This window comes from Myripristis murdjan, chromosome 13 (assembly GCF_902150065.1).
Source record: "Myripristis murdjan chromosome 13, fMyrMur1.1, whole genome shotgun sequence".
In the NCBI taxonomy this organism is placed as follows: Eukaryota; Metazoa; Chordata; class Actinopteri; order Holocentriformes; family Holocentridae; genus Myripristis; species Myripristis murdjan.
The window spans coordinates 36,450,548-36,594,726 of record NC_043992.1 but is presented as its reverse complement, the minus strand read 5'-3'; the positions used below and the strand labels follow the sequence as shown (position 1 = coordinate 36,594,726).

General features: G+C 42.0%; 3 protein-coding genes and 1 non-coding gene across 10 annotated transcripts; 2 read left to right on the top strand and 2 right to left on the bottom strand.

Moving 5' to 3' along the window:
* Positions 1–7,011: 7,011 nt before the first annotated feature.
* nek3 (NIMA related kinase 3) lies at positions 7,012–17,053 on the bottom strand. 6 transcript variants are annotated; one of them, XM_030067966.1, is made up of 14 exons: positions 16,988–17,053; positions 16,695–16,826; positions 15,497–15,590; positions 15,281–15,378; positions 15,077–15,160; positions 14,538–14,605; positions 14,322–14,408; positions 12,916–12,970; positions 12,449–12,649; positions 11,341–11,455; positions 9,778–9,930; positions 9,534–9,680; positions 8,458–8,575; positions 7,012–7,362 (listed from the first exon to the last, which is right to left on the bottom strand). In XM_030067966.1, the coding sequence occupies exons 2-14, from the start codon at positions 16,809–16,811 to the stop codon at positions 7,299–7,301; spliced, it is 1,401 nt and encodes a 466-aa protein (XP_029923826.1). In that variant the 5' UTR covers positions 16,812–16,826; positions 16,988–17,053; the 3' UTR covers positions 7,012–7,298. The 6 variants fall into 6 exon arrangements, with proteins under 6 accessions (XP_029923826.1, XP_029923827.1, XP_029923829.1 ...); XM_030067967.1 differs by having other exon boundaries at positions 16,972–17,014; XM_030067969.1 differs by having other exon boundaries at positions 16,695–16,820; positions 16,972–17,013.
* Positions 17,054–17,870: 817 nt separating this feature from the next.
* trnak-uuu (transfer RNA lysine (anticodon UUU)) lies at positions 17,871–17,943 on the top strand. Its single transcript has one exon. It is a non-coding gene; the product is annotated as a tRNA-Lys (tRNA).
* A 13,351-nt stretch (positions 17,944–31,294) lies between these two features.
* Positions 31,295–86,963, bottom strand: LOC115369613 (LHFPL tetraspan subfamily member 6 protein). Of its 2 annotated transcripts, none has more exons than XM_030066241.1 (4): positions 86,636–86,963; positions 85,177–85,745; positions 37,687–37,785; positions 31,295–32,134 (listed from the first exon to the last, which is right to left on the bottom strand). In XM_030066241.1, exons 2-4 carry the CDS (start codon positions 85,559–85,561, stop codon positions 32,016–32,018), a joined length of 603 nt encoding a protein of 200 aa, XP_029922101.1. In that variant the 5' UTR covers positions 85,562–85,745; positions 86,636–86,963; the 3' UTR covers positions 31,295–32,015. The 2 variants fall into 2 exon arrangements, with proteins under 2 accessions (XP_029922101.1, XP_029922100.1); XM_030066240.1 differs by having other exon boundaries at positions 85,177–85,694.
* Positions 86,964–89,822: 2,859 nt separating this feature from the next.
* cog6 (component of oligomeric golgi complex 6) lies at positions 89,823–121,272 on the top strand. Its single transcript, XM_030067667.1, has 19 exons — positions 89,823–89,957; positions 91,499–91,642; positions 92,426–92,497; positions 92,724–92,782; positions 102,289–102,400; positions 102,847–102,929; positions 103,260–103,330; positions 104,493–104,586; positions 106,614–106,742; positions 108,069–108,160; positions 109,714–109,778; positions 110,835–110,926; positions 111,030–111,147; positions 112,657–112,788; positions 113,847–114,014; positions 114,623–114,730; positions 117,854–117,907; positions 118,588–118,667; positions 120,665–121,272. The coding sequence occupies exons 1-19, from the start codon at positions 89,823–89,825 to the stop codon at positions 120,810–120,812; spliced, it is 1,956 nt and encodes a 651-aa protein (XP_029923527.1). The 3' UTR covers positions 120,813–121,272.
* The last annotated feature ends 22,907 nt before the right edge of the window (positions 121,273–144,179 follow it).

Genomic DNA, 144,179 nt, shown 5'->3' with positions numbered 1-144,179 from the left:
CGTTTTGCACAGAAGACGGAAAGGAGGATGAATCATTTGATTATTCATGAAGCTAAGGAAAGGAAGGAAAAGGCAGAAAAGAAAGCATAACATTTCACTTAAAGATACTGGATCACATACTTAAATATAATACACTTTTAATTCAGTCGGTTATAATTGTCTTGGATTATTTTATTTCTGTTGAAAGAGACAGGCTGTCACTGCAAGACTAGAATAGAAATATGTGCAAGAACACTAAAGGCAGGCTGACTAAGATACGGAAATTAGATGGTGGAGGATAAGAGGTTTTTACGACATTGAAGAGGTGAGGGTGTTTGGGAGGTTTTGTTCTTGCGTAGATCAGTGCCATTACTTAGATCAGACATTTATGTCTGCATAAGTCAGCATGACCTTAACGTTTTGTTTGATGTGGCTACCAGCTCTCGAAACGCCTTCCAGCATAAAAAGAGAAAAACTGCACATCCCAAAGAATGAAGTTCAAACTGGAGTGGAGAACGTCAGAGCAAACGGCTGCAGGATTCTGTAACATCATTAGAGAAAGGAAGTCACAGTTTATCTTGTAAAAGTGATATTTTTTCCAGAGGTTGTGTCTGCTAACAGTGCCATAAAAATGTTTCTTTTTTCCTTTTCTTTTCTTTTCTTTTTCTTTTTTTTCAACCAGCGGTCTAAAGTTTAGATCACTGGTCTGTAGACTTTAAATTGTAACGTCTGAAAACTTGACCTCATGCTGACTGAAAAAAAGGGGGGAAAAAAACAACCAAAAAAACATTTTATGGCATTGTTAGCAGGCACAACCCATGGAAAATGATTTAAAGTTTTGAGAAAGGTTGAGCTAAACTTCAGTTTTGCACTGTCGTAAAAAAGAGAGAAAAACGGGAAAACGTATCAAGTAGGTTCAAACAGGAATGATGCACTCCAGAGGGAAAGGCTGATACGCTGCAGAAAAAGGTATTAGTGAGTTCCAAAGAGCAAATCAATTGATCACCTGATATTTTCAGCAGGGCCATCTTTTGCCAACGTCGTAAAACGCTCGTCTTTTTAATCTGCAAAGGGGTGAAGACGCTCTCTGTGACAAGTGCTGTCTGCTATTGATCTATTATTGGCTGTGAGGAAGGAAGGCAAAGGGACAGGTCAACAGAGACTGTGACCCTGAATACATGGAGTCTATAGGCCCATCAGGAGTCAACAGGGGTCTGAGCCACAAACAATAGCAGTGTAAATCTGAAAATGGCCTGACGAGCAGCGTGGAGCCAGCCCCGTCCCATTTCGCATAACCCAGCGTCCAAATTTAACTGTTCCCGACCTTTTTTACTTTGAGCGGCTGATGAATTGCACCATTCCGCGACACAGCCCAGCCTTGGCCGCGCCAGCCTCTATTGTCTTGATATGGACCAACAAAACACGGCTTGCAGACAATGGAGGGTCACTACAGAGGACTTGAAATAATCATAACAATGACAGCTCCCATATTTATAGTTACAAGGAGGCTCACACTGCAGCGCCTAAGTGCTTTGTTATGAACAGGAAGAGCTGCTCCCCCTGAAGAATAAACAGCACTTGATTTTACTCCATGAGTCATGGTAGCCGTTCCCCTCTCAGTATAAGAGACACAGATAGGCTAAAAAGATCTGTTATACCTCACATATACAGCCTAATACTAATAATCATACTAAACAAAACATCTACAAAAGTAAAATATGCAAAGAAAGGTTTGCTCTGTTCGCCGGGAGTGGGAGAACCGAGGCGGGACGTTGGTGCAAAATGCCTTTCTAAGCATCGTCAGCCAGACAAAGTTCACTGGGTCATCGTGCATCTGCAGAGCTCTTCCTGACTCCGAGCTGGTGGATGTGCAGGAACCAGGCCACAAAAACAGGCAGAGCAGTGCGACAGACAGACAGACAGGGGGAACCTGAGATGGTCACAGATAGTCCAAATCTATATTTCAGCATGGGGACGACAGAAACCGAGGATGGGGCCTGCCCACAAAAAGCCCAAGTTAAATGTGTCTTGCATATCTTCTGATAAGAGGGGAATTTGTTTTATATCTAAGAAGAAAGTCAGTGAAATGCTTGAGATCAGAGGTGAGAGTGCGCTGCCTAGAAAAGAAACAAAAGTGCCTAGCAACAGCTCTATCTATGATAAACCACAGTTTGTTCTGTAGGTGGTAGAATTTTGAGCCATGAACGGAAACTCGCACCGCTGCCTCTTGACACCTCTTACCGATTCGTACAGTTTCTGATCTGCGAGTTTCATCTCGCGTGCAAAGTACACGAGCACAGCAACGGCTGGCTTTTTTTTTTTATCATGTGTGAAAATGGCATGATTCTGTGGTACATTTGACAAGATATGCACCAATGCAGTGAGTCACAGGGGGAAATACTCAAGGGGAGAAAAAGTGAGTGTTGCTCAGAGGAACAATTCATTAAAAAGTTAATTTGTCTTTTGACTCACTTCTTAGCATTAATATTTAATATTAATATTACACAGTTAACCACCAGATCCTCCTCTCTGCACTCGCTGAGCTTGGCTTCTCAGCATCTCCACCGGTTTGAGTCTTACCTCTGAGCGAGATCCTTCAGCTAAATCCTGCACTGCAAAAACTCAAAATCTTACCAAGATTATTTGTCTTATTTCAAGTCAAAAATGTCTTATTACTAGTCAAAATATCTCATTACACTTAAAATAAGACATGATCACCTCAGAAGTAACTTGTTTTTAGACAATTGTCCCTTGTTTCAAGTGAAAATTAGCTTGAAACAAGTGAAAATTTGCTTGTTTCATTGGCAAAATTTGTTCCTTGTTTCTAGCTAATTTTCACTTATTTCAAGTGAATTTTCACTTTTTCCACTGGCAAATTTTGCCAATGAAACAATCAAAATTGTCACTTGTTTCAAGTGAATTTTCACTTGAAACAAGTGAAAAATGTCTAAAAACAATTTACTTCTGAGGTGATCATGTCTTATTTTAAGTGTAATGAGATATTTTGACTAGAAATTAGACATTTTGACTTGAAATAAGACAAATACTCTTGGTAAGATTTTGCGTTTTTGCAGTGAGCTGCTTTTCCACAGGGGTTCCTCAAGAGCCAGGGCTTGGCCCCCTTATCTTTTCAATATACAGCTCCTCTCTTAGTGCAGTCATCTGCTCACATGGTTTTTCATACCACTGTTATGCTGACGACACCCAATTCCCCCCCATAGCTCCCCGTCCTCCCAGCCAGTCCTTCTGTACAACGACAGATCGGTATCCAACTGGATTCTGCTCAGCTCATTCCCACAAAATCTGCCAGAAACTTGGGAATCATAACTGATGACCAACTGACCTTTAAGGAACATGGGGGCTTCCACGGCTCGCTTATGCCGATTTGCCCTGTACACCATCAGGAAAATCAGACCATACCTGAACCTACCTGAACATGCAGCACAGCTCCTGCTGCAGGTGCTTGTGATTTCACACCTCGACTACTGCACCTCCTTCCTGGCAGGCATGCTCATGCCTCTGCAGCTGATCCAGACCGCAGCAGTGCTTCTGGTATACAACCAGCCGAAAACTGCACACGCCACTCCACTGTTAACATCCCTCCATTGTCTCCCAGTTACTGCTGGCATCAAATTCAAAGCAGCAACCAAAACTGCTCCTACCTACCTGGACTGCCTCTTTCAGGCTCCCACCCACTTCGCTCCACCATGGAGCAGCGCCTGGTGCTGCCAGCACAACAAGGCCCTCAATCAGCAGCTAGACTCTGCTCCTCGGTGGTTCCTCGGTGGTGGAACAAGCTACAAAACTCCATTAGATCTGCAGAGAAGGCTAAAAACCCAGCTCTTTAGGGAACACCTTCAAACCTAATGGACTGTGGAATCCATCATATAATAATAATAATAAAAAAATCTGTCTCTATGCCTTCTTCCTTCCTCTATGCACTTACTGCATTCCCTCCTCGCACTGCCTTGTAGCACCTCTGTCCTCTGGACCAGAACCAGAGCTTTATGACGCTCGATGCTGTTGTTCTCTCCTGAATAGATCTCTGCTTGTGGTGTCTAAAAATCTCATGTGTAAATCGCTTTGGATAAAGGCGCCTGCCAAATGTGAGAATTGAATTAACATGTAAAATGTGTGACTTCACATTCCTGCCATCCTTCCAAGATGAAGCCCCTGTTAATCATGCCTGTGTAATTTGTAAATGTATGAAAAAGTTTCTCAACAAAACCTACATGGAGACATTTCAGTCACGTTTTTCCTCTACCAAGGGTTGCACACTTTCACAGGAAGTTGCATCTACTGATGCTGCATGTTGCTTAGGCACAATTTGTTTGTAAGTCAGAGGTCAACATGAATCAGCTAAGAGAGGCATACCTTAAAAAGTACACAGCCTCAAAGTTTGAATCATGAGTATAACCCAGTGGATTTTCTATAAATTCTAATCATAATCCTTTAATTATACTCCCTTCGTGAAGAAATATGTATTGCAGAGACTCATTTGACTGGTCCAGGGGAGGCTTTGTGCTTGATGTCTGCAGTAATCCCTTGTACCTTAAGACATGTTATCGAAATGCTACAAAAATGGGACTTTCACACGTTGAACGTTGTGATTAAGACTGTAAAATGATTCATATGTAAAATGCAGTGTTGTAGAATTACTGCATACATGCTGCTCTGTGGGTTTCAAAATGCATGGAAGTGGTTTATTGATGCATATTAGATGCATGCAAATCCACCTTAGGGATGTGGAGACAGTTTTACAGTTTTCTCTCTTTTCATATGCTCTTTATGCTCGAGTCAGCCGGTTAGCCTCGTCCCGCCCGCAACTTGTCCAAAATGCAGCTGCAAAGCTGTTTACTGGCACAAAGAAGAGAAACCATATCTCCCCTCTACTGGCCTCTCCTCATTGGCTACCGGTCAAATGTCGAGTTGATTTGAAGGTTCTTTTATTTGTTTTAAAAGCACTGCATGGATTGGCACCAAGCTACATTTTCAGCTCCTATTCGAGCTCCTGGCCCCTCAGATGCTCTGATAAATTCCTCCTCCACATCCCACACTTTCAGTATGAACCCAGGGGTGAGTGTGCCTTTTGTGCCTTTTCCACTGCTGCCCCCAGACAATGGAACAACTTACCCCTCACGATCACATCATCCCTTGATAAATGATATTTAGAAATGTCTCCACACTTTCATTTTTACTTCAGCCTGAGTCAGTCAGCCTTTGAGTTCAACATCTTAATAAATGCTATAATGAGAATGTATTTTATTCTGCGTGTAATGTTTATGTACTGCACATTTTATAATTTTATTCTATTGTTTAATTTCTACCTCATTGTTACCTATTGAATAATCCATAAATAGCCTTTAATATCAAGCATGTGCACTAAAGAGGTTCATATGTACAAGGTAATGCTTTTTACCCTATATCTTACACGACACAGAATTAGATGTCTGCTAAACTTTCACTTTTGAAACCCTTTTGAAGCCACATCATAGCCTCGGCCTCTACAGTCATCTACACTTAGATGTCTTTAACTAGTGTAATTGCTCAGTGGCTTTCTTCATGTCGAGAGCTGAGTGTAACCCTGCTTTGATTGTAATTACATGGAAGATATAAATAAGGATCACGCACTTCCTGAGCACAGAGACATCCACATTTCACCGCTAACAATAATAATCTCTTTTGTTAAGCCGGTTCGAAAGATGCAGCATGGTACTGAAACCAAACACAAACCATAAACAGGATATCTATAGCTCTTATCCCTCAGCAAATGAGTTGCAAGCTTTAATACCACACTTCTTACTGTACCATTCAATAACGCCAGACTCCTTGGGTAACAATAGACTGTGCCATGAGTAGGCTGTTTTATCCGTAATGGACACTGATGGGAGACCCACATATCTGCGCGACACAGCATGATCCAGTGTGCAAATGCTATTTGATGCCTCGTTATCTGGCCACATTGGAGGTGCAAGAGGCAAAATAATAGCAATCCAAAAGCAACCGGCTTGGGTATGAGCCCCGGGGGGATTCAGTGTGGCGGTAAGATAAGGGGCGAGCTGCAGCCCCAGGCTTCCTCAATGAAAACACCCGTTGGGGAGATATCTAGTCCTCCTGTCACCCGATGGGAGACTCAGCCACTGGAGGAACGCCACCAGCAGGATAACCCATCCCTGATGCAGGCGAACCGTTGGTGAATCAGCAGCATCATCGCTTTATTGACTCAGGCCTCTGTAATATCTACATCCTGCTGAGCCCAAAATGTTGTGGGCGAGGCTTGCTTATTTTATTTTTTTTTTATTGCAGCCCAACATGTGGGAAGCTTTTGTCCACTTTTGTATACTGTCTAGACATGACCTTTTAATTTCAGGAGTAAATCCACTTTCCAATTTGCCAGTGGAAACCACCAATGATCAAAGAGGTTCAATGACAAAGGGACGTTAACAAAAGGCTACATTATATCTGAGGTTTTTTCTATCTGCTTTGTTCTCCCTTCTCATCTCCAAAATGATCTCAACTCCACCTAGTGGCGCATCAGCCGGTAAAACAAATTTCTTCCAGCAGGAATCAACACTAACCCTATTGTCTCTGTGTATGTGCACCGGTGTTTAGGCCACAGCTAATAATAATAATAATAATAATAATAAAAAAAAAAAAAGCAGCCACAAGTTCCAGATGTATGGCTTGACAATGAATTACAGAGAATAAAAGCAGGAGAGCACCGACAACTGAACATGTTTAGTCTACATTTGATATTGCAGAGGAAATGAACATCAAAGGTCTGAGCGGGTTCAAACCGGTGTGACCCCGGGGAGATCCAGCTGCTCCGGGTCTATGATTTCCTGCCTCAGCAACAAGGCAAACAGGGGCTTCCAGACGGCCTCAATCTACTGGGGATGTTATCATGGTAACCTGAACGGTACACACAGCAGATGTTCAAACTGAATGAGAGGGAGAGCCCGTACACAACTCACTCATCTTCATGTAAACAGGTTACATAATGACAAGCTCGGCAATACTGGATTTGCAGCATTGTTGCATTTTAATGCAGGAGTCGGTTTTACACAGCATTTAAAAACAGGAAGCCATTTGTCAGAAATCACAATGTACAATACAGGGCAAAACCATCAGTGCTTGATTTCAAAACTGGATCTTTGTCCATGTGGAACAAACATGCAGTAAAAAAATTAACTGGTTCCTCATTTGTAGAAAGAACAACCCTAAATTAAAACAACGGAAATGATCCTGACACATTAACACTTAGGCTATATGGAACGGATGCACACATTAATTTTAATAGCCTTGTGACTGTGTGTGCTTCACAGGCAAAACATTTTCTCAAGTTCGTCAATCCAGTCACATGGCGATTCTTCCTCAAAGTCCCTGTGAAGAGAGGAGGTGTGTTACCGCTGTGTTTTCACACACACACACACACACACACACACACACACACACACACACACACACACACACGTGCCCTCACCAAATTCTATACATTCAACATGAATCCAACAAAAAAAATCAGTCGAAGCTCTCACTACAGATCAAAAATGATGGTGTACGTTAAAGGGGCAATAACCACAATTTTAATTGTCCTTTATCTCAACAGGACCATAATGTAAAGCACCGGTGGGTGGTTTATAAATACCAACGACTAAATGATTAGTTTACGTTTCTGGCTCTTACTCACTTATTTTCCAGATTATACTGTTTTAGAAGCCAAAAGAGAGAATTATGATGCAGCATTGTTATTATCCAATTTGGCACTGCAGTATATTACCTCTTAAACAGAGCTTTCTGTTGGACTTCTGCCTCTAACTGGTGAGTTTATTAACCTCTACACTGCAAAAACGCAAAATCTTACCAAGATTATTTGTCTTATTTCAAGTCAAAAATGTCTTATTTCTAGTCAAAATATCTCATTACACTTAAAATAAGACATGATCACCTCAGAAGTAAATTGTTTTTAGACAATTTTCACTTGTTTCAAGTGAAAATTCACTTGAAACAAGTGAAAATTTGCTTGTTTCATTGGCAAAATTTGCCAGTGGAAAAAGTGAAAATTCACTTGAAATAAGTGAAAATTAGCTAGAAACAAGAAACAAATTTTGCCAATGAAACAAGCAAATTTTCACTTGTTTCAAGCAAATTTTCACTTGAAACAAGAGACAATTGTCTAAAAACAAGTTACTTCTGAGGTGATCATGTCTTATTTTAAGTGTAATGAGATATTTTGACTAGAAATAAGACATTTTTGACTTGAAATAAGACAAATAATCTTGGTAAGATTTTGCGTTTTTGCAGTGCATAAGCCATAAGCTGTTCATGCTGCAATTCTTACTTGCCTCTGACGGCGGCTCATGTAAGTTATAGATTAATACTCCTTAAATATTTGGCTCAAACCGGCTAAACATCAGCGGGTGTCATGGCAGGTAACACTACTGTGTGCAATTCCAGTGAAAAGCCAAGTTTCCTTACGTGTCCTCATCGTCAGAACGAGACTCTAGCCGCTCCTCGTCTACTGCCACTTCCTCCTCCGGGCCGTCGGTGTCGTCGCCCTGCGTCTGGGAGAGGGGTCCCACCAGGGGACTGCCACCTGAACGGGAAGGCAAGACCACAGGGAGCTATTATATTCCCATCTGGGGCACAATGACTGTGTTTTACTAAGTTATACAAAGAAATATCCTCTACATGTGACGAGAAACAATTCACAATGATGAGGAAATGATTCACGCAGAGAAAGTGAGTCACGGCTACGGCTACATCGCATCTTATTAAGGCTATTAAGGCCAATCGGATTCATGTCCTATCTGAAGAACCACTTGTGAGAAAAAGCACTGAACCACTGGACGGTCTTCAAAGAATGATTATAAGTTGGGAATGTGTGGACTGTTTCAGAGCTCCGGTTTCTCTGATTTCAGTCCAATCATCAAAACACACACACAAAAAAAAATGGCAGGAAACAAATCGCCTTTTGTTGCTGTTCTTTATGGCAGTGGCTTTCAATCTTTTTTGCCTCGTGACCCCGTAAGACCCCTGAAAACAAAGCAATGCCTTCTCGCGACCCCCCGTCACAGGCTGCACATGCAGTCGTGAACACGGCGACCTTGTCAGAACTGTCAGAGGACGCCTTACGTTTTTAAGTATTTTACAAGAAAACAGAAAAAAAGGGTAAAATATGAAAAAATAATCATGACAATTTTGCGAATTCCTTTTTTTTTTTTTCTTTCCCCTGTGTCTTAATCATCGCCCAACCCCCGGACTGAGAACCACGGGTTTATGGCAGGAATTGAATCAATTTGAGTGTATATTTACTACATAAACAAATACTACTACATAAATATTTGGATTTCTCCCAGGGCGGATATTGTGGAGCTTCTTCTTTGTAGGAGCAGCCGTCTCTCCGAAGTCGACGCGGTTAACGCAGGTCAGAAATTCTGAATTCTGAGTTGATATGAACTGTAGGAATTACAGGAATGACAGACTGCTAGTTCCACTGTACTATATATCAAAACTATAATATTGCACATGTAATTTAAGGTGTTTTGTCAGACCTGTCCCGTGTACTGAATAGGTGCTGAAGGCCGTGCTGAGCTGGACCTTCTCCAGCAGACTCAGAAGCCTCTCGGGCGGACTCTCCTCCCATCGTCTCCTCTGCCCGCCCTCCTCCGACTCCTCTGGGCCCGTATCCTCTGAGACACCTGAGACAAAACCCAAAATAAAACACTTTGAAAACCTAACAAAACCTGTCCCTCAAAGTCAAAGCCGTGCGTGAGATTGCTGTTAGTGCTGATGCACTTTCATGAGTCTGTCCACCTGACGCCACGCTGTGAGACGAGAGCAGACGGGCGTCGCCCAGCGCCTGGAGCACAGAGTCCGAGGGGCCGGCAGCCCACTGCCTTCGAGGAGCCGGCTCTCTGCTTTCACTGGGGGCCTCGGCGAGCTTTGCTCCTGGGACACAAGGAACGGGTGCAGCGCAATTTCAACATCAAAGGTTAAAAAATGCCACACAGTGCATGTGACAACATCTGCAACATGGTGCACTGCAAAAACTCAAAATCTTACCAAGATTATTTGTCTTATTTCAAGTCAAAAATGGCTTATTACTCGTCAAAATATCTCATTACACTTAAAATAAGACATGATCACCTCAGAAGTAACTTGTTTTTAGACAATTGTCTCTTGTTTCAAGTGAAAATTTGCTTGAAACAAGTGAAAATTTGCTTGTTTCATTGGCAAAATTTGTTTCTTGTTTCTAGCTAATTTTCACTTATTTCAAGTGCATTTTCACTTTTTCCACTGGCAAATTTTGCCAATGAAACAAGCAAATTTTCTAAAAACAACAATGAAAATTGTCTAAAAACAAGTTACTCCTGAGGTGATCATGTCTTATTTTAAGTGTAATGAGATATTTTGACTAGAAATAAGACATTTTTGACTTGAAATAAGACATATAATCTTAGTAAGATTTTGCATTTTTGCAGTGTGGTGGTGGTGGTGTACAAGAGCAAAGTTATGAATATTGTGTCACTGTCCAAATACTTATGGACCTAACTGTACATGAGGGGGACAGAATAGTAGAAACAGCTCTCAATGAAATGCAATCCACAACTATGAGCTCAATGCCAAACACAGAAGTGAATGAACACCTCTATTAATGTGACAAAAAGGAAAAGCTGAGCATTATAGGCAGCAGGAAAGGAAACTTTATGGCAGAACATTTGCATTGGATTGTATTCGATACAAGATATATAACACTAAAACTCCAGTGCTGCAGTTTACCCAACAACCCACAACAGCAGCAGTACATCTTGTTGGCTATGATGAGAATGTATATGTGCCTGTCTCTTAAAGGAACAGTTCAGCCAAATGGGTGTGTGTGTGTGTGTGTGTGTGTGTGTGTGTGTGTGTGTGTGTGTGTGTGTGTGTGTATGTATACATTTTTTTTCCCTTCTACTGCAATCTATCCATCCAGATTTGGCAACTATCTGCTGACAACTGATATACCCTATAGGTGGATGAATACAGTTTAGTATAACAGTTCCCACTGAAAATCTCCCCTCCCAAGAGCTATGGATTATGTCAGATATCTGTCTCATTTTTTTTTTTAAAGAGCAGCTGCTGTTGAGTTTTTCATCTGTAAAATTTTTGACGGTTTGAGTTCAACAAACGAACATCCATTCAGAGCGGCAGGAGACAGGAGAAACTGGAAACCTCACCAGATCACACAGAAACCACATGGGCTCTTTGTATTTTCAGTGAACTGTTCCTTTTTAAATGAAGAACAACAGAAAAGAGCAGTAAAATTCTGGTGGCGTGGTTTCATGTGTATCTGTGACGAGTCTTAAGTTCAGATGCTACCTTCAAACGTCGATGTTGTTACCAGGCTCTTCTGTCCCAGATGATCCGCCACCTTCATCCCCTCCTCCCTCCTCCATCGTCGCTTTCGCCTCCCCTGTCCCTCCGTGTCTGACGCCTGTGAAGAGATCCAAAGCAGCGCCGTAAATCAAAACCATAACATGAGTTGCGCGGCCATCTGAACCAACACCAGCTTGTCAGGGGTCAGAGCCCACATGGGGTCGCCGCAGCTGGGGAGGTTGTGTAAGAGCTTGTGGGCGGGCGCAGAGTTTAAATTTTAAACCTGACATCAAAATTTTAAATCCATTAAATACACCAGCGCAACAATGTAAGACGAACAACGTCAGATTATCTGGCTTGCTGCACCAGATTCTTCTTTTAAATCACGTTTGAAAACTTATTTTTAGCATAAGGCCTTCTTATAATTTTTTTTCATTATTTTTATTATGTTTTAACCCTATAAAGCCTGAACTATGAAAGAATTGGCAGAAAATTCCATTTTTTGAAATTGAACAAAATAACAAAATATATATATATAAAAAAATAAAAAAATAAAAAAATATGTTATTACACGACTTTTCTGGTGTATGATATATGATATGTACTTGAAGTGCCAATGGTATGGTCCAGGGTGAACAAGGGAAGTGTTCAAAGGTATACAACAGTATTTTGGTCAAGTATTGATTAAACTGAAAACGAAAACCGGAATTGAAAATGTGTATCATATATGATACAAATGGCTTTATAGGGTTAACTACTTTATTTTATTATTCCCTGTGCCTTCTTGCTTTTTGTTCATAAATTATTGTATTTTATTGTTGTGTTTGTGGTAGAGCATTATTACACTGGTTTCGGTAACTGCTATACAAAAAAAAAAAAAAATGCAATTTTTTTGTACTTTGTTACATCACAACAGAATTGTGAATAACTTGTGACTGATTCAATGTATTTCAGATTAAGGCCTAAGTCGGGTTAATTTCATTTATTTATTTTTACAGCTCGATGCAGTTGAATTGGCAGAATCTATAATCAATGCACCGATGTGGGTGGGGTTATTATTATCACCAGGAAACTGATTGAGTCGATCAGCAGGCGGTAGCTACATTTTTACCTGGGAGGGCAGATGCTCATGCAGGAGTCTGGAAATGCGGTGCGAGGTGAGGATGGTGTGCACGGACGGCCTGTCCTTGGGGTTTGTCTTGAACATCTGCTTGAGCAGATAGTGCAGCTCGTAGGGCAGGTGCCTGGGCAGCGGAGGGTACGCACCTCTGCACACTTTGAGAATCAGAGACTTCCAGCTGGACGCCTGGAACTGGACACAGGAGCAAACAGACTTGATGAGGATCCCTGGGAACACAAACCCTTCCTTCTGCAACATCCGAGCCACAAAAATACACAGCCGATAATTCGACTCAGCTGAAGACACCGGCCCTCCATCATTTCACAACAATGGTTTGCAGTATCGCCCCGGCGTGCAGTAAGATGTCAGCACAAGTCTTTTATACAAAGATTCATTGACAATATTTGGAGAGAGGCCCGCAGCTGAACCCCGTGATAAGGGGAGTGGAGAGGAAGTACCGGGTGGCGCAGGGTGCAGAGCTCGTAGAGGACACAGCCCAGAGACCACACATCGCTGCAGAACACACAGACGGACAGAGGGGTTATTCATTCGCACCAGACATTCGTCATTTCACGGCTTAATCAAAAAATATACAAGACTGACTAACCCTGACGTGACATCACAAGTCAGCCTGCTGTGTTTGGGATGCACCGCACCAAAGGCAGTGTGTGCATTCATCTGTAGCATCGTGCTAAGAGGAACTATAATATGAAATATGATAAAAAAAAAAAAAAAAAAAAAAAGCACTTTAAGCCTCTGCCTCATACCACCAACATGCAACATGGAGCATCTCCGCCCACATAGAAATGTAAGATGTGTAGGGTATTTCCATGTATGGCATATATGTCCATACCGCTGTTCATATTTCTATTTTCTTCCGTTGTTTAAATTGTTCATATTTCTAATTTCTATATTCCTTGTTTATATTGTTTATATTGCTTGTTGCTATTTATTGTCTGTTTTTACTGTAAATTATGCTTCGTATTTTTGCTATCCACTTTGCTGCTGTAAAGCTGGAAATTTCCCCACTGTGGGACTAATAAAGGAATATCTTATCTTATCTTATCTTATCAGTAAATAGCTATATGTGAAACTCAGTTGAATGTGGAATTCTCCATATACAGACATACATTACATATCTAGCATATATTACAAATACATGCACCCTCACTTCCTTCCCACTGTTTTCATATATGCACAAAAATAAGTTACACATAAATAAATAAATGCATATATATATGTTTATACCTCTCTCTCAATCTGTGTTATTGTATATGTTCATTACTGAGGTTGTAGTTTGCAGAGGTCTTGTACTGGACTACATTATATTGAGAGGTGTTTCTTGTTTTTTGTCCTCCCTATTCAAATACATGAGGGGGGACAGAATATCAGAAACAGGTCTCAATAAAATGCAGTCCAGTCCAACAGCAGCACTAACTATGACCTCAATGTCAAACATAGAATTGAATAAAAACCTCTGTGGGGAGAGAGGGAGAAAGAGAGAGAGGAAGAGAAAGAGAGAGAGAGAGAGAGAGAGAGAGAGAGAGAGAGAGAAAGAGATGTATATTTCCACCTACCTCACACTGCAAATAATACTTTAATATTGCACATACTCTGTATTCATCCTTTTCTTTGTCCCAGTAAGTTGCACTATTGTTATTTTGCCTTTCCTAATAATGCTGAGATCACTCATTTTCCCACACGCATTCTAGTTAACATATTTTTTTTGCTGCGACCTGAAGCTATTTTCTGCTGCTGTGACCCAGCTCCCCCACGGGGACACAGGCACACATTCATCAAAGTTTTGTCTTACGTTATATGAAATGCAGAAATGAGCAAAACACACAAGGCAGCATCATCATACCTCTTATTGTTGTATGGCTTGTTGTCCCAGATTTCAGGGGAGACATAATATGGCGTCCCAACATATGTCTGAGCGTATGCCTTTGAGCTGCGAGAGAGGATACAATTAGAAAAAAAGATGAGCTAAAATTGAACTATAACTGGAGCATATCGAGCATAGTGCATTAACGTAAATACAAAAAAAAAACTGTAAAGTGCTGCTTTGCTCTTCCTGTACCTATTCAGAAGACAAGCCGAGCCAAAGTCCCCGAGCTTGATTGTTCCATTATCTGTCAGGAAAATGTTCTAGGCAAGGAAATGAGAGAGAAATGATGACTAAACACGGAGATAAAAAAGGGCAGCCAAGCGTGGGGCCATGATGATATTATATATAACTGGAGGATAATGTTGTGATCTTATCTCGATCAGCAATTTTATCTTTGCTTATTTCACTCCACAGTGCTCATACTGATGAGACTCCATCAGCACGCAGCCGACCAGCAAACTAAATCATCTATTTCTTGGTGTTCTGACTCAGAGGCCAAACAGAGAAAAGCAGATCTTTCTAACAAGTTTGTGATGAGTTTTTTTTTTTTTTTCTTTGAAATGACCGATGGCAAATTTAAACGAATGATAATTATGTGGAAAGTTTACTCCCAAGTGAAAAACACAGTGTGTGCGCTGTTTAGCATCTGTGGAAAGTTTTTAGGCACAACACAAAATCCATTAACATGCAGGGTAACTATATATATATATATATATACATCTAGAGACTACCTTGGCCTTCAGATCTCTGTGCAAAACCCTTTTATCATGGATGTGTTTTGTGCCGGCACACATCTGAGCAAACCATTTCAAGATCTGAAAAAAAGAGAGAGAGAGCGAGGGAAACAAATGCAGTAAACACAACAAAGCTGAAATCAGTAACTGAGCTGTCTATCTGAATTTTGTGAGCAGCTCCGGGAGGTCAAGGCCGCCTACGTCATCGACAGGGAACAGCGTCGTTTTCTGCCGCCGGATCCTCTGGAGCAGGTCTCCTCCGCTGCAGAACTCCATGACGATACACAGGAGGCAGTCAGCTGAACAAACACAATCACAAACACCTGAGCTTCAGTGTGAACCCTCATAACTTCTGTTTTATCACCAGAGTCTGAAACCACCATCAAGTACTTTTTAAAGGGACAACCGCGTGACTACCTTCAAATGCCTCCCTGAAGGCCACAATATTAGGATGTTTCATCCTGGACAGCAGGATGGCTTCTCTCCTTGAATTCTTCACTTTGGACTGATTCTATAAAAAAAAACCAAAAACAATCATCATGAATTAGGGGTGAGTATTGTCAAGGCCTGCAAGATACGCTGTGCATCAGGCAGCACAATTTATGGGTCATGATTCAATTTGTATCAGCATACACTAAACTACTCTGTTAAACTGACTGAAATGACTGAAAATTATCATTAGTAGTAGTAGTAGTAGTTGTCATCATTATTATTTTTATTACTATTACTGTTTTATTGTCATTATTACTATTATTATTGTTACTTTATTATTATTTTTTTTATTTATCTCTGTATTTATTTTATTATTCATGTTTTATTATTATTATTATTATTATTATTATTACTACTACTATTATTATTATTATTATTGTTATCATTATTATTTGTTTATTTATTTATTTATTTTTTCTCCTTCTTGTTGTGTTTTTGGCTGTTTGTTTGCTTTTATTTTTATTTTTCTCTCTTTGGAATTATCTTGTTCTTGTCATGCCTTTTCACCTTTTGTCTCCACCCCCATCCTGTCTTGTGTACAGGCACTTTGCACCAATATAAAATAAATAAATAAAAAATAAATAAATAAATGTAGATTGCTTAGATTAACTTAGATTTCCCATTCTGATTTACTAAAACAAAATCAGCACAATGCACAACGCTCTAGCATGCAGCTGACATAACACAATATGAAAATGAAGCGCATAAATGGAACATATCAGTACAGAGAATCCATACAGGACTCCGAAAAATAGTCATTATGATATTCATCTGCATCAGTGGTTTGTTTTTTTCTTTGTTTTGTGTTTTTTTTTTTTGCACAGCTATGTAATGCCAAGACAGACTGCAGGCTATGGCTCACCAGACAGGATCTCAGGATGGAAACACAGAGTTTCTCCATAGATTATAGGGCGGTTTAACAGCAGCGGTCCTTGATTTTTGATTTTTTTTTTTTTATTATTATTTCACTGTTTTAGCCAGAAACAACTTGCCTGTGGATGTGTGATGCATGGGGGATCCAGTTCAAAGGCCTGTTAGAGCTGCTGCACCAGAACTGAGTGTGTGTGTGTGTGTGTGTGTGTGTGGACCAACTGTGCTTCATTATCTCTGTTTGCACACCTACCTTTGGCAGCTGGACCTCTTTGAGCACATATTCCTCCTGACTGTTTCTACACCGCACCAGCAACGCTCTGCCAAAAGAGCCTTCACCAATCACCTTGTGGACTGAATATCTCTCCATAGTGCCTCTCTAAATCTGGGACACAGACAAAGCAGACAAATCACAACCGGTAACGATGAACTGAAAGCCTGTGCGGCTGCTTAACACTGTACTTTTATTATAGGACGCTCTTATTTAGTCTATAGTTATGGCACAGAGTCAGTAATAATGTGAGACACACAGCATCAGCAACAAACCCCGGCCCGTCTCCCACTCGTGTGTTGTCCCACTTCCTTATTATTGTGTGACGTCGGCAAAACGTGGCTGTGCTGCGCGGCGTGCCCGCTAGATGGCAGTAGATTATAATCCCTAAAGCCTAACTCTACCTGATCCAAAGTTTTTAATGTATTTCCATAAAGATTATAACCAAAATAATGTCATGATGATTCAGCCTGATATCTTTCTGCTTTGATATTGGACTGTTGTCATCTGGGGAGAGCTCTGTGCTTCTTACTCAAATGACTGACTGTAATTCGAAATGCCCATAATATTGCATAATGGCTGCAATTTATATTTGTTATGATGCTCTTTCTTGGCTAAAGGAGGAAAAGCTGACTGTTAATCCCAATGAGACAAACCTGTGTAAGTGCATGCGAGATAAAAATGATAAACAGTACATTAAATTATGAATCACTTATGGAACTAAAATGAGAAAATGTGCAATTAGCTGCTAGGTGCAACCATTATCTCCTTCATCACACTTTGCTGTAAATATGTCTTACTGCTGGAGGCAAAGGGCATGACCAGCCCAGACTCAGCGCAGGCCTCTGTAAACTCATGAAATAGCGCATCAATATCCGCGGTTGTGCTGACCTGAGCTCCGAGTGACTCCCCCTGCTCCTTGACCTGATCCGCTCCTGGGGAAATTGAAGCGACCGGGTCAGTGTTTCTCATCTGGCGGGTCGGGACCCGTGAAGCGAGCTGCCCGGTGCGCCGACAGCTTCACACATCGAGGCGGCTGTCCGGGGGGAAAAGCCGCTGTTTCCTGGGTCACGGCTTGGTGCAGGACACAAGTCAAATTCCGGTCATGATGGAAAGGTAATTGGGACAGATAGAGCACTGTAACTTTGCAGTGTCGAAGCCCGGATAGCTCAGTCGGTAGAGCATCAGACTTTTAATCTGAGGGTCCAGGGTTCAAGTCCCTGTTCGGGCGAGCGCAGTTTTACGCACCCAGGTGAAATCCTGACAGGAATAAAATCTTCTCAAAGTCGTGCGGGTAAAGTACATTACTTATTCAAATCCTCAAGAGCAGCACTAAATCATAAGCAATGTACTTAAAAATGGAAATGTATAGATGGTAGAGAGTGCATTATCTGAATCCACTCAGTGTCCACTGTACCTTTAAACTGAACTGATAATGTTCAGTTTGTGCTGACATTGTGGAGTTGGAGGTTGTACTGAGGTTGTAGTTTGCAGAGGTCTTGTGGATTACATTGTATTGAGAGGTGTTTCTAATTTTTTGGCCTCCCTATTTATATACATACGGGGGGACAGAATAGTAGAAACATCTGAGCATATGTTAAAAAAAAAAAAAAAAAGTTGGGCTATGTACTCCATATATACACAGGGATGTTGCACTGGTGAATTGTTGTGGAAATTAAAGTGCAGCTGGTAAGCAGCCACCGCCCTGTGAGGCAAACACAGCTCTGATTTTGCCCTCTCTTATACCCGGTAACTGTTTGAAAGTCAACAGCAGATAAGGTTTTTTCATCTGGCAGTTGCAGCAAATAGTGTGTGAACTGAAAGCAGACTGAGGTGAAGTTGGTTTTATATTGCACTGTTGCTGGATTTCCACTCTCAAACTGTGTAATGTGAAGAACATATATAATTATTGTGTACCATAGTTTCTTCATATTATTAGTTATTATTAATATTTGATTCATAATTTTGCCTTATTCTTGCATCTATTTAATAAGAACGCATCTGAAACTGCTATCACAAGCTGGGTGAATGATTAATTATAAATCTACTTTAAATCAAAGCTATCTCATGACTTCACACCAAACCTCTTGCGGTAGCCTATATATTCACAGATATCCTGCCATGGAAAATCTATCTATCTATTGTAGCCCGCAAAGAAATGGTAAAATTGAAGTAAAAAAATCGCATGTAGTACAAAAAACATTACAGCAGTAGGCTAATTGTCATTTTTATAAGCAGCAGTTTTACGCCGTATGAGGTTGTCCAGTGTCAAACAAACTTAACCTTAGTGCACAACCAAAACATCACTGTAAGATAATAGATAAATCTTCATTTTTCCTGGACATAAAATAAACAAAACATATGCATACATCTGCAGTAAATATGTAGTGATAATTAGTTTTTTTAAAAATTCATTTTAAATGAGGATAACAACTGTCCCCACTGCTGCCCCCTGTTGAGGGGGCGCAACCACACTGACTTCACTCCCTCTTACTTTACATTTGCTGTCCTTTAGTGTACTTACAGTAACAGGATCATGTTTGTGCAAATTCAAAAAGTGCACAAAATGTCCATCACCCATCTCCAAACAGCTCCTCCAACTTAATCAAAGTTAACTGCAGTCAAATGATTGCACTGAGGGCCCAGAGGTGCAATATTTCCCTAATTATCTCCAATGTTTCCCCATTACCTCATTGACAATACGCACAGTATCAAGCCGTCTTCCGCAAGAGGAAAATATAAGAGATAATGAGGTAAATATTGCACTTTTATGTGCACAGTGCAAATATTTAGCTACAAAACATATGGATAATGTTGCATGGGGTATTTGGAGAAATTTAGGCTTTTTTTCCCCCCACAGTCGTAAGCAGATGGTCCCGTTAACTTCCATACAGTCTTTGAGGTTGACATTTGCAACAAGGGTTACAACTTCTCTTCCAGCAGAGATCCCAAAGATTACCAGCTGAAATTTAGGGAAATGTGTATGAACCGATGCACAGGACATGTTACAGTTTTTTTCAATCGCTTTTACCTCCTCTGTCAACTCAGAAACGCTGGTATCAAAACAGTTAATACATAGGCCTAATGAGAGGCGCTCTTCCCAAAATAACACATTTTGTTTGCAAAAGGCTCTTACCATGACAAAACATTTCAAACATGCAGTAAAAGCACATTTTGTCACCGCCCAATACAACTCGCAGTCAAGCGAGTGAATCCAGCCGCTCACTCACTTCATACTCAACACCAAAATGCAACACACCCTTTTCAGTCTGAGCAGGGTCAACCTTGCTTTTTCCTGTGTGTATTGCAGTCATATTTTGTTGACAATTTACATAGTTACATTTTGTAAAGCAAGTAGAATTAGCCAATATTTCCCTCAAACAACTCAACTTCTGCCCAAATGAGTAGATTCCTTCAGTCAGCTCTACTGTACTGTAACACAGCTGACAGCAGAATACAAAATACAGCTATCAGTTTGAACAAGGTTCTCCTGTGAGCTACACATTCAAATGTGAACTTACAGTAAAGAATTGCATCCAAACTCAGAAAGACTTTGAAGTGAAATTTTACTGTATTGATGGCAAAAACTGAAATACTGTAATTCACATACAGTATTACACAGAAAAACTCAACGGAGTTGAAAAAAAAAATACAGAATACAATTTATAGGCCCCTTTTTTGTAGGTGCATCCTGATTGATTGGTGAATGGTGATTTGTGGAAAGGGCAGTGATGCAGGTGCACTAGTGAGGTCATTTCTATCAGCTGCGAGCAGATGTTTTGCTTTTGATTACCACAGTGAAGTCAATGGAGTCAGGGCCATGTAAATGATGCATCTGAGAAGTGTGCAAAAGAGCCTGAAAAATGTATGAATCCAATGAAAAGGTATGAACACATTTGCAAAAGAAAACTTCTGCTGTGGTTTGGAGGTGAAGATGACGACAAAGTGGATCCTAGTTTCATTAGACTGGAAAAAGCGATTGAAAAAAACTGTAATAGTTTCTATTTTTTTTAATGGTGCAGCTGTAAAACACTGACATGTTGAGTTTGAATATTTCCCTCAGTAGAAATCTGCTGTATGTTTTGTGAAGCACTGCAGCCAGCAGATACAGAAAATGTAAGTGACAAGCCTACAACATGGGAAAGGAACAAACCTCCACACCTTCAAGCTACTTAAGGGGAAACTTAAAGAACCCGAGTTCAAGGGGTTAACAGAGGCACTTCAGTGGAGTCTCCACTGCGTGTAAGAAGGTACGCTGATGTCTGAATTTTCATTATGTTACCATTAAACAGCCCACCTACCACAGTGTGATGGATACTAGGAGTGAATGCATGCTTTAGGCTTCGTTTGATCTGCAAGTTGCAAGTGAGTTGTGTCTCTCTCATCTTTTTTCTTTGCCTGCATTATTTTTAATCTTTCATGCAGCACATGAGTCAAATGTTCAAAGTGTGGAGTGCTTCATAAATAAAGTTGACACGATTTGAGTTACGCCTGCCTTAAAAGGTTCGTAAACCTTTTCTACAAATACAAAGTTGGGTGAACTGAGTTATGGGTGGGTTTCTCTGTTGGATTCCTGATAACAGGTATCTCAGGCACCACGCATCACATCACGCCACATCATATGGTATTTTTCTGTGCCACATATCAGCCGAGGCTCCGGCTCCGTTCATCGCTCCACGTCTGCTCCTGCAGCTCCGCGGAAGTGGAGCGAGACTGTTTATATTTGGCTAAAGTACAACTATGTTTGGATTTTGCTCTGAGTCATGCTGCTCAGAAGAGAGAGGGACTTTCACATGAGCCTAACTGGCTAATCATTAAATAACGTTGATGAAAGATAGCTGAGAAATGGCCGTGATGTGTGACTGCGGTGTTGATCACACGGCACATTTCATGAGAGCTGGGAGCATTTAAATGCAAAAATCATAAAACACGGTGTCAATCACATTCTGTTGCACTTCTCTCTTCTTTATAAATGACAAATGGCTGAAATGAAGCAGCAACATTAAATCAAAAGTTTTTGATTGCCGTGCTGTCAAAAATGTCTTCAGAAAATGTCACTCTTGTGTCATAAACTTTTTATTCTGCACTAACATTTTTATTTTCGAGGTTATTAATAAAATATATATCATGTAAGATTACACATCTTGATTTTTTTTTTCCTCTCCGCCCATCCAATTTTCAAAGCGCAGATTGAAATACATTGAAAGCAATTAAAAAGTACTTTAAGGGGAAGGTTGGAAATCTGCCCCCTGTATAAGAAGCTGAACACTTGAGTCGATTAGACACCCCAGGAAGATATGAAAGGCAGAGAAAGATATAACACTTTATATCACTGATTATATATTTAAAACAGATGTAACTATGTAAGGCTGTGAAATATCATGGCAATGTAATATTTTTCATTGGTCTTTGGCACATTACTCTTCAGATTACAGTGCACAAAAGAAGAGCCAATAAGTAACGATGTTCACATTATCTTTGAGTGTAGGGTCTGACAGAAATTTGATGTAATAAAAACATAAGATTGTTATAGAGTCGTAAGTTGAGTTTAAGATTTTTGCTACGCCTCTCTTATCATCCACTAGGTAGAGGCCAGATAGTGAGAGTCACTTATTGAACCCCTCCAGAGTTTATCAGAACTTTTAAGTCCATATAAGCGCGGTATAATGGAAGTGCTGCCACTCTCCTGAAGCTGAAAGCATACCCTGATCTCCAGATAATCATCTGGGATACACTCACCTTTCCCGTCTTACCTAATTCATTCTCTGTGGTGCTTTTTTCTTTCTTTTTTTTTATCTGTATACTTTCACAGATTGGGTAATGGAGCCTGCTGTCCTTTCTCTTCTGGTCAAGAGAGACAACAGTGAATGTTTTACTAATAGAGCAAGCTGTCCAGAGGAATAGGAATATACAGCAACACACAGGATTTAAAGGTTCAAATGTTACTTCAGTCTGTGCATTTCCGACTCACGGTTACCATTAACGAATAAATAGGACATTATGTAAAACAAAAGAGGCCAGACGGGCTACAAACCCGACTGTTAGAGGGGAAGGATGTGGCTGAGAGCGTGTACGTTGTTAGGGTTATTAAGTGGGTGCCTCCCTTCAGAGGTGTTTTGTTGAATCAGGTCGTTAGCAGAAAATTCTGGCATCCCAGAACAAACCCCTACATTCCTGCTCGCCGCACTAATCAGACCTACAGTGGGGTGGACAAAAAAGAAAAAAAAAAAAAAAGATGAATATCAATACCCATTAAACAGCTTGGGTCCCCCTTGGAAGGCTGTGGTATAGTGGATATTGCTCCTTACTTCAAAAAGGAAAACCTCCCAGTTTTTTTGAAGGATGAAGGAGGAAGAAATCGAATTCCCATAAAGCTTCAACGGTGTTTAGATGATTGCTGAGGCTGGGGAAGGTCCTTGACTCAATCCTGATGTTGATGAACTCACATTTGTATTTGTTTAGCAATATGTCAGGGGGGAATTGTTATGCTGAAATATGAGAATATCATGAGAGAACAGTGTTTGCACCACTGGGTGCACCAAGTCCTGTAAAATGGCCTCATATTCCTTGGCTGATGTATGACTGTGCAAGGCAATCACTGGACCCAGTAAGTAGCATATAGATGTAGGAAAATGGCAGAGGACCATACACTTGCTCCATACAGAGTAGCAGTAGTAATGGTATTATTATTAAAGATAATATAAAAGCAAGAATGAGGCTTGGGATAAAAACACCTTGGTTAAAACCCCTCTCCTAGTGGAGATCCCAAAGATTTCAAAGGGAAATGTGTATATAAAAGATATTTTCTATTTTATTTTAATGGTGCAGCTGTAAAAACAAATTTCCCCTCCACACCAAAAGCTACTTAAGGTGGGCAAACTCCTGCTTCATGTGTATTTGGTGATATGTAGAACGTCAATATTTCATTCTGGCAGCTGGGTTGCTCCTAAAACCTCAAAAATAAAAAAAAATCACCTGTCACTTTCATTTAGCATTGGCAGGGAGGCGACCCAATTTGCCCCGAATCACCCCTCTGGAACCGGAGCGACCACATGAAATAATTTCAGATTCATTATTGCTGAGTTGTTAAAAGGCTCTGAGACGTTGAGCGGCCGATGCCACGGCAGCAGGTGTGGCGAGCATCACGGCCGTTTCATGTCATCGGGTTTTAATGGGAGATGTACAGTAGCCGGCTATCATCAGTGTACCAGCGAAATTAGATATTGTGCCTCTGGATGATATCGCCGAGGGGGGGTGGGGCATGAGCAGTGAGAAAAGGATTGACAAATTGAGCCCCATGGCGGCTCCTGCATGGCACTTAAGCTGGAGCAGAGGATGATGAAGAAGGTTCTGCTTGGCGCTCACTGCTGTGCTGTTTTTGCACTTCGGTGTGTCCACTGGGGTTTCTCACTCTTGTATGACAGAGATGTGCATTGGCAAGGACCTCGCAATCTAACGCACATCACAACTCATGCATAACGATACCATTTCTATAACGATACACCGGCGTGCTCCACAGACAGAAAATAAACAAACCGATCAATACACAGCACAACCTACAAAGTGCAGTGATGCAAACACATCAAACCACACACTTAGTGGAGGAATTAATGAACATACTGAAACTAGTTTTTGTTTGTTAGGTTGCTTTAAACAGCCTAAGCAAACTTGTGCCTTTGAGAGAATATTTGTTGATTTCATACTGATATCCCAAATCTCTGACTATGAAAAAAGTGGTGTTTTTTTTTTTTTTTTTTATCCCTAATGAACAAAACAAAGAAAAACTGAAATCATGATCCAAAAATCACAATACAAACCGAACCGTGGGTTTATTATTATCCGTTACACCTCTGATTTTAATGGACATGTCATGCAGCTGGTGGTGGCCTGTTCTCCTCACTAACAGGTTTCTACTCTCTCCTCCATCTCCACTGTGTCTGTCGACAGTGATGATGACCTCTCCTTTTCCTCCCTTTGCAGTGACTGTCTGCTTGATGGAGGAGCGGCTGATGTCATCACAGCACTTCGTCTGAAAAAGGTCCATCTGTTTCCCGGTTTTCTAAAAGCACCGGTAGCAGTGCTTTTTAAGATGCGGAAGCTGTGTGAGCGGATAAGAGTGCGTGCCATTTGTTAAGGCATGACGTCGTGGGTTCGAATCCGACCTCGGGACATTTACCGCATTTCGTCCCCTGCCTTTCCTGTCTCTCTCTCTACTGTGGCTGTCAGATAGAAAAGAAAAGCCAAAAACTCCACCTGCATTCTACACTAACTTCTAGGTCTTAGGTCTACAACCCAACCTGAGGAGGAGGGATTCCATATTTATTGATTTGTTTGTCACATTTTTCCTTTTCTTTTTCCAGTTGAGGGAATCTTGAGTGACTAATTTGTTCTCAAACACCTTCAACGCGCAATTATGCACTGTTACTTAAGCGCTGTGCCACTTGGTAGCTGGTACGTCTTGAGTAGAGGTTCTTGTGACCGAAAACGTCGACTAACTTCCTGAAATAAACCAGTGCGGAGGTGACAGCGGGAACCGGCTTCTGTCTTTGGAACTGGATCTTCGGAGAGTCTGATTCCCTGCAAACACACAAGAGACAGAGCAAGTGGTGTGCATGTTGCCGTCTGCTTATCTGCCACATTAATGCTGCAATATTTAGGCTTAATATACATTCCATCTGCACTGATCTGTCTCTGTGTGTTTGTATCTGCGTGTATCTGCATGTGACAGGGTCAGGCTAGCACATACTTTTATTAAATATTAAGTTTGGGCGGCTTGTTAAAAGTTAGCGTGACACCCTGGGAATTTTACTTCCAGGCTTTCATTTTAGTGAACTTAAAAAAATAAAATAATGCGGCCTATACTTGTTTAAATATCGAATCATGCAGCACGAAAACATCACTAGTTATAGTCCAGTAATTTTAGGCCAAAATTGGGGTCAACCTAGGACAAATTGCAAGAGAAGCAAACTCAACTGATTCTGTATCCTCAGTTTGTCCTGAGTGAGGGGAAAAAAGTCCCAAGGAATCCCATTGGTGGAAAGTTTTGAAAATCACCTATTTATGACCACATATTACCAAAAAACACTGTTTTTAACACACAGGGGAAAGGGGTTCAACATTTGACTTTCAGATATCACTATAAAAATTCACAAGTTGATTACACACACAAAGACAAGAAAAAAATTACAAATTCTTTACAATTACAATTACAAGTTCTTTGAATTATTCTGTTTACACATGCATATCACACATTATCTGATTTGATATGTGCTAATTAATATAAGGAATAAATGCCGGAAGAGACATTTAAACAGTGAATTACAAGGTTACTATATATATAGTAACCTTGAATTAAAAGGTTACTATATAACAGTGAATTAAAAGGTTACTGTATATATAGTAACCTTTTAATTCACTGTTTAAATATCTGTTCTGGCATTTATTCCTTATATTCCTTATTAGCGCATATCAAATCAGATAATGTGTGATATGCATGTGTAAAGAGAATAATTCAAAGAATTTGTAATTTTTTTCTTGTCTTTGTGTGTGTAATCAACTTGTGAATTTTTATAGTGATATCTGAAAGTAAAATTTGGAACCCCTTTCCCCTGTGTGTTAAACAGTGTTTTTTGGTAATATGTAGTCCTAAATAGGTGATTTTCAAAACCTTCCACCAATGGGATTTCTTGGGACTTTTTCCCCCTCACTCAGGACAAACTGAGGATCCAAAATCAGCTGAGTTTGCTTCTCTTGCAATTTGTCCTAGGTTTTTTCATAAAATGACTGGACTATTAGGGAATATTTGAATGGTAACGTTAACTGTTGTCTAACATTAGCTACATAGCCAAATATGCTGTTTTACCTAAAAATACAGTTCCTCCGGATTTTCTCTTGTATTATCTGAAAGTTGCACTGACGTCATGAAGATTAAAACAGAACAATCTTTGGCATGGGCTGTTGTGAGACTTATGAGAGTTGTGACAAAACTTCAAAAATGTGTTGTTTAAAATCTATATCAGTTCCCTCAAAACTAACTTTTGCCAAAAAATAGAAGCTTAGAGAGATGGGCCTATAGTTATAGAGGATTACCGGATCAAGGTTGGATTTCCGCAAAAATGGATTGAACTATTGTTTGCTTGAAACTAGAAGGGAAAGTACTAGAGGCCAGAGGGCTGTTTATGGCTGATAAGATGCCGGGATTAACCGCATCAAACCCTCCTTGAGGAACGTGGTGAGGACAACATCTTGGAGACAGGTGAGGTCGTGCACTTCATATCACCGACAGTCTCCCTTCAGATGGTACAGAGAGGACAACTGGGTTTTAAACACTCTAAAACAGCAGGGAATTGGGCTCTCAACCTAAAAAAGACAGTGCTCACGTCTCTCTGGGGAGGTGTCTGCACTGTAACCGCGGGGATGGTTGATAGCAGAGTCGATCACACCCAACAGCATCCGGGAGCGCTGACAATTTTTAGATATGAGCTCAGAGAATAATGCTGCTGTTGCATCTTTTCTTTCTTTTTTTTTTTTTTGTGTATATGCCATTTCTCATTAGGACTTTCGCCGAGTTCACAGAGTAGAATTTGCACTCTCTTGGTTCCATTTATGTTTTACTTATCTACCGTCTCTCTTTAGGGCTCTTTTTATGCTCACTAAGCCAAGGTAAGAGTATTTTCTATTCATGTATTTGTTTTAGCTTGACATGGTGCAGTAGCTCCCAGTATACGGTAGAGCTGGTACTGTTATAAATGTAAATTGAATAGACGCTCTGCGGTGTGCACTCGCAATTTACAGCTTTTGTTTGTCACAGAGGTTGGTGATCCAATTCTGCAGCAGTTTTTAAGGCTTTATTTTTTTATAGTTTTTGGTGTTCACAGCAACTATCCCGCCAAAGCTGCTGTATAGTCAGGTGGTAATCAGATTTGAAAATAAAACCATAACACCCACACCCACACACACACTTACTCCCTTGGCTGCCACCTCGACATTGAACTTGCACTGTAGTAACTCTGTTGCCATTCCGGTACACACTTATTTTGCCCCCGGTAGCTGGATGCAGGTAAGACATCAAGATCAAGCGCAAGTGACAACCATTCATTCATATCATAAATATGAAAATATGAGCTTGGTGACACTAGCAAAAGCGGATAATGTTACAGTGAGGAAACAGCAGCGAGCATGCATATGATTGACAAGCTGGGCGACGCCCTCCGGCCTCACAGTTTGCTTGATTTGTCTGTTGCTGGAGGCTGAAAATTGACTTAAAGAAGCTAATAGCAGAGCAAAGGCAGTTTCAATACTTTGGAGAGGCTGACATATTTTGACATCCTCACAAATGGCCCTCCAGTATGAGGATTGCTTTTGCTCAATTCAAACAAACTGCCAATTTAAAAATCCTGCCTACTGCAGCTTTAAGTATCCATCCGTCTCTGCTGGTGTGCTTTGAGTTGCAATCCTCTTTGCTGATGCGGTTTCTCCGTGTTTGGCATATGTTTTCATGATTTTTGAGACTGCCTCCCTTGACGCATTAAATAATTTTGCAGTTTGTCAGGCTGATGCATCCGGAATTAGTACACTGACAATCTGGCCTCTTTAAAACTCTGTTAGTTGTCTCACACCATTTTGAAAACTCACAAACAAACGGCGATTGTCAGCTCCTGTTAAAGCTGAATTTACTACTAATGGGATTTTTTTTTAAGAATAGGGGTTCTTTAACATGATCTAATGAATAGTGGAGGACGAAGTGGGATTTGATCCTTGGCCGGTAGGGATGCGTGTCAAGATTTTGGTCTTAAAACAAACAAAAAATAAGGAGTAGCCATTTCAGTTCAGTCATTTATTGTATTGGTATTTTCGTCTTGGTCGAAATGTAGAACTGAAATAATGTGCAGCTATACTGTGTTCTTTTTTTTTTTTTTTTACTTGATGTCACTGTCATTACCAGCACCTTATCTATTGCAAAGTGTTTCTTCACTGCATCACATTAAAATTTTGGGCTTAATGACTCAGCTTTCTGGGACTACTGATGACCCGAGGCTGCCTTTGGAAGTGTACTTTAGTCACTATTTTGTTCATTTCCTGTTTCCTTCCTGTCGGATCATTATCTCGCTTCAGTTGTGCAAAGACAAGGAGCGTCGTGGATCACACCTCGCTTCACTGTCTGCACGGCTACTGTCATGGATCACTTTCTTGCCACACAGCTACAGTATCTGTTATGCATCAAAGCCGAGCGCCACTGTGCAGCCTAGATTTTGCAGTTTGCTTAGGATCTTTGTGCAGATTAGAGTTTTAGTTATACAAACATTTCTTGGAGGCAGAGCCGCTCTGCAGGCAGGAATAATACCACTGGTTGAGTTAAACCTCAATGGGATGTAGTGAAAGAACCACTTTTTTTTTTTTTTTTTTCAGACACGTTGGATGAATCAGCGCTCTCAGTGTAAACTGAACAGATGCTGTCCAGTCGTGCTAACTTATAAAGTATTTAACCCTCCTATTATGTTTGGGGTCAATTTGACCTCAGCCAATGTTTAACATCTCTAAATGAATGATTAACATTTTTTTTTGCTTCATATTTAATGAGTGTTCCTAATGTAATGGGCACTACCAGGTAAACATGAAATTCACATGATGATATGTTTTCAATGTCCTGTTCACACTTTGTAACGCATTGGTTATAAATAACAAAAATCTGTACTTAGAAATAATATAAAGCCATTAAAACACCAAAATTAACATTTCTTTCCAATTTCAGATCAATCAGTGAGATTTTATGGTGATTTGCATATTTTTCCATTGTCGTGTAATAGGAATACTGGATGTATAAGTGAGGGTGGGGTGGAGTTATGTTTTATTTAAAGGGCTATTTAGGTAATCAACAAAGAAACATAAAGTACTTGACACATAAACTTTAATAACAATTTTAGTTATAATAATTTTGTGGAAGTTTAAACTGCAGGTGTCAAATTGACCCCAAACAAAAAAAATGTGAACATAACAGGAGGGTTAATCCAACTGACCTTCCAAGTTCAAACTAGCCATACCAGCCTATATAGTTATCCAGGTTAGGCATATGCTAATTAGCTTGCTGACCTTTCATGATCATCAAAACCACGGTCATGAATGAAAGGACAAAAAAAAAAGTCATTGCCATTCATCATATATTTAGACCAGAGGCTGTTTTTGTCTGTGTTTATCTGTTGGCTTAGTTACCCTCTGAAAAGCAGTGGTATGCCAGCTTTGCCTCATGCAGTTTGCACATATTAGCGCTCCATTCATTTCAACTCAGAAGTTGTTAAAAAAAAAAAAAAAAGCGCCGACTTGTGAAAAAACGAACCGAACTGTCATCCGGCACAGAATCCAACGTTAGTTATTTGCATATCATTTCCGATCTCCGGTTTGTCGGATTTCATTTCAAGTGACGTCAGCGCACACAAAGGTAAAGTCGTAGAAAACAAATCGCCTTCTGTTGTTGATGGTAAGAGTCGAAAAGATACGAGTGTTTATTTATAACTGAAGCACTTTTGATTTTCTCCTTGGAGGAAAGTGCAGTTTCTTCCTCGTGTCGGCACCCGTTTTTCCTGAGGTGACACCGCGAACACAGCGGGTCGGAAAGGCACAAGTGGGAATTCCGAGTTCCGAGTTGAAATGAACGCGGCACAAGACAATCAGCAGTCCATGGGGGAAAGAAACCTCAGATTGCATTGTACACCCTGTCAGCCTGAGGTAAGGGTACTGGTGTGAGGGAAGGAACGCTCCAAGTTGACCCGAATGTGTCAGCCTTGGCAGATGAGGCATCTGGTTGGCACTCTGTAACAATCGCTGGTGATATCAATCAGCGCAGGAGATCAGAGAGAGAGCAGAATGCAGAGGAGCCATACTGACTTATTAAACAGGGCAACTACTGAGAAAGAGATTTCTCCAAGCACGGGTGGTGGGGGGCGCCATTATCTGGGGGATGCAATGCATTGTGAGAACGCAGGGCTGCGGTAATGAGAGCCACACGCACCCGGAACAGCTGCATTTTAAATGAGCTGACTTTGAACATTTGGTCTTGAGTGAAGCTCTAAAGCCGTGTTTGTTAATCAAAAGAGAAAGAAATTGAGAGGCAAAAAGAGCTAAAAATGGTAACTGGAAAACGGGATGCGGCCTGTGCCACTGATGATCCACTTACAAGTGTGGAAATTGCTTTGAAAATGTTGCTATTATTATTCATACTGTGAAAGCAGGTGGAGGAAGTATGAGACACCCCTTGACATTAAGCTGATGGATGCACAGCTACTCAGTGTTGCAGGCTGTGATTGTGTCGTAGGAATTGTCTGGAAGACTTTGCTTTGAAGTTGAATAACCTGATAAAAAGGCAGATAATCTGACTAGAGGTCATGGGATTTATCTCATCAATAAAGGGAAAAGTTAAATTCGCAGCCCTGCCCCCCCTTTATCCTCTTTATCGATTGAAAAAGGACTCCCACATGTACTCCACACCACCAAGATCAAGAGGTCATGGGAAAAGCTTTTTAGGAATGCAAACAGAAATCCGTTTGCCGTGCAGTGGCACCGTGCGACTGAAATAACACTTGGCGTGCCGAATTTCAACAAACATTTATTTACAAAAAAGGAAAATAATGACAGAATAATTTGAAGTGTGAATACAAAACATGTGCTAATATGATAAAATACATTATCGTACACAACTCATATCTTAAGAATATGTTAAATAAACTATGTCGAGATTTTTTTTTTTTTTTTTTTTTTGGAACTGAACAGGCTGTGTCGAGGAAGCAAGCAGCCAACGTTGGATTGCTTTACGTTATAGGGATTATTGCATTTCCGTCTGTATTTAAGGCAAAGATGAGCCATGGAAAGGATACAGAAACACTTCACAGAACTATGAAGCAGTATTACATTTCTCTTCATCACAGGGCACACTATCACATAAACATCAATGACCAAAGAAGAGGAGGACAAACAAGAATACTCTTTTTTTTTTGTTTCATTAAAAAAAAAAAAAAAAAAAGAGATCGTTACGTAACAATTATACAAAGAGGATTGGTCCATACATTTTTCATTTAAGAATAGCTTTTAGGAGGAGTACCAGTTTTCAAAGCCATGTATGTGTGCGGCGTTATGAAACAGTCCCTGCAGTTGTGAGCTGAGCAGTGTCCCGTGATGTGCAGAGCACCATTATGACTGTCTTTGGTGCCTGCTGTGCTGTGCTGTGCTGGTCTGAGTCCACAGAGGCAGAGTCCTCTCCCTCTGACACACCGCCTGGGGTCTCCGTCTGGCCCCGGCTCTCTGATGCTCGTGTCAGTACGGGTACTGCTTCTGCTTCTTCCCAGCAAAACAAGCTAGCCAGGTGCACAGCAGCATGGCCGCCGCCGCCCCGGCCCCTGTGCAGTAGTACGCCCAGCCGATCTGACAGGAACCTGGACGGGGAGACAGAGAGGAACCAGGATTAGTGTTGCAAAGGGGTGGAAAGTTTCCGGTAAATTTCCCTTAAAGTTTCCGAAGATTCCCATGGGAATTTTCACTCTGGAATATTGGAAATTTTCAGAAGATTTTTGCTGTCACTTTTTTTTTCAATTTTTCTGAAAATTCCCGGGAAAATTCGGCTCAGGAATTTTGGGATTTTTTTTTTTTTTTTTTTTCTTGTCATCAATTTGAATGAGGTTTTTAAAAAGTTTCCATGGAAATTTAAGCTTGGGAATTTTGGAAATTTTCGCTTTTGTTGTTGTTAACTGAAGGTGAATGGGGCAAAAATAAACAATAATCAATAAAATGAATGCCAACATTAATATCACCATTTTGGAAATGGAAACCCTAATCTCCTGAACTCAGGACTCACCTCTAACCCAAAGGCCACCATGCCAGCATACTGTAAAATCATCATCGCCATACCCAAGTGTGTGAAATAAAACTGAAATATAAACAGTCAACTTTGCATTTTGGTGGAAACAAATATGTTGCATGATTCAATGCAAATTCAACTATGCACCGTGATTCACATATGCAAATAATTTCGAGCACATTTGATCATCATCAATCAGTAGCCTATACTCCACTAGGCTACAGCACTTCCACTGAGACAGACGATCATCACATCAGCATCACCATTCAACTTCCTGCATTTCTATTTCTTCTATTTCTTTCTATTTCTTCGTTTACACTGACCAGTTCCTCATGACAGCGCCGCTAAAACTGCACTGTTTCCCAGGAGGAGGTAAATCTAAATTTAGTTGAGTTCTTTTGAATTCATCATCAAATAGGCTGATACTCTCACATGGAAAATTAGCTAATAAGTTGAAAAAGTCTTTGGCGAAGTGCCTTGTCACATCTTCTCCAGTCTCCTTTGCTGACATCCTTTGACAATTCAGTTTTATTCCAAACCAGAACTGCAGGTGTGAAACCTGCCCTGCACCACAGCCCGGACCAAACAGCCCGACGTTGGTACGATGAAAAGAGTTCGGATCAAACTGAACCATGGTTGGGTTTGTTTCTAGTATGAAAGCCTTTTTTTGGACAGTTCGGACTTTTGGACCAATTAAATTGACATGCACCCGTCGTGCAGCTGTGCACAACGGCTGAAATGAACCTCGTCTCTTTAAGAGGAACAAAGTCAGGGTTCTCAAGCAGACAGAAACTTCTGAGTCAAAGTAGTGACATTGGAGCAAATTCAAACTAGTCTCGACTATTGAGCTTGAAGTGGGTGCTGCTGCGAGTAATGATACTATTATTACAGTAGCAACAAAATGAATCTGTTCACTCCTTTTTCTCATGAATGCAAATGGTGACAGAGGGTTAACCGTTGAAGTGACAATGCACCGAACTGAACGACACACAAACCAGTCAGTGTGACCAACAGGGAGACGCAGCCCACACAGGTGATGGTGACAGGACACAGGTACTGTACGTTCTTTAGTGCGCTTGCATAATTTCAATGTGAGACCAAAACCAACCAGATCAAATGCGACAAAAAAACATGATCTTTGGTTGGGACTGTCGGGTGTGAAAAGGCCCGAATTCTCCCTGTGACTTGAACTTTGCGTTGCAGGATTACTCGCTCCACCCTCCCTGTAACTTTGAGAAAGTTATAAATCTCTTGGATTTATGAAACCTTTTCAATTAGTTAAGCTGAAAAATGCACAGCGGCCGGGTCGGCTGTTTTTCTTAGCTCCTGAACAGCTGACATTTTGGATAAACACTTTTCACGAACAACAGCGACGCATATGCAATCACAGCAGGTTGGATTTATGAGATATTTAGAGGGGTTAGTCGGGGGATAGTTGGAGAGCGGGGTCAGAAAATTGTTCCTCTGTCAGTGATGTGATGTTTTTGCGCCTGTTAGTTTATTGTGTGTCTGTTTGCAGGCGATTTCAAAAACTCATGAATGTGTTTCCATGATCTGACCTGATCGATAGTTTGGCCTTGGGCCGAAGAACAATTGATTAGATCTTAGTGGTCATCCGGCTCTGGGATTTCCGCCATTAGATGATTATTGTTTTTTTTTTTTAGCAATATCTATTAAACTAACAGTAAGAGATTTCATTCCAAATCCTAGAGGCATCTTTGCAAGGTCAAGAAATCAATTTATTTTTAAAAATGTAAGAGTTCAGAACGATGCTCTGTTATGTTTGGCGCTGTGCTGAAGCAACAACCGGGCCTTTTGTGGGACAGCAGTGCTTGTCAACAGCTGTCAAATTTGCATGAAAAATCCCACACAGCGAGAAAGAGAGCGGCTCTGATGAATCCACGAACGGCCTGCCCCAATCTTCCTTGTTAATGCAGAATTGTTAGCTTTATTGTTTAAAAGTGACATGTTTCCAGATTGTGTCTTGTGTGTCGCTGTGGCGGTTTTAAACAATAAAGCGAGAATAATGTGGTAAAATGGAAGATTGTGTTGGCTGTCCATTGTCATCCTCGCAAATGTGAGATTTTTCATGCAGATAGGAGGCATGGCTTGGTGTAACAGCAAGTCGGAGCATTATTCAGCGCGGGTGCGTTTTCTACTTGTGCATGTATTGTTGTGCCCAAGTTGGAATGGAGTTGGAACTGTGATGGCACAGTTTGTATCTTGACTCAGTCCTCCCTGTATTTCACATTGTGCCGTTATGCAGATCACTGTGCATTTTGAATTAAACGCTGCGGGAAATCTGTTTGATTGTGTCTCTACTGTATGTCACGAATGCGAGAGCGCCAATTTAAACAACAATCACATGACAAGCGGTGCAACTTTGCTCTAAGGAAAACGTAAAAAACTGCTTGACATTCTGGTTCAGGCCTCCACATTTCCCTTCCTTGTGTGAAATAAGTGTTAGCATTGTTCAAACTGGCGCACTAAACATAGTTTTACCTCATTTGCAAACAGACTGTGTGGTCAACACACATAACTCGGCAGTATGTGGCAAATGTTCACTGACGGTACAGAATTTAGGAAGACACGCTGGTGGCAGAAAATGTTACACAACAGCGAAAAGCCAAAACTTCCAGAAATTACACCAGAAAATGTCTCTCTAAGATGTATCTTCAACAATCCTTCAGAGGAAATCATGTTTATTTCTAAATAAGGGGATGACCTACATCGGATTCTGAGTTTGGAAATTGCTGCGACTGCCATTAGGGCATCTCATTGTAAACTCCGAATTTTGACAAATCATTAACAAATTGCTGCAGCTGGAGGGAACCTGACTTGACAAAATCCAGACTATTTTTTTTTTCTCCATTAGTGTCTCTTTCTGTTGCATCATTCCCTCTGCCCTCGTGTCACAGCCGGTAACAGCCAGCTGCCTTCGCTTTGCAAATGTAGCTCTGGTTTATGCTGCGTTCGCAGGGTGTGGGAATATTTTTTTTTTCTGGAATGACTTGACAGCTCCAAGGAACCGCTTGGACTTGCTCAGGCATGTTTTCCATAGACGGGCTGCTCATGACAATTCCTCTAATCTTGTGTCACACTTAACAAACAGTGCATGCACAGTCATTACAGTCCATCACAAACTGTGCCGTTTGCTAAAACACTGTCACCTCCACTGTTTGCATAATGGAAGGACTAATAAGCTCTGTATTTTGTTGCATCATTTCTTTGTTTGATGGGATAGACTGGAAGCGGTGGATGAAATTTTCCCATTGCAGAGAGAATGGAAAATGCAGGGAGCAGTAACAGGGTTATTTATGTTGCCAGTCTCCAGAGAAACCTCTAACAAAGGCGCATATTGTCAGAAATATCAACTACTTTCTACAGGTGCCTCGCCTTTATACATATAATTCTAATGACATTGTTATGCTAATGTTGAAATTTCCGTTCCATAGCTGGGTAATGTTGTTTACCGCAAGTACCAACCCTAACAAGCAAACTCTTAATTGTCCTTCATGCAAATTTGCATTGTGTGAAACTGTATTGTATCAGATCAAATTTTAAAAAAAAAAGAAAAAGAAAAAAAGAAAAGAGAATGAAACTGTATGGAGCAGCAGACCTCGTCCAAGACGCAGTATCTTTGTGCGCTGAGATTAATTTTGCATCAGTTAAAGGAGAGGTTCATCTCCCCGGCCGCGGCGAGCACATTGTTTGGCGTGACGTGCATTGTTCTCCCGTCTCGGTAAGATGTTGTTCTCGCAGGAGCACATCATCGTCTTGTCATGGTGCTAATGAGAAAAAAAAAAAAAAAAACGAAATAAACCGGAGCGGTGCAGCCGTCTTCAACAACCAGATGTTCCGTATGCCAACCCGATGCCCGCGGCAAAGAGCGGCACGCAGTCGCAAAAAACTCACCGGGCTGACGGAAGGGAGATGTGCTTTTGCGGGAAAGTGTGAAGGACTGTTCATTACACCAGCCCACATATAACAGCATGATTACAGGCACAAGTGGCAATTTCAGAGTTCAAGCTTATCTGGTGATGTTTGAAATTCAAAACAGTCAGCGGCGAAGGTTTAGGTTTTCATACTCCCACGACATAATGATAGGAATACACCTTTATGCATACATTAACATGAAGAAGTATTGCCACTCAGCTCTTCTTTGATGGACTGGCTTGCGTAAAAATGTGTGGCATTTGCTGTCCTCCACGTCGACTTAAAAAAATCTTAATAATATATATAAACAGTAACGCCATTATCTTCACCACCATTCTCAATTGTAAAAACTCTACTTTTGTGGACTTTTTTGGTTTAATTTGTAGAGAAAGGAGAGCCTAATAGCCGGGTGTGTGTAAGTAGTTTCAGGGTTTGACGACTTGATAGGTAACCTTTTCTAAAATTCACCTTTGACATTTAATTAAAGTATCGCACCAAATTGGGGGGCGGGCGGGTGATACTGCACAGACCGTTGGTGCTGTCAAGACTTTTCCTGCCTACTGTTCTGATTTTAAGGCCTCGGGTAACGTAACACGATGTAATTATGATTAGATATTATCTTTGCGTCAGCTGATTATTATGACCATTGAGTCGATCGGTTATTTTAGTTTAGGTAGGAGTTTCTACGGCAAATGAAGAATAAAAACGTGTCTGAGCAGCATCAAATAACGAGGCCGCTGCCGCACTATCAGTTCTCCCACTTACCTCGCCTCTGATACACGACTTTGTGAGACAAGCCTGATAACGCCGGCTGAATGCAGAACATTAATCAGACTCCTGCTTACTCTCTGCACATATTTCCGTGCACAAGACACTTGAAAGATCTGCAGTAACGGGAGGTTGTTGTCTCGACTTTTTTAATGTACATTCAAAAATGCCGAGGGATTGTGTCTCGTCGGCGTGACAGTATCAGAGAACTTTATCCGCCGGCTTTGTGAAACAGCAGAATGTCAAGGGCCGAGACGTACAAGTCTCTGCTCTGTTTCCAGCTGCTTTGACAGACGTGTCTTGTTATTTTGGGAGCGCCGAGCACGACGAGACACAAAGTAAAGTTTCTGAAGTCGCAGTTTAGAGCAGACAGAACACCGGTGTGGAGATTAGGTGTGCAGGCTGTGTCTGTCTCCCCGACATTACCTAGTTGAAACTGGTCTGAGCTGTTGTCGCAGGTCTGTCGTACTTCCTCGCTGTCCCATCCCAGAGGATAGAGAGCGCAGCCGGAGCCTATGAGCAGACCTGTGAACGACAAAAAGAGAAAGAGAGGTCGGTCAGAGACAAAGGAAACACTCCGCAGCACCCCGACTGATCGCTGGAGCCAGAAACATTGCAAAGCAGAGCCGAAAGCCAACAAAACATTTTGAAGGGGAAACAACAGCGAGGAAACACTCTCAACATCATTTACTCGCTCGGCTCTCTGGGAAAGCGGTGATGTCTTTCTGTGACCTCGCCGGCGTGTTTATCATTTATTTAAAAGTTTGTTTCAGCACTGAATAACAAAAAAAAAAAAAAAAAATTTAAAAATGCAACACCGAATGTGGAAGAAACTGTAAGTCGATGCTGCAAAACGTAATATATATTCAAACTCAATTTCAGCGTGAATTCCCAGTCATTATTCGGTTCATCTCTTAATTAAAATGTTCAAAAACACAATGAGCTGCTGCTCTCCGATAGCGTGACGTTGGACTTCGCCACAGTGTGTTTTCAACGTTTATTTTTGCTTTATCAACCACTTCCAGAGAACACTGAGCGCTGAGGTGGCACTGACCCGTTCAGGCAGTCACACCTCTCAGCAGCTCTCACATCCTTTTTTTTTTTTTTTTTTTTTTGTAAAAACGACATGCGCTGTGATTTTTGTCTGCCAGCGCCTCATCAGACTACTACAAATTAACAAGCCGCCGCATGCAAATAGCTTGGCATTTTCTCAAAAAAAAAAAAAAAAGAAACAGTGCAAAAATTAAGCATTTTTTGTATGCAATAATCACAGCAAAACTCTGGAAAATCCTTGAGGGACTGCTTTATGTCAGTGATTAAATAGACTTATGACTGTGCTTAAAGCTGCACACAGAGACAAGAGTAAAATCTAGTCAAGGCCATTACGGTGAGGATTAATATCCTCAATATTTGCCTGCAGCCAGGTCTTGACAAGTTATTCCCTGGATGCCAGAGCCTGTCTCTTGAAATTACCCTGCAGGGGCCCCTGGTAGGTGGCTTTGCCATCACATTAGCTTAATCCCTTCCAATGTGTCTGCCCTGCTATCAGTTTGGGGATGTGGGGATGGCAGCGGAGGAACGGGAAGGCAAGAAAGCTCTGCCTTCCAACCTGATTACCCCCGCCATCCAGGACTGCCTTTTTACATCTAGGCCAGATAACAAGCAGGAATTAATCCACATGCTCATGCAGATGGGCTAGACAAACTGGCTAACATCTGAGGTGGAGTGGAAAAAGAGAATAAGACATCTGTGTTTCCCCAGTAACAGCCAGAAGGACTGTGAATGTCATCCACTTGGGTGTGGGAGAAAATAGACTGGCTGTAGCACCGGTGGTTGAAAATCAAGTCAGTGAAACTCTGGTGTTTTGATGAGACTTGAGGGATGTAAAGAAAAAAAAAAAAGAATGGAAAAAAAAGAGAAAAGGACCAAGTCTGTGTTATTACAGCCCAGGATCAGAGAGGATCTTGGGATTTTCATATGTAACAGCTCAGCCATTTCTTCTTCAGACCTTTAAGAGAACTTGAGACGAGTTTCTCCTTCAGACCTAAAATCACTACCTTTAGCTGAGTGGTACGGCAAAAGTAACAGCAGTGTTTGATGTAAATCCCTGCACAAGGAGACACTGTGGACCTCTGATGAACACCAAAGCCGATGATCCTACAACGTTAAAAAAAAATAAATGCATTTACGAGCAACCAGGCTTTCATGCAATCATTAAAATATTCGGAGTTACATAATGTTATCAAACGCGTTTGGATTCAAATTTGTAACTGTAAAGACAGTAAAGCATGTCAGAATGGTAATGTATTCACGATTAATATTTAACACAATCAAAAATTCTCTTTCAAGTGTTGTGTAATGCAGAAAAAAAAAACAGCAGCATGTAATCAACTGGAATTTCCTTGCAGTGCAGAGGAGGGGGAAAAATGCAGGGGCAGAATGCAGCTTTGTTTCCCAAAGACACTGTAATATTTTACATTTTCTGTGCATTCTCAGTCATTCTTTGATTAGTCGGCTTGTTAGAATGATCAAAACCGGAGTGGGATGTTGCTCTCCAACAGGCGCCTCAGCGTGAAGAATGGGTAAACAAAGACTTCAATGCATAGTTTCCACATCAGGTCAGATGATGACAGTGAACCTTGAAAATCGCTTTGAGACTACAGACAGGAAAGGAAAATTATTGCCATAATAAAGAGAGAGAGAGAGAGAGAGCGTATTCAGTTCCATTATGTAACCTCTATAAAATCTAGGCTTTCTGGATGAACTGTTACTGTCTTGTGTTATTTTGTGGCAACGAGGTGTAAACTCACTGAGATTGTTATGCTGCAGTGAGTGAAATCAAATTGAACACTCAAATGTTACCGTGACACTATTTAGACAGATAAAGCATCTTGAATCACTGGCTACAATGAACCAAAATATGAACCTTTAATCAAGGTGTAATTCATTTCCACATTGCTTGTGGTCCTATATTTCTCGTTTGGTCGCTTTGATTTATTTCTTTGACTTTTTTTTTCTTTCCAGTATAGTTAATTCCATCAAATCCCATCCTCCACACTCACTATGTGGGTTATTGAGAACCAGAGTGGGGAAGCTGGTGACTGGGATGTGGGAGAAGATTACCAAGAATGGAAACCATTCTTTCACATATGTTTATGTGCCAAGCTGCTAGAGAGAAGGCTGGACTCGGGAGAGGCAGCTCTACCTCAAGCCCGGATTTTCCATGCATGTCCGTGTGTGTCCCTAGTAACTACCGCTGCAGACAGATATTTCCTGTCCTCTACATTTCCTTACCTGACACCTTTGCACCCGATCGCCACAAACATAAGGTTAGAGATTTGTGTTTAAGATGCGGTTCTTGGGTTAGAAGTCAAATCCCAAGTCGGACGGAGGAATATGTGTGATATGGCATAAGGATTTTCTTTTCCTGGTTTTAAAGACTGCATTACAATAAAGGGATGCAACTTTCTGAACTTATTAGACTGATGTAGCTGTTCTATTACTTGTTTCTACCCGCTTGGCCATTATATCCACATTCTAATGCTTTTTAATCAAAAATCTCTTGTGTGTATCTCATGGCACCAATAGCCATCCCTACAATATTAAAAAAAAAACAACAACATTCAAATGAAGACAGCTTATTAAAACTCTGAGCATTACAGATACAAACTCAATTAAAAATGAATACAAAGTTAAGATAAATAAACCAAATACACAAAGAGGTTGTAATAAAACTCAGTCTAAAAACAATTACACGCTGCTTCAGAGAGGTTGCTGATCATGGTCCTAAAGTGTGCAAGGAATATGAATGTGTCAGGTTTCAAGGTCTGCTGTAGCTCATTCTGTGTGTGGGGGGTATTATAGCTAAAGGCCAACTTTCCAAGTTCAGAACAGACTTCGGGGACCTAAAGCATAAGACAATCATTCGATTTTGTTTCGAACTAGAAATCCTTGCTTCTAGTTCAACAGTGTTGCTATGTAGCTTGGTAGTTTTCCAAGAGGGGCACTGTAGATAAACGGATACCAGTGCATATTCCATCTTTCAGCCAGTGATGACCAACCAACTTGCTACACAGAATGCAATGATGCCAACAATAACTATCACCTGTAATAAATCCTAGAGCGGTATGATATACAACATCTGAGGGCTTAAGGGTCGAGGCAGCCGCATGACGATAAATTACATCTCTGATCCTGACAGAAAGACAGCTTTGATCTGTTCCTATCTGCTCCTGTACAAGAAACCAATACGTTGCTTCTATTTGAAGACACGATTATAAACATGATACTTCTCATCAAGCCAGATGCCAAGATGCTTCCATTCCGACACACCCTCAACAAAAGAAGCATTCAGAGTTGAAATGTGAATATTCCTTTCATCAATAGCATTGGCTTTCAGATGAGCGTAAAATGTAGTTTTATCTACATTAAGAACAAGTTTCAGATTCATCAGAGCATCTTGAATCGATTTGAAAGAACACTGCAGATTCTCGATGGCCAGTTGTACTGAATCAGAAGTATAATAGAAAATACTGTCATCTGCATAAAGGTGAAACTGACAACCATTTACTGATGAGACAATTCCATTAATATAAATAGAAAATAAGAGTGGACCCAAAATGGAACCCTGTGGAACACCTTTTGTTATTGACAAGAAACATCACCGGCTATTTAGCATTTTGACGTGTTGAAATCTATCAACATGTTGAATTCTATCAGACAAATAGCTGAAACCAAACATAAGCTTTTGTATCAAAGCTGATACAGAAGAACCTTTGTGAGAGTAAGCGGCAATCAACTCTATTGAAAGCTTTCAAAAGGTCCACATATAACGTGAATTGGGAGCGGTAAACAAGAGTTGCGAGCCTTTCCCTTATCAATTAGGTTAAACATTTACTGATGACACCAGGATTTTGCTAGGAGAGATAACTCCTGATTTCCAAATCAGAACCATGACCATGTGATAGAAAGATTAAAAATATGCAGTATTTGTGGTGAAACAAATGGAGCAGATAATTTTAAAAAGAATGGCTCCAAGTAATCTTCTCCAGTGTTTTCCGGGCATCAGAGACTTGTAAGGTTTCATGTTCTGTGTGCCAAAATGAAGTCAATCTTCTTCAGCGAAACTCAACAAGCATCTCATTACGCTGTAAGCAGATGGCCGTGACATGATGAAACTGTTGCAGGATCCCACTAAGCTGCCACAAAGAGAGTTTGTAGAAATCACCAGAAGGCTGCTTTGAATAACAGCTGCATGACAGCCACACAGCAAAGATGTGACATAAGGAAAAAAAAAACACAAAAACGGGGAAATCTACCACCATCACCAACATCAAACAGCTCTGTTTGCTTTCCGCAAAAAGTTATTAAGAATTGAATTGACCAGCCTCCCTCTGACTGCAACAACCACGTCTGCAGGTCAAACTCAGAGGTGACCTCAGTTTTCCGGGAGATCAGGAGATGCAGACGTGCCGCGCTATCTCCACACGCCTCGGGGGTTTGTTTGTTTGTTTATCTTCCTGCTTTTTGTCAATAGTCGCTATTTGTAAATGCGTGGTCCACCTTGAAGTCTTGCTTCAGTTGCTATGGCAGCCAGATGAGGGATGCCTGCACCCTTATAGCCTTTTTCAGGAGAAGCAGTGACGTGGGATGGGAAAAGTTCGGAGAGGGCGCACAGTGCAGAGGCTATAAGACATCAGATACCAGACAGCCCATTCACAGATCGAGTTTCAATTGATTTACATGGGTCATTATCAGAATGGCTATCTCAGGCCGGTCTCTAATGGCTTCTTAGAAAGGTCTTCTATGAACTGGAAAAAGACCTCAGTAAAATCAACTTAACCAAATACAATAAGCAGAAACACCAATCTGCCCCAATATAGTGATCTATTACTGTCTATCCTTGCCAAGGATTTCATCATCAAAGTTCAACTTGCTTTTGAAATGGGATTTTTCACTGCTTTAAAAAGCATACAGACAAGCGCTTTATTCCGTCAGACTTGCACTATTGTTCGCCATGTCTTTTCTGCCGATGCTTTACCTGAATATAAAACTGACCCCTTTCATATCCCCCCACAGTCTCTGATTCAGAGTGCGCTGATGCCTATTGTGGAGCCTTCCTGCTCTCTGTCAAGAACTGAGGAATTTCTCTGCCCTCCTCCATGCCCCCAGACAATACCATTCAAGGTTATCATTCAAAAGGCCAAAGAGGACAGGGAGAAAAGGCTGCCGCTAAGCTGGAGAGAGTTTTGGTGGCCAGGGAATTGGAGTGGGGATGTGTGTGAATGGGCTGGTTCAATGTAAGACATTCCCTTTTGGGCTTGGGAAGATCTGCCAAAAGAGGATTGACAAGTGTAAGAACCACCTCACCTGGGAAGGAATGCCAAAAAAAAAAGCTGTCTTAATAAGCCCTTTAGTCTCTTATTCAGTCTTCAAATTTTATTTTTCTTTATAAAGATGAAAAATTCTGTTTCCAATACCGTGTGTTGCTAGTGTCAGTGATTTTCCAGAAACAACAGTCGAGCTGCCACTTTACTCAAATCAATTCTTCAAATTCACTTGCATGGAAAATTAAGTGTTTTAAGTGCTTTAAGTTTGATGTAAGTGGGAACCTTTTGATTCAAATAACCAAAAATATGGAATAAGCATGCAATTGCTGTGAATAAGGCCAGCGATGAGAACCACAACTATCAAACTACACGCTTACTCCACATTTTTGTCAGTTGAGTGTATAATCAAATCAGCAAAAATGCATTGTAAACCTTCAAGAAAAATAAGGTTTGATTGCTTAACACGGGATGAAATTACTTGTTACTTGAAATACAATTTTGCTACGTGGCACTCAACCTGAAAATCAGCTAGTAAAGTTTGTGCATAATTGTGCACAATTTAGAAAAATGATAAAGCTCTACAGTCAATTAACAAATGATTTTTAAAGGCAGGTTCATGTAATTCCATCAACAATGCAAATATATTTATGTGTGGCTACTCAGTTATGTGTGGGAACTCGGATGATGTGAACACTGACATATAATAATATCCCCCTCTTTTTTTTTCAGAAGTCCCAAAGTGTCATGTAAACCTTCAAGAGTACATGATTAATAAACAGACGGCTTGTCAACACTGCATCTCTGGATGATGGGAGATCAGATACGTTATTTATCTTTCTTCTCTTGGAACATAGTGTGCTCATCAACATCTAACGCTCACGCTGCTGCATTTTCATGATATTTTGCCTCCTTTTTTCATTCAAACAGGATCAACAGTTTTTTTTTTTTTTTTAGGGGGGGCTTTTCTCCTGTGAGTGTTTCTGTTGTAAAAGCTTACATTGTTATGGAGTGGGAGTGAGATGAGGATCTTGAGATTCTGATGAAATAATGGATACTAGAGCTGTGAGGGATGGCGGATGTGGGGGATGCTGAGAAAGAAGAGATTTAAAGAGAGCATATAAAATATATGTGATATGTCTTGTGTACTGTGGAGCATATAAATGCTTGCTGTGACCAATGCAGCTAGTGTTTGCATTCAAGCGTTATACAGCTATTAAGGCTGCTTGTCGGTTCTTTCTCTCATCATTTATCAGGATATATGGCGCTTTTCAAAGTGGTAATCTCAAAGATTCTTCCTTTTATGAGTATTATTTTTTGATGTCTTGCATTAGGTGCTCGTTGCTGTGCTGTTTTTGCACTGCACTTCCCAGAGATCATTTGTCAGTCCAACAGTGTAGCCATCCCCAAGACTGTGACATCTGCTTTTTGGGGTTTTCTTTTGATTGAGTTTGAGTTTCTGTTCAGCCGTTACAGCTAATGCTAACTACACAGTCCCTCTGTTTACTGCAAACCAACCAGAAATGTAAAACACATCATTTCCTCTGTTCCAGAGAATGTTTCCCAGGAAAGAACTACCCACTGCTATTAGGAGCACTAAATGTAATATAAAAGCTTTCAAAAACTGGACATGGGCTGTATCTGTTTACTGTGCAGAAAATCTAGCCTATTTATATGAAAATGCCATGAAAAACCTCTTTAAAAGTGGAATATGGAACTTTGCAGTTGTGTTTGATATGATTTGTTTCCCTCTTTGCACAGTAAAGGCTGCTTGAAAAATACTTCTGGGTTGCTTCGGAATGCCTTTCAATCTTTATGTGCAAAGAAAAACAGGGAAAAAGTCATGAAATCATCAACTGAGGTAATTAGCCGTGTTATAAATTCAAGTGTATGATTCCAGTGGAAACTGTTAAGCGTGTTTGACGTAAAACGTGCCATTAAAGGTCAATTGTGCACCAGTGTGGGAGTGTTGCCACAGACACCAGCTTTCCACTGTCTGCACTAAGGCACAATACTGAGAGTTTTACCAGTGGGAGATGGACTTTTTAATGCAGGAACTTCACAGAGATGGAATCGTCATAGATTGAACATAATGAACGATTATTTATGTGTAAAAGTTCCAAACTTGTAGCTTTAGGGCACTCTCAGTTTATACTGTTTGTATTGCAATGGAATAAACCACAACTGACATGTGCGCTGATCATTTGTTTCCATAAACAAATGACGTTACCACACTCTCGTAACACGGGCTAATCTTGGTCAATGTCCACCCATCAGTCCTCATCTCTCTTCAATGGCCCCAGGCATCAAGAGCAGCTTGCGCTGTTATTGATCTGCTGCAGTGAATTTGCCACGGGCGTCCTGTCAAGAGCTGGTTTTATCTAATCACCCCATTCATTTGTCACACAACAACTGGTAATTAATAATCACACCAATTACAAGAGCGAGATTAACTTCTGGTTCATTAGGCACTGGGCATGTGTAGCCACGTATTAAGCGGGAGAAACAACATTCGGTTGACAGTACAGAAGCAGCACACTGTAGAAAACATCTTGACATCCTGAAACTGGGGTGTGCTAAATACACAGCAGGCATTCTCGAAGGAGCACATCCTCTCGATGTGTGGAGAGAAAGAGCTTTTCACACAAGGGTGCAGATATTTTCTCTGTCTCACTCTTTCCAGGCAGAAACCCACGCCTCTATGCGACCTCAACCATGTCTTCTCTGATCTCAGATTGCAAATTGGACATCCACCCCCCCTTCTTTTGTCTGACTGAGAAAAGAGAGAAGTCAAATGGGAGGGAGAAAAAACAAGGGAAACAATGCAGCGGCATCTGAGAAATTCCTCTTCTTCATTTTGCTGCATGTTACACATTCTGACTTCTTCAGAGAAAATGTGGTCACTACTAGGCCAGTGCTGCAACACAAAGCACCCAGAAGAGTAGACATAATCAGGGTACAGTGTGTAAGTATGTGAGAAATGCCACCATGCCAAAGCAGCCATGTGGCTTTGACCAGGCTGTATGAGTGTTAATTTGCTGGGACAAGTTCCTCACTGAAGTCAGTGAGAAGATTAGCTTTGCAATAATATAATGTCATTTGCTTTGTCTGCATATGACAAAGATATTGAGTCAATCATAAAGGAACAGTTCACCCTAAATGCAAAAACAGTTATTTCCCCTCTTATCCCTGGTGCAATCTATCTGTCCAGAGAGTTTCTGTGTGATTTAGTGAGGTTTCCAGTTTCCATTCGTTTGTTGAGTTCAAACCATCAGAAACATCCATTAAAAACTCGAGAGCAACAGCTCTTTCCAAAAACGATGACACAGATTCCCAACATAAGCCAAAGCCCTCAGGGGCAAAGAGTTTTGTTGGGAGCTATTTCCTGCCAAAATTCACTTTCAAACTGTATCTATCTGCCTATAATGTGTTCTTCAGCAGCAAGTACAGTTAGGTCCATAAGTATGTGGACAGTGACACAATATTCATAATTTTGCCCCTGTAACCCGCCACAGAGGATTTGAAATGGAGTAATCAAGATGTGACTGAAGTGCAGACTTTCAGCTTTAATTGAAGGGGTTGAAAATAAATATGGCATTAACCGTTTAGGAATTACAGCCAGTTTCATACACAGTCACCCCATTTTCAGAGGCTCAAAGGTCACTGGAGACTTGACTGTTAAGCAGTTTCTTAGCCTGGTGTGGCCGTTCCCTCGTTATCCCATGACAAAGTAAGAAAATAAAAGCTCTGGAGTTCATTCCAAGTGTTTGCATTTGCATTTGGTCGCTGTTTATCAGAACCCTCAATATGCGTGTCTGTGCAGGTGAAGGATGCCATCATCATCTAAAACATCTAGAAAAGCCTGCTCAATGCACAAACAAGGTTCTTTCGGCAGATGAAACAAAGACATATTCAATACCATACTTATGTGCAATAACCTGTGCAATAATCCATATTCTATACCATACTTAGGTGCAATAACCTATAGTGCAATAACTCCTGTCCATGTTTGCACTTGTACATATATTTTTCTTTCTTTTTATTCTATTTATATTTATATTTATATTCCTTTCTTTATTTTTCTTGACTAATTGCTCTTTTTACTTTAAACTTGAGTGGGAGTTGTTATTGCAACAAAAAGTAATTTCCCCCTGGGGATCAATAAAGTATTCTGATTCTGATTCTGATTCTGATTCTAACTTGTATCAGAATGGCGGGAAGAGAAAAGTGTGGAAAATCAAAGTGACGGCTCATGACCCAAAGCACAACACATCATCTCTCAAACAGATGACATAGTAAAAAAATGAACAACAAATAAAGTTCAAAAGAATATCAGCATCTTCCACATGCCACTTCACGTTCGACTGTCAGGGTACCACGGCAAAGCAATCACAAGACTTTAACCACAATGTTGTGGAGATAATTTGCAAGGCCAAAGTTTCTCACTGAAGTCAAAGAGAAGATTAGCCTTACAGAATTTTAATGACCTATTGTCACTATGAAGCATGGTGACAATGGGTTGCTTTGTTTGCAAAGCCACTCTTAAAGCCAGCTTGTATGCAAAGTTACTGCTGGAAAACCTGGCTGAAATGAAATTTTAGTTATTTCAAATATCAATAAAAGTCACCAGTCCACTTTTTTTTTCTTTTTTTTTTTCGCAAACTAGTATGTAAAAAAGAAGATATTAATATCATCCACATACTGCTTCACCACTGACAGTCAGGGTATGTATATGAGAAAAGTCACCATGTCAAGATCATTGCATGACTTTTATCATGCTGTGTTGGTGTTAATTTGCTGGGCCAAGTTTCTCTCTGAAGTCAATGTAAAGATTAGCCTTAATGTGACGCATGGTAACAATGGGCTACTTTGTTGTGAGAGTCAATCTGAGAGCCAGCTTTCTTCGAACTAACTGCTGGAAAACCTGGTTCAAATGTAGTTTCAGGCATTTGAAATTTCAAAACAACCCAGCAGTCCACAGTTTTCTTTCCGCACAACTGTTACAAAAAATAAGATGCTCAAAAGAACAATGGCATCATCTACATACCGCTTCACAACGGACTGTCAGCATGCCACCCAGGAATTTCAGTGAAAAGAAATGGCTACTCCATCCATGCGAGGGGGAGGAGGAAGAATTTTTCTCGAGGAGAGCAACAAATACTGAGGGTATGAAATCTTCCTCAGGGTGGGATCTGCTTCATAAGGGCCTACAAGTGTAGCTCCTCTAACTGGGTCACGTCTGATGTGCCCCTCCTCGCCTCCGACACTGACAGAGCCAAGGCACTATAGGAGGCCACGACTCCAAAAGTCTGTACACCTACAGCGATGCATCCCCGCGTTAATTACCCTTTTGCAATGAGCGGTAAATGTGCTAACGCATCAGAAGGACAAGAAGGTCTTCTGGGGAGAAGAAAATCAAAGCAACATACAACATGATGTACATGCCTTAATATTCATATTAACAGCAATGCAAATATGTGATGAATCTTTCAGTATCTTTCCGTATAGACACTGCCAGACATCAGAAAACTTCTCCTGACAGTACTGGGGCTCATCATGTGAGCAGCTCCACGCCGTAAAGCACAAAGAAGCCAGTCTCAAAAGACAATGCAGCACTTCAGGGACCGGGGAGAAACTGACTCCCACTGCCGAGCGCACAAAGTACTCAATAGCTTGTGTTTAAAGCACTGACCCGCTGCATTCATGCGCTCTTCTGGGACACAGACCAGGCAACCCTCTTGCCTCGGGGCTCGAGTTTAAGCAGTCATAACAGTGAGACCGGGAAAATTCAAATATCCTCTACACTACAGACTAGAACAGGTCACTTTTGCTCCCAGCATTTTTGGAGTCAGCTTTGGAGTGATGTAACATATCCCATTGTTTCAGCAGGCCATGAAGTCTTAGAGGCTTATAAACAGTGCAGTCTGGCACCAGAATATAACTTGATATATTCAAGTAAAAAGCAGCATATTCAAAAAAGGATAATAGGGACGCGGTATATATGACTTTATTGCTAAATCAGTAAAAAAAAATACTTTTTATATCGAGATACCAGTGATTAATTTGATGTTCAAAAGCAAAAAATATCAGTTATGTGATGCACAAAAGTAGCTCTCATCTTTCATCAGCTATTGTTATCATGACTGATATTTGAGATCCCTCGAGAAAGAGAAGAATATGTGAAATGAGAGCGCATTATATAACATGTCAAGTAATCTGTAAGCAATACAATGGAGCCGCACTGGACAAGCACAGATCAGGTTCTGCGGGACTGTGCGCTATTGATATTTTGCACGAATTCGTATGATGGCACATAATCATATAATACCTTATTTATCGTGTCCTCCGCGGGACGGGCAAGCAATTTCTGCCCTGATTGAAGCCAGACACAAAAAAGAAAAGGCGACCAATTCCATCTCGCAGGAAGATTATGCATTCATTTTGCTTATTTATCATGCGGCGTCTGACAGACAGTAAGTATGTACTGTAATAGCACCGAGGCACAATCACAGAGATGCTATTGTACAGAGATAAAGTGATGGAAAAGCAGTCTCCTGGTGAAAACATGCCTTCTTACTAACGCTCTGTGGGAGGAGGGGGCATACATCTACGCCGTTAAGAAGTCTTTTGAACCCACTGATAATAAAATAAGATCCGAAATAAACATCATAGTCTCATTATGCTGACTGGGCGGAAAAGAAACATGACAGCGACACTTGTTTATTGCAGCGCGCAGTTAAAAATGTCCGTTGTGGTGAAGCATGATGAAAACAGCGGCTCGCCTCAAGGCTTTTCCAAAACCAACGTGCCGTTTTGCTTCCTGGTCAGAATGCGGGCTGTGTGTGATGACTTAGTTCTCGTTTTGACAGGCATATTCATTAAATGTTCATCTTGATAAACCGGTAATGCTTTGGCAGTTATGCCCCGAAGAAAAACGACACAAGAAATATTTAAGGTTTTCACAATAAAAAAAGGATAGGGATCATACAGTTTGTATGACACTTTAAAAGCCATGAGCCGAGCGCCACAGTTATATGCTTCTGAGTGAAAACAGTAGGAACAGTTTATATGGGTAATTTTATGGAATATGAAAAACACCCATAAGTATTGAACATAAATGGGCCGCTTTTCTCTATTTACTCCTCTGTCCGCTTTTGGAAATGATGAAAAAAAGTGATGTAACGCTGAAATAACTGCACGGCTCTTCTTTATTTATTGCTCTGTCCGTTTATGGAAATGATGAAAAAGGTGATGCAACCCAGAGACGGAACAATGCGGCAGTCATTCGGTGTAATGTGTTTCTAATAACCCGGTACATGCCGCGGGAACATGAGAACTTTTAAAACAGGATGTGTCCCCGGCCAGGTTTCTTTTTACTACACTGTGCAGACGATACAGGCGTAACACCTCTTTTACACAAATTCCCCCCGCAGAAACATATGGCTTCCATCAAGCTGCAGGCGCTCATGTCACAAGAGTCGGTGGAATGCATGAATCCTCAGATTAAAGCGGGAGCAAGGGCAAACAAAAATCAATAATTCCCTGCGTCCTCACAAAAATGCCTCTCTTGGATGCTTCACAGAAAAACCCCGGTGGAAAAACAGACGCAATGAAATGTCCAAACAATGCTCTTTTTTTTCCACACCAGAGGTTTTCTCCAACAGTCGAAGCACAAAACAAAAATGATTTGCATGGACGTAGCATGAAAACTTGTGTAATTAATCGCCTGTCAGTCTCTGTATTTCGTTGAACACATAAATGCCTGCAGCGCATCAGAAGGGAATGTCCATATTTTCTGTCCATGTTGTCAAAAGTCATGTTTTGGAACTCACTTTTGAATTAATTCCCAGGATTTGTGGTTTGCCATCAAGCCTGGCCTCCCAGGAGCATATATTGTGATGCAGTCTTAAAACATATCATTGTGATCTGTTAATTATCACACTTTTTAATTGCTACACAAGTATAGTTGCAATCTTACGACTACAAATCCAGCTCCTGCTCTCAAACCCTGCTGGTATAAAATGTCTGGATAAGTCGGCTCAACAGTATCGATCCAAGCCACCCTTGCGACGCTCAAAGGTGCTCAAATGCATTTCATGAAAATGGACAGCGAACTGGACAACAAATCTTAAAACCTCACATTTTCAGACCCGCTGAAAGCCTTGATGAGTCCAGACTGATCCTCCCATCACACGGGCTAATCCAGGAGCGATCCCTGCTCTTGAACCGTAACCCATCTGGAGTTGTGGTAGTTTCTATCTGAAGCCCAGCATATTTTTTCCTTTGGACTTCACCTTCAAACGGCTAACCAGCAATGACATACCCACTTTCCTACTCCATATCTTTGTATCTAGGGCATCAAATTTCTTTATGGAGTTAAGATTTTAACAATTCATCACTCCCTGATTCAGCAAAACTTCAAAACCTTTCCTTTCCAGTTTCCATGACATAGGGAGGAGAGAATCTGTTTCTGCCAGGAGAAAAAGACACTGCATGCCAAAAACAAATTACGGTTAAAATTACAGTTTCATTTGCACGGTATTAATACTATCAGAGGACCTCTGTCTTCACCAAAGGGCAGGAGTCTATATTGCACTGAAATATATGCACTGAAATTTTACCTAACAAATTACAGACATGGCAGATTCACACAGGATTAAAATCACCAGCGATTATACAAATCACTTCAAGTCCCCGGGTAATATTAGCTCCGTGCAAACAGGGCTTTAGACACTTCCATCAGTATTCATGATCATGAGCAACTCTTTTCAAAAGCAGAAAACGAGACAAAACTTGGGTCCGCTCCACCGACAATGAATTGGAGACCGGCTTTGTAAGATTTTGCACTGAAATGAACTTTAATTCAGTGTCGTGCTCACAGTTATGAGCCACAGGAGGCCTGCTGTAAAGCCCCACTGGGTGATGTCACTATTTCCACAAAGTCAGTCTCCTGTTCCCCACAACATGACCCTTGACTGAGTCAGCAGAGGAATTTATTCATGTGCACTGGAGGGGATTCACCACATTGATGCACTGATTATGAATCCTTAAGAATCAATCTGCTGAAAGAAAGAAATTGAATGAATCACTCTGACTTCAGTGTGAAGTTCAGGGACTGCCTCTCGTTTCCCTTTCCTCTGTATGAAGAGCCGACAGCGAAGGTCAGGAGGTGCCACATAAAAGGTCTTCGTTTAAATCTTGATGCAGCCTTGCTTTATGCTTTCATCCACTGTTTGGCTGCGCACTCAACACCTAGCTCTCATGAACTCTGAATTTTTTTTCAACTACACTTTTTTTTTATTTGTAATAACTAGGTCGAGCTCCCATTGAGTACCGCAAAACTTCAGTTAACACCTGAGGCAATCGAATCAATCAAATCAAAATACTAGAAATGTGTCTAATTAAAAGCCTATTTTAACCCCGTTTTTTGATTTTGAGTATATCAGGATCTGATTATTTTCACACAGGCATTTTGCTGTTTATTTTTGCAGTTTGTTTGGAGCTGGCTGCTTTGTGTCGTAGTCCTTTGATAGTGCATATTTAGGAATCGGCCACCGGAGTGTGACGTCGGGCTGGCAAAAGTTGAATCCGGAAAACTTTTTTGAATCCGGCACACCGCCGGAATCCTGTGGACTCCTGCTGGGCTACCTCCATTCAAAATAAATGGGGGTCGTGTGCTTCTGACTCTGTGTGATGGAGCCCTAACCGTGTCGTTGCCAATGGAAACATAACCTGTGAAATACCTTTGATGGCACGCATTGCTAAGTTACAGTCTCAGGGATCATTGCATCACTGCAGATTTATTAATGGACACAAAATGTTGGTGGTACGCCCAATCGTAAGTTAAATCAGAATCAATTCGCTGACTGAAATCATGGTTAAAAAAATAAAATTGAATTGTTTTCAATTAATAATAATAATAATAAAAAAAGGTTGTTATATCAAATCGCAAACTAGTGAATTTGAATCCTGAGTCATACTGAATCAATATCAAGCCCAAGATTCACACCCATAGTGAATAAACTGTCAAGATCATAAGGCGCTGCATGCATGGGCTCTTTCAGGAATTGATTTTTAAAAATTGTGTATTACTTTCGCACTGTAATGACTGCCTCCGAAAGGCTGGGTAGTCTGCCAGGGCCTGTTGAGAGGCACCATTGGACATTTCAGAGTCAGTCTGATTGATTGTGTCATAAAGAGTTTGTCCATGGGGCTAACAGGGCTCGGATAAAACATTAAGAGTCTGTTGAGTCTTGATTAATGTTAGAGGATATAACCTCTGGCCAGCGGTGCTGAAAGATTCATATAAACAGGGTCTCAGTGGCGATAGATACACAAACTGAATTGGAGAGATTTGAAGTCAGCGAGGACAAACCACTCATGGCGTATCCCCAGGACGAAAGCTAAATAAAAACAAAATTGCCACGACTCAATAATAACACAAACAAGCATATTAACTGACAGATGAAACGCGAAGGGAAGGGGAGCAACAAAACAGACTAGACTAAAAGAGATAGCTCAAAGGCAATAACCCCAATTTCTTTCAGGCTGCTTTCTACATCACAGGGAATGTGATGAGAAAAAAAAAAAAAAAAATTGCCCTGCATATTTATACAGGACCTCGACTGTGTCAAGCCCTGCCCCACCCCCTGGACTTAGGCTGCCTGATTAGTATTCAGTGAATTCATTAGGACACAATTGCTGGTGTCTGGGAACATGGGAACTCGTGATGGAGGAGAGGTTGAGTTCAGCCCGCTGGGTAGGTCCCTATGGAAAGAAAGACCCCGTCCCCCCCCCCCCCCCCCCAAACCTGAAGGTCACTGTGCCCTCACTCTGCAAGCGATCCGATGATTAGAGCAAAAGAGAGGGGTTCAATCTTCAGGTCTCCATTTGCACACGCTGTGTTGTCAGCATGCAAAGATCCATACTGTCCGTGACGGAGAACAGGGAAAAATCTCCGTCTGACTTCTGAGTGTCCCCAAGGGCAATCACATCACAATTCATCACCCAGGAGGGAGTGTTGTTGTGTTGCACTATAATATAGTTTCTCCTTGTAAGCCATAAAAAATATAAATGAGATCAGAGTTTCTTGCCTGCAGACGATCCATCCCTCAAAGGTTGAAGCACCCCAGCCCCCTCCCGCGTTTCGCCCCCGCAACCATTAAAATCAATGTTGAGATGAATGAACAGCCAAAACCAGGGGGACACCGAGTAGAAAACTCTTCCGGCTGCTCTAATGGTTCATAAGTTAGGGGGTGAGCTTTGGCACGGCCCGGCATACCAGTGATGAATCATTCCTCAGGGAAGCACTTACACACTTCAGCCAGTTTAATAAAAACCACCAAAAAACTGTCCTGCATGAGAGCTTCACCATAATAAATCACAGGGAAGGAGGGGGGGAATGTTACATACAGCTTCAGCGCAAGAATCCAATAGAGTTTGGCTTAGCTCTCTTCTGATCGCTAGACTGCCAATCTTGTTTTTTTTTTTTTTCCTTTCCATCCCGCTGTTATCACCTTGACTTGCTGCACCAAATACAGTTTCCACCACCTCATACCTCCAAATTATAAGATGTTATTAAAAGGGATGCATCGATTTATTGGTGGAATACCAGTATCAGCCGATATTGGCCTTATTGGGTTAGGGGTAGGGTTAACATGACTTTGGCAATGGCAGTGTCCAATATTTATCAGTCATATTTTTGTCCAAGGCTCCAGACTAATGGTGTCCCAGCAACGCAAATAATAAAAAAAATGTCTTGGGGATGGACAAACATGTCACACAGGACGCCTCCAGGACAAAACGGGATTGTCAGGGAATTTATTATCATTATTATTATGCCTGCCACTTTGAAAATGACAAATTGGATCAACTGTGCATCTATAGCAACGACAACCAGTGTGTTCCACTGGCAGGGCTGACTCCAATGAGCGCCTCTTCTCTTGCTGTTACTGTTAGTAATTATTTAGTAATCGCTGGCTGTCCCTTTAGTTGACTGAAGAAGGAGACCCGTGAGAAATATAGTTATTCTGAAATGTTCCTGTGGTAGCTGGAGTGCTGTCGCAGATGAAAGTGAAACACAAACTGACCATCAACACCAGGGAGTCCCGTCTAGGGATCCGAGTCGGCCTACAAGTCAGGACTGAGCAGGAATGAGAATCGATATCAGAGTCCGAGTCGGAAACGAGGTCGCAAATTTCCAAGACCCAGGTCTCACCAAGCTGCGCCCTTATCCACCCTGCTGGCCCCTCATCATTATCCTCATTAGAGGCTGCATCAAGCCTATTCAGTAAAAATGGGTATCAGGTGAAGATAAATTATTATACATGGATTGCGTAACAAAGCAAAGAGTTGCCACTCCGCTCCATTTTCACTGGCTAACAGCAGCACACTGGCTTAGCTTGTCTATTCAGAGAAGAGGTATCACTTCGGCTTATTTTTCAATCTATGTTATCATATGCGTACTACTGCTCATCCATTGGTAGCTGAATTGTTAGGTCTGTTTGATAAGTAATTTACATTTTTAAAATAATAATAATAATTTAACATATTGTTAAATTACTGGAGTCATGCAAAATTTTGTCCTCTGCTTAAATTCATGAAAGAGATGGAGTGTCCTTTCCAAAAGCTGGACACAGATACATCAAGCTATGGAAGCTACCTTATATTATATTAATAAAAAGGGTCTGTCAGAAATGCACCAAGCTATTACAAGTACACTTGTGGAAGATACTGAGAAATCTGTGCTAAATAGTCCTGTGTTTTCATTAAGTTAAGTTTAGTATGATTCTTAGACACATTAGTTAATGATTAGTTAACTGTTACTTAATGTTTATTATGGCATTAAGTAAAGTTAATTGTTGTACTCTTATTGTAAAGTGTTACCAAACATTGTTTCATAAAGTTGTATGATTTAATCTGTGCTCATTCAAAGATAATGTAAGGATGGCCTAAAAGCAGTTATAGATATAGATAGATATAGTTAGGCCGACCAAATTGTTATTTTGTTATTTTAAACATCGGTATCAGTATCAGCCTGCTATTTCACAACTGGTGCATCCCTGGTTATTAAACAATCACATCAGCAACAAAACCACCTCCCCCGAGTTTGATATTGCAATTTATGTTTCTCTTTCTCTCCGCTTCAAGTGGCCTCCTGATGGCTGAGGGAAGATCTTTAGCCCACATCAATTGCAAGGTGTTCCCAGTAAAACTAATTAGCAATAAAAAATAAATAAAAAAAACGGGAGAATATGGAAAGCTGTTCTGACAGTCCACAGTGAACATCCCCAAGAGAAATCTATGCCATATCCTGAAGCCTCTTACTGTTTTCCCTCCACCACGGCGAGGGAGAAAGTCTTTGATCATCCAGCGTATCTCACTCACCAAGAGGAGGAAAATAACAGTCAGGGCATGGGAGCCGGGTTTCTACACGGGAAGAGGAAAACGAGTTGAGCAGCCATGAAAAAAAAAAAAAAAAAAGCAGGAAACATACAATAGAAACACACTCTACAGGAACCTAAGCTGCTGGAGCAATTGCCAAACAAAACAAATTGCTAAACCCATTCTGACACTCGGTGCAGGCTCAGGATTGTCGAGACAAGAGTGGAAATTAAGTTGCCGGGGATAGAGAATGCCAGGGATAAATCCGAAAGGTCAAGAATCCAGCTGACTTTGGTGGTGTTGTGGTGTGTGTGTGTGTGTGTGTGTAAGTGTGTGAGTGAGAGACTGAGGGGCTGGGTGGCGGGCTGTTGGGGTCAGTTCCCATGTGAAAATTAATTCATAACTCCTTGGTTATTTGTGGTTCCTCCCCCAACACAAGGCTTGGAAGGCTTGGAATTCTTTTTTCCTTTTTTTTTTTTTTTTTTTGCACCATGCTCAGTTTTTTTTCTTGTCATGGAGCCAAAGCTAAAATAGGCTTTCTCTCAGCAGGGACCAGAGAATGGTGTCTCAAAAGATGCTTCTTCCTCTTGGAGTGCCAGGCATGGCAGGCACATACACATGAATGTGACAGCACCCAACGTGTAAATAAACACACCCAGACAGCTCTCGGTAAATGTGCACTTTCATTTAGCGGGGAGGGAGTACTTCAAAGTTCAGCCGAGGGGGTTAAGGGAAAATGCAAAGGAATAAAGAGATTCTGCTTTTGCCAGAGTGCATTTTGAGATAGTGAGAAATTGATGCAGCGGCAACAATGGCTATATATCTGTAGAACATTCTAGCCGAGGTCAAAAGGACTAAAATCCTTTTTTGTTGCTTTTTAGAATTTCTAAAACATGCTTCTATGCTAAATAAATGGGTGTTTGTGTGTGTGTGTGTGTGTGTGTGTGTGTGCGTGTTTGGGCAACAAGTAAAGAGTGAATAAGGACAAGCGATTACTGAATAACAAAGTGATATATAATATTCTTTGCAATCCCCCTGTGAAAAACTGCTTTGTTTTGACAAAATGTCCACAGAAACCCAGAGGCAAAGCATTAACTATTAATCAAACTAAGAACACAGTGACACTAATGTGAGAGGAAAAAAGAGGAAAAACTGAAAAAAAAGGAGGGGTGGGCATGGAGGAAGGGGGGGGGATGGATCATGAAGGATATTTCAGTGGAAACGGCAACAATGAGAGGAGTGTGTGCGAGAGTGTGACTGGGATCAGGGGCATGTTGTAAAGGTTTAGGCACCAATTACTGCTGAGTACAGCAGCTATGGGATTAGTGGTACCCGGAGGGCGCAGATGGCACCGAGATCCTCCGAGTCGTTCTGAAAAGGTCAAACAAAACCCAAGACGGCCCCCCTACTTTCCCCAAAAAACCCCATTCAGTGACAGTGCATTCCTCGGGTTTGGCTTCTGTTCGCGCCTTTGCACCCTCATCAGTCGCCTGAATTCCTCACAATCATCATTTTGAAGCGTCTAATAGAGAGGAGACGCCTTGAAATGTCAAACCACGGCGGACCCCGAGAGCTGTGGCTTTTAAGAGATGCCGGCGAGAGCAGACTTCACTAAAGATGCTCGTGTCATATAGACGAAAACAGATTTTTATCACAGCCTCTTATGAAGACGTTTGATCAGACAGGAGGCGGGAGAACAGAGGATGCAGATGGGGACGGATTTATTAAAAGACATCAGTCTTTATGGCAGCGCAGGGACCAAGTGAGACGCTCTGCTCGGCGTGAAGGTCACTCTTGACCCCTTTCTCTCATTCGTTTGTCACATGCACGCGAGGAACGAGACTCATTTTTCCTCCTCATGCTTGTCTGCTGTTTTTGCATTGCAGCGCAGTCTTGCATTCCCCCTGTCTTTTTTTCACCATATAGTGCTGTGTCTGTGTATTTCCTGCCACCATAAGGCTGCATCCTCCCCGGGCGCTGGCTCCTCTGCTAACACCATATGGCAGGGCCAACCAGGCAGGGAGCAATCCACAAGACTCTCACAGCGGCTCCAATCACTGTGTTTTCTGCAAGGGTTCCACCAGGAGCAAGTGCGCTTTCAGTGGGCCGCGTTATAATATCGACACTTTTAATGCCATCATTTGAGTATAGTGGCAATAGTGCAATTGGAACGAAAGAAAAATTCAATTAGCACGCTGGAGGTGTAACGATTTTGTACCAAAACAGAAATGGCTCTGTAATCCTTAAGTCACCAAACAACTTCTTCTTTTTTTATTTTTTGTGGCATTATACAAAATTCCAGTTAACATATTTGTGATGACTAACATTCATCACTGCTTTTCATCAATAGTTAGATGTAATAACTGCCTGTTCCACGAGCCACATTGCACCACAAGCCGCATTCAAGTTTTTTTTGGTTTTTTTTTTTTTGTGCTGAATTGCTGACAGATGTTTGAATTAATAAGAAAAAAGAAAAGACACTGATGAATCCTGGGTCAGTTCTTTTTTTCTTTTCAAGCGAAAGAATGGCAAAAATCAAACCATGGTCTGCAAACGGAGCCGCGAGAAAGGTGAACTCCTGCACCCCTATAACACAAATGGGAAAATGGGTGATACATCAACCCCCGTGCAGACAGAGAACATGGACTTGGCCTTGCTTTCTCTGCCTCTTCTCAGGTTCGAACTGCAGGAAGGGTTCACACAGCGGCACCGCGCCCTGGGAGTCTTTTTAGATTTTTAATTTAATCGAATTTAGCCTTTGTTTAACCAGGTTAGTCCCACTGAGATTAAAATACCTTTTTCAAGAGGGACCTGGCCAAGAAGGGCAGGAGCAAAATAAAACACACATCAGAATACTTCTCAAAATGATATGAATATAGTTAGTATAGTATAGTATAGTTAGGAAGTATATTAGTTTGTAAATATGCATAGCAGTCAAAAATAAGAATGACAAGTCTCTTAAGCAAAGTGAAAGTCGATTTTACTTTACTAGATGCGATGCACCGGCATTGTGCTTGATTGAATTTTTTGCTGCACTGCACCTTTATAACCCGAGTCCACGCCGTCAGCCTCTCAGCTCGCCTGCTGGACTGTATAATTGTGACTGGTTGGGAGAAATACAAACATCAAGCACCACTAAATGTTTTTTGCCCCTTTGTTTACACTGACAAATAGCTTGTGACAGATTTTCCTCCTGGCGCTGGCAGCGTTAAAATGAAACCAGCCTGTGGAAAGAAGTGTGAAAGCGACACTCGAGCGAAAGCTGCAAAGAAATGCACCCCAAGTCGGAGTGGGAAATGTGTGGCGGCCTGTTGTAACGTGTGAGAGTGAGGAGTGAGCCCGGTCCACATGCTTTACCCCGGGATCACACTTAATGTGTTGAATGTGCTACTCCCCACTGGAAGCTCATTGCAAATGGAAATTCTGTTACCTCCGTGTTTTTCCATGACAGGGGAGAAGGAAGGCGCTTGCATACGTCGTTAACACGTGCGTTAACGAAATGAAAAAAAAGGGCCGTTTCGCCCCATTTTTAAGCAGCGCTGCGACGTTTTGGTAATGACATTTTATCAGTGAATCAAAGTTGCATTAAAAATTCACTCTGTATCACTGTAATTGATGACCATGCCAAATTAGTTTCCCCTCATTACACGGGTGCCTCGCGTGGGGCTGTGTGCGCGCGGGTTTGTAGCAGCATACGTCCGTCATGGTGCAAGTATGACACCCGGGAGTGACAGAGAAGTATCACCCCCCCCCGACATCTGTGACTGATTACAAGTGTTAATCTGTCACTGATAAATGTGTGAACACGGGGCCTTGATAAATTTAACAGTGTTCCCCAAGGAGCAGGAAACCTCCATTACATGTCTTATTGCTGCCTTCCTCTCCTGATGGCTTAATGGATCCTTACGGGCCAACAAAGGAAAACCCATCTACTCACATGGGAAGGATTTCACCTGATGACTTTAATGCCCACTAAGATAGGAAATTCAATAAAAATAAGAGACAAGCCCGGCTAGCCCCTCGTTCACCGTTTAATTGCGGTGTTTGAAGGGAGCAAATCTCTCAGCGTAGATAGCGAATGGCAAAATAACAAGTTGCCGGACCATAAAAACAAATGCGGCGTTTTATCACGGCGATTAATTTGCATCGCACAATACGTTGTTTTTTCTCCCTCCGCGGGAAAACACGAAACACGGGGTCAACGGTCGGATTGGCATGCTCCGCCGCGAGGGCTTCCATCGCCGCGGCGCATGCTAAACTGAGCGCCTTCATGGATGAATTCAGAGGAGAAATGCTAAGCATGGGGGAACAGCACTCCGCTCCACCGCAGAGGTTGACCACAGCATATGCTACCGCTTTTTTTATTCCCCGCGTCTGCCTCTTTTCCATTGTATTTATAGCAGGGGGGGGATCTTGATTTAGATCTGCTCCATCTGGTGATTTGCTGTAGGGACGGGTGCCACATCCCTCACTCTTCTGTGTGATCTCTTCCCTCTCCGCTTACAGGCCTTTATTTAAAGAAGATGGTAAGTAAGATAGCAGGGTGTCACAGCCTTTTCCACCCGCGCTCTCTCTCTCTCTCTCCCTCTCTCTGACACCAGCTGCTCTTTGCAGGGTTTATGATGCTGGGTGGGTTAGATGGGGTTGGGGGGGGGTTGTTGGAGCCTGTGGAGGTGTTAGAAACCCTCCTACTTTCTCTGGTGGTATGCAAAAATTCCACGGGTGGCCCCCAGAGTCCCTTTCCTTGCACAACCCTCCCCCAGCCTCAGCTCCCTTCAACCCCCAGCAGCAGATCAAGGCGAGAGGAGGTAACAGAGTCGAGGGTTGAGGCAAAAGGCAAGGAAAAGGTTGATTAGAGCATGTTTTTACCCTCTGAGTGTACAGTTAATCTCAATCTCCATTTACCCGTATACTTCAAACAGGACGTGCACGGCTCTGACACATTTCTAACCAAAAAAAAAAAAAAACTGAAGCTACTGTAGATGACAATTTTTAAAATTCATGCGAGCTCATTTCACGGAAAAATGTGCAGGGCTGCCGAGCTGCCGTGATCCTCTGATCTCGCGAAACGTCCACAAACTGAAATGCAGACCAAACAAAAAGGGGGGGGGGGGGGAAACAACATCAAAAAATTCTCGGAGTATTTTCGTGAACTTTTTTACCGGCTTAGAGGTGAACCCATTTTCCACATAATTATGTTTTAGAGGAGATCATGCCATGTAATGGGGAGAGGAGTCACTGCAACGGACAAAGGGAAATGTGGCCACCTAGCCATGACTGACACTCAAATTTAAAATCTCTCTTTAAGTGCGCCGATTTCATTACCCCCTTAATGCATTCTTTATTCAGTGTGCTGGCGTGGAGATAAGTGGGGGGAAATGAGGGAAGGGACAGTTAAAGATGAGCTGCCATCTCAAATGCCTCATTTCGCGGGTTAGTCTTCTGCTGAAAAAAAAACTGGTGAAAAACACCCCCTTTCTAATCGAATCATAAATCGGCGTTTCTCTTCAGCGAAAACACGCCCGTTGCTTCCTTTACTGCAGTGTTAAATTTGAGTTTGCTGAAGCTGTATTTGACTTCCTCTCAAGAGAAACAAACATGAAGCCTGGCCTCCAGCAGCTATGTCAGGGGCAACGTGTCATTCACTTTGCCACAAATGCAAGACTTTCTGAGTATACTTGCCAAAGCAAACAGCTCACCATAAGGATCCCCACTTGCCTGCTGCAGCGTGCCGGACCTTTAATTCTGCAGTATAGAATGTGCACACTTCATTTTCAGCTCAATCATTTTCTTCAAAATTGGCAAGAAAAAAAAAATGCAAAAACTTTTGCACTGGGGTTTCCAGTCCTGAATAAAGTGAGCAAAAAGCAGTTTAAATGTAAAAATTTGAAATCGACTGATTCCAAAGCAGGCAGACTCTGTCCTTGTCGAGAAAGTGATAAAAATTTCATACACCGCCATCTAAAGTAAGCTTCATCACTCTGTCACTCATGCTGGTAAAGCTGTCTTTAAAGCCTCCAAGGTCCTATGGTGGAGGGATGATGTTCCCAAAAACACACGCAAACACATACGGGGCTCACAAAAAGCCCAAACTCCTATCCTAATGGAGAACAAACACACTGATGGGGAACATCTTTGCCTGCTCCAACACCATGTGCACTTGTTTGCATACTGCACAAGAGCCTGTTTGCACTAACCTGGCAACGTGACACGGCTGTGACTGAGATCTGTAGATGTGGCATGACTCCATGGCAGGAAACAAATAGTCTGGATCGGTAACTTTGCCGAAACCAAAATGAACAACGGCATGAAATGTGCAGGATTCCTAAAGAAAATGGAAAGTGAAAACTGAAAACTTGGATGAGAGCAGAGCCGGCGAGATGCACTTTCGATGCTATTCGCTCATTGTCACCTCTCTGTGCAAGTGCAGTCACGCAAGCTTGTAGCCTCTGAGGAGATTGGGAGATCCCTGCGGGGAAAAGGGCACTCTTCACTTATTTTCATTTCCACACTCACCAACAGACCGCGGGGAAGAAACAGGTCACTGCTCCGGTGCCCACCTGGTGACCAGATGAAGGCATACGAGTTCAGCTTCCCTGTGTCTCCCTGCATATGCAAGGACAAGAGGATGGGCGTGGGGCCGGCCCCTGCCTGGAGCCTGTCTTGAAGACAGATGAGGCAGTGGCGCTCGGCCTGGGGACCCCGGGCTCGCTGCAGGGACCTCAGTGCTGGGCTGGTAGATTAGGTCTGGATCACAGTTGACAAGCCACAGCAGAAAGGAATGGGATGGTGGCGAGAGAGGGTGCAGTATTTTTCCACTTTAAAAGTGGACTGGCCTACATGTAATCTGATGCAGTGAACACAGCTTCTCAGCTCTATGGCTCCTATACATTATATCTATATAGATAGATAGATAGATAGATAGATAGATATAGATATAGATATGTAGATATACACAATTCATTTATGAATTTATAATTTAAGGCTGTCCACTGAAAGTCAAATCAAATGAATCGTCAATGCAGTAATTTTTACTTGTCTAATTGTTTTACTCTTTTGAAATGTTTTAAAACTAACACCGCTGTAAGAGATTAATTCAAGCAGAAATAGGCCTAGGTCTCATCATTCCATCTCGTTATTTTGACAAAGTCACATGGTACAATCTGTTTAAATGCTCAGGAATCCATTCATTTAAATCAGCTGCATTTGATTTGATTGATTATTATTAACGTGGTATATCATTACTAAAACTTGTGCCAGAGCTTTTTCTGATTGCCAGGAAGTCCATTAATTGAGAAAATAAACAACAAATAGTCAAACTGTTGTACTGGATGGATCTATGGCTATATGGATCTGATTTAACAGAGGAAATTTGGGTCCAGCAATTACATTTGTATACTTATGTGTCACTAGAAATTCGAATAATTACTACGGCAAAACCTGAACCCGATGTGTAGCTCTGGGCTTTTTCCTCTCCGTTGTTAGGGCCATTAAAACATGATAACAGATCCACTCTGCCTTTGTTTTACATTTAATTTGTAAGACCACATTAGTGGCCACTCAAGCGACAGCAGCCAATTTTCTTCCATGTTCACCTCGCCACCCCCCATCATTCGCCTCTGGCTTGCAGATATATAGCTGGCCATATAACATGCCAATGAATCACGGCGCTGCTTTGCACACGACACACTGCCCTTGGTTAGGTGCGACGTCTCAAGCTCAAGGTCTAACAATGGGGGTAATTATCACAAGGCGCTGAGACGGAGGGCGATGTTAGGATAGGCGTGTTCGGCCGCGGCGTGGGGAGGCCCCTTGGTTCCCAGACGCAGCGTGTTGGATCAATCATTTTGAAGGGAGGGAGGTTTCAGTGATAGAAGCCACAGCAAGAGGCTCAATATCAGAGAGTATTAAAAAAAAAAATGCTGTGTATGAAGAACGTAGATTAGGATATAAAGCCTCAGGTGAAAAAAAAAAAAAAAAGGATAAACCACTCGGGTGCAGCCGGCAGCCCTGACAGGAGAGCACGCAGCAAGGCAGGAGCAAGTCAGTCACCATCACCTGTGACGAATGGCGACCCGTCGGCAGCTCAAGGGAGGATGTAGATCTCTTTTCACGGATCACTAAGTCCTCCCGATGCCTCAGCCGCAACCTCTGGGCTTGGTGCCTGCTGGTGTCCGACACCCCACCCCACCCTGTCTCATCCAACTCCCTCCCCATGTAATTGCCTGCAGGGCTTGCCAAGGCGGGACAACAAAGGTTTAAGTACGGACACTTCAGGGCTCCGGGCCGACGGATCCCGGCTTTGATCATGATTACAGATCGCTGCAGCTCAGGGCAGGTGTCTTCCTGAGTCAGCTGACGCCCTGCTGGGAGCCCACCAATCGGCTGCGGAAGGGACGACTGCTCGACTGCTTTGCCTCGGATGCAGCACACCTTTAAATCCCTGTGATACCGCAGAACAAGCTGTCTGCTTTGAGTTGTTTTGTTCCGAGAAAGTGCAGAATCTTTGCAAAAAAAATAAAAAAATAAATAAAAATAAAAAACCAAGGGAGTTCCTGTTCCTGACTAGATTTCAAAAAGCCAGGTTTGTACTTTGAAGGAAATAAGAATCTCTTGCCCAAAGTAGTTTATGGGAACCGTACCTCAGCACCCCTCCCCACCACCCCGACTTACGTATCTGGCTTTCTCATCAAAATACATGAGTTTTTACTTTGGGCTTAACTGACAAGCTGCTAACCCTCTGTCACATGATTCACAGGCAAAAACCATTTCATGGTGCCTATGCTGTAAGCGACTGCATAACACCACAGCCATTTCGTTTGAAGTTTCGAGGGGGTGCATGTGCGGTATAAGTGTGTCTTTTCAATCTGAATATGCACCACCGAGGGAAATCTTCACACGCCAGTTGCCAGTAGCGAGCTGATGACTGCTCACAAAGGAGGGAGTGTTCGGCGGCTCTCGCGTCTTTCACTGTAAATCTTTCTCCAGAGCAGAGAACAGAGCCATGGACTGACCAGTATCCATATATTTGCCGTTCTCCTGTGATATAAACTTTCCTTGAGAGGAGGGAGAGGCAGAGCGTGTGAGCTTCATGCCAAATACAGGGGAGCTGCCAACCAATTGGGTGCAAATGCTCTGAGATAATAACCCGTCAGATTTCCTTTGAAACCTTTGACATTTCATTTTGGACTGTTTCTCTCTGCATTTTTCCCTTCTCATTAGATCAAATGGTTCCCTTGAATCTTAAATTCTGTGTGAAAAAGGTCATATTAATACTTAACTCAGTCATATGAATGTTGGCAGCCTTAAAGGGAAAATTCACCCAAAAGCTCTTGAACACTGTTGGAAAAACAACAAAAAAAGAAAAAAAAAAAAAAAAAAAACAGCCACTGGCGATGTAGCTTGCATTTGCAGGCTATTTTGTGGTTTGGTGGTGTAATTTTCTTATTCCTGCAGATAACTAGCCAAATATAGATGATGTAACGTCACACTGAGATATTTCCAGTGCAGCTGCATGGGAGCATAATCACAAAAAAAAAAAAAAAAAAAAAAAAAATCAGCAATCTGAAACACAAGGAGGAAAAAGGAGTGGCCAGGCGCTGAGAGGGAAGACAACATTAAAAAAAGTATTGATGCTTCAGATTGCAGGAGCAAGTGAACACGCAGTGTATTTTGCACATGACAAAACTTTTAATGGGTATAAACCCAGAAAAAAAAAAAAAAAAAAAAAAAAAAACAAAGAACAAGGGCTTCTTTTTGGATTCATTTTCCCAGATATTCAACAATCACACAAGGAGAAATCAATGGCAGAGGAGGCAGAGATACCAGTTTCTCCACCGACAGCAGCCTCAATAGAGAATAATGCAATGCAGCCACAAGTCATTTTGAGTAAAAAAGGGTTGACTCAATTTTTTTGGACTGGGAAAACAAGTGTTCTCTTGCTCTTCCTATATTATTGCTATCACTGTATCACGATTGCTCTCTCCACCTCCGTGTACAACCTGCAGTTCAATCCAATACGTTCACACTTCTTCTCTAGGGGTTGCCCAAAGTCATTCTGGGAAATGTAGGAAATCACTGAAGTAGAATTACATGAGACAGGATGAGAGGAAGTGTGCACATCAAAAAAAAAAAAAAAAAGTCATATCACAAAATAACTGCAGGGGTGAACTGAACATCACAGATTGATAGTGATGTAAGAGCATCTGAGGGTGGATTTTTTTTTTCCCCCCTTTGCTTTAGATGAATAAGAAATGGATGGGAACTGTGGAAAAAAGCTGGCCTAATCACACAAGATGAATCGAGCGAGCTGCGTAAAAAACACTGATCAAACTCCAGAGGATATTTCCCGCAAAGAGCGGATGAACAACAGCGAGCGGGTCCAAGTCCACGTGCTCCTCAGCTGTTCGCCTGCTTTTTGACAGGAAAAAAATCAAAAGATAACACATTTCCGACCGCATGGCCCGAGGAACGAGAGGCTTGAACGATCTTTGAGGTCCAGACACAGTGGAGGCTGGAAGGGGAGATGCTGAGATAATAATGGACGTTTACTGCCCAAATCCCAGCAGGGTATTTCAGAGTCTCTGTACACAGCATACTGCGCAGTTGTCTCTGCTTTTATTGACATTTGCGTGTGCAGACTCGGCTCGGGTTTCCGGATAGCTCGCAGGCCAGCCTTCGTGTCGCTGTTGTTTGCGGGTGATGCACGGGGCGGCCGCTGACTGACTGATGGGGCCTCTCCCGCTCCGTAATGGCACCTCTGCCGCCTCGCGCTGCTTAAGCCGCTGCAGTTAGAGGCTGCAAAACATTATTAGATCCTGTAACAACACAACGCCGGGTCAGCCAACTGTGAGAGACACACACGCTGGCGTAACGGGCAGTATTGTGGAACAAAATAATCACATATCAAGCCAGCATAATGGTAAAATCCATGCTTTGTCCACTCTGTTGTAGGACTGACAGTCCCGACCATGTTATCAGCAGGCCCAAGTGCCTGTGACTTCTCAGCTTTTATTATCTCCCTCTTTGCACATGACAAACGATTCAGCATCCATCATGAGTGTGGCTGAGTGCTCTCCATGAAAAAAAAAAAAAAAACACTCTGGCCAGCCACCCACTCTGTGGTTATCTTCAAATGTCAGATGGTGGAGCACATTATGGTCAGGTTGAAACATGTTGAGCAGAACAGCTTTGGATGACATTACTGCCCTGATCCAGCAGCTCTGACAGAGATACAGCGATGACGGGAAAAAATAGCATCAACTTCGAGTCTATTATCACTTTGTCAGACCGTTTCAGCCGGCAACTGAAAACCGCGTTGTTATGACAAGCAATCCGCTGAATCTATTTTTATTTGGATAATTTCACACTGAAATAATATCGTCAGATGCGCACCTTGTGATTGAGCCAAAAGCAAATTGAATTTGAAATGCCTTCCCGAACATTTTCTTATGAAAGCCTATCTTCAGTATTCATGCGCTCGTGTGCTCAGCCAGAGAGACAGAAGGCAGTAGGGAGCTGAATAGGAAGTTGCCCTTAGGGGAACGCCGACAAAGGACCTGCATTAGAGAGGAGCTATCAGGACAGACGTGGTAGGGACATATTCACTAATGATCAAGTCTTTGCTGGCAGTGAGCAGATAAGTAGATGTGAGAGAGATATCTGCCAGTGGAGCTATGCAGTTCAATTCCCAAAAGGCTTGGCTCCACATGTAATCACTTTGCAATTACAAATCCACGTCTCTACTTCACCTTAGCAGGTGACAACCTTGCCTATAGCTGTTCCCACTTAAAAGCCTTGCAGTCTCCTTCCAATTTGCCTATGCCACATTGTGCAGGAAGTACGTACAAGTCAAGTTAGACGGTAATTACAGACTGCAGTGACTTTAATGGCTGTCACAACAAATCAAGCTTTTTTTTGTGTGCTACTGGATGCTACAACTCCACTCTCGCTGACATAAAAAACATACTTTGATGAATCTGATCCAGTTCACATTTTGGGCAGATTTAGATTACTTTGTCCATCAAAGATTTTCTATAATCTGAAAGCCAAACTTTGTTGCTGCAGACAAACGACGGTGGTCAGAATGTGCACACTATCCTGAAACTATTCACTGAGGATTGGCGTTTTCATTATGTTGGCGGGTCTATAAAATCCGAGAGTAACCCATTTTTAATCATCGCGATTCATCCGCACCATCTCCCGCTAGAGACATCAACTTGCGAGCCAGCTCGAGCAGCAGCATTCACCAGCGAGAATATCTGATTAAAAAGCTCTGGGTTCAGTCACAGCATGACTCTAAATCACATCCAGGAAAACTTTCTGTAATATTCTGGTGTAACTGGAGCCAGGCCTCTGTTGCCATGGGGACCCACAGCGAGCCTACAGGCCACGATCTGGGTGTAGTCGGCATGTCAGGCCTGGGAGAACAATACCAGGGGGCTCAGACTGGGCCAGGCCCGAAAGGAGCGGTGTGGGCCGAGGCGCTCGGCCGCATCAAAGACTACCTTTGTTCCCGTGTTTCCTTTGGAAAAAAGCAGGATTTACAACTTCTGCTTGACGTTTCAGTTCTCTATTCCACTAGAAAAGGGAGATGCAACCTCAAACAAAAAATAACAAATGTGCATAATGCAGAAAAGAGAAAGAAAGACCGCATGAGGTGATAATAAAGTCCATTAACCCTCCTGTTATGTTCACATTTTTGAACATCTTTTATGTTTGGGGTCAATTTGACCCCAGCAGTTTAAACTTCCACAAAATTATTATAACTAAAATTGTTATCAAAGTTTATGTGTCAGGTACTTTATGTTTCTTTGTTGATTACCTAAATAGCCCTTTGAATAAAACATAACTCACCCCCATCCCCACTTATACATCCAGTATTCCTATTACGCGACAATGGAAAAATATGCAAATCACCATAAAATCTCACTGATTGACCTAAAATTGGAAAGAAATATTAATTTTTGGTGTTTTAATGGCTTTATATTATTTCTAAGTAACGATTTTTGTTATTTATAACCAATGCGTTACAAAGTGTGAACAGGACATTGAAAACATATCATCATGTAAATTTCATCTTTACCCGGTAGCACCCATTACATTAGGAACACTCATTAAATATGAAGCAAAAAAAAATGATGTTAATTATTTATTGAGAGACGTTAAACATTGGCTGGGGTCAAATTGACCCCAAACACAATAGGAGGGTTAAAGCAAATGGGAGTCAAAATTTGCAGCTGTGCTAAAGGATGGAGGGGAAACGTCTGGCTAATGTTCTGAAGTTCTCCCGTCAGGTGAGGAAAGAGATAAGGTATCACCGCTGATATGATTTTCCATAGCTACCAACGCCTATTGGTTAATCATATCTGACCCTTGCTGCCAGTTCCTCTGCTCCTGACACTAATGCTGGTCCATGTTTAATTAGTCACTTTTCCTCAGGATGAAATGAAGTGCAGCAGAGTTGCACTTTTTTTTTTAATGAAGTGCAGACCTACTGGACAGGAAAACGCAGATACTGCCACACGCTGCACTTCCCTATGGCTTATCCACCAAGCTGTTTTTCACATTAATCCTATATATGGCCATCAGCTCTGGCTTGGCTACATAAACATATACAAATATGGGTAGAGCATGTCTTCTGTCCTGTTTATAGTCCACTTCTGGCTCTCTCTCTCTCCCTCTCTCTGTCTCTCTCTCTCAGATGAAGTTCACATTGTACATTCCTGAGACCTTGTGTTATGCTTTCACAGGGCTGCCTTTTGGGCTGAGTGGCTCAAAATATATCAAGCCGCAGTCGTACGGTGACCTAAATGAGTCTCTCATCTCAAGGCCTCCTTCTCCACAGCACTTTCATGGCCTTTGTCTGCTGGCTAGATCGAGTAAAATACCTACGTTCAAGCTCCCTCTTGCCAGGATTGTTTACGTCTTGGTGCACTTTGCTGCTGAATTTCTTCTCTTTCTGGTGCAGAGAAAGTTTGGTCGACAAGGTGCTGCTTTCACTTATTTATTTTATTTTATTATTTTTTTTAACCAAGTGAGTTCTCCATGACTTTTCCATTAATTTTAGCTTAATTTCCATGTCCAAGAGAAGCAATTTTTAGAGCTGCTTCTGAAAAGGTGTGCTTTAACACTGAGTGTGATATGAAAGTTGGTCGACACTTCAAACACTGCATATGAGCCTCTCTGGAACAGGAACAGACATGCATCAAAATAGGCTTTTTTTCTTGGTGCAAACTAGAATTTGCGATTGTTTTGACAAAAAATGTAAACAATATCTACTCTCAGATGTGTAATAATTTATTTTCAACTTTCTTCTCCAGACTGAGACCAACGGAGGCATGAACGCACACAACGGAAATCCTAAAGTACCACCATCAACCGGGCTGATGCTGCTTTAGTCAGATTTCCGTAACTCGTCCGGGAGCCTGGAAACAGCATTTTCAAATTTACTGACTTATCCAGATTGTTCATGACTCTATAAAGCCCCGCGCTTCCTGTTAAGGCCTGACGAGTATCCTGGCAGCGAGCATCAACACAGGAGGCTTGCAGCAACTTGTCTGATTTATCTCTATGCAAAACGTGAAGTTAAAGGAAACTTAGGGCTTAAATTAGCTGGCTTATCTTGTGCAACAGACCACTGACCGCCCAGAGGACTCCAGGGATTTCTCCAAATGTTGCCCCTGTCCCCCTTAGGTCTGCACCCCCTGCTGTTGTAGAAACCAGATCCTATAACAGGAGGAGCCCACCCAACTGTTGACCAGCTGGAATGAGAGAGTCTGGGAAGTAAAACAAAACTGAAATCACACTGGAGATTTTTGTTGAGCTTGTGTCAGCCATATGAAAAACTGAAGCACACACACTTTTTTTCCCCCTCACAAAACATATTTTTATGCAGCACAATTACATGGTTGTCATGTTACGGTAATGACAGCGATGGCATTTTGCCTATTACGGCGACAAAGTGCCTTTGATGGTCTATTTCTGCTGTGTTTGAAGGGGCCCAGAATGCACGTTTTCAAAGGCCTTCGAATCGTCTTTGTATTGATCATGTAACGCGCTGACACTCGCTCTCTCGAGGGGTCTCGCAGCATCTGGTTTGTAAAGGTCGAATTCATAATGAAAAAAATCCCAAAGTGTTCCCCGGCTGCGTTAGCATTCACAGTCGCAGTCCGAGTCGAGCCCGCTGCCGTTAAGGCTTTACAAGAGAAGCTGTGAAATTTATTCAAAGAAAACGGATTCGACTTGTTCAACAGATGCAGCTCTGCTAATTAAAAACACTTTCAAATTAAACTATGAGGTGGTGTGTTTTTTTTTTTTTTTTTTTTGCCGGTGCGGAAGCTTGGAGGGGGGGGGGGGGGGGGGGGGGGGGGCAGGGAGCAGCAGAATATTTTTACCCCAAATTCCCAGCATTCCTCAAGGCAGACAGCGAAGGCGGACCTTGACCTCTGCACGTGGAACGCTAATACACACACACACACACACAGAGTAAACTGTACACATGCTCTCAGAAAAAACACACACACACATGCAGACAAAAAAAAAAAAAAAATACTAAAAAGATATTCACACACACATCTCACACATCTCAATACCACTCAGGTTTAGGTTATTTTTCCTCTGCTGTTTAAATTGTTCATATTTCTATTTTTTATATATTCCTTGTTTATAGTGTATATATTGCTTGCTGCTATTTATCATCTGTTTATACTGTAAATTTGGACATTGCCCACATCTATGCACATTGTATAAATTTTTTTTGCACATTGGGTACTTAGATCTCTGGTGTCACCTTTTATTCTTTATTTTTTATTTATTTAATCTTGTAATCTGTGGATACTGTTGAAAACTGTGAATTTCCTTCGGGATGAATAAAGTATCTATCTATCTATCTATCTATCTTTACCCACACTGTCCACTAAAGAAAGCGAGCGGCGGCGTTTACATTGGCAGAGGTCCTGGAGCGCATATTTCAGCTGCAGGTTAACTGGTGTCACAATCTTCCAACCCGACCGAGACGCCAGCATTTTCTCCAACGTTCTGCCCCGGTGGTCTCTCATTATGACTGCAAAAAGGTCTGGGCCCAAAGCAAAAGACGGTGATTTATTAGTGTTTTATCATACGACACCGTGTAAAATTGCACTGAGGTTACGGCTGCCTTCCTAAAATGTAGGGAATGTCCTGTATCACCGCGCCTACTTGTGTCGCAGATGAGCGGGCGACCCCGTTTACACCTTCGATGTCAAAGCCGAGGATCACCAGGACGGCTCGCAGGGTTCAGAGCTCAGTGTCCCGAATGGTAGAGCGATTTGAAGTTCAGTGGAAAAACGGGGGTGTAACAGTTACGGTCATGTGTGCATCATTTCAGCAAAGTTGTGCGATGACGAACACGAACGACCGCAAGCCACTCATGACTAGTGTTGCAAAATTCCCGGAATTTTCAAAGTTGGAAAATTTCCATGGGAATTTTTGGAAATTAACGGGAATTAACGGGAATTTTCGGGAATTTATATTCACTGCATTCACCCGGTCATATACATGTATACATAATAAACATTTTGTTTTGTTATAAGCAGATATGCATGCAAACATGTTACATTATAATGAATTTCCAGGGAATTTTCGGGAATTTTCCCTAGCTGAGTCAAACTGTGTTAATTCAGGCATAGGACTGTGTGCAGTACTATTGTTAAGGTGTGCATATGAATAGAATAGAATAGAATAGAATGTCTTTATTGTCACTGTACAATGTACAACGAAATTAAAAGTGAAATCCCTAACGGTAATCATTCATTCAACATTAAAAAACATTGTAAAAAAAAAGGACAAACAAACAAAACACATAATGTGACACATAACAAAAAGTGGTTCAAACGACCCATTAAAATGCATAGAAATGCAGGAAATTGAATGGTGATGCTGATGTGATGATCGTCTGTCTCAGTGGAAGTGCTGTAGCCTAGTGGATTATAGGCTACTGATTGATGATGATCAAATGTGCTCGAAATTATTTGCATATGTGAATCATGGTGCACAGCTGAATTTGCATTGAATCATGCAACATATTTGTTTCCACCAAAATGCAAAGTTGACTGTTTATATTTCAGTTTTATTTCACACACTTGGGTATGGGGATGATGATTTTACAGTTTGCTGGCATTGTGGCATTTGGGTTAGAGGTGAGTCCTGAGTTCAGGAGATTAGGGTTTCCATTTCCAAAATGGTGATATTGATGTTGGCATTCATTTTATTGATTATTGTTTATTTTTGCCCCATTCACCTTCAGTTAACAACAACAAAAACGAAAATTTCCAAAATTCCCAAGCTTAAATTTCCATGGAAACTTTTTAAAAACCTCATTCAAACTGATGACAAGAAAAAAAAAAAAAAAAAAAAAAATTCCCAAAATTCCCGAGCCGAATTTTCCTGGGAATTTTCGGAAAAATTGAAAAAAGAAGTGACAGCAAAAATCTTCTGAAAATTTCCAATATTCCAGAGCGAAAATTCCCATGGGAATCTTCGGAAACTTTCCACCCTTTTGCAACACGACTCATGACAGACGAATGCCATGTGCACAGGGAAGCTCATCCTCCTCCTCCTCCGATGTGATCTGCAGCTGTCCAACATGTCACCTTCACCTGTCCGCCCCGGGCTCACAGCTCGGCCGCATGCGCTCCTTTTTCACCTCCTGAAGAAAGCCCTCTTCTTCCACCACCGCGCGCTGACCCCGATCTAATTCACATGCAGACACAGGTGCTCCTTTTCCGCACATTATCTCCCATCAGCGCTATGACTCCACATCCAACTCCTAACTCTATTCCCGCCCGCCGCCTCAGCGATGAGGAGGTAGATGGCGCAGATATTCAATCACACGGAATCAAATTGACTCAGAGAAATGAGAGACTTCCTTGAGTCGGAGTGGAAAACAAAAGAGTAAAACAGCTCATGCCTAAGTGGCTGCTGACGTCACGTCTTCGGGATGTGGAAGTTTACAATATAAGATATCTACGGTTTGAGGGTACAGACACTCAAGACGGGCCATTGCTGCGGATTCTTTCGGCGATTGCCAAGAATAGCACCTTCCCACAGAGATCCTCCATTACGGTTTTATTTGCAGATCCGTCTCCATACATCCAACACCCACCCCCCCCTCCTATTCTATTTCCATACTGGCCTGCAGTTTGACCTGAGAGGGAGCAGCAGAAAAGGAGTATTGACCCCACGTCCCCCCTCTCTAGGAAGAACCCAGTATAATTAACTGTAGTGTTAAAGCCACGGTGCCTCTGAGACTTTAAAACGGGGCATGAATACTGAGCAAACTACTTTATCCCACAGGGCTCAGTCCCAATCCATGCAATCCATACTTATTCATTTATTCAGCCGACTCATGCCCTCTGACTCCCTAGGAGATGTCTACCAGGTCAAACATGGGCTTTCCATCTTCTTCTTTGCTAATCAGACTTAACATCCAGTGACGGTAAGAGAAAACACCAGTAAGGTATGGTGTTATGTTTTTTTTTTTTTTTTCCCCCCTTTCTCTTATTCTCTCTTTATTTTTCTGCTCACACAAGAGGTTTTACCTGCCAGAGAAACAAAGTAATAAGATGTCTGGACCCACATGAAGGAGTTTATTCTGAGATCCCTACCAATGACTAAGCCATTATTCACTGTAAATACCGGCTAGGCCCCTGCCATCAAACATGCCCCCGACAATGTGTGTCAGTACCGAGTCACCGGTGATACAGGAAAGAGGTGCCTCTGCCATCTGTGAAGCATCTGCCTGGGCGGTGATTCATCTCCTCACCCACACAGATCCACTGTTTTTATGATTGAGAGCGAAAAGCCCCCGGTCCCTCACCAGCAAAGACGTGGTGTGTTTTATGAATCACTCGGGGGTTTGTGTCCGCTCTGTCCCTTCCATCACCAAACGAGAGGAGAACGTCCTGCAATCAATTAAAGTTTAATGATCTAAAAAAAATAAAATAAATAAAACTACAAACTCTTCAAGAGGAATTTAACTAGATCCCCAGATTCATTTCCCCGGTTTACTCAGATTCTCTTCAGCTGAAAGGCTTTTTTTTTTTTTTTTTTTTTTTTTGCTGCTTTCATAGCTACATTAATGCCAGACACGACAACCACGGATGCAGACACCAGACACGCTTTCTGGAATATTTCTGTTCAGAGTGACACAAACATCCCAATATGCAGCACGCCTGGTACTATGGTAGTGAAAACAATGACTTAACAGAGGAACAGACTGAAATAACCCTTCCTGTCTGTCCTTTGGTTCCCCAGACTTCCTGTTTGACAAAACTAAATCCCTGTTGAAGCTGGGCTTTCCGCCCTGTTTCTTTCTGTCTATCTCTCTCTCCCTCTCTCTCCCTCTCTCTCAGTCTCACTCGATTGTTCACTCATTCTTTCTCTCCGGCTGAGCCCAGGTCTACTCTTCGGGTCACTGAGTGCCAGCCCAATCTGCTTTTTTTTTTTTTTTTCCCCCCCTGCTCACAGCAGACAGCAATGTGCATTGCCAGAAGGAGGAGGAGGAGAGAGGGATGAAGATGGTGAAGGAGAAGGGGAGGAAGGAGAGGGGAAGGACACGGAGAGGAGTGGTCAGAAAGTGGAATTAGGGGAAACCTGAGACAAGCTTGAGTTGCAGATTGAGAGTAGCAGAGATAATACCGCGGTAACCCCGAATGAGAGGGGGCAGAAAAAGAGGTGGGAGTTCACCGGGAGAAACACCGCGAGGGTGAAGGAGAAAGATACACACTGGTGTTCAAGAAAACAGACTGCCTACGGTGCACAGGCTACACTCAAACAGCCCCGGCGGCGGCGGCGGCGGCGGCGGCGGGGGCCGAGGGAACCGTGCGCCGAGCAAAAATAGCTGCCGGGCTGAATGAGCGTTGCATTACAGCGTTGTAAGAGCGGACTGCACTTTAGGTGATCAATCACCTCACAGGAAGAGACGTCCACTTTATAACCATCAGCGGCCGGAAACGTAAGCAATGAGGAGCGAGACGGCATTCTAAAAACCATTACACACGGCTCCTGTCCGTCGTAAAAATGGCCAGGCTTTCTCCACTCAAACATATGGGCCGGAGCGATCTCATTAGTTTTATGCAATGTCTACATGGCAGATGAGGCGGCATAGTCCATCATCATCACATCAGCCTGGCAGGCCTGTGAGGAGGGAGGAATACAGATACGGCTCTGAAGGCAAATGCAAGAAGGTAATACACCATGTCAGGGAATATTCACCCATCACCTCCAAGTGTCTTACCAGGAGGGCCCCTGTGATCTGGCACTGTTCAACGGTGAATACGGAGAGTCCACATTCACGGTGGAATATTCCCTGAGCATTTCATCCCTCTGCCGTCTTCATATGGATCCCATTTCATTTCGTTGTACCTCTTGAAAACGAGCGCTGGCGGTAAGAGGGGAGTGGAAGCGCACATTCTGGGACTGGGCGGGATCCAGCTGGCAGAGGCTCACAAAGCCGACACAAGGACAAAGCTCCTGGCTGTGCTGGTATGGCTCTCCAGCAGGACAACACACGCCTCTGCCAAATAGCCCTTGGCAATATTATGGAAGCCACAATGACAGCCCATCTGCAATTTATTTACATGTCTTAAATTTGTCACGCACACACTCATGCCCTTGACATACATTTTTAGCAACGGGGGCAGTACGCATGGAAGAGGCGCGTCTCATTTCGTCTGGCCCAAACAACACATGACCGCGAGCGTATTTCACTCCGCGGCGTACGGTTGGACTGTAGGTGACCTCTGTGGGAACAATAGAGTGACTTAAGACGGTGGTACGCCGAAAACAAAAGCAAACTCTCTCCGAATAGAATCCCGGTTGAACACGTCACCACATTTTAAATGTGTGTGTACTCGCTGTGGCTTCATACCATGCATTTACTCACATTCCACAACGGAGGGAGCGTCAGTAAACGAACAATGAAAGTGAAATGGACGGTGGCGATGCTAGTGAAGAGAGAGTATACCAAAGAAGGAAATTAAAGTTTTGTTTTTTTTACCAGAAGGCAACACAAACAATTATGTGACATTTTACACTGCTGAGCTCAAAGCCAAGGCGCCGCTTCGTTTCCACCGCAAACGTGTTGTTTAGTTTGGAGAAACCAGATTAATTTAATTTCATAAAACTATTTATACCCGTTTCCCGCTGAGGGAACCGTCCCAGAGACACGGGAACTCTCTTGAGGAAGCAGGAACTCTGACCCCTGTTTGTTTGCATCCTGTTTGTCTGCATCTTGTGAAAGTAAAGTCGCTACTGACTGTCCCAAAAGCTGCTAAAAGTTGCTAGACGACACCATCTAATTTGCATTTACCAGGCCTATCGACGTGATTACCAAATACATCAAGTGAACAAAATCATCATTTGTTACCGGCTATAATGCACATTTTACCGCATAAGCACTACAGCTGTCCCTCGCTATAACGCGGTTCACCTTTCGCGGCCTCGCAGTTTCGCGCATTTTTTTTAGTGCAATTCTGCATGCTTTTTTTTTTTTTTTACAGCGCATTGTGTTCTGCGTCCTGATTGGCTAAGGGACTGTAGACCATTGTCAATCAATCTCCTCCGTGCCGTGTCTCCTGTACAGTACAGAATGCGTTCGTTCTATAATACTGGACTTATTTTTCTACGAAGGTTTGAACGTTGAGAGTTTAAACGAGAGAGAAAAGTGAGAAAATGTTAATGCCTGTCTGAGAAAAGTGTATAAAGTGTGTCGTGAGGGGTTTACAGCCTTAAAACATCTAGAATAATTGTAAAAAATAAAGCTGACTACTTCGCGGATTTCGCCTATTGCGGGTTATTTTTAGAACGTAAACCCCGCGATAAACGAGGGACCACTGTATTCGTCTGCATAATGTGTCCAAAATCCCTGACCATATCTAGGCCTATATCATGAATATGAATATAATATCGATACATTGCCCAGCCCTAGTTTAGGGTGCTCACTTTGCCAGAACCCTTTTCCAAAAGCGCGATCCAGGAACATCGGCGGTGGAACGTTTTTAATGGAAAAGGGGGAATCAGAAGCCTCGATGACAGCCATTATCGATATTCTTGGTGTGACACTTCTATTGAGCTCTCCTCGTTTGGTGACTTGTGACTGTGTTTCTCCTTTGAAGAAATAAAAAGTCACTTTTAAAGGCTTTGATCAGGGCGCTCACTCTGCCTTTCCAAAGCGAAATAAAGAGTGTAAAAAAAAAAAAAAGAAAGAAAAAGCTGCCGATTAACGCACAGCCAATAAATTTCCAGTTTGTTACGGCATTCTCAGAGACCTCACAGGGAGGCATCAGTAAGCAGAAATTAATGCAAAAACCCACATTTTTCAGATCTCATTTCATCAAAGAGCTGTCAAAACTCCAGGGTCATATTTAATGTAATAGACATTAAATGTCCCTAATAAATAATACATGTTTGCAGCCTTCCTCCACAGTTATGGTATCGAATTTTCCCCCCCCGAAGGGTGTAAAGACTTCTTGTTACCGCTCACAACAACAGCTGACAAAATTAGACTCCACTGCTGACCGCAACCTGTTATTGCCGAGTTATTCTGCTGCGTCGAGCTATTTCAAACTTTTTTTTTGTTTGTGTCCCTTTGGGGAAAGTATATCTCACAGCTCCACGCCTCCTCTGGAACAGCAGAGGTCCTGGAGGAGAGTGCGCCTCATATAAAAGTGCTCTGCCTGTACCCTGCAAGCCGTCCTGACAAAATCTCTTAAAAGGCCGAGCACGGATACGGCAGTCGTATTCGTCAGGGATTATTTCCCCCTCATAGTTTCAGTTTCAGTGACACGGTAGTTCGACACCTCCTCAGGAAACACATCGCAGACCCTTTCCCCCTTGTCACGGCATATTTCAAAACTGTCATTTGACGTCACGAGTTTAAAATCATTTCAATCGAGCCGACGTCGTTCATAAATCAAAACATCATTTTCCCCGAGATTTTTCGCCGTGTTTTGGTACACCGCATCTCAAATTGACTCGCGCTCCTCGGAGACCTTTGTTTTTGGATTTTACTCCGCACCAAGTGTCATCTCTGTTTGATTGATTGCCTCACAAACTGGCTCGCTGTCACCGGGGGAGGGGGGTAAAGATTGACTCTACTCTTCCAATTAAGCGGACGTCACAAAACTATTATCCTGAACAAATGGTGGAGTGTTATCTGGCCGCACCAACGTGTTGATTTTGATTCTGCACAACTACACTGCAAAAACTCAAAATCCTACCAAGATTATTTGCCTTATTTCAAGTCAAACTGTCTTATTTCTAGTCAAAATATCTCATTACACTTAAAATAAGACATGATCACCTCAGAAGTAACTTGTTTATAGACAATTCTCTCTTTCAAGTGAAAATTTGCTTGAAACAAGTGAAAATTTGCTTGTTTCATTGGCAAAATTTGTTTCTTCTTTCTAGCTAATTTTCACTTATTTCAAGTGAATTTTCACTTTTTCCACTGGCAAATTTTGCCAATGAAACAAGCAAATTTTCACTTGTTTCAAGGGAATTTTCACTTGAAACAAGTGAAAATTGTCTAAAAACAAGTTACTTCTGAGGTGATCATGTCTTATTTTAAGTGTAATGAGATATTTTGACTAGAAATAAGACATTTTTGACTTGAAATAAGACAAATAATCTTGGTAAGATTTTGCATTTTTGCAGTGTATTATCTCTCTTCAAATATATATAAGTTGTTCGCTTGTTGGTGATCGAGAATCCTTCATCCCTCATCATTTGTCTTGTTATTGTTGAGGCAATTACAATTCTTGCTGTTCCTTTATTAACCAAGGCTTTTAATAGGTGTAAAAAAAAAAAAGAGACCGTATTACTCTTGCTTCAACATCACCTCACTGTTGTCCTGTCACTTTTAAATTTGATTTTAATTTGTCCTTCTCAGCTTTAGTGCCAATTTACCGATTAAAGCCGGGCGCACGCTACATGACTTTAGACTCAATTAAGCCGTCCCGGACTCGTTTTGGAGATCTGAGACAAAATCCTCGTGTCGGAGCCAACTCGGCGCACGTGGCCGTCACTGCAGCTTGTTAGGTTTGATCGGATCAGGCGGAGAGCGGTCTGACCGGGGGCTTTCAGACATCCGCAGATTTTTAGACTCATCTCTAACTTTTTTTCCAGCTGAGAAGCTGCAGCGCTCGCGTCACGGGTGATGTATGTGCGGACGGGTTTTCAGGAGGGTGAGCAGCAACGGCCAGTGAGAGCTCACAAGGACACCAAGCAGAGGAGGTGGAAAATTAGTGTTTTCGGCTATGGGAATGGCATTCCCTTGACAATACGACACACACACGCACACACATGCACACACACACACACACACACACTATGAATACCAAACAATGCAAATTCCAGCTAGTTTGCCTCAGCTTTACAGTCGAGCTCCAACTCTCTGCCTTACAGGCAACCCATGCTGTCTGCGTATCCCCACCCCACTGCTCCTCCAAATTTGGCGTCTAGCTCTTGTTTTTTCTTTTTTGGCACAAATGAGTATACACACACACACACACACACACACATGCGTGCACACACTGAGTGCACACACACTGGGTGCTACGAGCTCCTCTTCCTTCTCAAACTCCAATATTAGCACAAACAAACAGGTGGAAAAAAACAGTCACGGTTCATGTTAGTGTGTCACGGTGAGGCAGGAGGATATAGAGTGGGTGAAGTCCCGCCCACCCACTTCCGGTACATGGGTCCTCAAAAGCAAAAAATTATGAATGCGATCCAATGGGTAGATAAAAATTATTTTCTGGTCCCGTTTGAATTGTGCCATGGATTTCACATATGTTGTTTTTGATATTTAAAGATAATTTTTCACGCAAAGAAGACTACAATTTAGCGCGAAGAATATTAATAATGTTAGGTTTTGTGTGAGCCCGCTTTGTGAGCTACAACTCTTCGCTGCTCTCGGTGCGAATGATATACGTCACCACCCGCACTGGAAGCCTACAACAGACATGGCCATTTTTTGAGGTTCTGAGTTTTTCTGCCCGACGGCGGGGTCCGCTCGCCCTCCCGCCCGGCCCGGCGCTCCGTCGGCCCTCGGAGACGCGGACAATCGGGAACAAAACACACCGGCATCTTGACTTGAATCTGGATGGAAGGAAACGGCGATGACGTGACGTCACATACGCGACACAGCATGAAGTCTTTCTAATTGTGTTTTCTCAACAGCATTTAACTGAACAATGGAGCAATAAACGGTCAAACTCTTGACATGAAAATTTGTTATTTAAGCCTATAAACAACATTTGTGTAATCCATGGCATAACGACGGGGGGACCAGAAAATAATTATTTTCTGTCCATTGAACACCATTCATTTTTTTCGCTCCGAAAGGTCCCATGGGGGTCCACCGGAAGGGGCGGGACTTCACCACTCTATTGAGATCCCTCATGACCTAATCCAACTGTCCACATCATTTAATATGTGCACCACCGTGTTGCATTATCTTTAACGTGCACAGGCCGATTTTGGCTTCGCTCGCTGCCTGGAGCTCGTCAGCCAGGGCGTGCGACTCTTTTCTGCTGAGTGTTTCTGGCTTCTGGTATTTATTCCCTCATCTCTTCCCATCTCATCGCTCACCTTTCAGTTTTGCAAATGTCATTAAAAGAGCGGACCTCAAGTCTCATTTTCTCACCGTGTCGTGTTCAACGGTACTTTCGAATTAGTGGCTGCTGTCCTACCACCCTTCGGTCTGGGCCTAGGCCACGTGGGCGCTCATCAACCCTGACCCAACTCGTTCAAAACAGCACTACAAGAAGAAAACAGCAACAATAATAGTTATTATTAGCGTAATAATACTGTCGCCGCTCTTTCGGTGATGACTTCAAATCCCTTTCATCCTTGTCCACTTTGCGGGGCTGAGATAAATGACAGGGAGACACAAGGTGGCTCTTCTCCTGGTGCGAGCCCAGGGGCCCTGGCCTCTCTGGGAAGACACTCTTCATTAGCAGACAACAATAGGAGCAGAGGAAACACAAAAGGAGAGAAAGACAGTGGCATCAGATGATGAACCACGGGGCTCCTTTGCATCGAGCACATTCACATGCATTGCTGCAACCGACCGCACGCCTCATTTACTTGCTCTCCTCGTTCCCGCTAATCGCTGAGATTTGATCATATCTCTCAGCATACATTTTGGCTTTTCCTCCTGTGGATCTTTATATCTCAGTATGGGTCTTGGTTAATGAAAAGTAAATGTGACAGGGAGCTTGCGGCTGCTGAAATCTTTCCATCACTGGGTACTTTTTTTTTTTTTTTTTTTTTTGTGTGTGTCTCAAACTTCCCCTGCCTGTCTAAACATTTCGACTCTCTTCTCGCTTAGCAAGTGATGGGCAACAATACAGGGAGCGGCCCACTGAGTCGCCCGACTGTGTCGCGTCCAATTAGCCCTTCTGCATCCGCCTAGGACAACTCTGCCCTTTGCATCAACAAAGTTCAAGTTACAAAGATCTGAGGCGTGCCCCGTGGATTGCCCCCACCCCTTTTCTTTGCTCCCCCCTCTCTCTCCCTCTGAATTCGTGTGAGTGTGGAGTCGTGCATGTGTGGGAAAGAAAGACACAGGAAAAGAAAGACAGACGGGGATTTTTTAATCCTGTGACCAAAAATAGCAACTTGCTGTAATGCTGAGTCTATGTGCTACTTTGAGCCGAAAAGTAACTCTCGCTGCATAAAAGCACACATTTCCGGATAAACCCACCAGCCGTTACCTTAATCATCCGCCATATTATGCATCATTAATACACATGTTCTTAAGTAGTTAAGCCTTTTAAAACTAGGACGTCGTGCGTTGTGGTGGTCCTCGGTAGGCTTATCCCTCTGAAAAACCCAGCAGCTCTGTCGAATCTGCCAGCAACCTGCTTTTCTGTCACTTCACTTCCCAAAGCCAAACTAAAGCGATGGGGATTGTAAATAGCAGAGCGGTGAACCACAGTATGTGAGCAAACGTCTTGAGTTAATGAGAGGGCCTGGAACACCGCAGCTTCTTAAACTGGGGCAGAAAAAAACGCGCAGCTTCCATGGAAGCCTTCCCTCAGACCTCACATCCCCAGGAGAACACATGTGCAAAACCAACAGCACGCATAAACACAACCGGCGTGGTGCGGATGCTGTGTCCACTTACTGTAAACAAACAAACAAACAAACACACGGGCGCTTCCAGGGCCGGGGCTGCAGTGTTGACACGGCTCTGTTTTTGCAGGACGTGGCTCCGGAGACGCAGCCAAAAGACAAATGTGCACCGAGGCGAGCGGGTGGTGGAGGGGGGGGGGGGGGTGCAGGTTTCATTTCACCCTCGACGAGGACGCACTCTCAGCTGCAAATCAAACTGACACACTAATTGCAACTCCATTTTTCCGCTCTTCATCGGCACGACTGAAACAAAAGATGCTAATTTACATGAGAAAAAGTGTGCAGGCAGGAGAGCGAGCGAGGAGGGTGTTGTTCAGTTTGATCTATAGGAAGATACTGATCAATTGAACCACTAATCTAAGGGTTTTTTTTTTTTTTTTGTCATAATACATTTCCTCCTCTGTATTTACACTATGTGAACTGAAGCCAAAATTTCTTAAAGTGGAAGTGCTCCATTTTTTTTTTTTTTAAAGGGGAGTGGCATCTGATGTTTAGATGATCAACAAGCTTGTCGTCCGCGGCCGAACTTTTCGCAGTCATCAGCCGTGAACAGCCAATCAGATTTGTTTCCCTTTACTTTTGTCTCATGGAGGACCGGTCTGCCTGGCCGATGCAACACAGACACAAAGTTGACTGCAGCCATTCCCCACATCTCAACAGCTTTTATTTGCACGGCTGCAGAAAAAGCACGTCGCTTGGAGAATTGAGATCCGAGGCGAGTTTTATTGAGTTTTTTTTTCTGCTTGTTTACGATTGGTGCAACATGGTAAAGCTCGCTAGCTAGTTAGGTTCCACTATCAAACTGATGTAACGTTATGAAAGGCAGCAGCGAAGCAGTGGAAAATACGTGTTTTGACTGTTCAAGCCGGTCGCTCATGCCCACAACACAGATGCAATCGGAGCTCCTTTGACCCGCCCACCAGTGGCCCGAGCAGAGCGAGCTCTAACGCCTCGCGGTGTGAACAGCGTGTGAGGGTGGATGGCAGGATAAAAAGTACACAAGGCCACAAAATGAGCTCAGACTCACCCCCGACAAACTGGATGCCCCCGGCCACGCGACCAATGGTGCGGGAGATGAGGTCAGAGATGCAGCAGCCCATGAGGCCCGTGAGCGCCACCAGGAGGAGGAGGCCGCACCCGACGCCCGTCACCACCGTGCAGATCCTCCACTCCAGACTGGGGATGCCCTGGAAGGTGGCGTAGCGCCCGCACTGCTCCAGCATCACCGTGGCCTGCCTCTCCTCGTCCCGCACCGGGTAAGAGCAGCGGCGGAATGTGCCAAAGGACACGGGCTTGTCCATCTGCGTCCCCAGCAGCCAGTAGGGCATGAAGAAGCCGACACAGGAGGCAGCGGCGCACAGCAGGGACAGCAGGGCCCAGATAACACCTGCACATGTCAGACTAGACGCCATGGTAAACAGTCTGCAAACGCTTCACACAGTCACCGGACTAACAGCAGTTATATGAGTACTCGCTGCGTTGTGGGAAGCCTTGTCGTGGGCATTTAACACCGCCGGTCTTCACCTGCTCAGTGACTCCGGGTCCCTGTCAGGGGGAAGAGAGACGTCCACACTGAGCACAGGCAGAATAAATCATCTATGGGAACAAGTTGGCAGAACAGTGGAGTGACGTGAAAAACCATTGCTTCATATGACATGTGAGCCTAAAAACCAGTCATTATAAATACTGCATTTATACAACTCTGCAACAGAATCACATACAAGAGTCCAATTAAGTCCTAATCAATAGGCTGCAGTAGATATTTAACACAATCAAAAAGAAATAGATTTGAGTCAGCATTCATTTCATAACACTAGCACATTGATTTGAGTTTGCTGTGAAGCTGAGTAGGCTATAAATTAGTAAGTAAATGTGATTTTTTTTTTTTTTATGGGTCCCAGCCTTCTCATTTCTTTAATACTTCCCAACCACACTGATATGCAGGGGAAAAAAAAAATACTTTAAGAGACTTAAACCCACCACATCCATCATCTTTAAAGCAGTTTGAAATAATGACACACATATGACAACTTGTTATTGTAGCCTAAAACAGCTGATTGGAGGAACTGAGCTGGAGTTTTATTTTCAAAGCAGTCCAGCCCACTCTGCATGAAACGACCTCCCTTGCAAAAAAAAAAAAAAAAAAAAGAGCAATCCTGCAGTTAAGTGTTAGCAGGATACTACCTATGAAAAAAAAAAAAAAATCCAAGCACAACTGCAAACAACATACAACATTTTGCAGGACTGTTGTAGTGACAGCATAAGACAGAAAAACATCATTAAGTGTGACTAAAAAAAAAAAAACCCTTTGCAAACTCACTAGCAGAAACACACCGTAAGTCCCTATAGGAGTATTACGGGGAATATCATGGTGATTTTTCATTAGGGGTGACCTGGAGGAGCACGCTGTGTTATTGCGGAGCTCTCACTGTTGGAATGAGGATAATGAAACACAAGGCAAAGAAACACGGCAAAGCGGCGCTTACATGCTGGAAGGAGACCTCAGAAATAAGGTGCGCTCGATAAATCCTCGGAGGTTATTTCCATTTGCGGAGCCAGCTGTGTGGGTCTCCAAGCAAACTTTTTTTTTTTCCAGGCAGGGGGAAAAACAATCGACAGCAAGAAAACACACAGAGATCCAAAAACACAACTGTACAGTGACTGCAGAATCCCCTCACAATCAGTTCCACTTCACCGAGGAGGAGGTGAATTATTTTCTCCAGCGGCCGCGGAAACGTGTCTCTCCGGTCGGACTGCGCTCCCGTCCCGACATTCCTGCTCGGACAGAAGTGTGTGAGCGAGATTGCAGGGGGGGCCGAGTCTGTGGACCACTCTTGGGAGGTGACCATCAATCACACAAATCCCCACCCAGGGGCTGGACTCACGACTCTACTATCATTCCCCCTGCTCTCCTGCTGCCTTCACGGACGCCTCGTAATGTTCTGCTGCACGTCTGCAACACGACTTTTAACGCATTCAGGGGTTTTGATGTTTTGTGTGCAGTGTTTTTTTTTTTTTTTTTTTTTTTTTTTTTTTGGGTTGTAAATAATAACATGGACGGTGCAGCACTTTTATATGCAAAAGAAGGGAGAGGCCGTTACCATTATGACTATTATTGATGCATTACACTGCAGTTAATTACTTGTTCCGGACTGTAATTCTAGCTTTATGTGAATAGTATTCAGAGAGACTCAGAGGTGATATTAAAGTTTATTGTTCTCTTTTATTCTGCTTGAAAGAAAAATCATATGCATCCAATGTATTATTCTCAGTGTGGTCAACATACTGTAACGTGAACTCGAGGAAAATAATTATTACATTTGGTAAATAAGTCAATTCAAATCAAGTCAAGAGAGCTTTATTGTCATTTCCATATACATAGAAACGAAATAGGGTACTCGGGGTTCAGCAGCAGCTGGATAGGTAATAGAAAATAAAATAAATAAATAAATAAATAAATAAAGTAACATGCTATAATAACAAGTGACAAGTGATTTTCTTAAATTTAGGCTGACAAATTCCATGAAATTCCATGACTTTCCATCACTTTCCAGGATTTCCATGACCCATGCATGGGAGCCCTGCACTAAGGTGTAGTATACCAACTTCTGTTTTAGTCTCTATAACAGTAGTTATGAATTGCTAGAATTACCAATCCAAAATAATTACGTATTACTTTGGTTATCAACCCCTCTGATTATTGGATTGCAGTTGAAAACCATAAAAATACCCATGCCTGAACTGTTTTAGTCAAACGCAGTAATCTTCTCAGCTGACATGAACTTGCACTGAACCAGCTGAGAGGAGAAGTGAAAGCTTGATTTAGATTTTTTTATTATTATTATTTTGATATCAAACCAAAGGATCACATGAACTCTGGACATCAGCGTCACTTGGTCAGCCTGAGAGGCCTAAGAAAGAAAAGCAATCGAAAGAACAGCATAACAAATTACCGCTCCCAATTTGTAATCATTATTAAGAATAAATACATTTTCAGAAAGAGATTTTAACAGATTGAAAAAAAACAAACAAACAAAAAAAAAAAACAAGCAGTATATAACACTGCCTGTAATGCCTGGCTGGCTGCACAACAGATTTTTGTGTCTTTATGTAGCAGTATATATTAAACTCCAGACTAAAAACTATTTGTAGTTGTTGTGTCTTCAACACTACGAGGACAAAGCATAAGCGTACACGCAAATGCATGACTGCAAAGACTTGAATGCTGAGTGAAAATAGAAACATGCAATTGGGATGAAGTGCTAGTTATTGGGATATTTCCAACAGCACTTGAAGGCAGCACCCCTCCCTCTCTCTCTCTCTCTCTCTCTCTCTCTCTCTCTCTCTCTCTCTCTCTCTCTCTCACTCTCTCTCTCCAGTTTATGTATTGTGTGTAATACAATATAACTAGAAGAAGCTACCCTATGTGCTGAGCAAAACTTGGGAGAGACTCGGCAGCCAGTTGTGTTGTCAAACACTTTTTACATTACATAATTACAAATTAAATTACTGTATTATTCAAATATAATGCAGTACAGTGCAGAAGATATGTCATATAACTCCCAAAGTCTCTCAAGGTTTTCTATCTTGTTCTCTCTGTGAATGTTTTACTTTATCACACACGATGATACCAGCGATCTGGAACCCAACCCATTACCAGAAGTCATATGGCTTTTGACAGATCTCCTCTTTCAAAAAGAGCCGAATTAAGACATTAAAATTCAAAATTACTACTAATACCACTCTACTTCTAAGGCAATTTTCCTCCCAAGTTAACTGGTCCTTTTACTCCCACGGACTGATTTTCAAGGACCTGAAAGGTTCATTCAGCCTGATGTTCCCACCTGAGCCTGAAGGCCCAATAAGATTAAACTAATCAGTCCACAGATGTATGAAACAGCTATGAATGTTTTACACGTCATTAAAGCTATTTAACCAAAGAATCAACACAGCCATGAGAGGTTCTTCACCAATCATAAGTGTGCACAAAAAATTTAGGCTGCAGACAAACACAGACACACACACACACACCACCACCACCACCACCACCACCTAACACATGATCCCCTGTACGCCACCGCCTGATGGAGAAAACTAAGGAGGAAAATATTCTAAGTAATCCCATCCATGCATTTTAGTCAACCTCGGCATGCTTTAATTTTGGAATCGCTTTAAATTATAGTCTCATATCTTTCCAGTTATACCCCGGGGTCCTCTGATAAACTTAATGCCACGCAGCAGAAGTTAATCTGACAGAGATACCGACCCAATCTCAGATAAGACTGGTAACAAATGAGTCTATTGTGCGTGTGAAGTCCCTCTCCCCTTGCGAGGTGTATGAGCTATAACCCCACTCTCTGCTGAGGCACAGTAAAATCTGTTATTCAGCGCTGTGATTTCTCAGTGCTCTCTTGTGGCTTGTTGTTGGCTGTAGGAGGTTATGAGTGACAGCAACTCTGCTTATTTAATACTAAGTTTGATCTAATCATCATCATCATCATCATCATTGGACCAAAGTACCATCAACGCTGCAACGTTAGCAGAGGGAAGTAAAATAACCCTGACGCGGAACCTTTGCATCCCCCTCTCTCACTTCTCACGGATCCGCACGGACGTTTATTCCGGCCGGACCAAACATTTTCCTGAAAGTTGACGTGGAGGTGTTTGTTTACAATGGCTGATAATAAAATAGAAATATCCACCGATAGCCCCGCTGTCATCCAGAATGCAAACGCGCCTTCTCAGTCTAATAACCCGCTGTCACGGAAGCTCAACAAAATCCTGGAGACGAGGCTCGACAATGACAAGGTGACGTCTCGGCTGCTAGCCGGCTAACAGCGGCTAACTGTTAGCACGGCTAGTTAGCCTGTAGCTGTCAAAACCGTGTTGGAGACTGAACGGAGCTCTTTCCTGCTGATTTATTGACACAAACCTTTCCTTTTCTGTACTTTCTCCTCGCTGACTGCGGTGAAAATGCACAAATGCTAACATGAGGCTAAGCGTAATGCTAAATGAAGTCATGTCAGCTCACCAAAAGGAAGCTAGGTTGCTAACTAGTTGCTAAAAAAAAAAAAAAATATTCCACGAAAACAGGATCAGCAACTTAGCCAGAAAGCTTTAAGAAATAATAATAATAACTTTATTTGTATAGCACTTTTCAAAAACACACAGTTACAAAGTGCTTCACAATAAAATAAAATAAAATAACAACGTAAAAATAATAAAATACAATAAAATTAAAAAAATAAAATAAAATAAAATAGAAGTGAGGATAAAACTAAATGAAATTACAATAAAACCAGAAGGGGTCCCCATAAAATAGTAAAAGACCATAAAAGACAGAACCAGCAACTAAGAAAAGGCCAAACGGTAAAAGTGAGTTTTAAGAAGGGATGTCACTGAATATCTGCTAATTTTTTCTTCTATTATCAGCGCCTGTCATTAGGGCTGACTGCATCATTATCCTCAAGCTAACATTCAGCCTGTGCTTTACAAATGCTTTACAAATCTCAATATCCAGGATATAGCTCAGTATTTTCCTCAGTTATCTGTCTAATCTTGGTTTGTGGAAAACCCTCCAGGAGTGTTGTTAGGCTCAAACACGTGTCAGATGGTCATTTATTAATTAAGCATACTTCCCCTTCCACAGTTTCTTTCTGCAGTGATAAAACAGCATTAATGTTACACACTGGGGACAAGACAAGGGCACATTATTAAGGAAGGGTTCATATTTTTGCCACAAATTTGAATTCCCTCCCAGTTTTCAAGTTTCAATTAAAAACATCAGAATCAGAATACTTTATTGATCCCCAGGGGGAAATTACTTTTTGTTACAATAACAACTCCCACTCAAAGTGTAAAGTAAAAAGAGCAAATAGTCAAGAAAAATAAAGAAAGGAATATAAATATAAATATAAATATAAATATATATAGAATAAAAAGAAAGAAAAAATATATGTACAAGTGCAAACATGGACAGGAGTTATTGCAAACATACCTGTTCTCGCTGTTTTTTTTTTTTTTCCTTGCTTTGATACAATTTGTATTTTGTTATTGTATTTGATATTACTGACTTTTATTAATCTGCTTCTAAGGCCTAAATTTGTTTTTTAACTTGTTCTATTTTGCTCCAAAGTCTTCACTCTTATTTGTGTGCAACTTGTTTTCATTTTAATGTGCTAATTTGTTTTTTAACTTGTCTCTTTTTTTGTGTAATATTTTTATCTGTCTGACATTGTGCAGCACTTTGGGCGACGCTCCCTTGTATTTAAATGTGCTACATAAATAAACTGACTTCTGACTCATGACAGCATCGATTAACGTGATATTGCCGCCTGCTGTTCTTGCAGGAGATGCTGGAGGCTTTGAAGGCGCTGTCGGTGTTTTTCACCGAGAACAGTTTGCGCACCAGGAGGAATCTTCGAGGTGACATTGAGAGAAGAAGCCTGTCAATCAACGAGGAGTTTGCAATGATATTTAAAGATGTAAAAGAGGTAAGGTGAAGTTAAACATGCCCTTTTTATTCAGTTAAAATATTTAATTTCTCTCCAACACCCATGCAGCTTGCCTCATTAGTCTACGATGCAGACATTTATCAGTGTATTGGGTCTTTGCAGGGTTTTTTTAAATTGAGATGGGTAGGGAGGGCAGGATAAAACACTGCATTTTCTGATTTCACTGACTGGGAGGCTTTTCAGCTGGTTCAAAAGTCTCTAACCTGACAATTAATTTCTCATAAAGCAATACAGACCATATCTGATGTTTTGGTTCTTGCATCTTTTACTTGAAGTAAACATAAAAATGTACAGTTTGACCTTAAGTCACACAGGGAGGCCATGACAAAACTGGAACAGCTAATCCCATCTAAACAAATGATAAGATCGTGGCCATGGACCGGACAGGAAGATGAAGTTTTCGGCGTGTTTTCCTAGAAACTCTTGGTCTCTTGGTACATCGACGTAATTTTTCTGCAGTATCTGGAAGGCTGTCTGGAAAATGCATCAGCGGCCATAAACAAAGGGATAAACATTGCAGCAGAGGCCTTGTTTCAAGCAGACTGAAGATTTGTTTGCAGGAGTAGAAGTGTATATACATTGTGTAAACATTATATAATCATGATTTACAGTTTTGGACATGCCGTCATCAGCATCAGCTCAGAAAAGTCCCAGCATGATGATCTTTTGTTTAACAAAAAAAAAAAAAAAAAAAAAAAAAAAAGGGATCTCTCCGAGTCTGGCTGCTGGTGTCATAATTATGTTTTCACCTTTTTCCCATAGGAGCTTGAAAGTGTTCATGAAGATGTTCAGGCCATGAGCACGTGTTGTGAAGAAATGACCAACAGGCTCAAGGTACAGTCCAACATCTTCTACCGCTTCAATATGATTCCTTATGGATAATGAATATAAAAGCTTAACTCTGTATCCATAGCAACATTCGGTAGGTGATCGCTACAGAGGTACAGAGTGGATTAAAAGATGAGTTTAACCTCATTCTGTGACTAATTTTGAGGATATGATGTGGCCAAGTCATCAGCTGGAAGTTTTGCAGTTAATGCCGTGAGTTTTGTTCCAACAGGCTGCCAAGGAGCAAACTCAAGACTTGATAGTAAAAACCAACAAGCTCCAGGGAGAAAAGTGAGTTGATTCCCATTGGGGTAATGGAAATTATGCATGTGGGTGGGTGTGTGTGTGTGTATATGTGTGTGTCCATGAATGTCAAATGTTGAAGTTTGACAGAAAAGCTCTCCATCTTTGCCTCCTCCTTGATAAAAGACACCTTGATGTTTGATAGTTCATGACACACGAAGATTTTACTACCTTGAAATGTGTGACAGATTTTAGCCTGTTGCTCAGTGACACATTCAGTGTTAACTATTTGGAAAGATGGATTTAATAAAATGTAGATCTGTAACAGATGCGCAGTATGGTTTATGGTTTACAAATGCACTGTCTCTTTTCAGATATTTATGCCTGCATTTGTTTGATAGCATAGGAATCTGACAGGGAATTTAAACTTACTGTAATGTTGTAGGCACGCTAAGTTGATCTGGGTGAGATTGTTATTTATTTTTTTTTTTTTCCAGGCATTTCTGCTTTATTTGACAGTTACAGTAGAGAGAAACAGGAAGGGCAGGGGAGAGAGAGGGGACGACATGCAGCAAAGGGCCTGAGGTCAGATTCGAACTCAGCCTTAGTGCATAGCACACACTCTTATCCGGTGAGCCACCGGGGCGCCCTAGAGATTGTTATTAATTTGTTTCTAAAATGTAAAATTTGTCTCTGAAATGCAAAATAAGACTGAGAGACAGAGAGTCTTTCATGCTGATCCTGTCAAGTGACATTTTAGAAGGTCAGGGAGATAACAGGATCAGCATCTCATGATTCAGCTTTCTCATAAGGTTTGTCTAGAGCGGAGACTTTGTCCTTAATGACTTCTGCAAATTTAAAAGAAACCTCGCTCTGTCATTTTACCCGTGCCATCCTTTCTTCCCTTATCTGTTCCAAAGCTACAAGTGGTTTGGAGAGGCTAACACATAGGCCGGTGATAGACATATTCATCAATCCAAAGCTATGAGCCATCATTTCACTCTCTCTGGTGTCTCTCCAGAGAAATTACCCCTGGTTCATTTCAGGCAAGTTTCCAGACAAATAGCACTAGAATCAAAGCACACAGCGGGAACAACACGGCCCTCTTTGCCGCTGATAGCTGTAAGGTTTTATTGCACGCATATTGTTTGCAAAATGAGACTCTTCTGAATCTTCTGGCACTTCATTGTGTTTGGGTCGCTTCGACACTGCATAAGATATCAGCTGCAACTGTTCTCTCAAATGAATAGACTCTCCCCGCGTCAGAGGAACATAACCATGCAGTTCAAAGTGTCTGCTGATAATGTGAAATAAATGCATGATTAAAGATATGACTGAAAAAGTTGAAAAAAAAAAAAAACTTTGATATTTTTATGACCAGATTTCTGCAAGAATTTCTTTAGCGTCAGAAGTTAGAGATTTGTGGCAGAGCTCGAGGAGCTGGCAGGAAAGTCTTATTTTTGATGAGGAGCGATGAATGATTCATAAGGCAGATGAATATTTCTCCTGAAGTAGGCTATTTGCATAAGGAGGGCAGCAATCATCATTAATGGAGTTTATTTGTTTTATTCTTAATTTCCAAGTCCTATGATTTTGGCCTCGAGATCCACATCAAAGTACTTGATGTTTGCACTGCGCTACTCCCTGATCGTCTCGAAGCCAGACTACAAGAACTGGAACGCAGCCAATCAGGGTGCTGTTTGTGGGGATTTACTGACACCACTTATGAAGGCAGGGGTTGAAGGTCTCAAAAAAGTCTTAAAATAATTAAAAATTCATCAACATTAGCCCTTCAATGAGTGGATGAATAGCCTTAAATTTGAATTTATGCGGTCTTAAATTCAGCTGTAACACTGTATAATTCCATTTATCCATCCATTTGTTGTTTTCAAGACGAGCTGGTGTTGCCAACTGAGCCTAACACTGCTTTTATCGCTAACTGTTACACTTAAATGCTGAGAAAATGTCTGTTCTAGGAGCCGAACTCACTTTATACTTACATGCAGAGAGAAATCCAAGAAAGCCCTTCTAGTTTCCTGTGCCAGGCTCGGCAGAACAAAGTAATGGTTTGATTTATTACAGTAGCATCTTGATATCTAACCCTAACGGCAGCTGCGATAACAGTCACCTAGTTAATAGACAGTCATATTCCTACCTATAACCTATCTCTGCACTGCCTCAAATATATAGTTACCTTTGTACTTGCAACTCTTACTTGAGGAAGAAAAAGATGATTTTTTTTTTTTTTTTTTTTACAGTATTCAGTCTTAAACTTCTCTAAAACGTGTCTTAAAAAAGTCTAATTTAACGCAACTCACTGCACACTTACCTGTCAGACACATCCAAGGAAACCCTTGTACTTACCTGGTTAATAACCAACCATGTTCCCACCTAAAACGTATCTCTGCACTGGATCAAATGCACACTTACCTGTTGTGCTTATCTGAACAAGAAATAGATGATTTGTCCAAAAATGAGTGTTAAAGTTCTCTGTCTTTAAAAGCATTAATAATTGCAAATTTAGTAGCTTTAAAGTTAAGGGGATAAAAAGTCACATTGTACACCAGTGTCACATGCATATTCTGTATAAGCTGAATAAGCAATATTTCACTGACTTATTGAGTGAAATATTCAAACCCAGAATGCAGTTGTTGTATGGCTGCAGCATTACAGCAAATAGAATATGTCTAGATTTGTCTTGTGCATCATTTTATACACATTTCCCTGTAAATCTGCAGCACATATTTGGTATCTTTCTATCTTTCTAGATACCTCTATCTAGGCAAAGAGCCATCCGAGATGCAGATCCCATGTACTTCACACCACACTGAATGTAAGCTAACAGTGTCATTGGGGTCTCTCGGTTTGTCCTGGGCATCTTTCATCGTCACCCCTGGTTGGAATACCAATTTTGATTGTGATTGAAAGCCTGCCAATGACATTAATCTGGGTAGCATTAATCTGTGAATCTGGCTGGGAGTGTGTTGACAAGGGTGTGAAAATATACCGGCTTCTCTCAGCTGGCAGGTGGGGACTGGGGGTGGGTTTTATTAGCATTTGTGGCAGCCATGACCTCGGATGCTCAGCGACCTTGTGGGGTGACACGGAGGTGGGGGCGGCAGGGGCGAAGATAATGTAGATTTCTGGCAAAAGACACATTGCTGACAGCTGTGATGTACAAGTTGGCAATTCCATGCTTCATTGGCACTGCTTGAGGACCTCCCTGACAAAAAGGTGACATCCAGATAGAGAGAGAGAGAAAGTGAAGAGGAGGGAGATGAGCTTTTTAACTAAGAGCAGTGAAAGACACCGGTGGGGATATCGTGAATACACATAGGCAATGAATTGATGCAAGACATATTGCTTTGTGCTGTGCGTGATGTTGAAGGTAAATGTTCAGAGGTTATATTATTCGCGGGACCCTCTCTGAGTGCACCCCCTTGTCTTGTTCTTTGCAAATCTGTCCCATGGGGACCTGCTGTCCGTCTGGGTGACATTTTCATTCGCAGAGCCACTGTGACCCCCCAGCCAGATGGGACAGTGTGTGCACGCAAGGCTGTGACCTTGTCTTACCAATTTTGTCTCAGAAGAGCTGCCAGGGGAAGTGTGCCGTCAAGCTGTCCTCCTTCAGACACCCAGCAGTCAGCCCGTTGCACCGCACCGCACCACTGTGCTTTCTTGTTCAGGTCTATTTCAGGCCACATAACTCTCTGCAGTCTGTTTTTTTTTTCCCTGACGACACTTAACATAGCAGTTCTAGATTTGCAGCATAATCTCACATTAGTGTGCTAGTAGGGCGGCTCTGATGAAAGAGTACAGATGTGGTTGTGATTTCCAAAGCTCTGCAGCTGCTGCTGATGTGTACTTATTCGGTGGTGCAGGCCTGTCCTGAGCTGTTTGCTATCTTATCTGCCAATGGCACCGTGTCATTTGTCAGCTTTAATGAAATGGAAAGGAACAGTGGATTGCTTTCTGTGTGCAAAGGAAAGGCAGGAGAGGCAAGCCAATGAGGCTGGACGACCTGCGTTTGTCCGCCAGCTTTCAGACATGCTGCTCTTTTGTTTGTGTTACATGTAAGGGCTGGTCTGGTTGAAAGAGGCTGTCACCACGAGCTTTTAATAAGTGCTGTCTATTGTTCCATAATGAAACACGAGGCTACGCACCTGTCCTATGGTGTGTGATCTTTGCATTACCATGTCATGCTATCATGCAGAACAAGTTGAGACGTTTCAGGAGCGGATGTTTTCATGGATCTTTCATGACAGCGTGAGCAACCCGTGTTTTTCGGGGGCTGGGCTGTTGTTTTTGTTGCTCAGCTATTGCTGAGCGTCACAGGTAATTGGAGAAGGTCTACTGGGCTGCATGCCAGAGTGGGAGGTAGATAAATTTACTCGCCAGAGCCAAGATTTACTAGCATTTGGCCTGTGGCTGGCGCTCATTTCACACCTTGCTGGTGAGGGTGTCATTATGTCGAGCCTGTACAAAGAATGATCAGACTGTGTTTTATAAATAAATAAAAACATAAATATTCCCCCCAAAGTCAAGCAACTGTTATCGCTATGACTCCTGGGTAGGTCATTAACACATTAAGAGCTCTGAAACCCCTGAGAGCATGATCAGGGACATCAGATTAGAAATGACAACTTGTGTAAAATGACACTTAAGCCTCATTAAGGATTCGCTGGCTGTTAATGAGGGTATGGCTGTGAATATGCCTTTGTATGTCTGATGTGATTGGCTCCGACTGCCCTTTATGATCATTGGCGCATGGCTAACCAAGCGCTTTGTGAATGCCAAATTTCCACGCAAGCCTTTGAAATGGCCCCTAATGGATCTTAATGGATAATCGACCCACATGGTTTTCAAGTTATGAAATGGTCGGTCATTTGCTTTGCTACCTGCAAAGAGCATCATCTTTACAATATTAGACAATTTGGTTTCTAGAATATGCAGAAATAGAAAGGCACAGACATATTAGATTTGAATCTTCATGTGCTTCATATAATTTATCTTTTTTGGACAGACTAATACTTCTGCACCACCTTAAGCTACCTTTAGAAGAATTCAAATCAACCTTTAACAGTTTGAGCCTACTGTTTTTACCTTAATAACCAGTAAGCTTGGTAAATATTAGTTGCTGATGCAGCTCTGTTATTGCAAACTTGATGCTGCACTGTTAGCCTTCAGCTGTGATAATTATGTAGGCAACAGTAATTTCAGGGGTTCAGTTTGACAAAGCTGTTTATGAGATTGTGCTGTGTAATATTGTTGAAACGATTTCTGTGCTTGAACAGACAAAATCAATTGGCCTCGTTGAGAAATCTGAGCACATACAAAGACACCGGCGGAGAGGCAGGCACACACCAGCACACACGCACACATTAGGTATTCTATTGTTTAGGCTTGGCGCATTAAAATGCATCCTATCGTGTAACATTATGTAAGCCACCTATCCAATTTAACATCAAGCCGTGGCATTGCACTAGACTGGCATTTTGCCTCCCACTGAATCGGAAGATCAAGGAAGGCTTACTTCACTGAGTTCATTTTTAGTTTATCTTCTGCACCAGGCCAGAAGCCTCACATAATTGGCTGCTACAGTGTTACGTGGTCCATTTAGGGGAGCACGTTTCTTCATTCTGGTATTTGGTAATTGCAGCCTTGACAAGAATGCATCATGTCCTGACAGCCCTGTGGAAAGAGATCCCACTGCTTGACTGTTTCCCCGCTCCCCCTGCTCCACTCTTGCCTAAACTGCTCTCCGCTTTTCCTCCTCTCATCTTGTACAGGCGTGTGCGGCCTGTCTCTTGGTGGTGATGTACGCCCCGGAGGAACAGGTCTATCACTCCTGGCCCAGACAGAGTAACAAGAGTAATGGGCGGCATGCCTTATCTCTCACCGTGACGCTAAGCCAAACCTTATTTATATTGCACATTTCATACAATCAAATGCAATGCAGTTTGTTTAAACAAAATAGAACATTAAGGAGAGGAGAAAAAGACAATAAAACAGCAATTTCTATATAGACCCAGTTGCAGTGCAATAACCAAATCACAGTAGCTGCAAATTTTAGATTAAAGTAAAATGTGTGAGAAAACATGGTAACATTGTTGTGACTTAAGTATAATGGTAAGACAGAGACACCCCGGCTCACACATTGTATTTTCCAGATCAAAGAAAATATGTTTGTTTGGCACAGACTCAAGCAAAGATCACATTATTGCAATTTGAATAGGCTTTTGATTGAAAATTAAAATTACGGTGCAAAAATGAACATTCCTACTAAGATCACAACTCATATTGCAGTCACAGTATCGCTACAATTAATCACAATCAGCCCTGTCTTTATACCTATAAGGTGATTTGAACTTCAGCAAATGAATAACTTTTATTCCTGTAAAGTTTTAATAGTCTTGTAATTTGAAACAGGCGGGTGAACAAACTTCAGGTGAATAAATAAACATCAAATAATAAAAAAAAATAGTAATAATAAAATAAGAGGAATTAAATAAAGAGCTGCAAAAAGGATAAAGTTAAATTGAAGTTCCACATTTCCTCAGAAAGCCTGATGAAGTACAATATGCTGTTGAGTTTTGTTGGTCTATTAAATACCTTATGAATAAAACTAGAAGTTATGGCGTGTTAAATGTGACAGACAAGGCAATAACGGGAGGTTTTTTTTTTAAATTTCCTTTACATTAGCAAGTAGAGCCACTGGTTTTATATCCCTCAACCTTGATGCTCGGTACATCACACATCTGACTGATTCGTTGTCTTGGCTGATGTTATTGGACAATATCACAGAAATATTGCTTTTAGCGTATATGTTTGCTAAGATACAGAAAAGGCAGTATTTGTTGCAGCAAAACAAGCTTGAGATAATTTAAAAACGGTTATCATTTACGAGTTTGTTCAGCAGACTCCTTTGTTCAGAGGCAGAGCAGCGGATCACAGCTGAGCAGATTGTTGTGCGAGTTGTGTTAAGAATTTAAGAAGCTTATTGTTCAGCTGTAAAATATTAAGCTTCCAGCGCATATTTTTTATTGCAACTTTTTGATTACCACATTTGATCATTCTTACTACAAATAGGACATTTTTATGTATTAAGAAAAATTAAGTTTTTTTGCTTCCAAATATTGATATCAGCCACCAAAATGCAGCATCAGTCTGCCCCGAGCACGCTGTATGCAGGACATTACACTCCTTTAGGTCCACCTGTACAGTCTAATGCTGTTCAATGCAACAACTCTGCCATAAATTCTACCTTTTAAGAAAGTTTATGATGTTCAATTTTTATTGACAATGTTGAGAATGTATAAATTTAATAATATGTTTATTACTGAGGTTGTAGTTTGCAGAGGTCTTGTACTGGAACACATTATATTGACAGGTGCTTCTAATTTTTTGTCCTCTCTATTTATATATTTTAGGGGGGACAGAATATCGGAAACACCTCTCAATAAAATGCAGTCCAGTACAACAGCAGCACCAACTATGAGCTCAATGCCAAACATAGAATTGAATAAAAACCTATATTATTGCGACAAAAAGAAAACCTGAGCATCATAGGCATCAGAAAAGGAAAGGTGATGTCAGAACAGTCTTACTGGATTGTATTAGATTGTACAGGTCTACCTAATAAAGTGGCCACTGAGTGTATGTTGGTGTCAGTGTGTGTCCATTCATATTCTTGTGAACACCGTTGCTCAGATCATTACATTTTCTTGAAGACGCAATACGCTAAGATATGAGGATGTGAATTTCATATTAAAACCGTCCCATGTTTTCTGTGAAGGCAAGTATGTGGACGTAGACATATATGCAAATTACTGAATTAATTAGCTTGATTAATTGCCACATTAGCATAAGTGGTAGGCTAATGTTTAATATATCATGGTAATTATGATGGGACACTGGGCAGCTCAAGTGCTACTTGTTTTAATTTGTAATTATTACTCAATGGCATGAAGTGTTCCTCTTAATTGATTCACTTCCCATAAAGTACCCTTTTGTCTGCTTTTGATATGCAGTGTGTTACATGTGTTACAATTATAGTCTATAGGCTTTTGTTTCTCTGTTGTTAACCAGTTCCTCTTATTTCCATGCAGGGTTGGACAGTAACATAATACTACTACAAAACACTACAATTTTGTAGTAGTATACTACAGTACTGCAAAACAGCATTATGTATTGTTAATTTAAAAAAGATTTTCTGTTGAATCACCCAAAGAAATGATGCACTCTGATTTCAGGGACTTGAGTCTGGCAATTAAAAAAAGAAAACTCTAAAGGCAGTTTAAAAAGCAGGAAATGCTCGACATGGAAACTGGCAAAGTCTGCCTGAAATGTGGTAGTAAAATAATCTGAGAGAGATCAGAATGCATTACAGGGAATCCTTTTGGTTCTGGTGACAAATTTAATTTCGCAACTAGTAATTACAATGGAATATATATATTTTTAAAGTAATCTATCCTAACTCTGTTTGTGCATACATTGAAAACAGTGACGAGAAGTAAAGGGGGTAGCCCAGGCTTGTCGTCGTCTTTGAGATTAGAGTCAAAACCTAAGGAAGTATGAAGGTCCTTTCACGCAAGTGTGCAGAGAAGTACTAAATCAGAGAATCCTGAAACAGATTTACACCCTTTTACTTTCAGCTGGGTGAGCACTGGTAATTGCGGTGTGAGAGAGAATAGTCAGATAATGTTTGGCCCCTCTCACTCACCAAAACAACAAGTTGATTTACTGATCTGGCCATGCCTTCACAGAGAGGGAGAGACTCCAGACTAGGTGGCTTTGGATGAGAAGACGGGAGCGGAGAGGCCTCCCTGTTTTTCTCCTATCCCATGACAGAGTTCTCCTCTTGACTTGGGCGGTTGCCATGGTCACTATTGTGTTGCGAAACTAATCGTGACACTGATAGTGATCGCTCTGGTGTTGTTGAAGGCGACAAAACCTGGCCGGTAACTGGCTGGGTTTTTTCCCCACCTCTCTCTTTTCTTCCTTTTTTGTATTTCATTTTCAGATTGCTGCATATTATATCTAACTCCGTCTGAGTTCACCACCCTATTATTTACCTCTCAGATCAACGTCAGCAATTGTGTCTGAGGAGTGTGACTGCCACCTGCAGTATGACTTAAAACATTACATCTTGTTGACAGTTGCACTACTTTTGTTTGCAGGGGAAAGCATATAACTTAGCTCCAGTTTTCCATACTGGCAGGATAGTTAGTTTATTTATTTGCACAGTGAGAAAACACGAGTAAGTGAAGAGATAAAACACAATGATCGAGTGTGGTGATAAAACACACCAAGAGAGAGGGAGAAAAACAGTTATTGCATGTGAGATAAACATCCACAGCGGCCTTGAAAACAAACAAAACAAATCATGGCGAAAGGCAAAGACGCAACTGAACTGAACAGAAAATAAATGACAACAAAGCTCAAGAAGGAGAAAAGGGGTATACAAAACACACCGATGACAAGTAGTGGACGTACACTAAATTAAATTATGGAAATAAAGGGAAATTAATAACATTTTCTCTCCTTCCACTCAGTCACCGCCTGGAGGTCAGAGCCCAGGTCGCCCAGGCTTTCCTCAGTAAGTTCCAGCTGTCCAGTGAGGAGATGGCTACACTTCGAGGGTGTCGGGATGCACCCATTACCGAGGTAGTTTGCTCTATGTTGTGTAATACTATAATGAAGGGAAATCCCCTCAACACACAACTTTATTGCTCTAGTATATGATATCATAAGCTATCATATAGATAAGGGGTCCTCAATGGGGGTAAAGTGACTACCATGCACTTAAAACATTTTGCAGTCTGATTATTTTTAACCTTTGTCATATGTCGTGGGCGTCACTTTCCATTGTGTACCATCTGATTAAAAGGCCTAAATATAACTAGCATTTTTTTGTACTGGCTCTGGGCGACAAACATAGTTTAACAAATTCTGTACAATCTTAAAAAAAAAAAAAAGAAAAAGAAAAAAAAAATCATTAACTTTGATGTCAAAAAGTCGGAACAGGCAGTGACTCCTGGATGTCTGCAACTCGTGCTTTTCCTGATGGAAGCATTATATGAGTAATTTATGTGCACTGTTCAATTTCGCAGGATTTCTTTAAAGCTCTCGGCCGGGTGAAGCACATCCACGAGGATGTGAAGATCCTCTTGCGGACGAACCAACAAACTGCAGGGTGAGGGAAGAACTTATCTATCTATCCATCTTTCTGTCAATCTATCATAAATTGATATTATTCTACTTCCTCTGATAGATAAACCTATTTACTTTATGTTACTATTGTTCAATTTATAACCTTTTCTGGCGTTTTGTAAGTGGCTTTGTATGCAAAAATGTGATCGGTGAACGCACAAACGACAAGCGTGTGCATCAGAAATGGGGGGAAGGGAGAAACAGAAAAACAAAAGAAAAAGGTCTGGTATTTGTGCTGCTGTCAGGGGCCCTGATACTACCCCACAGATCATGGTATGTAATGCTTTGGTCTTGATTTGTGTGCTATTTCCAGGCTAGAGATCATGGAGCAGATGGCTGTGTTACAGGAGACATCATATGAGCAGCTTTACCGCTGGGCCCAGAGTGAGTCGAGTGCACAGACTTAATACCAGGAGCAAGCCACGGGATAAAACACACTGCACTATGACCCTCTTTGTACAAGCCCTCCACACTGAACTCCACTGTTGTATTGTCAGTGAGAAAATTTTTCATTTTTCAACACTAATGAGAGGAAGTACAGTGCCATGATTATGCAGAGCGATTGGTCTGTTAGTCGGTTTGTTACGGCAGTTTTTGTAATGAAGTAACAATTATTGGATAACGCAGTTAATTAAAGTTTTGGGAAGAGATATAACTAAATAAAACATTGTGCTTGCAATTCTAAAAAAAAGTATACAGCTTCACCGGAGGCACTATAATGCATGTGACTGCAGTATCCTCTTACTGACCCTTTGTGATGTGTGTAAGTTTAAGTAACCTTTTTAGATCAGTGTCTTGATTGTTGTACCTACAGTGTAATTATACAATAAGAAACTATAGTATACAGTATGCTACGTTGTGAGATGTTGTTTTGCAGTGATTTGAATTGCCAAAGAAGGTGTAACCGAATCCAACAATTTGAGCAGTAAATGTTTGGTCATTGTCAGGTGAAAGACAGGCTGTCAGAAGGCAAAAGGGCCCACAGTGTCAAATTGTAAGCTATTATGTTACTCTCTAATTACAGTGTAAATGTGGTGGAGGTTGACATACAATTTTGCATAGGGTTGCATATGTATACCAATATGGCAGTTGTGTCATATATGACAGAGAACCTTTTCACATCCACAAAAATATCACTGCACATATTGGAAGGGGGACAGTTACCTCTATAGCATCGGGTAATGGCCAACAGGACTCACCCATTATCTGTACAGACATGATTGGCCACTATATACTCTATAAAGCTTCATGTAATGCTCAGTGCTGACTGTCTGTAATCATATACAGTTTTTTTTATATTTTCTGAAGCATAATTACACTGCGGTGACTGAGACCTTTTGGTAATAGCTCATGGAAAAAAATATGATTAAAAAAAGATCGTCTTGGTGCTGTAGATAATGTCCTTACCCAGAGGGCTGGAGCATTTTAATAATAATAGTACTGCAGGAATAGTAGTTAAAAAAAAAAACTGTGGCTATATTATTAGTCGTATTTCCACCTCTTTCAAAGACACTTTTCTTGTTTTACTTACTTTCTTTCTGAACAGATGAATGCCGCGGACTGACTCAGGAGACTTGTGACATCAGCCCAGTGCTGAGTCAGGCTATGGAGGCCTTACAGGACCGGCCTGTCCTTTACAAGTAATAAACACACACACACACACACACACACACACAGAGTCAATAATTTATCTTGATATAGTACTACATGATCTGTCCCTCTGTTTATCACCTCCCATGTCGTTCAGTGACCCTCGTGGTATCTTGGCACTGTAACTAACAAGCAGAAGTCGGCCAGCATAGCAGTGGCTGTTTGTGAATGTAATAAATTAAAGGGATCAGTTGGGGCCATCTGATATGCAAGATTTACACAGGGAATTTATAATAACAGTAGAGAAATCAAGGGTCTAGTTGCTCTAAATGCATTTGACCTACTTTGTTTCACTGGATTAATGCCAGATACCCACACTAATTCATTGATATTCATCACAGGGTCAGAAATTAACAGGGCCTCAAGGCAAAAATGCCATAGAGAAAATTTTTAAAATGCCTTTTGCACCTTTATTATTACCATTATTATGAATACCTTTTGTTTAAATTCCACCCTGTTTACATTATATGCATTGAGTTGTTAAATTTTCATGTGTGAGTGTGACTCTTGCTGCCCAGAAGGAACAGTTTTCACATCACCTGTGTCTTAAGGACTCTTTCCAGTGCATTTTCTGGGCAAGGATAATTGAGTGGTTTTTGATCAGGAAACAACCAAGGACATAGCCTGAAGCGTTAGGAAATGTTGGTTGCACACAAACCACTGTGTCAACAAAAATAAATGACTAGTAATATTAAAAAAAAAAAAAAAAAAATCAACAATCAGAGGATGAGAGATGGACTTGTTGGGAATAGAGAGAAGGGGAAAAAAACCATTCACTTCTGTAAGGCCTGCAGCCAGTTTCCAGCACTGGGAAGGAAGTGTGGATTATGATTTAAAAATAAAATAAATTGTAGGGGTGCAAATTTAGTGTTTATTTGCCAGTACGAATCTGTTATTTAATAGCTCAATAAAATTGCTCCCAGAAAAGCACAAAATGCCCCTAAAAAGCAAATGAAAGAAATTGCCATCTGGGAAAAAAATGAACACTAATGTGAATGTTGAGAAGTGTCATTTTCTATATCTGAGTCACGGACTCTGATTCATTCCAGCTACTGATTCTTTCCTCATATGGAGAACACTTTCCATATTAAACACCAGAAAATGGGGAATACATTGCAACCTCTTCTAGCGGTTACTTCTTTAATGTGCCCTGTCTGGGATTGTTGTTGTTTTGTTTTGAATTTTGATTGACTGAATCATTCATTCAAATATTTTGTTGGTAAACAAAGGTGTTTTTCTTTGTAGTGATGGAGTCGATTCCCACACACACGTACCGCTACTTTCTAATTGCCCTGCAATAGTTGAAGTAGATGTAAATAATTAAGACAATTACCCATTGATTCCAGTCATTCTAAATGTACAAGGCAAGCGCTAGCTGGGAAAGAAAATGCATGATGAAATAAATTAGTAAATGTTTTTAAAGGCACTGAATCTCAATATCTATGGAAATAATGTGCGCCCTCCAGAAACAGAAATTAATTTTCCACCCAGTTAGAGTGTGGGAGTAGATACAGCAGGACCCATAGATTCCTTGAAGCTCCGTGTGAATTCAGCTTCGTCCTTACAAAGACACAGAAGTGAGTTTCACACGATAGGCTATCAGTGCCACCGTCTTTAACCGAAGATGATTTGTTTTTGTTGCAAACCCTCCCTCTGTCTGTCCCGGGTTGTCGGACATGCACCTGTAATAATGCCCACAAAGTGCCCAAGGTCGTGTTGTGCAGGCTGTGGATGTTGAGGCTGAGGGAGTGGAGACCAGTGTTCCTGCTGCCTTTCTTCAACACTGTCCTCTGTTTAGTCTGACACAGAGCTTTCCACCGCCAAGGAATCAAAACAACCCCAGACTTCTTCCTCCTGGAAAGGCCGCCTGCATTGTTGGTGTATGTCTGTGACTGACCTCCAACACATGGGCTGCATGAAAACACTGTGGGCCCTGGGGTTTTCACACGTTTTTTTTTTTTTTTTTTTTTTGGGTGGGTGTGTTGAATGTTCCCTTCTCTGTGTTTTGTTTGCTCAGGTACACTCTGGATGAGTTTGGTACTGCGCGCAGGTGTGCTGTGGTACGAGGCTTCATCGATGCCCTCACCAGGGGCGGGCCAGGGGGAACTCCACGCCCCATTGAGATGCATTCACATGACCCTATGAGGTACCCATCTGTTCACACGTTGAATTTTTTTTAGCAGTGTTTCCCCCATAAAATTACATCACTTCTATCACAACAAGTGTAACCTATTTTTACCGAGATATATTTTTATGATCAAAGTGACAAATGCGGTTTTGGGCAGAGCAAGAGAAGCACACGGTCACATCTGTACTGTTTCTATAGACATTCGTTGAAAATGCATTGAAAATGATGCAGTTAGGAATCTCCGGGAATTGATGCTGGGGGGGCAAAATTGATTGATAGATTTTTTTTTCCCCCTCTAAGCCAGGCGGCAAATTAAAAAAACGTTTACGGAGCAGTCTTACAAGACATCACACCTAATATTACAATTTGGTTCAGTTGGATGGACATTAATTTTACTATTTAACATGCGATTTTGGTTTCCCTGTCATATCGTGACATATTTCAGTACTGGAAAAAATCCCTATGGATATCATGGTATTGATTTCAATTGTATTGCCCAAGCCCTAAGACAGGCCACTCAGCCTGTTTAATTGTAGGGGAAACACTACATATCTATTGCCTAATCCTAATTTTATGGTATTTTTCTCTCTTTTTTTTTTTCCTGTGTTAAAAAGCTTGTAAATGTTTGTTGCTGTTTTATTTGTTATGTGCAGTGGACTCACTGTGTGATAAAAAAATCTGTTTTCATTTTAAAGAATTAGAGCAAATCCATGTTGGATTGGTGTAAAGCCTCTGAACTGTGGGCCGTCAATCAATCAGTGTCCCCCGGCCAAGTAAAAAACACGCATTCACATCTCCCGGGAACCTTAACTTTTGAGATTGGATTCACAGAAAGGTTCAATTACTGTCATATGTAGTCAAGGGGCGTCCAAGGAGCCTGCCTCTGTTTCCTGCTACACCTCGTCCTCTTCCCCATTCTCCATCTGCCCAGGAGCCAAATGAGACTTTTTCTCGGAATACCAGCCTTGTGTGGAACAGAAAATCACCTCCGCTTTGTAGGAGGCATCGGCGGCTCTGAGAACATCAAGTTCTTTCCCACCTCCCTGTGGCCTTACACACTCACACACACACACACACACATGCACAAACACACACACGCACGCACTCATATATACGCAATCATTTGAGTTAACCTTGCTGTTTTCCTCTGTTATGTAACATCAGATGCAGTGTGTGTGTGTGTGTTTGTGTCGGTGAGTGTGTGTTTGTGTCAGTGTGTGTGTGTGTGTGACCGGGGTGAAACATGATGTTCCGGGCTTCACTGTAGCTGTGGCTGCAACATCGAAAGGTTAGCCCTCAGGTCGGCCCCTGGCTGACACTTTATATGTTATGTCACCCTCTCAGGTATGTTGGGGACATGCTGGCCTGGCTGCACCAAGCCACCGCATCTGAGAAAGAACATCTAGAGGCACTGCTGAAGCAAGTCACGCTGCAAGGTACCACTTTTCCCCCAAACTAGGAATTTACTTCTCTGCTGTCTTCTTCGGCTTCGCTCCAGACCCAAAGCTTTGAATTTCGAGAGGCACGATTACACCTAGACTTTGTTTTCTCGGGGCCCGACCATAGTGGAAAAGTTGAACTTTTGTTGCATTTTTTTTTTTTTTTTTTTTTATTTGGGTTTGTTTGAGTTACCACCGCCCAGTTACAAGCAAACCGGGACTTGTAAACAAAAGTCACATGGGCTCACAAGTAGTTTGTTTATTGGACTTGGAGTTTTGGTAACCTGTCATCCCATGAGGTTAGAGACTTTGGCAGCAAGCAGAGAGTCTAAAAAAAAAAATCTGATCCCAGCCTCTGGAGCTCTGTGTTCTTCAGTTTCTCTGCTGTTCTGTTCATACCAGTTGAGAATGTGGAGATAGCTGAATGGGAGTGATCAGGCGAGACTGTGGTTTGCCCTCGATTAATTTTGCCATGCTCGGCGTTCCAGGCGTGACTCACTGCTGGATATCACACGTCAACGCTGGTCTCCCTACACCCATGAAACCTTGTGTTTTAGGGTTGTTTCCTGTAATTGGGTCAGATTACATTCTCACTCCTCACAACAATTTTTTTTTTTGCAAGGGGTGTTTCAGGCGGTCTCACTCTGGTCATTTGCTGAGTTTGAAAGCACTGTTCTCACCTGGACAAGCGAACCAAACTGAAAGATACATGCACAAGTTCAGGTTTATTTAGAGATCAATATCACTGTTCAGTTCTTGTGTGATCTCTGTTCTTGTTTGTCTTTTTTATTCAAATTTTATTGTATTTTTATATATTTTTTTTAATCTGTTGTATGACTCTTATCTTCTTTTTAAACCTGTCTTTTTCCTCTATTATCTGTATCCTCATTTTAATCCTCATTTTCTTAACCATTGTGTCTTTTATTGTAAATTACTGTGCAGCACTTTGATAAACTTTTTATGTTTTCGAAATGTGCTATAGAAATAAAGTGGATTGGATTGGATTGTTTACAGCCAAAGGGCTTTACATGCTCACATGTTTACGACAAACGGGACGACACACCCGACTTAATCCTCATAGTGGGCAAGAAAAAACTCCCCCAAAAAAACCCAGCTGAACAGGAAAAAATGGAGGAAATCTTGATAAGGATCCCAGAGACAGGAGCCAACATTCCTGGCCAGACAGGTGTGCAGTAGTTGTCGACCCAGTGAGCAAATTACAAACTCAACAGTTGTGAGGTAAATGCAGGAAAACGCCGTAGCAGACAATATGACAACAGAAGCAGCAGGAGGCCTCGACCGAGGCAGCAAACACACCGGCATTCTGTGTATCTCCAAACTGTGTTTATGATAATAACCACAAAACTGTTCAGGGATTGAATCTGAAATTTAAAAAAATAGCAACAACAACTAAAGAGTCCTGATAATGAATATTCTACATTTCTAGTGGTTATAGCCTTATCTGGGCGTCTGGTTGGATGTTTGAGCTGCGTTTCTGTTACTGAATGTCAAATAGCTTTGACTGTCTGTGTGTCCTCCTCCATCTTAAGGTGTGGAGGACAACATGCAGGAGGTGGTGGGACACATCACTGAAGGAGTCTGCAGGCCACTAAAAGTGAGTATCCAGAGAAATTTAAGAACTACTGACCAGCTACAACATGTAACATGTACAAACTTAGGGCCCTATCTTGTGCCACTCGCTATCCGCTGCCACTACCCGCTACCCGCAAATTGCGGATTTAGGAGCTTCCACTATCCCTAAACGGTATCTTGCGCCACCCGCTACCCGCTATCCATTATGCCGACTCCGTCATTTGCGCCTGGAGGTGTGTCCGTGGGCGTGTTTCATGCGCTATCCCTAAAGTTGCTATCTTGCGCACACACTTTAGGGAAAGCGGATAGCTGACCACCCGCTATCCGCTATCCCTAAAGTTTGGGCTGTTAGGAGAGCGCGCCCAGGCGGCTTCAATGAGCGCCCTGACGGAGCCTCGCCACGCACACGGTCGGACTGATACCGGGACGCCGCCGGAATGGACTGAGTATATTACTCATATAGACTGTTTAGAGGAAAGACTGTTTTAATTGGACACTTACGCCAGCACGTTATATTGTTTTATCATAAGCCAGCAGCTGTGCTATATTTTTATTTTTAATATTTTATTTGCCCAATCTACCTTGTCAATAAATTAGTTTACACATAGTTCCCCCTCTGCCTCTTGTGTGTGGTGTGGCCCGGGGATTTTACTCAATCAGTACAACCTTGTGACACGTCCACTTGGACACATGTGGCTCCACCTCCCGAATTAACTCGCCTATAATATAATATATAATATGTATATAAAGCCAACTTGCTTTAGCCTCAGTAGAAGCCCTGAGAAAATCTACCTCCCTCTCTCCATCGCGGGTTTAGGATTTAGGATTTAGGATAGCGCATCCTGCCCTTAAAGGCAATGGCACCTGGCACACTGATTGGTTTAACTGGCGTAACGCCCAAAACACACCTATACATAATATAGCGGGTAGCGCAGGTGTTTTGCGGATAGCGGGAGGTGCGCAAGATAGCAACTTTTACGGGGGAACGCCTCTTCCTAAATCCTAAATCCGCAAATAGCGGGTTTAGGGAGTCTGGCGCAAGATAGGGCCCTTAGCGTGTCATGGATGTGTTTCTCAGGTGAGGATAGAGCAGGTCATCGTGGCCGAGCCCGGCGCCGTCCTGCTCTACAAACTCTCCAACCTGCTGAAGTTCTACCATCACACCATCAGGTATTGTAGCTTGTGTGCTTTCGGAGCTAAACAAGATCTCTGTTGTTGCAGCCGTTTGTACGATCCTGAGTGAGCGCCTCTATGATTTTTTTTTTTTGTCCAGTTCCATCATTGGGACAAGTGTGGCCAGCTTGCTCATCACTATTGAAGAGATGCACATCCTCAGCAAAAAGATGTTCTTCAACAGCTTGAGTCTTCATGCAAGCAGACTCATGGACAAGGTATAAGCATGTTTTGACTATTGTTTGAATAATTAATGATATTCTGTTATAAAGTCGTGCTGTGTGCTTGAACAGGTTGCCTGCAGGTCCTTAAAAAGCCTTAAAATGTCTTCAATTTAAAAGTCTTTGTCTCGTTGCATTCATGAGATTTTAGTTTATTCATCCATTTCTTCAAGTTCTTCTTCACGTGACACATTTCTGATGTTGTAAAACTCTAAGCCTGCTGCTGAACCTGATAATGGCCTTACATTTACCTGCCTCACTTACCTATTGGGAAAACAAATATTGTATGTTTGTCCATCTCACTTTATACTTGCGTGTCATACTTACCCATAAAGAGAAATCAAAGACAGCCCTTGCACAGCATTTAGTCGTCTCAAGATCTGTGGAAAATAAGTTATGGTTATAGTTATTACAGTAGCGCTTTCCTGTCTGCAGTATTTCCACCTAAAACCCAACCTCTGCACTGGATCAAATATACAGCGCTTAGCTTTAGACTTACTGGACTTGGGATTTGAATAAGAAAAAGATTTGTACAAAAAGTCGTAGGTTTTGTTAAAAAATATCTTGAAAATGTCTTAAAAGGCATTACATTCAATTCTGACAGCAGATACCCTGTTGAAGGTGAAGTCGGCTGCTTGTGTCTACATTCACATTCTGTGTTTATCCAGAGTGACAAACAGTGATTGCATCAATAGAACGCACTTCAATTCCATGATCACCGAAAATTAGATAGAACCAAAACAGTTTTTTTTTTTTTTTTTTTTTTTAACCATAGAGAGATCATGTTCAAAAGACACAAAATAAGGGCTAAGGAGAGAGATGCAAGCCTCTTTTTGCTTGAATTCTTTTTTTAGTCAGACATGGTTCACTGTGTTCTTTCATAAAAACTGTTAAATGACGGTGCAGAAGTTCAGCATTGCGCCCTTTGGATACATACTGTGTACTTCTACTTCCGCCTCCAAACCCTCAAAGACAACAAGGCTATTTCAGGGGCCCTTGTGCTTGTAAACAGTTTTTTTCTTTCTTTCTTTCTTTTTTTTTTTTTTTCTTTTTTGCCCGCTGGCCAACATGGCGAAAGCTGGCTGTCAAAAAAACACCAGCCCAGTTACCAGTTCTTTAAATTGGCGTCCAAATATACCTCAGCACGAGTAGGAGCACTTCCTCATAACACGCTGGCTGTGTCCTGATCAATAGCAGTAACAAGAATTATCCCCATAGCTTGGTGTTAACGAAATTGGAGGCCCTCAGGGTTTTAGTGTCAATTCCAGCTAATACCAGGAACACAGCTTTCTCATAATCTGCTCCATTAGGTGGACAAAGGTGGCCGGGCCCACTCGTGTGATGTGTGTTCAGAGGCCAGTGAAATGAAAACCTTCTTAATTAAAAAGCTCTTCTCAGTGTGTGAACAATCTGCGGCACACAGTCGGAGGGCGCATGTATGGCCCGACGTGCTCCTCATTAACGCCTTACACCTTGTCCTCTTCCTGGTCCTGTCGGCCCGGGCAGGTGGAGCTGCCTCCTCCGGACCTGGGTCCCACAGCCTCCCTCACCCAGACCTTGTCCCTGCTCAGGGAGGTGCTGGCCTCCCACGACTCCTCAGTCGTTCCTCTGGATGCCCGACAAGCTGACTTTGCCCAGGTAAAGGCACATTTCCACAAGGGCTGTCATGTTCAGTCAGTTCGGGTTGTGTTGCAGTTTTTGGGTCACAATTTCAGCTTTGGTGCGGGAGAAAAAAAACTTTTTTTTTTTCATTCAGAGCTTTGGGATATCAGTATGAAATCAGCAATATTATTTGAAAGGCAAAGTTTTCTTAGATTATTTAAAACAAATATAAAAATAAATTCAGTACATTCATTAATTCATCAGGTGAGTGTGTGGTTAGTGTTTGTAACAGTGCACTTTGTAGGCTGTACTGTCTATTGAACAGTTTTTTTTTTTGAGGTTCGGTTTTGCACCCCTCGTTCACACAGTAATGTCAGGGAAGGACACAGAAAGTTCAACTTTCCTGTAGGGCTGTGAATCCCTGGCTTACCACTCATTCAGTTTGATTTGTGATTCACTTGTGGGCGATTCAGTTTTCAATTTTTGATGCTGTTCAGTTTGTTTCAAGCTGGTAAACTGTCATTTGAGTCGATGATTTGATTCAGTACTTTTAAACCAAAATGTTTCTATCATTAACAGGTTTGTGCAATAATCTCTTTCTTCCAATTTGTGAAAAAAATCAGACAACAGTATTAGTTTAAGATTATCTACTCTATTGAAAAAAAGTTTTAAAAAATAAAAAAATTGCTGTTTGATAGTGTTCTGCTCTCACCACAACACTACTGTAGGTCTTCAGTTTTAAGGATCATGAATGAATCGAGCATTCAGCATTTTATACTGATTCAGGTCAAAGTCAGAGCAGTTTGTTCTGACGTTTATTTCCTTTAGCGGATTGATTAATCTGAATCAGCAGAATTTATTTATAATTGATGTAATGCATCGATGCAATCAGTGAATCACTACACGACTGCTGTCCTGCCCTTATTGCCAAATTCTGTCTGGTTAGTGTTCATGGAAATCTAATCTAGAGGTTATAAGTATGCTAATATTTCTTCTTCATCATCTTGTTCATGTTTGGTGTTCATCAGGGGTCGCAGTTTTTCACTGTGTGGTGTTGTAAGCCTCTGTATTTCCTCTGTGCTCTTCTGTCCAAGGTCTTGTCTTGTATCTTGGATCCCCTCCTGCAGCTGTGCACTGTGTCGGCCAGTAACCTTGGCACCGCTGACATGGCAACCTACATGGTCAATTCCCTGTACGTGATGAAGACCACCCTGGCTCTCTTTGAGTTCACGGACAAGAGGCTTGAGATGCTAGAATTCCAGGTACCGCTCTCTTTCTCTTTGACTATTTTTCTTTCAGTGTAATTAACTATACACACAGTAATTAGGAACTTGACCGTCGCATTATGTTTCACATGTTTTTTGCAAGCTATTTATGTTTAATTCAATTGCAGTTAGCCCAGTGGCATTCCTTTCCCAAACTCTTTAGCTTAAATCAAATTATAATGCTCTTCACCTTCTTGAAGCAGGACATGACAAATTTAATTATGAAACACTTTTCATGTTATCTAACGCACCCGCTTGGATTTACGGTCAGCATATGTCTGTGCATAGGAGTATTGTGTATTAAAGTTAATGTATTCTGATTCCTTTCATTGAAAGCCATAGAGACCCAATCTTCTATTAAAATTGTTAAATTGCTGTGCCATAGAAAGGAGTGTGTCACATATTGTTGTTCGTGCTCAAACGCTCCATCTATCCCACTATTTTTAGCACATCTTTTGTAACTGAGCACCACAAGAGCTCCTGTGGAAGTTTCATTATCAATAGCACAGTGCTTCTCCATTACCATAAGTACCATTGGTTCACAAAGCAGGCTTGAATTGGATTCTGAGAACCCCCCCACCCCTTCTGTCTCTCACATTTTCTAGATTGAAGCTCACCTCGACACTCTGATCAACGAGCAGGCGTCCTATGTGCTGACCAGAGCCGGGCTCAGTTACATCTACAGCTGTGTCCAGCATCACAATGCCGAGCAGGTCTCACATGACACACTCACCCACACTTTGTCACACTCGCTCACATGTTTTATTCTATTCACATCCACATTCGCTGCTGCTTCACAGCATTCAGTCTTACTGGGATTCACATAGAAATGGTACATTGTGCCAGAACAGTCCGTTAGCATTATCCACACACATACTCACATCTGCCCAACTAAGACATCTGAGCAAGACGAGCTCCTCCATAATAAATGATAATTGAAAGAAATAACTTATTGTCTATTGTTAAGAGCAAGTCCAGGGTGTTTCCCCGCCTTCTGCTGAATGAGCACTGGGACGCTGCAACACCAACTACAGCCTGGAAAATGAATAAATAAATAAATGCAGTCCAAAAAGTACTAAAAGGTGCATTTCTAATGCAAAATCATTATATACAGTAATCAATAATATGTGATAAGTATGTAATAAGTGTGTAATAAGTATTTAAGTATTTAAGGAAAATAAAAAGCTAACTTATGAAAATAACAGTATATATTTGCACATCCTGTTATAGCTATTAAGTAGCAAACATCAACAGATGAATAAAACATCTGCTGAATTTATACTAGACTCCATCTACAGTCATTTGTGCACATTCTGTTATAATCAGAATTTAAAACGACTTTTGCTGTGTCTGGGTAGTAAATTTAATTTGTTCATTGCGTGAAACACAACTGTGCTTTGAAGTGATGTAGTCCTTGACTTTGGCAGTTGAAGCATACCTCCTGTAGCCTGTCGAGAACAGCAGTCATGCTTGTCTGAACTGAATGATACATCTTTATACAGGACAAACGGCGTCTTTGGAGTCTTTTTTTCTTATAAATACATGTTATGAATGAAATAGTCTATATTTAATGCTTTACTGGGGGTTATTACAGAACAGTTGTCCTAGTTTTGGCATGGTGATAGCAGTCAGTGATGTTACTCAAACAGTGTTAAACAGTGGGAGAGCTCCTCCTTGCTATGTAAAGAGTTCTCTGTGCAAAACGATGTCACCAGAAAAACAAACAAATCGGCATTGACCGTAATGTTGTCATAACCGGCCTCGTCACAAATCAGCAAGTCATTTATCATTTTAAATTTGCATGAGCCTGCTGGGGGGCAGCAGCCACTCTTAATTCTTGGTAGGAGCTCTCTAACAAGCACTACCAGCCAATCAGTACCCAGCAGCTTATTAATAATGAATGAGTGTCTGCAAAATATTTTGTTAGAATGCAGGGGTAAGGGAAGCCATGGAAAATGGGTTATCTAAAATATTTCCTCATGATTTTCTTCCATTTAAATTCCATTGTTCTGTTTTAGACAGCAGTTAATCCTATAAAATTGCCCCCAAAATGACAACAATACTTTGCCTTTAGCGTGGGTATACAGTACTTATGCATAATAAGAAAAATAGCTCTTTATCCACAACCAAGTGCCATGCATGCTGCTCTGTTCACTTTGTAGTTTTCTTATGGTCCTTGCACAAACTCACTGAAACTACACAGCTGTAGAAATTGGTCCCTTTTCTCACATCTCTCTTAATGGGCTCTCTAATGGTCCCTTTTTATATCTTACTGACTTGGACCGTATTCTTTACACAACCTATTTGGTCTTTACAATAGCTATTGCTATGGTTACCACATGGCCAAAGCCTTCATTAGGCATAATAGCATTTTGTCAGATTTTCATATGTAGGAGAGAAGGATGGAGACAAATCGTATTACTTTCTATTAAAATATATTAGCTTTTACTGCGGCGTCTCCGGCAGATGAAAGAGCTGATGCGCCAGAGGTTTCTTCCTGCTCATGCCTCTCCCGGTTTAACACACTGTGCCACTGGGCTGTCTGAGACCCATAGTTGTGGTTTAGCAAGTGAGCCCTGGAACTCCGGGTCGTGTCAGGACACACCACACCCTGCTCCTGCTGCAGCTCAACGCAAAGCTGGATCGAGATCTGTCGCTCTTTAAGTAGACCTCTTCTGTCCTCGAGTGCCCTATTATATTTACTATCTTTGTTCGGCTCGCCCCCTCTGTTTTCTATAACGGTTTCCCTCAAATGGTGTTTTGTCTCAGCGGGCTGTCTGACCAGTGAGGGTAACGCTGTGCGATCGAGGGCACCTCACATGTCAGCGGTCGAGAGTAATGTACATTTTTGTAGCTGTTGTTGTCCTGAGACATAATTCTGTTAAGAGGTATTAGCCTTTTGTCCCTATAACTGTTAAACTTCTTATCCCTGTGATCCGGGACAGGCCATTCAGCTAAGATAAACAACTCTCACCTAAGGCTACGAGCAAGGGAACAGCGATTATAAAATAGTGTTCCACCGGCCGCGAACTAGAAGCTGATTTTCTGGACTCATAGTATTGGTTTGGTAATGTGCCCGCTGCGCTATAAAAATCACTCTAGGCTCTGCTCTGCTGCTTTGACCCTTGCACTCTCTGCTGTCGGCTGCTTGTAATGTCGGCAATTTAGCCATTTAAGCTTGATTTAATGTAGTTGCTCTTCATAATCAGTGTCAGCAAATTGCCTCAAATGCAACTGTTGTCATGTTCACAAAGAGGTTCGCTGTCCACAGGGTTTTTATCTTCTTAGTTTTAGCACGTTCATTTTCATCTTTTGGGGCTGAATGTTGCATGTTCGCAAATCAGGACTGATGAGTCCAAGACCATAGCATTCACAACACATAAATTATTATTATTATTGTTTGTTTTTTTTTACTTTATTTATAATCTTTTTTTTTTTTTTTTAGTAGGTTAGGACAGTGGCCTTTACCATTTATTCAGTCCACCTTTTTGTGTCATGAAGGCTCTTTTGGGGTAATACTGCTTCTGCAGATTAGCATAATAGGCTTACACGAGGGCGGTGGGTGTTTTCTTTTACTTTTTCTGCAAGAAATAAAAGATTTTTCAGTGAACTTAAGTGCCTCCGTTCATTTTTAGCATGCAGTGAGACAGGCAGCCGTGGGTGAAACGCTCTCAGGGCCTCCTGCAGACCTGGCTGAATGAAAGACCTCAGCCACTTAACCTTTGTTTGAATCTGCGACTGACCATTCACCGTGATTGATGTTCCACTACTGTGACTGCTGTGACCTTGAGAGACACTCTAAACTCACTCTAAACTCTCCTTTTTTCATGTCCTAGGGCCCACTATCCAACCTCCCCAGCATGGATAGCTCCTCTCTGAAAGCGGCAATGGTGAGTTACATTATACATGTGCGATACTGATTCAAGGACTACTTTTCCCCCAAAACGTATGCATTTTAAATCACCTGTGCACTCCAAGTCGTCGTGAATGTCCAATGAAAAAAAGGTTTCCATTGCGTGCATCACAGAGGATCTGTGTTAGAAAAACTGTAGCCTTTTCTGTTTCAAAATATCACAGTTTCCATGCAGCGTAATCCAAGTCTGCACTCTCTCGTTGTATGTTCCAAACCAATGTACTTTAACAAAAAAAAAAAAAAAAGCCAAATAAACCACTTACAGAAAATAAGTCATGCAGTAGCACCTGTACGCTGCTGGCCTGAAAACCCGCCTCCAGTTTGTTCACTGGAGTCCTTCTCACTCACTGGCTGCACTGGCATCTGACGCGTAACTAAACCAGAAGTGGTTTATTTAGCTTTTTTTTTTTTTTTTACCATAGTTACATTGGTTTAGCCCAGCTCCAAACAGAAATGGCAAAATGTTTTTGCAACCTCTGTTCTGAAAAAAGGTATAAGATTAAAACAGTTTTTTTTTTTTGTCAGACGTTCCAGGCCACTCGAGGTGAACGAACGATCCAAGAGAAATAGTTTTTGGATGACGCGTGATAAATCATGATATAAATACTACTACTACTTCACCCGTCACCCACTTACCCCTGTTCCGTCTCCCAACAGGTCCAGTTTGATCGGTATTTGTCGTCACCTGACACCCTCGTCATGCCGCAGCTCAACTTCTTGCTCAGTGCGGCCATCAAGTGAGTTCCTGTCCCTAAATTTGATGTGGTCGCTCCGTCTGTTCAGGGAAAGATAACACACATACAAATGTTCAGGTTTCAAGTGAAATGTTTACCGGACTGCATAGTGTTTCAACCGGGTAAAGAGCATACAGGAAGTAATAAAAATAGGCTGGAAGCATTGACCCAGTAATGTTCAGCACCCATTAGGTCCCCAGATGTAATACGATCATTACTCCATTCCAAACAAAACACTTCACTAAACACACGGCGAGTTTGGATGCTAAATTGATAACGCCGCCGACACATTGGCAGAGTACTCGGCAGGGCTGCATGTATTTGTCTTGCTGATCAGAAAATGCACATGCTTTTAGCCGGATCTGGCCGCGGCATCGGAGGGCTCTCTCTGTGAGTCACGTTTACTGGGAAGTGCGGCAGGCTTGAGGAGCACTCTCTGTACCTCAGGTTAATGTTCTCTATTAATGGACATGGGAGGACTGATGGGCAGGACGCCATTAATTAGCTTCTGGTCCATTTCTCACTCACATTCATTCCCTGAAATCATTCCTCCTCTCGTTTCTTTCTCCTGTTTTTCCTCCCTCTGTCTCTCTCTCTCTGCGTCTCCACACACATAAATACGCCGAAAAAACCCGTCAAGCGCTCTGAAAACACACTCCTAGGCCGTACAAATAATGGAGATCCACTTTTAGACTCCCTTCATTTCACATTTCATGTCGGATAGAGACGGCACTGTGGTTCTGTGTCCTCTGTGGGCCAATTAAAATGATGGATCTCAAGAGCCTGACTGGGATACGACTGAGGCGCTCCCACTGTGTCCTTGAGTCCTCTCTCAGGGCTCTTCAGGCTGACTATTCCACGCTCCGCTCGCACTTCACCGGTAAGATCAGCCATATTATGTCTGTGCTGCAGCGTTGCACACGAAGTCGACCTGCGCTGGGAAAGCCCCGCAAAAATGATAGCAAATAGTATCAAAGTGCGATGAAACAGAGAGAGAGGAGGTGCGGTCGCCGGTCTGTGTGGGAGAGAAGAAAACTTACAAAACCTAATCTTGCAAAACATTCTCGCCTAAAAATAAACAAGAAGAAGTCAGGTTGAACGGACACAGCTGGATTGTGTGACAGAATTAAACTAAAAAGTGAATCAATTTGGTGGAAAAGTTTAGATTTTGATTTAGAGAAATAACACGGGGGGAAAAGGTGCTGCAATTTTAAATAAACACAAACAATAAAAAATAATTTAATTAAAAGTCATTTCAGGAAACTTTAAGGTTTAGTCAAAATTTCTTGATTTAAAAAAAAAAAAAAAAAGATCAATAGGAATTATTTTGGGGGTATTTCCTCTCATCTGAGCAACTCTTTAGATAGCTTCTGCATTTTTTTTTTTTTTTTTTTTTGCACATTGCTTTTTGCACACTGGGTTGTACTTAGATCTTATTCTGTTGTACTTAGATCTTATTCTTTATTTTTTATTTTTTATTTATTTAATCTGTAATCTGTGGATACTGCTGAAAAACTGCGAATTTCCTGTGGGATGAATAAAGTATCTATCTATCTATCTATGTATCTTTTAGATGAAGCAAACAAAAAAACAGCAACAGAGTCTTGCCGGGAGGAAAATTGTTTCATTTAAAGGAGACTTTTCCTCACCAGAGGAGCGTGGGCTGTTGAGGCTCAACACTTGGTGCTTCCTCACCACCGGTGTGATGTGCGTCCATAGGTGGCAGTGTGCACCACATCCTGCCGCTCATTGTTTTGACACAGTAGGGGCACACAATGGTCAATGAACAAAAAAATGTAATTAGGACAAATTCTTACAGTTGGCTCTCATGGCTGACTTGATCTCAGCCCCCGGTCGGCGACTAATAACAACAGCCCTGCTTCTCTGAGTTAGACGAGATAAGTGGGGAGACCTACTTAAAAAGCCCACTCATCCCCTCGCCTCCTAATTTTTCTGTCAGTCTCATCTCTGAGTGTCCTCTCGCCCGTGTTTGTGTGCAGGGAGCAGATTTTCAGGCAGTCGACGGAGCTGGTGTGCCGAGCGTACAGAGAGGTGTACACGGCGGTGACCAGCCCCGCCAACGGCTACAAGGACGCCGAGAGCCTGGTGCCCCGGTCGCCACAGCAGGTCCAGACCCTGCTGTCCTGAGAGACACGGCCAAAACCAGCGGGCACGCATCGGCCCGGGACGCTGTGAGGGCCATGTAAAGTATTTGTATAATAACACAAATGTAAATAATCGAAGCTGTACTTAATGTATGGTTTATTTAGGGTTTATTTAGGGTCTTTTTGGGGGGGGTTGGTCATTGATGGACAGAAACATGTCTTTTATGGAGGCTGTGTGCATGAATGTTGTATATTCATACATTTCTTTATCTTATTACCTTCTCTCTCTTTACTGGGGTCCATAATTGTACACAGCAATGTTTTTTTTTTTTAATTGATGATATGAAAAGAAAATATATAAAATGAACTGAAATTTGTCCTTATTTCTGCATCTAAAATTTTAAACCATAATATCTCCAGGAACTCAAGACACTTCACGAGAAAATCTAGACTAAACTATTTTAGGTCGTACTGATAAAACGCTAAATTTGTCTCATTGTCTGATTTGGCTTTTCAATAAATGTCAGCCAGGGGGTAAAGGCGGTTATTTTGGCTGCTCCTAAATCAAATCACTAAAGTTAAGTGCTAAATTAAATCTGTGCTTCACAGAAAGGATGACAGTTTGAATCCACAAGGATTAATTGGGCCACAATTGCAAAAGTCCAGGGGTGGACAAAAATAGTCAGATTATTAAACAAAATATTTCCCTTTTTTTTTTTTTTTGGACATGTCAAAGGGTTATTTGTCTTTTTGGCTACGTGCCACATACAGATCAGTGCATTTTGATTTCTAAATGACCTCAGATTTAAAAAAAAAATAGGGATCAGTCTGTATTTTCTCTCCAAGTTCGATCCCAGTATCACTGTTTATCTTGTCCAGCTCCGTCAAAGTAAATACCACAAAACCCGAGAGTTATCATGATATTGTATAATACGATATCAGGGAACACTTGACACCACCCTGCCTGCATGACTCTCAATAAGCCAGCAGTAAAACAATACAGATAAGTGAATATTGATCTGAGACGCTGTTCTGGTCTCTGACCTGAGAGGCACCATTTCATTTTCTGCTATCTGACAGCAGGGTTCATGATAGCGGGCCCGGTCTTGGCAGAACTACCAGCCCCGACTCCCAGGATTTCCCCAGTTCACCGGATGTTGCTCGGATATCATTGGCTAGGACACTGAGTACTGGGAATAAATGGAATATTACAAAGTTTAGCATCTGGAAGGCTCTCTGAAGTCCTTTAAATAGAACAGCCCTCTGTTCCACTGCCGCTTGGCTCTGGTCAGATACCACCAAACTGGATTCCTGTGAGTGTTTTGCTCAGCGCTCACACACACACAGAGAGAGAGAGAGAGAGAGAGAGAAGACGGGATGACTTTTAGTTCTTGGAAAGCTGGATTATTGAGTAACAAGATGATGTTCATGTGTAACAACAGACGCTCTGCGCAGCCTCGTTCAGTATTGTCATACGTTGTGTGTGAATACATGTGGGCCTGTAAATCCCAGCACGTGACGGCTCTCTCCTGCCGCCGGCGACGCTAATGAGCTGGCAGATGTGCGGGGTGATCGAGTCACCACTTAGAGGCAGGTAGTGGAGAGCGGGGTGGCAAACATTCATCCAATCATCCGCTCCATATGACAGCGGTCACTAAGCTCTTGCCTGTTGAAGCATGAGGCCGGCAGGAATCTGGGTTAAAGGATAAAACAGGCGTTCCTGATGTATTGAAGCGCCAGTGGCCGGTGCTGAACGCCTGTGTGCAGCTGACAGGTGTCATCTGTTGCCTCAGCAGGATCTCCGAATTGAATCTCACTCAGACAAATGCGATTCAAGATTTATTTCTTTATCGACGCACCGACACGATTGAGTGGAATCTGTTCTGGCAGCTTTTTTAATAGTGGGAGAAAGGCATCACATAGGGCACGAAACACTGAGGACACAACTTAAATCCTCCACTTGAGTTTGGTTCTACTGTCTTATACTCAAGAAAGAATCGTCTGGATGGATGATGAATGGATGAATGGAAGATAAATGAATGAAGGGTTACGACGGCTACCGCTGAGGCGCCCAGTAACTCTTAGAGATGCATCTGAAACATAATTCGTCAGTCACGTCTGTAATGATGTGATACTGTCTTGTGTCTGTCATGCATATTTCTTCAGGGAAATGCAGGACACAGTGTGGAAAAACAGGCAGGATGCCACCGCGTGAATTCATCTTCTCCCATTGTGAGCCTCTACCTCTGCAGACGCCCCTGCATTGTAAAGAACCGCAATTAAACAAGAGGAACGGTGGAATTTCCGGGTAGAAACAAGTGTTTTTTGTTTTTTTTTCTTTATTTAATTTCTGAAACACACTGAGAAAAGTAAAATAATAATAACAATAATAATGATAATAATGCATTTTTTAAAAAAAAAATTCTGAAACACACTGAGAAAAGTAAAATAATAATAATAATAATAATGATAATAATGCATTTTTTTAAAAAAAAAATTCTGAAACACAGAAAAGTAAAATAATAATAATAATAATAATGATAATAATGCATTTTTTTTACATTTCTGAAACACACTGAGAGAAGTAAAATAATAATAATAATAATGATAATAATTCACATTGTCCCTTTTTTTTTTTTTTTTTTTTTACAAAACTAAACTTGTTCACAAGCCAATAGCTGAGAGGAGAATTAGACCAGATTTCCAATTAGGTGCAAGTAATTAGACAGAGATCATAAACAGCAGGAGCTTGGGAACATGTTGTGATTTGAAAAAAAAAAACAAAAAAAAAAACTTTATCAGTACCGGTGTGAGCAAAATGTGTTCTTTTACTTTCCAGGTTTTATCTTTGCGTGCGGTGATAATGTACAGTCAGATAGGAAGTTGTTAGGAAATCAATTATGAACCAATGGACTTTGGTCCTCCACAAAATGAGGACATTGCTGGGTGGATGGTGCGAACACGTTATCTGTTTTGCTTATGTGTTTTGGTATTTCACAAACCGTCCCGCTGTGCTGGGCTGTGCTAGCTGGGCACGGAGCGTTACGTCCTTTTGTTAAACATTGATCACAAACTTTATGGAGTGTCAGTCCCAAGAAATTTGTTTTATTGTTCCATCGCTCGGTACGGTGTTCGGCGCTACTTTGAGATGCTTTTATTTTGTGGAGTCCATGAAATTCGCTCCATTTGAAAGAGCTTTTTCAGTCCCGCCATCACCCAAACATTCCTTATTAAGCCCATTTGAATAAAGGCCGTGGTTAAGCAACATTCGCACTATGCGTTGCGGAGTATGGGACATAATCACCCATCTCATTGTGAGGCTCAAATCACATCTCCTTTCGCATAATTACATGTCTGCTTTGCGCTCGTCATCGGGAGAGGTTACCTCGTGTCAAACTTCCCTCTCTTTGGAATCCATTATGTAATTTGTCTATTAGCGGCACCGAAAAGGGGGACACTGTGAATTACTGACCTGAAACAGGAGTGCGGAGTAATTAATTCGCTTTTGATTCTCTTGTTGTTGCCGTCGCCCTCATCAGCCGCGCATTCAGCGCGCTCCTGCGGGGCCTCGAGAAACTCACTCTCAGAGCCGCCACGAAAAGTCAGCATCGACCGCTCGTCGTTTTTTTTTTTTTACATGTAAGACACACAGTTATTAATGCACGTCCATCTGGCGTTGCTATTGACAGACATACTCCCTGGCTGACCAGATGCACGTCCAGGTGGCCCGATAAGCAAAGCCATATCAGACGGCAGTGTTTTAGTGAGTTTGTGGCGCTGAGAAAAGAGTGGGAAAAAAGACTCTCTCTGTGAGCGGAGATTAAGCCGGGGACGGAGCTGCCTTTGCCCTCAGCTTGTTGGAAAAGCTCGGACCCCCCGATGGTGCCCCAGAATGCTTGTACAGTATTGCGTGTGGCTGCTTGTGATACTTCATTGTGTAAGCCTTTCCCTCCCAGCAGAAACATGTTTGCTTTGCCGATACGAACACTTTGTACAGATTCCCGGGCCGTACACAAACACGTTCAATAATTTCCAAATTGTGTCATTCAGGATCAGATGGGGTCCCTTGTTGTTGCTGGCGTTTTTTCCTCGCTCGTCTCACGTTTCTCCTCGCTGTTGCTATACAGGAAATCTCTGACTGAGCATTAAGGGCCGGTTGGGGAACTTGTGATTTGCCTCGCTGGGAGTCCATTTCCCACAGTTATTAATGAATATTTCAGAAGCAAACACCATTTAGCTGCTACCGTTTAAGATTGTCGGTTTCTCCGCAAAGACAATGCAAGCGAATGTATCGAACCTGCGAGACAGACAGACCTATTCACACCAACAGAAGAGAGAACATGTAACAAATTCACCATGACTAATCCCTCTGTGAGTAATTCAACATGCTGTCGATTATTAGTCACCCGGAGAGCGCTGTCTCCCCTCTCATTGGTCCAAATTGTCTCTGAACATGCCGAGCGCTTCTTCAAAGAACAATCCTGTGACTTCCATCCCGACACAAGAGAGCAGGACCGGCGTTCAGAACGAGTGCGGTATTATTTTTATGCACAGAGAATGGGCTTGTCCCGGTGGTCACGGCCGCAGACCCGGTCACCTCCCCCCCCTCCGGCTCAGGGGACAGTAAACAAATCGTGAGCACGAGCCCGAAGCCGCCTCACACGCCGCTCTGTTTTGATGCCGCAGCGCGCGGGCGGTGATGCAACGGCGGCGGACTGTTGACATGTTCCTCTGTGAGGGACTGCACAGTCAGGTGGCGGCGGAACCTGCAGCACCGTCGAGGGGAAATGCGAGCAAGAGGGTTCTGCATACACACTGGGAGGCGTGTCCATGATGCGTGCTGTTTTTAAATTCTAGTCGAGATCCAACAGTTTCCAAAGATACCAAACACATCCTGCTGAATCACAGAGAAATGTGTATAACATGATGCACAAGTCATTTAGATATAGATAGATATTTTCTATTCTATATGTGTGATGGAGCTTCAGATGGAGAATATCGATGTGCCATCGCTGCACAATATGGATTTTTGTCTCCTTAACCTTAAAGCTACTTTGTTTACAATTATCGGTGCTTTGTAAGAGAGAAGTTTGAAGCGACTTAAGGGGAAATTTAAGGGAAAATCAGAGTTTAAGGGGCTAGTCGTTAACATATACGGTCAAATCAGCTGTGGTCAAGGTGATTCGTCGCCTCTGTGTCACACCCGTCCTTGTGCTTCTCAACATGAAAACTACATTTCTCATAAACTCTCCGTCACGACATTAATATTGTTGACCCTCCCTCTAAAGTCACTCTGATGATGATAATAGAGACATAATGCAGCTTTTTTCTTCCTCATTGGCCTTTCCCTCAACCGCCTGTCGCTGCCAGAAACGTTTGCACCGGAGGAAGCCGTGCCCTCCGCCTGATCTGTGCCATAAAGCAATCTGCCTTTGTGCTGCACAATGCAGGACGCGGTGTCCAGTCGGCTGCTGGCCTCCTGCCGACGGTCGCGTGCTGAATGCATGCGGTAATCATGCTAATAACGAAAACGTAATTTAGTCCTGACTCACGGATGTTAAGAGACCACACGCAGCATCTTCAGTGTGATACCATGGAGACGTTTGGGCTATTTATTGACGTATTCGGGGTTTTCAACAAGCATAGGGATATGAGAAGCAAAGTATTGCTTCATTGTTATTTTTTTGCTTTTGGAGAGGGATGGAGAGAACAGTGATACAGCTGCAGAGGAGGGGGGTGGGAAGGGGAGGGGGTGCAGGGGTTGTTGCGCAGAAACAGCAGTAGAGGCCTGAGAGGGAGCCTCAGTTACTCAGTAACCCAGCGCAACAGTCCCATACTCACCTTTCCCCTAATAGCCCTTCACCTTCCGAACCACGTGAAGTGGGCCTGTATGCTGACTCCCCATAGTGTGCACTTAAACACACACACACACACACACACACACAGGCGAAGACAGCTCAGCTCGCGGCAGAGAATCACACCAGAAAAATAAGAGCGTTTAGCAGGAATTAAGTGCAATTTTTCATCTTTGTACTGTCCCATGGCCACAGAATGGCCATAATGTATCTGCCGGGGGTTTGATAGCTGCTGATCAATGCGCAGCGATTATCTGGCGAGGTGCTGAGATTTCTGGCTTTCAAAACTCACTCTCAGGATCATATTTTCTGTTTTGAAAAAGATAAGCTCACCCCCATTCCCATCGCCCCCTCCCCACCTCCTTTTGCTGCCACTTCATTTTCAGCTGCTCAGTAACACAGGACTGAACTGGAAGTAAGCAGCACCCAGCATTTCAACACATGTCAATGCTGCATGTGACAGCAAATGATGTGTTCAGATGGAAGTTTCATTTGCAGGGAAATGCTAAAATGCCTCATTCTCTTGCCAAAAATGCAGAAAAAAAAAAAAAAAGACAAGCCAGACAGTCACACAGGTATACCGGTTAGATCACCAGTATTACCGTTTTTATTACCTTGCTCACTACACCTTCCTATTGTATCTCTGCTCCCATTAGGTAGCTTACTCATTTTATTGTAAACACGTGACTTCATTACTTGTGTCGGTTACAAGTCTCCTCGGCCGTGCCAGAGACGCGTTGCCGCTGGTGCAATTCCTCGTTCGCTCTCAGGAGGTTAACTGGAGTCACGTAGGGGAGACTGGGGTAAGTTGAGCCACCCCCTGTTGCTAGGAAACGGTAAAAAACATTAATTAATTAATTAATTAATTAATTAAAATAAATATTAATTACATATTAAGTGTATGGGGTAAGTGTATTTTGGTTCAGTGTTCAAATGTGTTATGTTCATATGTTCATAACTGACCTTACTGTCAGCAAGGACACCAAGAAACAAGTGTTGTAGTGTTTTCTTTCCAAAAACACAGCTGTTCATGTTCTCTTCCCAAGCGCACTTTAAGGCCTGTTAAAACAGCTGTTTATTGTACCTGTTGAATTGTGTTTAATACATAAAAATACACATGAATGTGAAGATGTGACTGTTATTTAGGGAGGGAGAAGGTGAGGGAGGGGTGGGATGGAGGTGGGGAGGAAGGTGGGGGGGAAGGTGGGGGGGGAGTAGGGATATGGCTCAACTTACCCCACACACGGGGTAAGTTGTGCCACGAGACCACTTTTTTTGGACATGCTATATTATAGAAACAGTTACGTTTACACTCATTCTGTTTGTTTGAAGAGATGCACAACATCCTGAAATATATGCAGATATATTAGTTAGCGACAAAACTATGATTGCCTTGATGTAGTGATCCCAAATATGAAAAATGGCTCATCTTACCCCAGTCTCCCCTACTGCTCAGTGCTGCTGTTGCTTTTGGAAAATGAAAAAAGATGAAAGACACAGCTGAACACGGCCGGATGGTGAAGTCTGTGGGAAAGTGTGTGGACTAACGTGTCAGCAGAAGGCCACTCCTTCCAATTCTGGTTGCTGAATGAATGAGATATCAATGGAAAGTGTGAGTCACTAGACATACAGCTCACAACAATAATATTTAGCATGACTAGGGAGCTCGGCGTAGTCTGTGGAAGGTAGATTAGTGATTAGTGGCTTTTATTGTGTGCTGGAGTATGAGGGCTAGGAGTGGCTGTCACAGAACGGGTGGCATGACATCATTAATCCTTCCCCGGCCCACACATTCTCCAGGCCAGACTGGTAAGGGAGGTGCCGACTGAAAGATTGGCTGCTAATTCAGTCAAGGGTGAGGAGGAGAACCAGACTGATCCAGATCAGCCCCGCAGAAACCTTTGCCCTCTCCCTCGTCGTATGGGTGTGACTGGGATCTTGGTTGTGCTTCGTCTCTGGAGCGCGAATGAAAAGAGCGCATTCTTCCAGTCATTCACTTCCTAGAAATTATTACAGGCGTACAAGCTCAAACATTACTGTACGGATTCTTAGAAAAAAAAAAAAAAAAAACTAAGCACATCTAGCCAGGAGTGCACAGAGTTTGCAAAAAGCCATTATTCATTATTGCTAATCGGCAGACAAATAATCAAACATGAGCCCTTTTTTGTGCAGCACATTGGGCAACTTTTCCTGCTTGCATTGAATGTTTTCGCAGCGAACTACAATGCAATTAGTCTGGATGACTAATTGCATTACATGACTTCTGTGGGACGGGTAATCATACCTGTTGCTTCAGCTTTAATACGCGTTTCACAATTTCTGTTTGCAAAAGTCATCGCAGCATAATGGCAACCCATCTGTAGATCCTCTCAAGTTAAGAGCGAAAAAGAAAAAAAAAAAAAAGGTGTAATCGCAGTGTGAAAGTGACAAGGTTCCTGTGAACAACAAGAAGCTATAGAGACGTTTTTTCATCCATAGTGTCCTTTTATCCCATAAGGAGCGTCTGTCATAAGCGCCATTCACCGGTGTGTCATGCGAGTCCCGTGAATTTCGCCAAACAACAACAACAACACGGTAATTAATAGCAAACAGGACCAGGCCACCCATGGCGACGCCCGCTGCAAGAAATGAGGCTGTTCTTTCAAAGGGAGCTCACATCGTTTCATGTGTCTGATGAAAATCTTTGAGTGGTTCATCAGGCCGTGGTGGGGAGGAGCGCGGAGGGCGGCGTCAGCGCGCACGACGCCTGTAGGCCCAAGAGGGTGACCGAAAAGCCTGATGCCACCTGTTACCTTCAGGTTTTTAGACTTACACATTTACACAGAGTATAATAGTATAATGGTAATGTTCAGGTTCAGGTTCAGGTTACTTTATTCGTACCCGTAGGTAGATTTGTCCTGCAGTGAGTTGTCCAAACACACACACACATCCAAACATAGCATCAAACAAACATAATAACCAGAAACCATGGTAATAAAGTGCTACATAGATCAAGGCTCCACCAATAAACACTCAAATTTCCTAAAACACAAAATGACAAAGGGAAAATTGGTTTAAAACAAGAATACAAAAAGTTTAAAAACCCGGATACTAAAATACAATCAGATAACAAAGATTAAAAATACATAAATCAATAATGAATAAATAAGGCCTGTGCAGGGCATCTAGTTATAGCTTGTTCAGCTCTATGATGGCAGCAGGAACAAAACTGTTCCTATAACGTTTCCTATAATGTTTCATTTTTATTTTGTGCACATGAAATCCTAATTCATGACCACAAGATTACAATAGTGAGGTCATGAAATCCTAATTTCCTAATTTTTTTGTGCTCTCAGTTTGACATTTCAAGCTCTTAAATTTCTATTTATGTTAGTTATATGTTGCCTTGTTACTGAGGCGGATCTACGGGTGGGCCTGGATGGGCGTAGGCCCACCCAGATTGACAGCTTGCCCACCCTATCAGATTCAAGACCAAAAAATAACTAACTAAATAAATAAATGTTTTAATGTCCTTTTTCCAACGTGTATTTTATGCTCGTTTACAACCTCTCGGCTCGTTTACCGAGTTTTTTTTTTTCTTTCATCATATCATTTTATACATGTCTATCTAAAAAAATAAACAAAATGAAATAACAGGCCCATCCAGAATTTTTTAGGCCCACCCATTAGCCATGTTCTGTATCCACCACTGGCTTGTTACCGTGATTTACCGGATGAGCCGACAGCAAGCATGTGTGTGTCTGGGATTCTTTGATGAAGGTGTGTTTTGACATGGGGATGTGTTAACGGAGACATGTTGAGAACCCTTACCTGTTCATGGCATAACAGTGAGCAGGAGGATCAATACGCTGATTCGGACCAAGTCACTGAACTGAATGTAAACCAACTGCAAGGCAATGGCAGATTGCATGGCTATAGATGGAAGTGCACACACTTTATGGGAGAGAATCTGAATTTGAAATGTGTTATGAATATTACAGAGGTCCCTCGTTTATCGCGGGGGTTACGTTCTAAAAATAACCAGCAATAGGCGAAATCCACGAAGTAGTCAGCTTCATTTTTTACAATTATTCTAGATGTTTTAAGGCTGTAAAACCCCTCACTACACACTTTATACACTTTTCTCAGACAAGCATTAACATTTTCTCACTTTTCTCTCTTGTTTAAACTCTCAAAGTCCAAACCTTCGTAGAAAAATAAGTCCAGTATTATAGAATGAACGCATTCTGTACTGTACAGGAGACACGGCACGGAGGAGATTGATTGACAATGGTCTACAGTCCCTTAGCCAATCAGGACGCAGAACACAATGCGCGGCCTCTCCCTTAGCCAGTCAGGACGCAGAACACAATGCGCTGTTTAAAAAAAAAAAAAAAAGCATGCAAAATTGCACTAAAAAAAAAAAAACGCGAAACTGCGAGGCCGCGAAAGGTGAACCGCGTTATAGCGAGGGACAACTGTATATGGTTAAAATGTTATTGATATTAAATCATATAATTTCTTATTCATTTTTGGGCAACCTGGACAAAGTCACCATAAAACAGCAGGGCTTCAGTCTCTGGAGCTGTGTGTGCACATTTTCCTTTGACAAGAGCGCAAATTAGGAAAAACGTGGCTACAATTTCATTTATCAGAGAGCTCAGAGTAGCAAAGACTAAACTGTGTGCACAAATTAGGACTTTGTGACTTTGAATTAGTATGTTGTGGTCATGATTTAGTTTATCATCCACACACAAAAAGGTGGCCTTTGCAAGGTTCTACACATTATGTGAAAAAAAAAAAAATGGAAGAAAATTAAATGAATACAACCCAGAGACATTTTACTCAAATTACAAAAAGAGTCAGTTGAATAAAGACACAACTGAACCAGCAAAACTGAGACAACATGCCATCAAAAACTCAACAGGGAATGGAATGGGTCTAATATCAACGAGAAGAAAGTCAATAAAATGAAACTGCAATTGAAAACTCCCATCTGCAAAAGAACGGGCCGCGATTAGCCAAGTGCCCAAACGACAAGGGGAATAAAATAAAATAAAAGTGCGACGGTGAGTGGGACGGTGTGTGTGTGCGGTGTGTGTGTGTGCTCGCTACGTTCAAAGACAGCAGCAGCAGATGGAGATTTAACCCTGTGGAGGTTCATGCAGAGAGATGGAAGAATACAAAAAGCTCCCTCAGCATGAGCAATGCCTGTCATTCCCTGCATAATAAACTGGCACAGCAGCGAATTCATACTCAGCCTGTGGACGCTGCCAAGGTCGTGATGATGATAATGATTATGGTGATGATGAAGCTTACAATGATGAGGAGGGTTCGTATGAATCTGTCTGTCTCTCTATGCATCTATGCAATACAGCATGCTACTGTTCATTGAAGTCACCTTTTTAAAGTCATAATCATTTTCTAAGTGTATGTTTTGCTCCTTGCTGCCACTGATTGATTTAAGAGGGAAGTGATTCAACTCTTTGTTTTTCGGAGCGTTCAGCGTCTGGGACGTCACAGCCCTCTGATCCACACCATGTGATGTGTTTCAGGTTTTCGGCAGCAGCAGCGGTGGTTTGTTGGGACTTAAAAAAGGAAAACTGAGTTGTTTGCGTGACTGCCGGCTAGAATCTTAGTCATGAAATGCATTTCCATTTTTTTTTATATATATATATATTTTTTTTTTTTACTTTGCGGAGGACAGTGTACCTTGTAAGGTGATTTCATGCTGCACCAGTCGGTGTAAATAAGAAATTCAACCAATAAAAAATTCCTATCAAGTAAAACTGTTTCCATGACTGACACCCTGTTGGCTTAAACTTTTGATTGATCCTGCCTCATGTTATGCTCTACCGCAACTTTTGCTGTTTGTGTGTGTCTGTGTGTGTGTGTGTGTTAAACTTTTATTTAAAAAGGTGAAGACACATTGAGATTCAAAATCTCTTTTTAAAGTGTGAGCCGGCCAGCAGGCTCACACAGATACGACACAGAGGTTACCAACAGACCAACAAAAAGAAAAGAAAGTAAAAGTAAAAAAAAAAAAAAATCAAAGTTTAAAGCAGAGCAGGAAACACAAAATCAAAGAAGGGGAATGCCATTTCATGGAGTTTTTTTTTCTATCAAGCCCTGCACAAAAATTCCTTCTTACCTCAGATCTCTTCTATTGTTTCTAATCTAGTGTCTCTTGAAGCTAAAATAATGTATCAAATCTTGTGCCCTATGACAATAAAGACCCGGCAAAATCAGCCTTGTAAGCATTTCATCTGGCACAGAATCAGCCCACAGACAAGCCGAGTCCATCGTTTTACATTTATTTATCTAAACTGTGCAGTGTTGCTGTTTCCACACGTTACTCTTCTTGTATGTTTTCCTAAACCCTCAATTTTTTGTTTAATGTCTCTCTTTATTGCCCTCGCTAACACGCTGCACATGACTAATCTGCTCTCAGTGTTTGTATTGTATACATAAAATTGAGTAATAATTCAGATTAACAAATGTGCGCCCTGAATCATGACTCCATTGAGGTTGGAGCGCAAGTTCTTGGTGTTGACTCAGAAAATGAATCATGGAACCTGCGGAGAGCCCAGATCATCTGAGCAGCTGTCCCAACAAGCCGGGGGCCGGGGCCGGGGCCAGATCGGCCCCTGTTTGCACTGAGGAAGGAGAGGGGAGGCATTTGAAAACTTTCCACAGAATGCTTTTAGATGGTCGTTTTCACATCATGGAAGTAAATCAAAGCCGCGTACAGTAGAATAACAAGCTTTGGTATTTAGCCTGAGTGCACAGAAGCAAAGAAATAGTGTTATTATTGAATAACTGGCATGGTGGGTAAACTCTCTGGTCATTTCCTCCCATTCATACTCCGAAAGGTCTTGACTTTCTCTTAAATGATATCTCGGCTCTGGCATATGAAACGCTTCGGACTGATCAAGAAGTAGGAAACCGTGTTTGACCTGAAGTAGGAAATCACGGTAGGAACTTGGAAGTCAGATAAAATTCAAGAACAGGGGATCAGGCTGTCACAAAACATGTTCCACTTGCCCGTCTGATTTATGTGGACTTGTGTTCTTGCCAAAGCCTGCTTCAAACAAACGAAACGGCAACCATACTATCACACAAATCTGCTTTAAGCCTGTTTTTTTTTTTTTTTTTTTTTTTAGCTCACCTATCAGAAAGCCCCATCAAACGAGGCCTGTTGCTCCACTGGATATAAGCAGAGTGCAAATTCACAAAAACAAAACAAACACCCAAAACAAAACAAAAATGTACATTTGTGATTGCAGTGGCTAGTTTCTAATTACATTTTTTTACCAAGATGAGAGAGGTGTTTTTGAAGGTATAATTTATGGTTGTCTTGGAAACAGTGTGTGATTTTAGCTTGGCGCTTTCATACGTGGGTGGGCCAAACATGTGAGTCAGCGAAACAAACCACTCTGATTGCATCTGTTGTCACGATATGAGAGAGATCGTGAACTCTATCTATTCTTATTCCCTGGAGAGTGGCCATATGGTTGTGCCTCCTTTTGTTTATGCAACTCTCAAAACCGGTCGTCTGGTTCGTTTTCATCGACTTAATACCGCTCGAAGACAGAAAGGAGCGCTCGGACCAAGGAGGAAGAAGAGCCAGGAGCCATCCGCTTTTTGCATACACCAGTGTTTCATTTGATGCCGTTATATGTGGCGCAGCATTGAAATAAATTGAATGCAATGCAGCTGCTCAATTTCAGAGTGAAGATCGTGACCAGAAATGATACCTGCTCAGTTCTCTCAGACACATAATATATTGATACTGACTGATTTTATGGGGGGGGGGGGGGGGGTATTCAGCATGAAATCCCCTTGGTTTGCATGCATTTCCTCCTTCCTTGGGACCGTGAGCAGACACGGACTCTGACGAGCTGGGGGAGTGAAACAGGCAGCCAGAGCCATCCACCTGCTCCCCGGCTCAGGCACCCATGGGACCGGGCTGTGATCACACCTTGCAGGCAGCGCTCTGCCCCCCCCCCCCCCCCCCCCCCCCCCCCCCCCCCCCCCGGGACATGCCAGGGTCTAAAAGGCCTTGTCCAGACTTGCCAGACTCCAGTCAAACCGACTCCCAAAGTACAAGTTGGGCCTGTTTTCCTCCGTCTCGCCTGGAGCCTTGTATGGGATAATTAGCAAATTTTCAAGGACGACTATAACATTAAATTAATTGTAACACCTGCTCCACTGCTGTGTGTGATCCAGTGTTGCATTTTGGGTGTGTGGGTGTGTGTGTGTGTGTGTGTGTGTGTGTGTTCCTGAAATTCGTCTGGGATCTACTTAATGAACATTACTTTTGTGTCCGTTTGCCTGTGTGCCTCCATAGCCGTATTCAAATACTGACGTACAGTTTGCTTTTTTTTTTTTTTTTTTTTTTGTCAAGGACAGAAGAGTTTTTATCAGTTGTTGATGATACAGTTCTGAAAGAAAACTAATAACAATCACACATTTCAGGTGTCTTATCAAAGGTTTTGGTGAAGATCAAACAGCAGATTACAAATGACAGCACATTGCATTACTTTGTGGTGTTACTTAATAGGGCGCTTTGCAAAATTGAAGGCCGATTCAAGTATGGACACTTGTAGATGCACGCAATCTGTCAATCTGTGAGTCAAGCTAATAATGAGAACCACACAGAATCAGTCATCAAATTTTGTGCTTATTTCATGGTTTGTCTTCACTTCAGTGCATTTTTTTTTTTTACTGAACCTTAAAAGAAAAGGAACTGAAACGAAATGATAATAGAGTGAGATTAAATCTGTCATCTGTCATCATCATCATCATCATAATTCTGTGAGTTCAAGTGTTTACGACCCCAGCGGTGATGATCTAAGTCCAGTAAACCTTAAAACAGCATATCCAGATGCCGTGCTGGATCCTGCCAGCCGGAGGGCCTCAGCGTAAACCTTTCCGTCGTGCAGAAGTGCCCTGACGGTGCATCGCTGTGTTGGAGCTCCCCTGGGGGGCCCGGGCCTCTGGGAGGAGTAACGTCTGTCATGCACGTTGTAATAAGCCCAAAAATCTGAAGGTGAGAAGCATTAGCGAAAAAGTCCTGACAGAGCCTCGCAGCTCTCCTGGAAGAGTGTGGCGGTGTTACACCAGGCCTGTGGGCATCAGCTGTGAAAACAAGCTGAGACTGATAACAGATCAAGCCCACATTCCATAATGCGCTGTGCTGGGCGACACAATGGACCACCAATTCTCACAGCTCTGTTTCTGGGAGTGGTGATGGTGGTGCATGTGGGAGTAAGGAAGGTGGAGGGAGGTGGGGGGATTGGATGCATTTCACAGGAATCCACTGCTTTGATATGTATCATGGAGTGGTAGTGCATTGCCATATGAATGCCTTGGAGAGGGAAGAAAACAAAAACATGGATCTCGCTCACGTTATGTGGTGTCAATTTTGGAGCGGTCTGTTTTTAATGATGTGAGGAATGGCTCCGCGGTCTAAGGCCCAGGTGCTGACAGACTCCCCGCAGGACCGAGCAGGCTCTCTGGGTCCATGCTGCGCAGGCCTGGCCGGGACTGGCTGGACGGCTGAGTGCAGGTTGCCCAGCAGGCTGTGTTGTCTCATCCTTCAGCCAGGGATGATAGATGGAGCTGGAAGGGCTCCCAGAGAGGGGGAGTGCACATGTGTGGCAAGACGTGGCAGGTGGTGAGAGCTGACTTGACAGCAATTAAATGTACAAATCTTTGATTAAGCTCATGGGAAGGCAGTCATTAGCAACACTGAATGGGCTCTCCCCCAACACTCTCACACATCCACGGCCTTACTCTCCCTCTCTCTGTCTCTCTCATGTATTCACACACACACACACACGCATGCACAAACACGCAGGCATAGGTACACAAGGGGTGCGCACACATTTTTACACTGTTTACACGTACACCTGCTTGTGTAACAGGAACACTAATGTATGGGTGCTCATGTGGGTCTCACCCTGATTACCATGTATGTGCTAAATGTACAATAGTGCCGGTGAAGCACATAACCACACGCGCTTTATGTTGCTGTCGGTCTCTGATGTAAAGGCTCTGCCAGGCCTTTGGGCAAGACACACATTGTGTTTATTTATTTGTTTATTTATGTGCACCCCACTGGTAGACAGGGCCCTGCATTTGTCTGTACATCCATCTGTTCAACACTTTAGTTTCTGGAACCATCTCTCACAAGTTGTTCTATCTTATTTGCAATATTCCAGGGGCGAGCGGTGACGTTTTTGTGTAGTCATGCTGTGGTCCCAATTTCATGCGAGCTCGAAAATTTTTGGGGCATTTATTTATTCATAAAAACGCATAATATGGTTTTTAACTATACTATATCAACTCGACAACTCGATTTTGATAGACACGCGTGCGCATTTTGCCCCAATGTTACCAACAACGTGTTGCAATTTACAGTGTAAATGAAAGCGGAAATTATTAGAACGGACAGACGATGCAGTAATAACCAGTTACAGAGTCGAGCAAATGACACATGAACATGCTCACAGTGTTACCAACAAAATGTTGGCATTTACCATGAGATCAGAACTATTGGGACGTGCCACGGGTTGATGCAAACACACAGCAACGTCACCAGTTAGCCTACATGGTCAATGAGTACGTTTACATGCACACCATATTCCGGTTCGGGTCAATATTCCGGTTAAGGTAACTGCGCCGCGGCAACTGGAATATTCCGTTTACATGTCACTTGGCATGCCCCCGTGTTCTGACGTAATGCGACACTCAGCCGCAGGGGGCAGCAGTACGCGTATAGGCGTCTGGTCTGCCGGAAATACAGACAAAGAAGTTTTCTTTTTCTTCTGTTGCTATTTCTCTGTTTTCTCCCATCGATATCCTCCGTGATATTTAAGTCTTTCATTAGCTGAAGGCAGACTGCAGTCTCCTGGCTCTTGCTGCTGTTTGCCATGCCGTTGCAGGTAACCATAGCAACAAAGACGCCGTAGAATTCCATGCAGGTCGAGCATGCGCAGTCGTGACTGAATATTCCGGTTCGGGGCGTTTTCCGGCTAAGGTGTTTACATGCCCCAGTATTCCGGTTGGAACAGGCACATGCCAGGGGTCTTATTCGGAATTCTCTCCAACCGGAATATGACCTTAATCGGGTTCGGTGTGTTTATATGACACGTGCGCAACCGGAATATTGCGAATATTCCGGTTAATACAGGAATAAGGTGTGCATGTAAACGTGCTCAATGAAATGACAAACATGCCCAGTTGCCCATCAGGCTACGCACCAAAGTTATAAATGTCAGAGAACTCCTCTTTTTCAGAACACCTGCAGTAGCCTAAATCGATGAAACATGCCAGGTTACTCAACTGAAGTTGTATTTTCAGCCATTTTGATTGGCACGATGCAGATGAAAGAACAAACTAATGTTAACGTTCCCGTACTAGCTAGCCAGCTAGCGACGTTAACGGTAGCTAGCTGTCAAGTGAATGACTTGCAGTTGCCGCTGAACATTTCAAGCGAGCTGCGACGTAGCTGCTCGTGTTGCACATGCGTCTTCTGAAAAGTGATTGGCAGGCAGCTTATTTTCCATTCAAAACGCCCACGTACAGGAAACACCGGCTACTAAACTACTGTAAATACTCGGTATCACAGAGCGCATGTCAAGCTGTCAACTTTCCAGCATTTCACTAGCAAATTGACATTGATACGGCAGTGGTTTGCAACCAAAATGATAGAAATAAGGTATATTATAAAAGGACACACTAGGAGACCAACATTTTAAAGATTTTAATTGAAGGGCATGGGCACGCGCTGCATTTATAGCTTATTATGACCGCTCGCCCCTGCAATATTCACATTTATTTAAAACATTTTATACCTGATTGCATATAAATGTATTATTGCAAATTAGACAGTGTGCAGCGGTCTGTTTGCAACTTTTGATCCACTTGTCCCTGTCCTTCGGGCCTGTCTAGGGTGGCCATACGTCCGGATTTAGGCCGGACAGTCCGGAATTTAAATGCCTTGTCCGGCGTCCGGCGCCGGCAGCCGGACGCTTATTTGTCCTCCTTTTTGGAGTTTCACTTGAACGCAACGCTGGCCCGGACTGTACATCGATATCAGTCATATTTTTCGTCATAGACTTTTAAATTACAATCCAGAAAGTGCATTAATTGCGCTGCTGTGTGCTCATGCCGGAGTGCGTGTGTGTGGCGCTGTCTGAAGTCTGAAGTCACTGGCTAACAGCAGCACACTGGCTTAGCTTGTCTATTCAGAGAAGAGGTATCACTTCGGCTTATTTTTCAATCAATGTTATCACATGCATACTACTGCTCATTCATTGGTAGCTGAATTGTTAGGTCTGTTAGATAAGTAATTTACATTTTTAAAATAATAATTTAAAATATTGTTAAATTAAAAAAAAAAAAAAAAAAAAGCCAACATGATGCAGGTCAAAGACTAAAAAAGAATATTGACTAAAACTAGACTAAAATACTTTGGATTTTCTTCGACTAAAACTAGACTAAAATGCCAAGACTTTTCGTCGACTAAAATGTGACTAAACAAAAAAGAATTCAAGTTGACTAAATATGACTAAAAGTAAAAAGGGCATTTGACACTAGACTAAGACTAAAGCTAAATTGAAAATAGCTGATGAAATTAACACTGGTGGACCTGACTCGACCACATTTCAGGTCAAATTTGCACACAAGATACCACTAAATCTAATTGGCAGATTTCTATGATATTTCATGAGTGTATTCATGCTCCCTAAAGTAATATTTGTTTTCTACCCTCAGGCCAAAATGTCAAACTTGATATCTCAAAATCTATTGGGCGGACTGCTGTGAAAGTTGGGAAGCACATTCTCGCTACTCAGAGGATGAATCCCGTCGACTTTGGCGATGTCCTGACCTTTCCTTTAGCGCTACACTCAGGGCAAAATGTACAAACCTCATTCTCAATACGACAAGCCAACAGGGCAGCAGCGGCAGAGGGCCAGTGCTTTTTTTCCAATGCATTTTTGCTGAATTATGGTGAAGCAATAAGCTACTTTCACATTAAAAGGAAACAGAGATTGTTGTTTCTAATTAAGTGTGGAGTTATTATTGAGTTATTGTCACTCTTCCATCACTTACTTCCATTAATTAAGTTTTCTTGTGCTATCTGTCTTTTCCTTCTGATGTTGTTGCATGTCAGTGACCTCTAGAGAAGGTTTTGAGTGGCAAGATGTCTTATTTTACAACTCATTTCTCGCACTGAAAGTTTGACTTCACTAGGTACTTTGTCAATGATGAATCAACTCAATTAAATAGCAAGAACACCTCTTAGATTTTAGCTAGTCCCTGCAAATGTCCTATTTGTGCACCCTGTCTAGCAAACCATGAAGTAGGCAATGACATATAGCTATAACATTGTGAATGCATACATGCAAAGTGACAAGTGCTGTCTGCTGCCCCTCTGCTGAATGTGTGTGAGGTCTGGCTGTCCTTGCCATGTGTGTTTGTTTATTCTGTGAAGCCGTGCACATTTGTATGGTTCAGTAGTGCTCCCTTCTGTTTTTGGCTTTACATCAGGTGCAGGGTATCAAGAGAGTAAAGTCACAAGAATAAAGAGACCACACTCTGAAGCTCATTATCATCTTTAATCAATTAATTATTCAAGTGATTTTTTTTTTTTTTTTTTTTTTGTGCGATGACAATCTGGCAGCCATATGTTTCAGTACACTGCCTTCTTCAGTGGCTGTGGCTGACTAGCCATTACAGCATAAAGCACATTTAATTAGTCAGTTCAAACAGGACCTGTGGATCCTAATAGGACGCACAGTAGTATTAGTAGTTTCCACTCATCATTTAGCTGAGCAAGTCACACATATCAAGAACACCATCGTGTGCTTTACAAACTCCTCACATCATACAACAAAAATTCATAAAGCCATTAATTAATCCACGAATCCTGTTACCTCCTACAATCCTCTCCCTCTCCCTATAAAAAGCCATTTAATAAATTAAAAAAACAAACAGATTTAAGTGATTTCAGATATGATTATAGCATAGAGGTCAAGGTTGATTGGCTTTTGCTTCAGTTGTTTGGATGTGCATTGAAAAAGGCATTTGGTTGTGCAAGCACGTTTGGTTCATCAGTCTTCATATAACTTGGTGAACTATAATTAAGAACACAAATTTTACAAGATCCCAATTCTTACGCTGGAATCCTCTAAGATCATGGCTTCTCTAATTGTTGCAGTGCACGGTGAGGTCTTTGCAGTTTAAAAAAAAAAAAGTCCTAACATAAAGTAGTCTTTCATTTGGAGAAAAAGAGTGTCACCTTTGCATATATCTCACACCTAACAAGTCCCCTCTGAGTTGCTGCTGTCTTCCTGTGGGATTCAGGGCGAGTAATTGCCATCCTTCCCTCGGCTAACTAATGAGAGCGAGGTCATTCCCCTTTTCTCAGGCGTCCTCGCTCCACGACTGGCAGGACTTCAGCGAGTTTGATGAAATATCAGTTATGACGCAGGGTGACAGAACATTACTTGAAGCTTGAAGCAAAATAAAGGCTCTTCGTGAGTGTTTGAACCATCATTATGTGACTCAACTTCTTGTCTTTTATGTGACAAGTCATTTTCTAAAATGCTATTCATCTGTTTGGGATAAAAATCATTATCTGATGCTCACAGAGAGTCCTGTCAATAAAGGCCAGTGTTAATTTTTGTCTAACAAGGAAAAGCAAATCACCATTCATTCCTTACCAAAAAAGCCATCATGCTGTGTTTTTGAATGATTTTTTTAAAGAGTAAATGGTCCTCTTTTTTTTTTTTTTTTTTTTTTTTTTTTGGAGCACATCTCTCATATTCCCTGCACTGGTGAGTACGTTGCTCCTCTCCTTTCATGGGAATCTGTCACCGTGGAGATGTGACTGTGCTCCCTCCCCGCCACAGCCAAGAGAGACAGCATGCATCCCATTGGGCCAAATCCATCCTCGGCATTATGCGGGTTGACTCTTCATGATAAGATAATCAGCGAGTCAGGGCTTACTCTGTCACTGTTAAAAGACTAATGCACTGTGCTGCCGCCGCATTTAAAAAGAAATCATGAAATATTGACAGACAAAGAACAAATGTATTTTCTATTATCTTGGGCAGTAGGTGCTTGAGTGGCTTCCGGGTGGGGGGGGGGGGTTCTCTGCAAAACGAAATATAATTTAAGCTTACTGTAATTTAATTCATTGCAAATTACTCCGATGCAAAACACATGTCAGTGATTATTTTAACTTTTTTTTTTTTTTTTTTTTTTTTTTTTAAATCTCATCACTTTGAACCTTAGGGGCCTGAAACGACAACGTTTGAAAATGCCTGTCAATCCTTAAAGTAATAATTTTCAACTTTTTCAGATGAATAAAGGCTCTCAATCAAAGTCATACCACAAAACTGTGATTCAGCCTATACCCGGTTTATGAAAGCTTTTACTGATGTGGGGGGGGGGATCATCTGCTGCACAGGAAGCAATGTGCTGTACGTCTATGGAAGCAGAGACAGCGGTTTGTTTGGAATAACACGTGAACGTTGAAGAAACGTAACAGGCTGCACTTTGAATTATGTCTTTATTATCATAGTATGTTGGGCCAGCGCCAACACCGAAGCAATGACCGCTTATCGCCAAAGGTGTCGCCAAAATCAAAGAAAAACAAGAATTTAAAAGCAAAACAAGGACGGGATTATCACTTGAAATCAAAGGTATGCCAACACTGGTTTTAGTCTGCCTTGTTGGCATGCAGTGCTTCCAGGAAACGGCCTCCACGACTGTCTACAGCTGATAATGTCAGTCTCAGACAGCAAATGTCAATAAACTCTGCTCTGATATATTCTACAACAATATTTTTGGCCTGCATAGAGTCAGGATGTTGCCGTAAGACTGTGTTGCATCGCTATAGAAAGACGGTGTGAGCTAAACAATCAATACCATTTCCTGGGTCTCGCTTTATTTCCCCATGTTTTCCTGCTCCTCCCCTCTTCTAAGAATACGCTGGCCGTCCTAATCACAGGAACCGACCCAAGCTGGAGGTGCATGCCTTTGCACATGGCAGCACAAATTAAAATGTCTCCTGCCGCCCGCCTCTCTAATTCCCTGGCACTGTGCCCTGGCCTGTCCCACGAATTACAACCAGACCTCTCCATATGGTGCAGCCAGCATGGGGCAGGCCAGCTTATTGACATGAGCTCCTCCCTGAACCCTCTGAGTCAATAACGGAGTAGTTCAGCACACACATTCGGCCAGCCGCAGAATGCAAACGTGGAGGGACTTGGAGGACATGGGTGGTCTCTGCTGCTGTCTCTTATCTGCAGGAGACGACCCAAAAATACATTTATACGGAGAGAATCAAGAGTCTAATCAATGACGTCACCGAGCCGCACCATCTCGAGCTGCTCCGTGAGCAATCCTGCGCCATTTAATCCCTTATGAGCCGCGGCACAGTGTGAGATTCTTGAGCAAGGTGCTTTGGGTCATTCCTACGTCTAGACTGAAAACAAAAAGTGAGTGGCCCTTTTCCAGCATGGCTCCGGAGCTTTTGAATATCAGTTTGATTGTGGTGGTGATGGTTTAACAGCGGTGCCTTCGCCTAATTTATGATGTTTTATACTTTCTTTTATTTTCTCGTGTTCTTTTCTCCTCTGTTTTTGGGACTTTAACATGTGGAAGCATTATTATTTTGCAACCCCAACCCAGAATGGTTGAAGTGTTTGCATGTAGAAAAAAAAAAATTCATGATGCTTGAAATTCAGTTGTATTTCCCCTTCAAGAGACAAGAAAGCATATTTTTTGCCACTAACTTAAACTGAGGCTATTTTTTTTTTTCTTTCAGATTCAAAAAAACATTTTTAAACTTCAGCATGATATCACCATAGCAACAGTGCAGAGTAGGTTGGAGCACCAGCACGATAACTCCGATGAAAGGGCACAACAGTTAACAAAGATCATAAGTCACCATTTGGTGGCTAGGTCTGCATAAGGGGAAAAGTTGCAAGATCAGATAAGAACGCTGGCATGTCACATAATGAAGTGAAAGAGCCAACAATTTAATATATGTAAATCAGAGTCAGATGATAAGCCTGATGTCCCTAAATAGCAGGCACACTCACATATTTTCCATGAAATTTGAAAATGAGGATGGCAAGTTCAATTTTAGAGCTTTCCTAACCTAAATTAAATGATGAAATCAATTAAAATGCGTAAGTGTTTACCACATCAAAGCTGGGACAAAGAAAAAAAAAAAAAATTCTGGTTGCTTGACCGGGGGAAAAAAAAAAAAAATTCTTTGCTGTAAATTTGAAAATAAGACTGGGTTTTGCTTGGCATTTCCTTTTCTTTGTTCTCTGCTGGGTGTATCGCTTGTTCACTCTTTTGTCTTTTCACTTGTCCTCGGTTATGGCCTCTTCACAGCTTTGGCTTGAAATGAGGAAACTGACCAAAACCAGCCCGAGTCACTGGGTTTACATCTCCTGGGCTGTTTAGACGCTCTGGCTTTGACCCTTTGCTCTGCCTTAGCGCTGGAAATCTAGGAATTTAATCTTATTGTACACTGCCCTGGATAA

What these genes read in the sequence shown, in the direction of transcription:
- cog6 (XM_030067667.1), top strand. Translation starts at nt 89,823, where the DNA reads ATGGCTGATAATAAAATAGAAATATCCACCGATAGCCCCGCTGTCATC. An exon ending in GAGTCTGCAGGCCACTAAAA is followed by an intron (nt 109,779 to 110,834) that starts GTGAGTATCCAG and finishes TGTGTTTCTCAG; the next exon opens with GTGAGGATAGAGCAGGTCAT. An exon ending in CCTCTCTGAAAGCGGCAATG is followed by an intron (nt 117,908 to 118,587) that starts GTGAGTTACATT and finishes GTCTCCCAACAG; the next exon opens with GTCCAGTTTGATCGGTATTT.
- nek3 (XM_030067966.1), bottom strand. Translation starts at nt 16,811, where the DNA reads ATGGAGAGATATTCAGTCCACAAGGTGATTGGTGAAGGCTCTTTTGGC. An exon ending in AAGAGGTCCAGCTGCCAAAG is followed by an intron (nt 15,591 to 16,694) that starts GTAGGTGTGCAA and finishes TTTTTTTTATAG; the next exon opens with AATCAGTCCAAAGTGAAGAA. An exon ending in TCGGCTTGTCTTCTGAATAG is followed by an intron (nt 14,409 to 14,537) that starts GTACAGGAAGAG and finishes CCTCTCTCGCAG; the next exon opens with CTCAAAGGCATACGCTCAGA.
- LOC115369613 (XM_030066241.1), bottom strand. Translation starts at nt 85,561, where the DNA reads ATGGCGTCTAGTCTGACATGTGCAGGTGTTATCTGGGCCCTGCTGTCC. An exon ending in GGGCATCCAGTTTGTCGGGG is followed by an intron (nt 37,786 to 85,176) that starts GTGAGTCTGAGC and finishes TGTCGTTCACAG; the next exon opens with GTCTGCTCATAGGCTCCGGC. An exon ending in CTCAGACCAGTTTCAACTAG is followed by an intron (nt 32,135 to 37,686) that starts GTAATGTCGGGG and finishes CTCCCCGTCCAG; the next exon opens with GTTCCTGTCAGATCGGCTGG.